Here is a 122,552-nt window from a genome sequence, read left to right on the forward strand (position 1 = left end):
GGAAGGGGAGGGGGGAAGGGGAAGGGAGAGGCAGGGCAGGGCGGGGGCAGGGTGGGAAGGGGAGGGGGGAGGAGGGAAGGCGCAGGGCGGGCCTCACCATGGTCAGGTAGTGGTACTCGGAGGGCGCGCCCAGGCACAGCAGGTCCTTCTCCTCTGCGCTCATGCCCATGAGCATGCCGTAGAAGATGTGGTAGTTCCGCTCCTCCGGGGCCTGGTGGGGAGGGAGTTCCAGGGAGCTTGTAAGCATCACGCCTGAGGCTACGGGGCCTCAGGACTGTCTCCTGCCCCCACCCCTGTCCCAGCTTCCTTCTTCCTCAGCAGGTAGCGCTCCGGCATTGACCTGAGGGATGGCCATGCCTGGTCGCTGTCCTCCTCCAAGGCCAGCTCATCCTGACTGTTCTGCGTGGAAAGGCCACCTTGCCCTTGGAACTCGTCACTCCCCGGGGCTTCCCTGCATCCTGACCGCTCCTTGCAGCCCGGAGTCACAGGTGAGGCAGCGAGTCCAGATTCAGACCCGGGCCCTCTGACTCAGAACCCCGGACTCTTTACAGTCTACGGTGAAGCCTTCCTATTCACCTTGTGACCCCCAGGACCTGGCATCCACAGGTTTACCTAGCTGGGCCTCTGCATTTTTAAACATTATTATTATTATTATTATTTTTGCGGTACGCGTTCCTCTCACTGCTGTGGCCTCTCCCGTTGCGGAGCACAGGCTCCGGACGCGCAGGCTCAGCGGCCATGGCTCACGGGCCCAGCCGCTCCGTGGCAGGTGGGATCTTCCCGGACTGGGGCACGAACCCGTGTCCCCTGCATCGGCAGACGGACTCTCAACCACTGTGCCACCAGGGAAGCCCTAAACATTATTTTTAAACTTTATTTCACATCCCCGTTGTGAAATTCCAAGTATAGAGTGTTAAAGGGTGAGTTTCTTTCTGCCCCAACTTGCCACTCCTCAAATGACCTCCTCAGAACAGTTTGATGGTCTGTGTTCCTTTGCAGACATCACTAATGTATTTACTTAGAGTATATCTATAAAAAGTTTATTTTTTAGGCAAGAACATACTTGTTGTTCTTCAGCTTCCTCTTTTTTTCATCTAAACGGGTCTCTTAGCCGTCTGTCTACCCTGACACAGACACACCCCCTCAGCCTTTGAACTGACCCAGCATTCCACAGTACAGAGATGCCAAAATTTTTTAATCTTCTCATGGACAGGACTTGTCTCTGATCTGCTTTGGAAGTCTCCTGTCCATTCTGGGGTACCTCTCTGAGGAACGAATTCTCTGAATTCACCAACCACCGTGCGAAGAATTACAGGCTTCTGGAAAGGGCAGAAGTTCTGTGACTAGTTCACTAGTTCTGTGACCCTGGGTAAGTTACTTAACTTACCTGGACTCAGTTTCTTCATCTCTACAATGGGGAGAAAGAGACCCGTCTCTCATGGTTGTTGTGAAGGTCTAATGAGATTATGCAGGGGAAACACCTGGCACCAGGTGGGGGTCACTAAAGGTGAGCTTCCTTCTTCAGCTTGCCCAGGTGTCTGTCTGTCCTAACACACAGTGCCAGTCCCTTTAGTGGCATATCCCCAATCTGAAACATCGTGTGTGTGTGGTACGTGTGCGCTCATGCACACACGTGTTAGGGGTTATACCATCATATGAGAGAGCACCTTACCCCCAACAAAGCCGTGTTAACTCAGCCGATGTGGCTGCCACACTTTGGGTTCCTTGTTACCCAGGACTGTCTCCTTGACTTGTGGGGCGCAGTGCGAAATGAAAGCATGGGGCTTCTTGCTAAAGAGTTATTAAGAATTTCAAGATGGCAACGACAGAGCATCAAACCGAGACCGGGCCCCTGCGAGTACAAGGCCCTGTGTTGACGACACAGACCGCGTGCCACCTCATTTCCTGCAGGTGGTCTTTTGGACAGTGTCATCTAGGTCCTCCTGCCAGGGGCCCCAGCACACCTGATGATACATCCACCCCCAGATGGGGACTGGCCTGGCCTCAGAATTAATTCTAGTAGAGGTGAAGAGTAGTAAGCACCAAAGGATGAGGCCAACTCTACAGATGGAAAATTCGAAAGAGAAAATCCTTGAATAAATCATTTCCTTGAATATTGGGGAAGGACCATCATTATCCAATTCTAAGGGTCCTGGGCCCATCTCGGACCAGGGTTCAATGACAGCAAGCTAAGGCCTATGGGAGTCTGGGGCGGAGGAAAGGAGGGGTGAGAGTGATGGAAGGGACCCCTCTTGGAAGCCTCCCCGATCCCCTGACTCCCATCCTGGGGTGGGAGGAGGTTCCCCCAGGACCAGTGCGGCAGGCGGAGGCCTTACCTGCCGGCAGACCCGGGATTTCTCCAGGAGAAATTGCTCGATGCACGCCCCCTCAATCACCCCACTGGAGTTGAAGTAGATGTCGATGTACTTCCCAAAGCGGCTTGAGTTGTCGTTTCGGATCGTCTTGGCATTTCCGAAGGCTGAGGGCCGACGGATGATGCCCATGACGGGAGCAGAGAAGAGAAAATTTACTTTTACTGGGATCCTCTGGGAAGGCTTCTCAGAGGAGGTGGCCAAGCCCAGACTCGAAGGATGGGTAGGATTACACCGGACAGCGGCGGCAGCCGAGGGTTCGCTAAGAGGAAGGCAAAGTGCAGCTAAAGGTTCGGAGGTCAGAAAGCATGGGGTGTGCTTCCAGGGAGGGAAATTCGGCTGGACCATAGGATACAGGAGGAAAGCAGTGGAAGATGGATGGAACCGTTAGCAGGCGGAGCCAAGTAGCGCAGAGCCTTGAATGCCAAGCTAAGAAGGGTGGCATTAGTCCCACAGGTGACGGGGGAAGGGGGAAACCTTCTGAGGGAGTGTGGAGGCTGATTTACATTTTAGAAAGATTGCTCAGGCTGTAGGGTGGAGGCTGGGTTAGAGAGGGCAAGCTCGCAGAGAGAGTGGCAAGAGCTGGCACGGGTCAGAGCGCAGATAAGGAGCTTAGGCCAGATGGCATTTGGGCTGCAGCACGATCCAAAGTACATCCCATAGAGCTGTTTCTGCAGGGTTTTATGATGTGACTGCATTAAGAGAGATCCTTTGCACACACATCCTCTCCTGCACACATAATTGAAAAGAACAGAGGATCTGTCTACTCTTATCCGTAGAATGCATTTGGGATCCTTCCATGTATCAATAATCCATTCCCAGCATTTTGCAAATTGATTTCATCTTGGAGCCCTTTGTATTTTATTTTTTAGTTTTTGGCTGCATTGCGCGACATGTGGGATCTTAGTTCCCTGACCAGGGATCGAACCCGCTTCCCCTGCAGTACGAGCACAGAGTCCTAACCACTGGACAGCCAGGGAAGTCCCTTGGAGCCCTTTTTAAATCCTGAGAAGTTGCTAAAAGAGTACGGCTTATCCTGCCCTTCCCCACAGGCACCCCCTGGCAGGAAGGTGCCAGCCCACAGGTCCTGGAAAGGAGGCTGGTCCCGTGGGTGACTGCATACCTTCCAGGATGGGGTTGGCCTCCAGGACCTGCTGCTCAATCCACGAATGCTGGCTGCTGATGGTGGCCAGGAACTGCAGAATGAGCTTGGTGGTCTCTGTTTTCCCTGCTCCAGACTCGCCACTGCAAAGAGGGCATGCAGGAACGTCAGTCAGTAGAACAACTAGTTTTCAACACCTGTCAGACCCATCACATGACCGCTTTCTGGGCCGGTCTGAACAAGGATGCTCTCTCCCTGTGCAGAAATCCCACTGCGTTCTCCCTGACGTCCCCTGCCTACTCTGTGTTAGTTTATTAGTGTGTTCATCTTTCCTGCTCGACTATGCAGGTATGGTTGTATGTGGTTCATTCCAGGGTCCCTGGCACAGTGTTCAGTAACTCCATGAATGAATAAGACCAGGTGATGCGATGCCCTGATAATAACGTTCTCTCTGTGAGCGGTGAGCTCATGCTGGCCAGAGGGGGAACTGCATGAGCCTTTTGGGAAAGCAGTCTGGCATAGGTATCAAAACGCTTCAGAATTATTCCGCCATCAGTCTAAGGAAAGACTCCTAAAATGAGAAAAAGCCTTCTCCACAAAGCTTCCTGCTCATTGAAGTGTTATTTATTTATCATTGCGATTACATGGGAAGCAACAAAAATGGGGGAAATTAGTTACAGTCCATCCAGTCAGAGAACATTGTGCAACCACTTAATCCAGGTCTGCACAGAGCCTGCAGTCACACGAGCAACGCTTACTAGTTAAGTGAAGCGGTAAATGTAGGCAGTATTCAGTCACATTTTAACCAAGTGGGTAGAGGAAGCTTTTTCTTCCAAAAATGTCTGGCAATATTTTTGCTGAGAATATTTTTCTGAAATTTTCTAAAATTTTCATAGTGAATATATATTAATTTCATAATGGTAAAATATGAAAGCCAGTTTTTTTCATATTTTAGGGCAGTGCAGTGGTCAAGAGAGTGCTAGAGAAGGACCTTGAGGACCCTGAGCTTGCCTCCTGCCATGAGCCCCCCAAAATTACAACTGTTTATTTGTTTAAAAGATTTATTCATTATTTATTTATTTTATTTTTGGCTGTGTTGGGTCTTAGCTGCGGCACGCGGGATCTTCATTGAGGCATGTGGGATCTTTCTTTGTGGCTCACGGGCTTCTCTAGTTGTGGTGGGCAGATTTTCTCTCTCTAGTTGTGGTGCTTGAGCTCCAGGGCGCGTGGGCTCTGTAGTGTGTGGCACACAGCCTCTCTAGTGGAGGCGCGTGAACTCAGTAGTTGTGGCGCGCGGGCTTAGTTGCTCCGCGGCATGTGGGATCTTAGTTCCCTGACCAGGGATCGAACCCACGTCCCCTGCATTGTAAGGTGGATTCTTTACCACTGGACCACCAGGGAAGTCCCCCCAAATTACAACTATTTACAGAGAAATTATTGATGATAAAAACTGGACGACTAGAGGAAAAGAAATTCTTTAACTAAATACATAAAGAAGGAATCACAGCACAGGGAACTGGACTCAATATTCTGTGATAACCTACATGAGAAAAGAATCTGAAAAAGAATGTATATATGTGTATGTATAACTAAATCACTTTGCTGTACACCTGAAACTAACACAACATTGTAAATCAACTCTAATAAAATTAAAAAGACAAAAACCCCAAAACAACAACAACAACAAAACAAAACAAACAAAAATATTTGCTTAATTGTCTTGGGACTAAATGTTAAATGGCATTATGTTTAAAGAATAAAATACATTTAGTTCACAGTTAAATTATATCAACTCAAAAACAAAAAAACAACTAAACCAACAACAACAAAGAAGGAACCGCAATGAGATGGTAGGAGGGGCAGAGATGCAGTACAGTCAAGACCCATACCCCCGGGTAGGTGACCCACGAGTGGAAGAATAATTACAATTATAGAGGTTCTCCCCAAGGAGAGAGGGGTCTGAGCCCCGCACTGGGCTCCTGAACCAGGAAGACAAACCCTCACGATGTTTGCCTTTGAAGGCCCATGGGACCTACTTTAAGAAGAGCCAGAGAGCTGTGGGGGATAGAGACTCCACTCCTGAAGGGCACACACAAAACCTCACACTGCTTGCCTGGGGCAGAAGCAGTGATTTGAAAGGAGCCTGGGTCAGACCTGCTGATCTCGGAGAGTCTCCTGAAGGCAAGGGGTAACTGCAGCTCCCCCTGGGGACACGGACACTGGTGGCAGCCGTTTGGGGAGCTTGTTGAGCAAGTGGACACTGGGGCTGGGGGGTGCCATTGTGGAATCCTCCCTCGAGCTCTTTAGTGCCAAGACGTCAACAGCCTGTTGCTGCCAGTGCTGGGACATCTCAGGCCAAGCAACTGCTAGGTGGGGACACAGCCCCACCCACCAGCAGGAGGCTGCCTTAAGACCCCCCAGACAGCTGCCCTAGGACCTGGCTCTGTCCACCAGAGGACCTGGAACCCAGCCTCACCCACCAGTGAGCCGGCACTAACCTCAGGACCCCTGGGACCAGCCCACACCCACCAACAGGCCAACACCAACCTTGGAAATCCCCGGGCCCTGCCTACCAGCAGGTTGACACCAACTCTGAGACACCTTGGGAACCCAGTTCTGTCCACAGTGAGCCAGCAGTAGCCCCAGGACACCCTGAGATCCAGCCCCCCTCACCAACAGGCAGAAGCCAGGTTTGGGACACCCCAGACCCTGCAGCTAGCCATGGCGGGAACTGGCCCCACCCATCAGCTAGATACACTAGAAGGAACAGCAGTAGATCAGATGATACAGAGACATGGATCAGGAAGCTGGAAGACAGAGTAGTGGAAATCACTGATGCTCAACAGGAAAAAGAATGAAAAGAAATGAGGGCAGTTTAATCTGGGACCACATCAAGCATATTAACGTTCACATTACAAGGGTCCCAGAAGGGGAAGAGAGAAAGGGGCAGAAAACATATTTGAAGGCATGATAGCTGAAAATTTCCCTCATCTGGGAAAGGAAACACACATCCAGGTCCAAGAAGCACTGAGAGACCCAAGCAGGATCAACCAGTGAGGGCCACACCAAGACACATTGTCATTAAAATGATAATGGGATGAGAAGATATTAAAAGCAGCAAGGGAAAAGCAACAAGTAACATACAAGGGAACTCCCATACGGCTGTCAGCTGACTTTCCAGCAGAAACTCTGCAGGCCAGAGGGGGTGGCACAGTATATTTGAAGTGAGGAAAGGGAAGACATACAACCAAGAATGCTCTACCCAGCAAGGCTCTCATTCAGATCTGACGGAGAGATCAAAAGCTTTACAGACAAGCAAAAGCTGAAGGAATTCTGCACCACCAAACCAGCTTTACAAAAAACGTTAAAGGGAGTTCTCTAAGCAAAAAAGAAAAGGCCACTACTAGACACATGAAAATTATGACAGGAAGAAAGCTCATGGTTAGAGGTAAATATAGAGTAAAGGTAGTAAGTCAACCACATACAAAGCTAGTAGGAGGGTTAAAAGACAAGAGGAGTTAAATCCACAATAAGCAGTCAAGGGATACACAAAACAAAAGGATATAAAATATGATGTGGAAAATAGTAAATGGGCGGGGGTAGTAAAAATGCAGTGTTATTAAAATATGTTTTAGCTTATGAGATCAGCAACTTAAAATAATCATGTATATATGTATGATTATGTATGATATATCATGTATACGTATGATTATATACATGATTATAGGTATGATATATGACATACATATCTACATAGCAATATATAAACCTCACAGAAACCACAAACCAAAAATCTATAATAGAGACACACAGAGAAAGATAAAGGAATCCAAACATAACGCTAAAGGTAGTCCTCCAATCACAAGGGAAGAGAACAAAAGAAGAAGAAAGGAACAGAAAGAACTACAAAACAACCCGAAGACGATTAGCAAAATGACAATAAGGACATACCTATTAACAATTACTTTAAATGTAAAGGGACTAAATGATATATATACGATGGAATATTACTCAGCCATAAAAAAGAATGAAATCTTGCCATTTGCTACAACATGAATGGACCTAGAGGGTATTATGCTAAGTGAAATAAGTCAGAGAAAGACAAATACTGTATGATTTCCGGTGGAATCTAAAAAACACAACAAATGAACAAACAGAACAAAACATCAACAAAGTTATAGATACAGAGGACAAGCAGGTGGTTGCCTGAGGGTCAGGGGTGGGGGGAGGAAAGACATAGGTGAGAGAGATTAAGAGGTACAGACTTCCAGTCACAAAATAAATGAGTCACGGATATGAAATGCAACTCCTGACCAGTTTTGTTTCCCTTCCTGTACTGTTTTGAAGCAAACCTCAGACAAATACGGTTTACTCTGAAAATATTAATTTTTAAAAAAAGTTTTGATCCAAATGTCCCCGATCACTATGCCAGGGGAGCCAGTCAGGAGAACACCCCTGCATGTAGAGATGACTCCGAAGGAAGAGGGCTCAGGTGCCTCTCTCGCGCCCCGGGGAGGCAGTTGGACTCAAGAGATACTCATGCAAACAGCCACCCGGGTGCTCTGTGCTTTTCTACAGGCGCTGCTGTCCTGGCGGTGAGGCTTCCTGGCAAGACATCGCTCTGTCTTCTTTTCCCAGAGCCCTGGGTTTAAATTCCCTGTTTAACAGCTGTGCGTCTCTAGAAAAGAATGTCAACCGGTGGGAGGTTTCCCCAGCAGTAAAACAGGAATAGGAGTATCTACTACAGAGAGTTGCTGACAGCGTGAAACATGATAACCTAAGCTGTAGGACTTCGTTCCAGTCTCTGTTCCAAGGTCCCCTCCTCAGAGAGGCCAGCCCGATCTGCCCTTTTACCTAAAGCAGCGGCCCCATCACTCTTTCTCCTCTTTCCCTGCAGTGTTTTCCTTCAAAGTTCTTATTACCTGCTGAAACAATTAGCTTGCTTATTGCCTGTCTCCTCTTCTAGAATGTAAGGTCCACAAGGCAGAGATTTTAGTCCCTTTCCTTTGCTGCTGTCTCCTCATGTTAGGACAGGATAGGAGACAGAATTGGAGCACAAAAGAACCTCGAATGAATGAATGAATGAGTGAATGAATGGGTGAATGGATGGATGAGTGGATGAATGAACAAATGCATGAGTGACTGAGTGAATGGATGACTCTACTAGAGAACTAAGCAAGGTGTCCTGGAGCCAAATTCCCTCTCCCCGCTTTCTTTCCCGCTCTGCCTCCCTTCCATGGGTACCAGGAGGGCAGAAGGCAGAGAAGCCAGGCCAGGCCCGAGTCTCTGAAGCAGCAGCATCACCTGGACTGGAGAGGGACACATCCCTTCTGGGCCCAAGTACCTGAGATCTGTCCTCCCTGAGACTTGCCCTGAGGGTTTTTTTTTTTTTAAGATTTTTTGATGTGAACCATTTTTAAAGTCCTTCTTGAACTTTCTACAATATTGCTTCTGTGTAATGTTTTGTTTTTTTGGCCCTGAGGCATGTGGGATCTTAGCTTCCAAACCAGGGATCGAACCCATGTCCCCTGCATTGGAAGGCGAAGTCCTAACCACTGGACTGCCAGGGAAGTCTCCCTGAGGTTGTTTTTGAGGGGCCTCACCTGTTGGATCCTTGCACCCCAAGTGCCTATCTTGGGTCCCATTTGTAAACCAACCCATCCCCACCCTTCCTTCCTTGTCTCAGGAAATATTCACAGAAGGCTGGGGCGGTCCAGGCCCTGATGATACAGTGGAAGAGCAGGTTCTGACGGAAGGCAGCCTCAGAAGGACTTTGTGGCCGTGAAGGGGGGTGTTTGCAGTTGAACGGGAGGCCCTAAGTCACACACTACTTGGGAGAGGTTTTGGGAGAGGAGATGCGCCCTCCTTTATGAGATGCTCGGAGGCAGTGTCTGGCCCACCTGCCCGCCCAGGACCTCACCTGATAATGCAGCACTGGTCCATCTTGTGCTGCTTCATGTTGAAGTAGCAGTTGTTTGCGATGGCAAAGATGTGCGGTGGCAGCTCGCCCACGTGGCGCTTGTAGTACAGCTGCACCTGCTCCACGGTGTAGAGGGGCAGCGCCTGGTACGGGTTCACGGCCACAAGGATGGAGCCTGTGTACGTCTGGGGAAGGGAGAAGGTGGTTAGTAACCCCTACTCTGAGGATCAGCGCTGCCTGGCCCTGATCTTGGCCTTGGATGCCACCCCCCGAGGGCCACCAGGGCTGGCTGACTGTGGCGGGGAGGCGGGGTCTGATTCTGGACCGAGAGACGAGACCCTCAGCAGCTCAGATCCTTCACCAGGAAAGAGAGCTCCCAGGCAGGGGTGCATTCACAGGGGCGTTAAATGAGGGGGTCGTGCTTAATGTTTGGCGCTGTGTCTGGTATTCAGAAGAGGCTTGATAAAAATGGACTGAATGGGGCTTCTCTGGTGGCACAGTGGTTGAGAGTCCGCCTGCCGATGCAGGGGACACGGTTCGTGCCCCGGTCCAGGAAGATCCCACATGCCGCGGAGCGGCTGCACCCGTGAACCATGGCCGCTGAGCCTGCGCGTCCGGAGCCTGTGCTCCGGACGGGAGAGGCCACAACAGTGAGAGGCCTGCGTACCGCAAAAAAAAAGCAGTGGTTAAGAATCTGCCTGCCAATGCAGGGGACACGGGTTCGATCCCTGGTCTGGGAAGATCCCACATGCCACGGAGCAAGTAAGCCTGTGTACCACAAATACTGAGCCCAGCGTACTGCAACTCCTGAAGCCCGTGCGCCTAGAGCCCGTGCTCTGCAACAAGAGAAGCCACCGCAATGAGAAGCCTGCGCACCGCAATGAAGAGTAGCCCTGGCTCGCTGCAGGTAGAGAAAGCCCACATGCAGCAACGAAGACCCAGCGCAGCCAAAAAAAAAAAAAAATGGAGTGATTGTATGAAGCAAGTCTTCACCTGCCTTTCACAGGGGCCTCCGTGAGGCTGGGCCACCACAGTAGCCCTCCTGGACCCCTCCTGGACCCTCCCACTCATCTGGAGCCTCCACTGGGCCTGCCTGCCCCTCTGGGTTGGGACGGGGACGGCCACCTCAACAGTCATGTTTTCATGACTTGTCATGAAGTCGTGTCTTCGTTTTCATTTTAGGAAGGGAGAGGATAATCTCTCTGGCTCAGGACTATGACAACCACCAGATAAAAGAATGCAAGCATAAGCTCTTTGGAAAAGTTAAGCTGCAGTTCAACTTGGATAATCGCTGGTTTTGGTCCCAGCAGCTGAGGTTCACTCATCCAAAGTGGACTCAGAGTGCCCCATCCCCATCTCCTTCCCGAGGGTCTCCTCCTTCTCCTCTCCCAGCCCAGCCCTCTATTCGGGGGCCCCTGCTCACTCTTCCACTCCTCTGAGCATCCCAGCATCAGGGCTGGTCAGAGGTCGATGAGCCACCTCCCTCTGAGAAGCCCAGGCAGGTGGTGACTTCCCCGGGTCACACCCACTCACGGCAGGGCTGGTGTCAGTGTTGGAATACCACCTCCCCTGGGAGGTCTGCATTAGAACAGGGATGAGACCCTCCCATCCACCGCTAGGCTTTGGGAGAAGGACCCGCATTTACCTACGCGGCCCTCCTGGTCATCACGCAACTTACTTCATAGGAGGGCAGAGGTCTTCTGCCTGGTGACCCTGTCTCTGCCACGTACCTAGGAAGGAACCAGGCAGAAGACTACGTCCCATGGCCTTCGGTCCACTCGGCCATCAGAGCAGGCCTTCTGCTCAGCCACAGAGGAGCGAAGAGGCAGCAGTAACTGAGTGCCTCCTATGTGCCAGGTACTGAGCTGGCATGCTGCATGTCAGCTTTCTGTACGCTCGAAGGCTTTACCCCCCTGCTTCTTTCAGACTGGGGAGCAGAGATCGTTGAGCATCCTCATGCTATGAGGGCGTGGGGAGTAGGGACTGAGCCAGGTGTGCCCGGGGCATAGTTTGCTTCCCCAGCCGAGTCAGCACGTGTGGCCCCAGCACACCAGGGGGTCCCATGTGGCCAGGAGGGACTCACGTAGATCTTGTGCTGCCGGTAGCGGATCAGGAGGTTGTGCACCATGCCCGCCTCGTTCAGATCCCCCAGGAGGATCATGTCATCCACGCCCTGAGCAGAGTTGGGGTGCATGGGGCTGAGAGTGCCAAGGTCCTCTGCTCGGATCCAGTGTTCCTGGAACAAAGGGCACAGGCTTTCCTGAGCGGGGGTTGTCCTGGGCCAACCTGTCCCCCACGTCCTCCATGGATCAGACGATCTAGTGGCCGGCACCTGGCCGGCTTTGGTCTGTGGTGAAGGTCAAGGGATCGGCTCAATCCGAGGCTGGAGTCAGCACACGTCTAGGGCCGAGGGTCAGTGTGCACTGAGGGTCAGTGATTGGGATCAGGGGCCGTTTGCAGCTGGGGAGCCTCACAGATGGTTGGAATAAAAGAGTGCAAGTGAAAGTGTTCTTTAAATGGCATGACGTCATTTTGCAAATAGAAGGTATTATTGTTAACATTTGACTGGCTTCCAATCTGTGGGGCTCACAGCTCACAGTCTAGAATTTTCTCCTTGGAGGCCGAGTCTCCACATGCTTCATTTGAAGCGCCTCAGCAAAGAGGGTTGCCCAAGGAGGACTTAAATGACCAGCTGGACCCCTCACTCTGCATGCCCTTCTCCACTGTCGCTCCCCTGCTGCTCCCCAGCCCCCCAGGGGACGGAGCTCGCTTCCCAGCAGGTCACCCTGAGCTTCCTACTCTCTCTTCTGGGCTGTTTTGCTCAGCGTGAGCTGGGCTTCCTCCATCTCCTCACATTCCAGGGCCTCCCCTCCAGGCATCCTTCTCACCTTTCTCTCCCTCCTCCTGTCCTTCCTGCTCAGCTTCCTTTACTTTGCAAACAGTCTTCCTGCCCTCCCCCTCTCTCTGTCACAGCCCGTTTCCCACTTCACGCTTTCCTGGTCCCCTAATTGTCCATCTGCCAACACACTCCCTGCTTCTTCACTATAGGAGCAGTTCCCAAGACAGACACACAATGTTCACCACGACGGGACTTCCCTGTAGTCTGTCCTGCCACATGGGTCCCTGACTTGGGCTCTGGAATCCCTGGTGCTGGGCGCAGCACCAGAGAAGGGAGGGGGCTCGGGGCCCAGGAGGGGTGGGGGGATGGGGCTGAGAAGGCTGAGCCCCTCAGGAGAGCGAGGCCATACTGACCTTGTAGTCATCATCTTCAACCAAGATCTTGCCAGGCTTTGTCTCTTTGATGACGCCCCCGATGGGCACGCTGGTCTTGTCAGCAGAGGTGAAGTTCAGCCACACGTGGTCACCCTGGAGAGCAGAGAGGAGTCGGTGGTCAGACGCTTGATCCACCTTCCCCTTCCTGCTCAAGACTTACCTCCCCCGGGGGGTGTCCCTTCCAACCAAGAGATCCCACGGTGGCTGAGGCATGCTCTCTCCCCCTTCCCCTCCTCCTCCTTTTTCTTTTTCTTCTTCCCTCTCTCCTACCCTGCTCCCAGCCCTTTCTCTCTCTTGCCAGGAAGTTAATGGGAGGTGGCAGGGGAAGCTTCCCTGGCCCAGCTTTTTGCAGGAAAGTATCTCTCTGTGAGGTGCAAAAAGAGAGTCTTTGCCCTGCGAATAGCCCTGTAGCACCCAAACCCGTTGGCTGGGGAAAGACAAAGACTAAAATCTCACTAGGTTTGTGCCTGGCCTGCAGCATGGCATTGACCCACATGAACCTCTTTCTAATCCAGGAAAGTTCACGCTGCTCAAAGAGGAGGAATCCCAAAGGAACAAGCAGAGACCCACATGCAAATATACTGACATTCAAAAGGAGGAAATGAGCAGGTGAATAACACTCACCAGGGGGAAACGAACTGCTACAGAGCAGTGGAAAGTTGTGACCAAGTATCTTACCATGATTTCCAAAAAACTTATTGAGGTGTAGAGCTGAGGCACGAGAGCTCAGAAATTAGACGCCGAGACAACTGAAAAGGATGGGACGTGAACTGGCAGAGCTCAAGAAAGAAAGGGAGGAAAAGAAGTAAACATGGGCCGGAGATGAAAGCAAAACTGGAAGCAGCAACAGGGGAATAAGCACTTGCTAAAATCGTAGTAAAGATCATAGAAGACAGGAGGAGACAAGTGAGCAAAATGACAGAGAAAATTTCAAAGTTAGGATTAGGAAAAAAAGGATAGATATGGAAGGCGGACAAAAATACTAATAATTGAAGTGCACAAAGAAGAAAATCGGGGGAAAACCCAGAAAAATTACTTAAATATAAAATTCAAGACAACTCTCAAGAAATTAATGAAGCCTTGAATCTATGGATTGAAGACACACCATTATTTCTTTGAAATAATGACAAAGAAAAATCAACGCTAGGACATAAAGGTATTGGACTAAAAAATTAAGAAATAATTTTTTGAGGGGTAGGCAGACAAAAAGACAAGTTCACTTATAAGGAGATAATTCAGGACAAATTCAAATCATATACGAGGGCCGAACATCTCCTACAAAGATCTCAGGAAGAGAGCAATACAGCTGTTAGGATGGCCATTATAAAAAAGTACAGAAAACAACAAGTGTTATTGAGGATGTAGAGACATTGGAACCCTTGTACACTGTTGGTGGGAATGGAAAATGGTGCAGCCACTGGGGAAAACAGTATGAAGGTTCCTCAGTAAATTAAAAATAGAATTACCATATGATCCAGCAATCCCACTTCTGGGTAAATAGCCAAAGAAATTCAAAGCAGGATATCAAAGACATATTTGCATTCCCATGTTCATTGCAGTGTTATTCAAAATAGCCAAGCAGTAAAAGCAACCCAAATGTCCATTGGCAGATGAAAAAATAAACAAAAATGTAGTATATGCAGTCATCCCTAAAAGTACTTGGGGGATGGATTCCAGGAGCCCCTGCAGATACCAAAATCCATGGATACTCAAGTGCCTTATATAAAATGATATAGCACAATGAATACTACACACCATGGAATATTATGCAGCCTTAAAAAAGAAGGAAATCCTGTCATGTGCTACAGTGTGGATGGACCTCAAGGACTTAATGCTGAGCAAGAGAAGCCAGTCACAGAAGGACACATGCTGTATGATTCCACTCATGGAAAGTATCTAAAGTAGTCAAAATCATAGAAACAGAAAGTAGAAAGGTGGTTGTCAGGGGCTGGAGGAGGACGGAAGGAAAATAGTGTTTAATGAGTATAGAGTTTCAAGTGTGCAAGATGAAAATGTTCTCTGTTGCACAACAACGTGAATATACGTAACAATACTGAAATGTACACTTAAAAATGGTTAAGATGGTAAATTGAATGTTATATTTTTTACCACAATAAAAAAAAACAGAAAAAAAAATCCAATAATTTTTTTACCCAGCCAAATTGTCTTTCCAGTATAAAGATAACAAACATTATTGAAGATACAATATTTTCCCGTAAGCCTTTTGGAAAAAAACGATTAGGGGACAAACTTCAGTCAACAGTGCAAAGAATGAATATAGGTCCACACCAACACACACATCAAGAAATTTCAAAATACTTGCGACAAAGAAAACATCATAAAAGCTTTCAGAGAGAAAAATAAGTTTTATACAAAGGCTCAAGAATTAAAATGTTGTCCACCTTCTCCATAGCAAGGCTGGAAACCAGAAGGAGTACATGTCTTCACAGTTCTCAGGGAAAATTACATCTAGTATGGAATCCTATGCCCAGCTGACATTCAAATGTGAATAAACATATTTTCAGAATGCAAGTTGTTAAAAATACTTCATATGTACCCCTTCTCAGGAAGCTGTTACAGGTTGTGCTTGATCAAAACAAGGGAGTAAACCAAGAGAGAGAAGAACCTTGGGTCCAAGAAAAGGGATTCAGTGCAAAGGAGAGGTGAAGGAAATCTTCAGGGTGGTTGTGAAGGAGACCCCAGGACAATTCTGAGACGTGTGCCTCAGAAGTAGAAGATGCCGGTTTCGATATGTCCTCAGCAACGCTGGGAGAAACTTCTTCCTGAGGATGAAACTGATTGAACTCCCAGATGAATCATTTTGAAAGGACATTGACATATCTGGGAGAAAGCTGGGTGGCGGGGGCCAGGGGAAGGTTATGTCGTCATAAGTACAGAGAAAACAAAGCAGATAGGGCAGAAGGACAATTACAAAGTCTAGCAAAGGGAAGCACAGCACTTACAATACATTGCAGGGCTCAGTCGAGAGGAACGTTTTCTTTCTTTCTTTTTTTAAACTTTTTATTTTATATTGGAGTATAGCTGATTAACAATGTTGTGTTAGGGACTTCCCTGGTGGTACAGTGGTGAAGAATTCACCTTCCAATGCAGGGGACGTGGGTTCGATCCTTGGTCAGGGAACTAAGATCCCACATGCCATGGGGCAACTAACCCCGTATGCCATAACTACTGAGCTCTAGTGCCTCAACTAGAGTGCACATGCCACAAACTACAGAGCCCATGTGCCCTGGAACCCATGAGCCACAACTACAGAGCCCACGCACCCTGGAGCCTGTGCACCACAACTAGAGAAGAGAAAACCCACAGGCCACAATTAGAGAGAAGCCCACACACCACAACGAAGAGCCCACGTGCTACAAAGAAAGATCCTGCGTGCCTCAACGAAGACCCTGCGTGTCGCAACTAAGACCCGACGCAGCCAAAAATAAAAACAAAAACAACAACAAAAAAATAACGTGGTGTTAGTTTCAGGTGTACAGCAAAGTGATTCAGTTATGTATATACATGTATCTCTTCTTTTTCAAATTCTTTTCCCATTTAGGTTGTTATATAATATGGAGCAGAGTTCCCTGTGCTCTACAGTAGGTCCTGGTTGGTTATCTGTTTTAAATATAGCAGTATGTACATGTCAGTCCCAAACTCCCTAACTATCCTTCCCCACCCCTGTCACTTCCCCCCTGGTAACCGTAATTTCGTTTGAGAGGAACATTTTCTTAGATAAAACAGGTAAACTCTGTATGTAGATCTAATGAAAGCTAGGATTTAACAATTTCGGGAGGAAGGAGAGACAATATGAGTGCTGTGGGCGGGCGTTAGGGACAAGGAGCTAAGGCCCTTCTCACCTAGTGGGAAGTCAGTAATAGGTGCTGCCTGGAACTGAAAACTCAAACAGCCCTGTACACATGTCCTTTAGAGACACAGAGGGAAGTATCAATGAATCGACTAGAAGGTCGAGGTGGTCACCTCTCTGGAAGAGGAAGTGGGGGACTGATTCTTCAAACTGTGTGCCCAAAACAACTTAATAAAACTAAAAGCGAAATGAAAAAGAACAGTAAGGAACAGCTGCCACAGGATGCAGAAGACCAGCCTGAGAAACATACTAGATTCAGTGAACTAATTGAATCACATCAGGAACCTCAGAGACCTAGAAAAGCTTTCTTACAACAAGGATAAAATTCCAGTGTGAAAATTGCGGCATGCAGCTGAAACAGCGGGCAGATTACCAAAGAGAGAAGATTATCAGTCAAAGACAGATGATGGGAACTTCCCTCGTGGTCCAGTGGTAAAGAATTCACCTTCCAATGCTGGGGATACAGGTTTGATCCTTGGTCAGGGAACTAAGATCCCACATGCCGCGGGGCAGCTAAGCCCAAGTGCCACAACTACTGAGCTTGTGCACCTCAACTAGAGAGCCCACGTGCCGAAGACTACAGAGCCCACGTTCCCTGGAGCCTGTGTACCACAACTAGAGAAGAGAAAACCCGCACGCCACAACTAGAGAGAAGGCTGCATGCCACGGCGGAAGATCCCGCATGCCTCAACGAAGATCCCGCATGCGTCGAAGACCCGACGCAGCCAATAAATAAGTGAATACATAAATAAATAAATAAAAAGACAGATGATGGGTATCTCACAGTGAACTTGATGTTAACCAGAGATGAAAAAGAGAAAGACCATTTCCAGTCCACACTTAATGATAAGGTGTCAGGCCAACATGAGCTGGAAAGATAAACAAAAGAGCTAGAACATGACTTTTGTTCACTCCATTTGGCCAAAGCTCTCCTAGGAAATAAATGAGAAGCCGAGCGCAGAAAATAGAGCTGCTTCATGAACTCTATTGGAAGAAAAAGATGACGGTGCAGAAACAGCTGAATCAGGAGAAGAACGAGTGAGAAGAGATAAAGCAGACGCTATCAGCTGCAAAGAAAAGTCTATGTTGAGATTCAAGAAACAGAGGATGAATTACAGAAAGCAGAGATCTACGTGACCTTCCTTGTTCTTTGTGATAAGAAATACCTGACAACTGGCTGCTACCCATGATGCAGAAAGTTCCTTCCCCAGCCTGAGACAGAAATTACTACAAGGAAACTCAAAGACCCAAGGCCATGAAGAATCCACTTCCGGGAGACCTGATCCTCAGTCTTCTGAGGTGGGCTGGCTCTTCTGGACATTGGCTGAAATGGGCGCTGTGCCCTGATCCCATGTGCCCACCTGCCATGTCTTCTCTTCCCATAGAAAAGATGGGCCTAGAGATGCCTCTGTGCTGCCTTCACTTAGATAAATGAAGGATCCAACCAATGAGAAATACCCTGTCAAGACGTTTTTTTTCTGTTCTTTTATTTTTCATATTATTCTATTTTTTAAATTTTTATTGAAATATAGTTGATTTACAATGTTGTGTTAGTTTCAGGTGTATAGCAAAGTGATTCAGTTATACATATATATAAATTCTTTTTTTACATTCTCTTCCATTATAGGTATACAAGACACTGAGTATAGTTCCCTGTGCTATACAGTAGGTCCTTGTTGGTTACCTATTTTATATATTGTAGTGTGTTTTGTCAGGACATTTTAAGCCCTGAATATAAGTGAGGGATTACTGTGCAAGTGTGGTCCCGCTGCCAAAGCCCAAAGGTTGGCCAAGGTCATTTTCTTTAGGTAATACAATCTGTCTCTTTCCTCCAAACTCCCTGTCTCCGGTATTCTCCTTATAGGGTCTCATTGCCTCTCTTCTTCTTTCCTTGGGAGTGATTTGACTCAGCCTGTGGCAACTCCCACGAACAACCCCTCGATGGAAGAGATGCCATTCTTACCAGTCTCAAGCCCGACATCCTGAGGCGGCCACTCCTGACAACCTGTGTGCAGAGAGAAAGCAGAATGTCAGTCCTTGTGGCCCTGAGTTGGAGCCCTGGAGGGCAGGAGCCACGTGTGTTCATCAGCGTGGCTCTGAGCGCCTGGCATGGGGCCGAGAAATGACTCTTCAATGAATGGACGGATGAGTCATGGTCCCACCGCAAGTGTGAGAGGAGACGCCCTCAGCTTCATCCATTCTATCTCATCTTTACTGAACGTCTATTTTGCACTTGGCACTGGGCTCAACTGGGAGTGCGGTGGTTCTGAACATCCCTAGGACACCATCCCTGCCGTCCAGAAGCTCAAGCTGTGTCTGGTCAGACATCCGTGAATACCAGTCATCACCCTACACCACACGGAGTGCTGAGGGAAGCAGCCAGCAGAACTAGAGACACAACATACTTGATCTAAACCTCACGGACAGGGGCTTCCCCGGTGGCGCAGTGGTTAAGAATCCACCTGTCAATGAAGGGGACACGGATTCGAGCCCTGGTCCGGGAAGATCCCACATGCCGCGGAGCAATTGAGCCCGTGCACCACAACTACTAAGCCTGCACTCTAGAGCCTTCGAGCCACAGCTACTGAAGCCCGTGCACCTAGAGCCCGTGCTCCGCAACAAGAGAAGCCACCACGATGAGAAGCCGCGCACCGCAACGAAGAGTAGCTCCTGCTCGCCGCAGCTAGAGAAAGCCCGCGCACAGCAACAAAGACCCAACGCAGCCAAGAATAAATAAATAAACCTCATGGACACCCCCAAAACACAGATATCCCCCATTTCACTCATGGGACTCAACAAAGGAAAGGTGACCCGTTGATCAGTAGCACAGCTGGGGATTCTACCTGGACCTGCCTCCTTTCAAACCTGTCCGCAGCACCTGGCGGCCTCCCTGGTGCCCTGGGAGCACACAGGCAGGCCTGTGTAGCTGCCAGCAGGTGGCGGAGGGAGGGGAGGGAGGGGAGGGAGGGAGGGGAGGGCGGAGGCCCTGATCTCAAGGCGGAGCCCCACCCATCCCCAGCCTTGCCCCACTGAGCAGCGGGAGGCAGGTACTGGCTTTTTTGTTCATCATATGCTACCTGCTTCTAACACAGACTTGCTCCAAGGAGGGACCCAGGAAATAGTTGTTCAGTGAAACAGAGAACGAAGCCCTTGGAGAGGATGTCCTTTGACAATGGTTTTGCCAGATTTGTAAGAATTCACAGTGGAAGGAAAGAGGGGCCTTCTCGGGAGTTCCCTGGTCGCCTAGTGCTTAGGATTCAGGGCTTTCACTGTCGTGGCCCGGGTCCACTCCCTGGTCAGGGAACTGAGATCTTGCAAGCCGCGAGACCAAAATAAAAGGGAGGGGGGAGCGATTCTCTAGGGATGCTGCAACTTTAGCAAAGGCAGAGGGAAAAGTGCAAAGGATGTGAGGGGTCAGCACATTTGGGTTGAGCAGACCAAGCTGGGAGGTGTAGGTAGTGGGTGAATGTGACAGAGAAGCTTTGCCACTCTGTTCTGCTGGACAAAGAATTTTCTTATTCCAATTTTTCTTTCGTGTGTGAGCATTTATATGTTTATGGCAATCTACTCCTCCTAGCATTTGTTGAGTGCCTACAATGTAAAAGGCGGTAGTAATCAGATTGAGATTCCTTTTTAAGGGTCTGAGGCTACTGCTCTTTCAAGGGGAGGCTGGTCCATCTCTGCGCCTCACATACTGCAATGAGGTCGTGGGTGGGAAAGACGCAGAGGGCGTTGCCTGCCTCTCGCTCCCCACTGTGGCTCTGTCCCCTCACTTCTCCACCCCAGGTAGGAATCTGAGGCTCACCCACGTTCTTTAGCTCTGTCACCCTTTACCCCCTCACCCATGGCACTGACCTCCATGGACATAATCCCTCTCCAGACACCAGGATGTGTCCCATAGGTGCCCCCCACCAGTCCTGCCATCCCTGGGGGATGAACCTGCCAAGTGTTCTGGACTCCCACTCCTCTGGTCCCCAGACTCCACTGACCTCCACTCCCCCACGACTGGCCCTGGTCTTCCTGTGTCCCAGAACTTCTCCACTTCAGAAGCCATGTCCTCCAGCTGCCACCCTCCAGCCACACCCCAGGCCAGCACCAGGCCCTCCGCCCATGGCCAACTGTTCCCTCATTTCATCACGACCCCTCAGCCCTTGCTTTTCTCTCCATTCTATCAACCAGGCATCCGAGCTTCATTTCTATCCCAACCTGCCTGGAAACTGACTTACATCTTTTCTGGAACAAAGTGGTTTTATAAGTACCCATAAACGGAATACAAAAATAAAGTACAGTAAGCTGCACTCTATGTGGCCCCCTCTGGTCCACCCTTGTCTTGTGAATGTTGTTGACTCCTCCTTGTACCTTGCAAAGTCCCGGCACCAAGCTGAGCCCACCAAGGATGGGTCACATCATCTTGATGACAGGGGCCAGCGCCTCCCCTACGACCTTAGAAATGTTCAGGGCCACTTGAGTGGGTCCTGGTCAGCTCTTTCTGGAAAAAAAAAACCAACAACACTCTTATTTCAAATCTCCCTCCCACTACTCACTCTGCAGAACACCTTGATCTGTGTCATAAAAAAAGAGAGAAAAATCACCCTCAGCTTCCAGCTCTGCCCACTCCCTGCCTTTCCGTATATCTGAGAACATTTAAGGGACTGCCCAGGGGAAGGGGCCCCCTGACAGCCCCACACTAACCCTTCCAGCCCTGCCCTCTCTGGCCTCCTCCATCAGGGCTTTTGCTTTATCAATTACTCTGGTGGTTAAAATACTCCCACAAATTCTTTGACACTGCTCCCTTCCAAATACGGAGACTCATTCTCCCTACTGTGGATGTGGATTTAGTGACTCCCTTCTAACAACTAGAATGAGGTCGGAGTGATGGAGTATAGCTTCTGAGACTAGTCCATAAAAGGCTCTGTGTCCTCCTCCTTGCTCTGTCTGAGATCACTCGGCCTGGGGGAACTTGCTGCCGTGTCATGAGGATACTCAAGCAGCCCCAAGGAGGACCCATGTGGTGAGGAACTCAGATCTCCAGTCAACAGCCAGTGATCTTGAAAGCAGATCTTCCAGCCGTGGTCAAGGCTTCAGATGACCAGAGCTCCAGCCAACGTCTTGACTGCAACTTTGTTATGGGTTGAATTGTGAACCCCTCTCCAAGTTCATATGTTGAAAGTCCTAACCCTCAGTACCTCACAATGGAACTGTATTTGAAGATAAAGCCCTTTTGAAGAGGTGGTGAAGTTAAACTGAAGCTGTGAGGGTGGGACGTAATCCAACATGACTGATATCCTTTTAAGAAGAGGAAGAAATACCAGAGCTGTACATGCAGAGGGATGGTCATACGAGGACAAAGCAGCAAGAGGGTAACTGTCTGCAAGCCAAGGAGAGGGGCCTTGGGAAGAACCACCCCTGCCAACATCTTTGGTCTGAGACTTCCAGCTCCAGAAGCTGAATATAAATGAACCCTAGAAAATGAATATAAACCACATGAGTGTTCCTGGCCCAGAACCAGCCAGATAAGCTGTTCTTGGATTTCAGAAATTGGGTGAGGAAATAAATATTTGCCATTTTAAGCTGCAAAATCTTGGAGTAATTTGTTATGCAGCAGTAGATAACTAATACAATTACCCCTCCCTCTCACATCTTCCTTCTTTCTTGCTCTTCTGGTTTTCCTCCCTGTATAGAGATCCAAGTTTTGTCTATCTTAAAATGAATTTTCTTGGTCTCATGACCGCCTCCAGCTATTGCCCTCTTCTTGTTTCTATTCCACAGCTGAACTGCCTGAAAGAGTTGCCCCATGATGCTGCCTCCACTATCTCACCCTTCATGCCTTCCCAAGCCTTGGGTCACACACACGTACCCACAAACGCTGCAGCGACCCCTCCAGGGCTAACATTGCCCAAGTCCATGACAGGACTTTCTCAGCCATGTCCTGTTCCCTGAGCATGCCCCCTTGGCTTCTGCAGGACTACACTTCCCTGTCATTCCTTTGCTTTAGGGGGTCCCCTCAATCTCCTCCTAGGGCCCTTTCCCTCACCTTGATCTCTTGGTGTCTGAGGGAGATGCTGGTTGTTTTTGTCTGCCTGGTGTGCCGTCCCCTATTTTCTTTTGGGGGGAATTCTCCCTTTGTCCAAAATGTTTCTGATAGGAACCATGAATCATGGTACCTCAAAGATGGCATGCAATCCAAGAAAGGGCTTTCCCTGAGATGTTCTGAATTGAAGCTGGGGATTAGTTTTCTTCTCTAGTTGCAAAGTTCTGAAATGTGATTCCAGAACTGCCAGGGGCTATGGTCCTAGTGTCCTGAAAATAGCTGATATGAGAGAAGAAAGTTGGAAGGACAGGAGGGAATGAAACAAAAGACAGAAATCCTGTCTTTGACTTTTTGCACTTTGTTATTTGAGCTAAGCCATCTGTACTCTGTCACTGAAACCAAAGAATTCTCATTGATATGGTGGTCCTCATTCTATTCTCCTTCAGTCTGCCCACTCCCCTTGCACATTTCCACCCTCTCCCAGGGCCACTGACAAAATCAAAGCACTTCTGAGTCTGAAGTCAATGTCTCAAACCCTCATCTCTATCCGGAACTCCAGCTCCACCAAGGCCCTAGTCTCTGGATATCTCCAGGAGATAAGCCATGGGCACAACAAACTCAACATGACCACACATCTCCTCTGTCCCTAAATCTGCTCTTTCCCCTTCATTCTTTATCTCAGTGAATGGAACTAGCAATTGTTGAAGAAAACACTTGAGTCATCCTATGATCCTCATATCTAAATGATCACCAGGATCTGAAGATTTCATGTTTCAAAAGCTTGAGTCTCCCAACTGTATGTTGTCTGCAAGAAACTCACTTTAAATATAAAGACACAGATAGATTAAAGATAAAGAGATAGAGAAAAATATACCACGTTGATATTAATCAAAAGAAAGCTGGGGACTTCCCTGGTGGTGAAGTGGATAAGACTCCGCACTCCTAATGCAGGGGGCCTGGATTCGATCCCTGGTTGGGGAACTAGATCTCACATGCATGCCACAACTAAGAGTTTGTGTGCCACAATTAAGGAGTCCGTGTGCCACAACTAAAGAACCAGTGAGCCACAACTAAGGAGATCAGGAGCTGCAACTAAGGAGCCCGCGAACCACAACTAAGGAGCTCCCCTGCCACAACTAAGACCCAGCACAACCAAATAAATAAATAAATATTAAAAAAAAAAGAAAGCTGGAGTAGCTATACTAATTTTAGGTAGTGCTGACTTCAGGGCAAGGAATTATGAGGAATATAAAGGGGAATTACATAATAATAAAGGGGCCAATTTCCAAAGAAGACATAACTTTACTTAACATGTATGTGTGTAACAACAGAGCATCAAAATACATGTGGTAAACTGGTAAACCTGCAAGGAGAAAAAGATAAATCCACTATTATAGTTGGAGGCTTTAACACCCCTTTATCAGTAATTGACATATTTGGCAGGCATAAAATCAATAAGTACATAGTTGAAATGCATAGCATCTTTAGTCAACTGGATCTAATTGACACTTGTAGAATACTTCATCTAACAACAGCAGAATATACCTTCTTCTCAAGTTCACATGGACCATTCACCAAGATAGGCCACCTTCTGGGCCATAACACCCCTGAGGAAATTTAAAAAAATAAAAATCATACAATGTCTGTTGTCAGACCACAAAGAAATTAAACTAGAAATCAAAATAACTAGAAAATCCCCAAATATTTGGAGATTAAGAAACATACTTATAAATAACACGAGTCAAAGTCTCAAGAAAATTCTTAAAGTGTTTTCAACTAATTGGAAATGAAGCTACAACTTACTAAAAGTTGTGGAATGCAGTGAAAGCAGTGCTTAGAAGGAAATTTATAATACTGAAAGACTATATTTAAAAAGATGAGGATCCAAATCAAGATGGTGGAGTAGGAAGACACAGAACTCACTTCCCCCCACGAACATATCAAAAATACATCTACATGTGGAACAATTCTTGTGGAAAACTAACTGGAGACTGACAGAAAGACTCCTGTACAACCAAGGCTCTAAGAAAGATACACACAAAATTGGGTAGGAAGGGAAGAGAAGCGGTCAGGTGGGGTTCTGTGCCCCTGGGAGGAGACTCAGAAGAAAAGAGAGATTACATGGGCAGAGACCCTCCCTGGAGAGGGAGCAGTTTGAGCCACATATTGGGTGCTCTAACCCTGGGGTCTGACAAAGGGAAGACAAGCCCCCTTGGCTCACTGGAGGGCAAGTGGGACTAACAGGAAGGAGGTGGAAATCCTGTACCTTGCTTGTGAGGAGCACATGAACAGTTGCCTACTCCCAAAGCAGGGTGGAGAGGGCAGATCGAAACCACACAGCTGGCTGACTTGTTTCCCAGGACCACCCCAGAGCATGCCCTAACCCGAGCTGAGCAAATGCTCCAGCACTGTTTGCCCCATGTCACAGCTCCACACTGGAGTGAGGGCTGCCATGGCCAAGGAAAAAGCTTTGCTGTGAGACTCTGTGGCAGCTCAAACACTAAGCAGCTTCTGAGCAGGGAGGGGGCTGTCATTACTGGTGATTGCACAAGTGATACATCAGAGGCACTCCAGATCTTTGACAGTGGCCATATCAACATACTCTGTGCCCAACGTTCATTGAATACCCAGCCCAGTGCCTCTTGCTTCAGCTCTGCTCCCCTCTGGGGCTGAAGGTGCTGGTGCTGGGAGGGGGAAGAGCACACACGTAAAGGGAATGTAGCCAGCTCACACCCGACACTCAGGGTTTCTGTTCCAGCAACTTGAGACCTAACCCCACCCTTGATAAGGCAAAGTTTGCCACTGAACAAAGGGTAAGCCCCACTTCACACCTGGCTCTAGCCCTAGCCCCTCCTTCTCCAGCCCCACCTACTACCAAGAAGACAGCTACCAACACACCCTGAGGAAAGACATCACTTGTGCTCACATCAAATCCATCTCTCCCAGCAAAGCCACTGAGCACAAACAAAATGTATAGGGATGCTCCCACATAAGGACACACTTTCAAGACCACCATAGGTAACAATTTAACTAAAATTCATAGAGACAGAGAAAGATAATTAAAATGAGAAGAGAGAAGAATTTGTCTCAATTGAAAGAACAAGAGAAAACCCCTAAAAAAAACAGCTAATGAAACAGAAATAATTTGCTAGATAAAGAATTCAATGCAGTAGTAATAAGAATGCTAACTGAATTAGGGAAAAGAATAGATGAACACAGGGAGAATTTTAACAAGGAACTGGAAAATATAAAAAAGAACCAGTCAGAACTGAAGAATACAATAACTCAAATGAAAAGTGTTCTAGAAGGAATGAACAACAGACTAGGTGATACAGAACGATGCATAAGTGATCTGGAGGTAGAATAGTGGAAATCACCCAAAGAAAACAGTAAAAAGAAAAACAAATTTTTAAAAATGAAAACAGTTTAAGGTATCTTTGAGACAACATCAAGTGTACCAATATTTACAGCGTAGGAGTCCCAGAAGAAGAAGAGATATAGAAGAAAGTAAAAAATGTATTTAATGAAATTATGGCTGAAAACTTCCCAAGCCTGAAGAAGGAAACATATGTCTGGGTACAGGAAGCACAGAGAGTCCCAAACAAGATGAACACAAACAGACCCACACCAAGACATACCATAATTAAAATGGCAAAAGTTAAAGAGAATTCTAGAGGCTGCAAGAGAAAACCAAAGAGTTATATACAAGGGAACCCCCATAAGACTCTCAGCTGATTTTTCTGCAGAAGCTTTACAGACCAAAAGCAAGTGACATGATATATTTAAAATGTTGAAAGGGAAAAATCTGAAATCTAGGATACTCTACCCAGCAATATTATCATCCAGAATTCAAGGATAGACAACTTTTCAAACCAGCAAAACCTGAGAGTTCATCAGTACTAAAATAACCCTAAAAGAAATGTTAAAGGGTCTTCACAAGGTGGAAGAGAAAAAGCTATAAGAAGAAGTAAGTATCTATAGGAAAGAAAAAAATCCCACTAGTAAAGGCACACATATAGTAAAGGCTGAGGATCAGCAACTTAAAAAAGTTAGTATGAAGGTTAAAAGACAAAAAATTATAAAATTAAGTATAACTACAATAATCAGTAAAGGTATAAACATGAAGATATAAAATATGGCACCAAAAACACAAAGTATGGGGGAAACGAATAAAAAATGTATCTCTTGTAGCATGTATTTGAAATTAACACATTTAATTTTGATTTTAATTTAATTTTAAGCCCAGGAACAGATGGCTTCACAGGTGAATTCTATCCAACATTTAGAGAAGAGCTAACACCTATCCTTCTCAAACTCTTCCAAAATATAGCAGAGGGGAGAACACTCCCAAACTCATTCTACAAGGCCACCATCACCCTGATACCAAAACCAGACAAAGATGCCACAAAAAAAAGAAAACTACAGGCCAATATCACTGATGAACATAAATGCAAAATCCTCGAGAAAATACTAGCAAGCAGAATCCAACAGCACATTAAAAGGATCATACACCATGATCAAGTGGTGTTTATCCCTGGAATGCAAGGATTCCTCAATATATGCAAATCAATCAATGTGATACACCATATTAACAAATTGAAGGAGAAAACCCACATGATCATCTCAATAGATGCAGGAAAAGCTTTTGACCAAATTCAACACCCATTTATGATAAAAACTCTCCAGAAAGTAGGCATAGAGGGAACTTACCTCAACATAATAAAGGCCATATATGACAAACCCACAGCAACATCGTTCTCAATGGTGAAAACCTTAAACCATTTTCACTAAGATCAGGAACAAGACAAGGTTGCCCACTATCACCACTATTATTCAACATAGTTTTGGAAGTTTTAGCCATAGCAATCAGAGAAGAAAAAGAAATACAAGGAATCCAAATCAGAAAAGAAGAAGTAAAGCTGTCACTGTTTGCAGGTGACGTGATACTATACATAGAGAATCCTAAAGATGCCACCAGAAAACTACTAGAGCTAATCAATGAATTTGGTAAAGTAGCAGGATACGAAATTAATGCACAGAAATCTCTTGCATTCCTATACACTAATGATGAAAAATCTGAAAGAGAAATTAAGGAAACACTCCCATTTACCATTGCAACAAAAAGAATAAAATATCTAGGAATAAACCTACCTAAGGAGACAAAAGACCTGTATGCAGAAAATTATAAGACACTGATGAAAGAAATTAAAGGTCCAACCAGATGGAGAGATACACCATGTTCTTGGATTGGAAGAATCAACATTGTGAAAATGACTATACTACCAAAAGCAAACTACAGATTCAATGCAATCCCTATCAAACTACCAATGGCATTTTCACAGAACTAGAACAAAAAAATTCACAATTTGTATGGAAACACCAAAGACCCTGAAGAGCAAAAGCAATCTTGAGAAAGAAAAACGGAGCTGGAGGAATCAGGCTCCCTGACTTCAGACTATACTACAGAGCTACAGTTATCAAGACAATATGGTACTGGCACAAAAACAGAAATATAGATCAATGGAACAGTATAGAAAGCCCAGAGATAAACCCACACACATATGGTCACCTTATCTTTGATAAAGGAGGTAAGAATATACAATGGAGAAAAGACGGCCTTTTCAATAAGTGGTGCTGGGAAAACTGGACAGCTACATGTAAAAGAACGAAATTAGAACACTCCCTAACACCATACACAAAAATAAACTCAAAATGGATTAAAGACCTAAATGTAAGGCCAGACACTATAAAACTCTTAGAGGAAAACATAGGCAGAACACTCCGTGACATAAATCACAGCAAGATCCTTTTTGACCCACCTCCTAGAGAAATGGAAATAAAAACAAAAATAAACAAATGGGACCTAATGAAACTTGAAAGCTTTTTCACAGCAAAGGAAACCATAAACAAGATGAAAAGACAATCCTCAGAATGGGAGAAAATATTTGCAAATGAAGCAACTGAACAAGGATTAATCTCCAAAATATACAAGCAGCTCATGCAGCTCAATATCAAAAAATCAAACAACCCAATCCCAAAACAGGCAGAAGACCTAAATAGACATTCTCCAAAGAAGATACACAGATTGGCAACAAACACATGAAAAGATGCTCAACATCACTAATCATTAGAGAAATGCAAATCAAAACCACAATGAGGTATCAATTCACACCGGTCAGAATGGCCACCATCAAAAAATCTACAAATAATAAATGCTGGAGAGGGTGAGGAGAAAAGGGAGCCCTCTTGCACTGTTGGTGAGAATGTAAATTGATACAGCCACTATGGAGAACAGTATGGAGGTTCCTTAAAAAACTAAAAATAGAACTACCATACGACCCAGCAATCCCACTACTGGGCATATACCCTGAGAAAACCATAATTCAAAAAGAGTCACGTACCACAATGTTCATTGCAGCTCTATTTACAATATCCAGGATATGGAAGCAACCTAAGTGCCCATCAACAGATGAATGGATAAAGAAGATGTGGCACATATATACAATGGACTATTATTCAGTCATAAAAAGAAATGAAATTGAGTTATTTGTAGCGAGGTGGATGGACCTAGGGACTGTCATACAGAGTGAAGTAAGTCAGAAAGAGAAAAACAAATACCATATGCTAACACATATATATATGGAATCTAAAAAAAAAAAAAAAGGTTCTGAAGAACCTAGGGGCAGGACAGGAATAAAGATGCAGACATAGAGAATGGACTTGAAGACACGGGAGGGGGAAGGGTAAGCTGGGATGAAGTGAGAGAGTGGCATGGACATATATACACTACCAGATGTAAAATAGATAGCTAGTGGGAAGCAGCCGCATAGCACAGGGAGATCAGCTCAGTGTTTGTGTCCACCTAGGGGATGGGATAGGGAGGGTGGGAGGGAGATGCAAGACGGAGGAGATATGGGGATGTATGTATACATATAGCTGATTCACTTTGTTATACAGCAGAAACTAACACACTATGGTAAAGCAGTAATACTCCAATAAAGATGTTACAAAAGAGAAAAAAAATAGTAGGGGACTTTATACCCCATTTACATCAATAGATGGATCATACAGACAGAAAATCAGTAAGGGAACAGTGGTCTTAAATGACACAATAGACCAGTTGGACTGAATACGTATCACAGGACATTCCATCCAAAACCAGCAGAATATACACTCTTTTCAAATGCACATGGTACATTCTCCAGGATAGATCACATGCTAGGCCACAAAACAAGTCTTAACAAATTTAAGAAGAAAGAAATTATATCAAGCAATTTTTTTCCACAATGGTATGAAAGTAAAAATTCATTACAGGAAGAAAAATAGCAAAAATATTTGGAGACTAAACAACATGCTACTAAAAACCAATGAGTCAATGAAGAAATCAAAGAGGAAATTAGAAGATACCTTAAGACAAATGAAAATGTGAACAGAACTTTCCAAAATCTTTGAGATGCTGCATAGCAGTTCTAAGAGGGATACACAGCAATACAAGAAACAAGAAAAATCTCAAATAAACAACTTAACATTCCATCTAAAGGAAAAAAAAGGACAAGCAAAGCCTAAAGTCAGCCGAAGAAGGAAATAATAAAAATCAGAAAGGAAATAAATAAAATAGAGACCAAAAAACAATGGAAAAGATCAATGAAACCAAGAGCATGTTCATTGAAAAGATAAACACAATTGATAAACCTTTAGCCAGCCTCATCAAGAAGAAAAGAGACACCCAAATAAACCGAATAAGATACAAATAAACAAAATAATAAATGAAAGAGGAGAAATAACAACCAATACAACAGAGATGCAAAAATTTGCAAGAGACTACTACAGACAGTTATATGTCAACAAACTGAATAACTTAGAAGAAATGGACAATATTTTTAGAAACATACAACCTTCCAATAGTAAGTCAAGAAGAATTATACAATGTGAACAAACCAATCACTAGTAGTGAAGTTGATTTGTAATTAAAAAAGAAAAACAAAAACACTTTCTGGCAAGCAAAAGCCCAGGACTAGACAGATTCACAGGGAAATCTTACCAAACATACAAAGAAGAGCTAATACCTATCCTTCTCAAACTATTCCAAAAATATCAAAGAGGATGTAACACTCCCCACATCATTCTGTGAAGCCACCACCATTCTCCTGACACCAAAACTAGACAAAGACACTACAAAAAAAAAAAAAAAAAAAAAGTAGCTTACAGGCCAATATTTCTGATGCATATAGATACAAAAGTCCTCAAAAAAATAGCAAATTTAATTCAACAATATATAAAAAGTATCATACACCATGATCAAGTGGGATTTATTCCAGAGGTGCAAGGATGGTTCAATATTTACAAATTGATCAATGTTATATGCCACATTAACAAAAGGAAGGATAAAAAAGCACATGATCACCTCAATAGATGCAGAAAAAGCATTTCACAAAATTCAACACCCATCCATGATAAAAACTTTCATCAAAATTGTTATAGAGGGAATATCTCAACATAATAAAGTCCATTTATGACAACCCCACAACTAATATCATATTCAACAATGAAGACCTGAAAGCTTTTCCTCTAAAATCAGGAACAAGACAAGGATGCCCACTCTTGCCACTTCTATTTAACACAGAATTGGAAGTCCTAGACTCAGCAATCACACAAGAAAAAGAAGTAAAAGGCATTCAAATTGGAAGGGAACAGGTAAAACTGCCATTATTTGCAGGTGAGATGATACTATATATAGAAAACCCTAGACTCTCCACCAAAATACCATTAGAACTAATAGGTGAATCCAGTAAAGTTGCAGGATACAGTATTAATATACAGAAATCTGTTGGTTTTCCATACAATAATAATGAACTATAAGAAAGAGAAATTAAGGAAAAAATTTTATTTACAAACACATCAAAAAGAATAAAATAACTAGGAGTAGACTTAACCAAGAAGGTGAAAAACCTGTACTCTGAAAACAATGAAACATTGAAGAAGGAATTTGAAAATGATACAAAGAAGTGGGAAGATAGCCTGTGTTCTTGGATTGGAAGAATAATATTGTTAAAATGTCCATACTACCAAAAGCAATATACAGACTTAATGTAATCCCTGTCAAAATACCCATGACATTTTTCACAGAACTAGGACAAATAATTCTAAATTTTTTATAGAACCGCAGAAGACCCCAAATTGCTAAAACTGTCTTGAGAAAGAACAAAGCTAGAGGCATCGTGCTCCCTAACTTCAGATTATATTACAAAGCTACAGTAATCAAAACAGCATGATATTGGCACAAAAACAGACATATCAATCAATGGAATAGAATAGACAGCCCAGAAATAAACCCATGTATTTATGGTCCATTAATATATCACAAAGGAGGCAAGAATATATAATGGAGAAAATACAGTCTCTTCAATAAATTCTGCTGGAAAAACTGGACAGCTGCATGTGAAAGAAAGAGATTCAAACATTTCCTCACACCATATACAAAATAAATTCAAAATGGTTTAAAGACTAAATGTGAGACCTGAAACTTCAAAACTCCTACAAGAGAAAATAGGCAGAACACTCTGACATAAATTGTAGCAATAATTTTTGGAGCTGTCTCCTAAGGCAAATGAAATGAAATCAAAAATAAACAAATGAAAAAAAAAAAAATTAAAAAAAAAAAAAATAAACAAATGGGTCTTAATTAAGCCTAAAACTTTTTCACAGCATGGAAAGCATCAACAAAATGAAAAGACAACCTACTAAATGGGAGAATATACTTGCAAATTATATGACTGATAAGGGGTTAATATCCAAAATGTATAAACAGTTCATACAACTCAGCATCAAAAACAAAATGAAAACCAAAGAACCCAATTTAAAAATGAGCAGAAAACCTGAATATACATTTTTCCAGAGAAGATATACAGATGGCCAACAGGCATATGAATAAATGCTGGGGACTTCCCTGGTGGCGAAGTGGATAAGACTCCACACTCCCAATGTAGGGGGCCTGGGTTTGATACCTGGTCAGCAAACTAGATCCCACATGCATGCCACAACTATGAGTTTGCATGCCACAGCTAAGAAGCCTGTAAGCCACAACTAAGGAGCCCATGTGATGCAGCTAAGGAGCCCGCACAACCAAATAAATAAATATTAACAAAAAGAAAAAATGCTCAACATTACTAATTATCAGAGAAATGCAAAGCAAAAACACAATGAGAAACTTCACACCTGTCAAAATGGCTATCATCCTCCTCAAAAAACCTAAAAATAGAACTACCATATGATCCAGCATTTGCACTCCTGGGTATATATCCAGAAAAAATCAGAAACACTAATTTGAAAAGATACATGTGCCTCAGTGCTCAGAGCAGCACTGTTTACAATAGCCAAGATATGGAAGTTACCCAAGTGTCCATCAACAGACAAATGGATAAAGAAGATGTGGTATATAGATATACAATGGACTATTACTTGGCCACAAAATGAGAGTGAAATTCTGCCCTTTGCAGCAATGTGGATGGTCCTAGAGAATATTATGCCTAGTGAAATAAGTCAAATAGAGAAAGACAAATACTGTACGATATCACTTATATGTGGAATCTAAAAAATAATACAAATGAGGGGCTTCCTTGGCGGTCCAGTGGTTAAGACTCTGAGCTTCCACTGCAGGGGGCACGGGTTCGATCCCTGGTTGGGGAACCGAGATCTCACACGCTACACGGTGCAGCCAAAAAAAAAAAAAAAAAAAATATATATATATATATATATATATATATACAAATGAATGTATATAGCAAAACATGAACAGACTCACAGATATAGAAAACTAATGGTTTCCAAGAGGGCAAGGGAAGAGGGAGGGGCAAGTTAGGGATATAGGGTTAAGAGACACAAACTAAGCAACACAGATATATTGTATAGCACAGGGAAATATAGCCATTATCTTATAATAACTTTTAATGGAGTATGATCTGTAAAAATACTGAGTCACTACGCTGTACAACTGAAACTAATATAATATGTAAATCCACTATATTTCAGTAAAATTTTTAAATTCAAAAATAAAAGAAAAAAGATATAAAATTAATGATCTAAGCTTCCACCTTAGAGAAAGAGGAGCAATATAATCCTAAAGCAATAAGAAAAATAAATGAATATTAAAAATTAGAGCAGAAATCATGAAATTGAAAACAGGAAATCAACAGAGAAGATCAATGAAACCAAAATCTGGTTCTTAGGAAACAGCAATTAGACTGATAAACCTCTAGCCAGGCTAACCAAGAAAAAAAGAGAGAAGACACAATTTCTAATATGGAAATGAAAGAGGGACACCCCATTGATAACTGATCTGATCCCAGGCACATTAAAAGGATAATAAAGCAATATTATGAACAACTCTATCCCTACGAATTTGGTAACTTAGATGAAGTGGACCAGTTCCCAGAAAGATGCAATATACTGAAACTCTCATAAAAAGAAATAGACTATCTACATAGGTCTATACCTATTAGAAAAATTGAATTAATAATTAACAACTTTTCAAAAAAGAGTGTGCCAGGCTCAGATGGTTTCATTGATAAAGTCTACCAAACATTTAAGGAAAAAAATGATACCAATTCTCTACAATATCTTCCGAGAAATAGAAGCAGAGAGACCACTTCCTAACTCAGTCAATGAGGCCAGCATTACCCTAATACCAAAACCAGATAACAGACATTAAAAGAAAGGAAAAACTTGAGGGTTTCTCCCCCCTGCCCATCCCTTAGTCCCCATCATCCTTCACTTGGTAGAATGGAAGCCTCCCAGGTGGACTTGCTTCTTCCGTTCTCTCCAAAAATCATTCTTCATTTAACCAACCAAGTAATCTTTAAAAGATGGAAAAAATCAATCATGTCATGCCTTTCCACAGCTGAGTGTGCTGTATCTTTATAGCATTCACGGTCCTTCAGGATCCTAACCTGCCTACCTTTTCAGCTTGCCCTGTATCTCACCTCTTCTCCCAGGATGTGCTGAATTTCATGTGGTTCCTGAAATACCCCATATTCTCTCTCACCTCAGTGTCTCTGAACTTGATCAGAAATGAGTTAGGAACACATACGCATGCACACATGTACTCACACACAGGCACATACCTCTCACACGCAGCAGCTCTTGCTACATCATCCCTTACTTCTGTTTTTTTCTTATATCACTTACTTCTGTTTCTCCCACATTTGTGAGAAACTTAGGAGCAGAACTGTGCCTTACTCATCCCAGAAGGAGTTCACGATATCATTGCTGAATGAATGGATGGATGGGTGGGTGGATAGGTGGATAGATGAATGGTTCCTGGGGGATGGAAGCAGCCCTGCCCACATCCCAGGATGGCAGGTAAAGGGTTGTTCCTGAGGGGAAGCCCAGGGGTATTTGCAAGTTCCTGCCCCCTGGAGGTGAGATGCTTCTTCTTAGCTCAGACCCTCTTGTCCAGCTCTGAGGCAGGTCACTGTGGCTGAGCCCATGGTGGTCAGTATCCTGCATTGGCCCCAGGGTCTACCTAATCTTAAGAATCAGAATGGGGATGACTACCACCCGAGGGGAGAAGGGTAAGCTGCTGGTTCCCAAAGACGTCCTCAGAGCTGCTGGAGGTCTAAAACCACACCACAATATGCCTTTCTGGGTCATCATTGAACAGCAGTGTGGGGGGTGTAGGTAAGAAAATGCTGAAAGGTGAATGAGAAAATGGACCTGGGGAGAAAATCAAAGGTTGCAGGGACCAGGAGGGACCAGAGTGGGCAGGGTGCTGTGTGCCAGGTGGTGGGTGGGGCACAGATCAGGTGACTGGGGTCTAAGAGGCAAAACCAAATTGAGACTCTAGTCTACGGGCTGCCAGGCCAAAAGGAGCCCCTGTTCTAGAGGGCCGACAAAGCATTGCCCAAGTCAGGGATGCGAGCATCTTTGGGTCGAAAGGGTGTCTGGGGTTGGGTGAGAGATAGGTACATACGCTATGCCACAAGCTAACTGGCTATTCCCCACCCTCCCAGAGCTCAAGGTCCCTAGTGTAGAATCCGTCACTGCAAGGAAAACAAAGCCTGCATGGGCTGGCAAAGGTGGGAAGGGCCAATGCTCTGTGGAAATCAGCATCGTCCAGCAGGTGATAGGGATCCGGGCTGGACCACCCGCTCCAGACAGTGAAGAAAAGTCAAATATCGGCAGTTTCACGTGGTCCCGTCTAATACATGCTGATATATGAGTACGTAATCCACACAAGCTATAAGATGTGTTTTTTGGAGATACATGTTTTTTAGAGGTAATTATATTAAACCATCGACAGTGGTTTCTTCTGGAGAAGGGAATGGGGAGGGGGAGCAGAGGGAGATGAGCTTTTCCACAGCCAGAGATTGCTTTTATTATTTATTTTACAGCTCACAGGATTGTCCAGGGGCCTGAGATCCCACCTCGTCCCCACAGTGACGACTACCTACCACCATCAGCCACCAGGCTCAGTGACAGGGCAGTATGGAAGAGCTCACGGCAGTAGCAGCCCCTCTGAGCTGGGAGCTCTCAGTGTGGCAGGGTTCAGCTGCGCATACAGGAAAGGGCCTGGGAATCCAGATTCTAAGCCCCTCTGTGGGCCCTGATCCACCCAGGGACAGCTCAGCCCCTCTCTGCAGCCCAGGACCCCAGAGGGCCTGAAGAAGGACACACCCTCTGTTGAAAGCAAGTCCCACCCCACCCAGGACTGTCCGGCATTCGGGATGATGTCCAGGGGTGGCACTCCCAGGAATACACGTGACTGGCCGCCCAGAAGGTGTAGAGAGGTGCCCCCGGCCCAGAGATGTGATGCTCCTGGGTCCTTGCTAGGGCTTCTTCTCTTCTGCCCAGGTCACCCAGGGTGAGGATGTGAAGGTATAGTCCTGGGTCCCGTCTTCCCTTAGAGGGCACAGGGCCTGGCCACCCTCACTGCCCAAAACCTTGCAGTGTGAGACAATGAGAGATGCCGTTCCCCCGGAGCCAGGCTCCTGGCCCCTGCAGGGGAAGTCAGAGATGGCAGGGTGGCCCCGGTGAAGGGGCCCTCACAGGGGACTCTCTCCTCCTAGCAGGGCTCTACTCCCACTCTTGAGACGCAGTGCACTTGTGGGGAACTCAGCAAGCAAGCTGTTGGTCCTCCGCAAAGTCATACAGTGAGTGAATTAAACTAGGTTTATCCAGTCCCCTCTCACACCTGGGTTCAAGTGCTTTCTGGCTCCCTGCAGGTATAGGTGAAGTCCCTGCCTCTCCAAACTCATCTCCAGGCCACTCTTCCAGACCTGGCTTAAGAGTCCCCTTGCAGCCTCCTTGACGCTGTCCTCAGCCACCCTAGCTAATATCTGTCTCTCTCATGTCCCAGAAGACACTAGCCAGCCCTTGGGAAGGATGTTCACCACCCTGCACTGAAACCCATGGTTTACACCTGTCCAGAGAACATTTTTTTTCCTCAAGCTTTGCTTTGGTGGGGTGCTGTCAGCCTGCCTGGAGAGAGCTTGGCAGGGACGGCCCTTGAGAAGCCCTCCTGAATTTACCATTTATGTCAATAGCATTTCCTCTTTTGGTACCCCCTTCATGGTATCCCATCAGGAAAGATGGGCTTCTTCTCAGAAACGGGCTTGTTCTTAACTCAAGGACATTATTAATCTAGTCACTATTTTATTTTTGCATTATCCGCCAGGAAGCTCAGAATACATTTGGTAGCTCTGTCTAGCAAATAGACTGGAGCTTCATTTGCAAACCTTTCTCCAGATGCATTGTATTTACCTTAATTTTCCTTCATCCTGGTTTCTCATTTATTTTATTCATGTTTCTGATTCTGTTGTATTGCACGTATCTCTGTAAGCTGTCTCAAGCTGTCTCTTCTGTTTACTTTTGAATAAGGCAGGTGATGAATGAAAGAGAGGTTGAGAGATACATCCACATGTGCATGCCGGTCTCCCACTGTGCTATGGCCCCTTTCTGTACCCTCAGCGCTCCGTCCCTAGCCCCCAAAACAGAGTAGGGGCTCATACTACACTGTGCTGAAAGTTTTCCAATGGTAGTCCATTCATCTAATCTGTACAATAATGCTGCAACGTAAGTGATGTGGTTGCATTTGACCGATGAAGAAACCGAGGCTTCAGGTCCCATACTTGGTAGGCGGTTGAGTCAGGATTTGAACCCACGCTTGTCTGGCTCTGCTCGCTGATTCCACTTTACCTCTTTCCTGAGTCTGACATGCTCCACTCTCTAGGGCTGCACTGTCTATTATGGTAGCCACTAGCCACATGTGGCTATTGAAATTTAAATTAATCTTAGTGAAAATTAAAAATTCAGTCCCTCAGGTACACTGGCCACACTCCCTGGGCTCCATGGCCACATGTGGCCAGTGGCTGCTGTATTAGACAGTGCAGGAGAGAACGCTGCTCTCAGCATGGAAAGAGCATTTCCCACTGCCTCCCTACACCTACGCTGGGTTCCTGCCAGGAGCCGGCAGTGCCCGAGCTGGACTTGTACTTTCTTTCCTCTGCATCTTTACTTTTTTTTTTTCGGCCGTGCTGCACAGCTTATGGGATTTTAGTTCCCCGACCAGGGATCGAACACGCGTCCCCTGCACTGGAAGTGCGGAGTCTTCACCACTGGACTGCCAGGGAAGTCCCTGAGCTGAGTGCTTCTGAAAAAAACATTCCTTGGTTGGGGGGGCGGGGGGGTTGTCCTCCGCACGCAGAGCTTTGGTTTTCTTCAAAATAAAATACTGTATGGAGTTCAGGGGTTTTATGTGTTGGAACAAAATTCAAGTGCAGAGTTACAGAGTGGAGGCTGAAGGGGAGGCCTGGTTGTAGGGTCAGGAGGCTTAGGATGGGGTTGCCCCCTGCCCGCTGCCAGCCCCTCCCCAGAGAGAGTCCATGTCAGATTCCCTCCTCTGGGAGGAGGGGACGGGTGCCCACCGCGCTGACTGCTCGAGGGAGGGGCCCAGGGTGGTGGCCCTCCTCTCAGCTCTCCATTCCCCACAGCCCAGCGCCCCTCCCAGGGAAGACCTTGAGGCCTGGCAGGCAGGGTCCTGCCTTACCCGGGGGCCCAGGCCGTTCAGAGGCGACTAACACACGTGTCCACAATTGTCCAAGAAGGTAGGTGGTGGCTCAGAGGAGCCCGGGCCTTGGAGTCGAGTCGCCCTCTGCTTCTTCGCATGGGCACTTTGACTCCCATGGTCCTCAGTCTCCTTGTCGGTAAAACACCAGCATGCAGTGACATGGCACTTACGGCACGGCTGACGTTGCCAGGCGCCCGGTCCTTGGCGCCTAGGCTGTCCTTCACGCCCCATGAGCCCGCCTCCCCCCCCCCACCCCACCGAGGCCCTCCTGCTGGAAAAAGGCAGCCCCGGCCCCTGTCTCTCCCCTCCGCTCCTGAGTCTGCCTTCCTAGAGCAGAAGCCTGGGCCGCCTCCTGTCCATCCTCCTGCTTAGCCCCCCAGGGGCCCTGCAGCTGCCGGGATGGATCTCTGCGCTGGGGCTCTGGTTTCCAGCCTGCCGCAGGGGCTCTCCAGCTCTCTCCTGGTCATGTGGACGAGGTTTTTTCCACCTTGTTCCCTACAGGGCTTCCCCAGGTCTGTGTCTACCAACCCACCTGCTGCCCAGAGACCCTCCTCCCGGGAGGCGCTTCCCCTCCCATGCCCCCAGCTGGCAGAACGCAGGCCCGGGGCACCTGGCACACAGAGAGGGCCCCAAGAGCGCTCTTACCTTGTCAGGGTGGGGCTCCTGTTGACCACCTTCCCCTCTGCCCTCAGCACTCTGAAAGAGCTGGGCAAGGAGACAGTGCCAGGGCTCTGGGCGCGTCGGAGAGCACGGCGGAAGGGCCCCAAGAGGAAACGGCAGAGTCCTCTGGGCCCACGTAATTTATTACAGGACTTTGTCCTTGGGCTCCAGGCGCACCCACTCCCACATGGCTCCTGCAGCCCCAGCTAGCAGAGCTTCCCAGCGGTCCGATCTTTAACCCCAGCGTCTTCAGCAGAGAGTCTCCATGGGCCATTGGAGCCCAATTCCACACACCTGTTGCTGGCCACCAGCCAAATCCCACGGTGACCATCCATCCAGGGAGCTGGGCATCTTTCCGGGCACCAAGGGGACTCCAAGGCAGCCCACGCGGGGGCTGTGCTCCCAAACACCCCATGTCCTAATCGGGGTCACATACAGGAGATGCCATGAAGCCTTACACCAGAGCTAAAGGCCGTTGGGGCAACTAGATTCCCAGGAGGGTCCCTGGGAGCAGAGGGGGCTGGCTTGGGCTGGGACTTGAATGCAGCAGGGATTTTTGCTGTGAGGCAATACAGATCCTTCCGAAGGAAAGGGCACCAGGCAGTGTGTCCTGGGAGAGGCCAGGCTGGAGGGGACAGGCCGTCCCTGGAAGTGAGGGTGAGGGCTTTGGAGGTGGGTAGAAAATGAGTCCACGGGAGATGCCTGCTCAGCTGCAATGCTTTCCCTGGGCCAGCAGAGGCCTCGGGGGTCCTCACTGTTGGCCCAGCTAGAGCCGGTCAGGTTCTATCCCTTCTCCAGGACTTGGGAGGGAACCCCAGGCAGAGGTGTGAGGACCAGCTATCATCTTTTAGACAGAGTTAAGGCCACAGCAGGGCAGCAGCCCTGACCTTGGGCCTCTTTGGGGGACAGGAGCCAAATGCTGGGGGGAGAGAGAAGGGTAAAGTAGAAGGGCCACAGGGGCAGAGACCACGTGGCCCCAGAGAGAGGCAGGGGCCACTGCTGCCCGAGCTTTCTGTGTTTCCTGCAGCGCGCTCCGCGGAAGCTTCTGCTGCACGCTCCATTGTTGAGACAGCTTGAAGGAGTTTCTGTTGCTTACAGCCAACCTGGTTTGCTTACAGGTTGCTGGTTGCTTACAGCCAACCAGCCCAGGACAAAGGCAGGGAAGCGAATTGGGAAGGGCCATTTGGAGGAAGCGTGCGCTCCGAGGTTTTCAGCCAGCTTCCCACCCACTCCCCGCAAGCACTGTGTTCAAGATCTGCCCGGCTCCAGCTAGCCTCCCGGCCCCTAAAACCTCATCCAGTTCCTGGGCCAATGCTTGCTTCTGGGGGGGCTTCACATGGGTGGTGGTTTTTCTGGTTTAGAAAGATACCATTTCACTCCCACAGGATTGGCACTGCTGATCCTCCTGGAAATGGCGAGCCCCCTACTTTGGGACTCCCGGGACCAGGTTAGGTCCTCTACAGCTCTCATTCCACTGTCCTCTTGCAAAAAAAGGTAGTGAAACAGAATATCTCTGTAGAACAAAATGACTTATAAGACATCTTTCTCCAGAGCCTGTCTTAAAATTTGATAGAAACACATTTGGGATACTTACAAACTCGTCTCCTGCTTTTTTTTTTTTTTTTTTTTTTACATCTGACATTAAATCATAAGCATTTTCTGACACTGTACCAAACTTTAACCACCAGTCTTTAAAGACAGCATGCTGAGAGAAAGACACATATCATATGATATCGCTTATATGTGGAATCTAAAATAAATGGTACAAATGGACTTATTTACAAAACAGAAATAGAGTCACAGATGTAGAAAACAAACTTTCTGTTACAAAGGGGTAAAGGCGGGGGAGGGATAAATTGGGAGGTTGGGATTGACACATGCACTCTATTATGTATAAAATAGATAACTAATACAGACCTACTGTATAGCACAGGGAACTCTACTCAATACTCTGTATTGGCATACAAGGGAAAAGAACCTAGAAAAGAGTGGATATATGTATATGTATAAATGATTCACTTTGCTGTACAGCAGAAACTAACACAACATTGTAAATCAACTACACTCTGATAAAAATTAATAAAAAAAAGAAAAAGGGCTTCCCTGGTGGCGCAGCGGTTGAGAGTCCACCTGCCGATGCAGGGCACACGGGTTCGTGCCCCGGTCCGGGAAGATCCCACATGCCGCGGAGCGGCTGGACCCGTGAGCCATGGCCGCTGAGCCTGCGCGTCCGGAGCCTGTGCTCCGCAACGGGAGAGGCCACAACGGTGAGAGGCCCGCGGACCGCAAAAAAAAAAAAAAAAAAAAAGACAACATGGTGGTCCAATCTACAATTGCTCCATTATTTGTGTAACAGTCATCCCTGAATGGACATCAGGGGGCAGCCAGTCCATCACTATCGTCCACAGCACCGCAACGGACAAGTCTGTGCTCACAGCTTTGTTTGCATTATGTCATTACAGGCAGATTCCAGAAGGGAACTTACTGAAACAAGGGGCTTGAATGTTTTGTTGCTAACCTTTCTCAAGTGGCACGTCAAGTCCTCCCTCCCAGCACACAGTGTCCATATGACTTCAAGGACCTGGCCTGACTGCTGTGTCAGTTGGCAGAGCTCAGAGGGAGCACCTGAGGGGCAGTTCTCTGAGAGCCTCGGGTTTTCTGTTGCTGAGGTACCCCAAGCCCTGGAAATCAAGAAGAGAGGCTGGGAAGTCAGGGCACGTTATTCCCTGTCACATGTGTGGCCAGACTGGGCTCTCCCATGGCCTAGTGCTACTTCCACAATTCTCCTCAAGGTGCAAATAGTCCGCTAACCTTTAAGAATATGTTTCTGGGACCCGGCGACGAGGGGCCACCGCGTGGCGGCTGGATCAGGGCAACGTCTGTGGGGACCACTGGACGGTGAGGGGAACGACCCCCTCGGGGATGACTCCGGGGGAACCGTGTCCGAGCTGGAGAAAGACACTGAATTCCAGGAGCATGAAAAGATTCTGTCTCCAGATTTTCTTTCAGTTGCCCAGATCCCTGAAATGCTAGCAGAGGGTGTAGATGGAGTTCAACAGAAACTGGAAAAGTTTTTGGATTTCAAAAGTCTTCAAACCTGTTTAAAGGAAGCCAGTCTACTAGATTATTATGTATCTGGATTTTTGTGGGCAAGAGGAATGGACTTTTCTATTAGTCAATATTCAAAATTTATGACTTTACTAGATATGGTACTTCACAATCTTAGAAATTTTTCATTTCTGAAATTGCTATTTTCAAAAGAATTTTATCATAGAAAAAGAAATAGGGACTTCCCTTGTGACACAGTGGTTAAGAATCCACCTGCCAATACAGGGGACACGGGTTCGGTCCCTGGTCTGGGAAGATTCCACATGCCAAGGAACAACTAAGTCCGTGCACCACAATTACTGAGCCTGAGCTCTAGAGCCCGCGAGCCACAACTACTGAAGCTTGCGCGCCTAGAGCCCATGCTCCGCAACAAGAGAAGCCACCGCAGTGAGAAGCCCGTGCACCGCAAGGAAGAGTAGCCCCCGCTCGTTGCAACTAGAGAAAGCCCACATGCAACAACGAAGACCCCAATGCATCCAAAAATAAATAAATAAATAGATAGATAGATAAATTAAAAAAAAAAGAAATGTTCAATAATAATTGAACTCCACTTAGAATGATACAGGAAAGCCTAGTTATCCAGTAATAATTCTGTGTATCTGACAGACATAATACAGGATCTGGAAGGAGGCCATGAGAATTGGACTAATTGACATTCATTAAACCAGATTTTAATTGTTGTATAGTTTTATGCTTCTTTTCTAATTCCTATACATAGAAAAGAATCTAGACTAAACAAATTACAAGTTGGTGTTTATAGTGTCTTCCAAAATTTTAAATTACTTTACTGTCATTTTATTAGTAATTTGGGGACCTAGCACTTATATCCCAGAAAGAGAAGCTAGGTAACCCAGAAATAATTGGATGCAGCAATCAGCCTGTGCTCTCATACCGCTTCTGCACTCTCCCCTTCTACCTCCCTGAAAAATCCACCCCATTAACAAGACATGGCAAGTTTACTAATGGTCTCCTAAGAGAGACAGAAGTTTGCTTGGGATTGGGAAGGTGGGATTCACATGGTTCAGCACAGTTCTCCGCCAGGCCCTCATCCAGGCCACCAGCTGACAATCGCCTCTTCCAAGCAACCAAACCAACCTCGTTTTTGCTAGAGCCTTTCAACTCTCCACCTCCATGCTCTTCGGTCTCGTGTCCATACACCCCTCACTTGTCAGCAAACAAAGGACAATTTGGATACTCCAGTTACCTGGATTCTCCTCAAGATGCAGGGAGCTGTGTGTATATGTGTGTGTGTGTGTGTGTGTGTGTGTACGTGTGTGTGTGTGTGTTTTAAATAATATTTGCCTGCCACAAGTAAACATATGAGAAGATGATAGAAGTTAATATTTGTATTATACACATTAAAAAATTTAAGTCCACGGGAAAAAGAAAAAGAATGTGTTTCTGACTTGAGCCAAAATGCCTCCATGGGACAATCTGTTTCATTCCATTTCTGTCCAATGATCAAACCCATTGTAGTATCACCATAGCAACTAAAACAGAGCACAGTGAGTATTTCATTTCAGCTCTGCCAACACATCATAGAGCGACCTGAAGTGGTTTGTTTCCTGGTAACCCCGAACTTCCCATCTGGTCTACAGCAGCCAAGTTATCCATTAACACTTTAAAATAGCACAGCAGTAAGCATAGACCTCTGTGACAGAGTTACTGTTTAGAGAATTTTATAATTCTCGGTCTCAAAGAGAATGAGCACTTAGTGAGTGCTTTTGGTGTACTGGCTTCATTGCATGCGAACCCATTCAACCCTCATCAAAAACCCTACAAATTTGGGGTGTTTATCCTCATTTCACAGTAAGAAAATTAAAACCAAAGAAGTTAAGAAACTTGCTTAGGTCACATGGCTAAAAGTGGCAGGGGCAAGATTTGAATCGAGGTCAACCTGACTCCAGGGCCAGTGCTCACTGCGCTACATTACACCACACCAACCCTCAAACAAACCTGGACTCCCTCCCCTCCCTCAAAGACAGATAAGACTTCCATTTTTAGAGATTTTTCAGGGAAGGTGCTTCTCCAACTTGCTCATCCTAGCTCAGGATCTGAAGGCCCTTTCGCCTTTCATTTCTGTGATCTCCAAAGTTCAACGGCAGAGGAATATCTGGGGAAAAGCAGGGCTTAAATGTTTCCCCAGAAACAGTTATGCACAGTACAGGACTGTAGGTCACAGAAAACATTCTATCTGGGTAGTTCAGAGTTTCTCAATCTTGGTACTATTGACACTTCAGAGTAGATTATTGTTTATAGGGGCATTGGGAGGAGCTGTCTTGTGCACTGTGGGATTTTTAGGATTTTTAACAGCACCTCTGGCCTCTACCAACTATAGGCACTCCCCTGGTGGTACAATCAAATTGTCTCCAAATATTTCCAAATAGGGGGAAAAACCAGCCCCCACTGAGAACCAATATATAGCTCATAGGTCCAAGTGCAATTACGGCTGGGAAAAAGTGGAGGCCCCCAAGAGTCAGAATGGAATGTCTTCCTGGAAGAGGTGACACCAAAATTGGCCTCCTGGAACGGCAAGAAAACATGGCTCAGAAGATGGGGGAGGGAGCAGGTACAGGGAAGGGGCTACTGGACTGTGTTCCCTAGAGGATCTTGGTTCTGACAAACCAAGGAAATGCCTGTATCATCAGGGAAGCCCAGCTACTGCATCCTCCCTGGATCAGCAGCTGTGAGATAGACATTTCCAGACTGGGTGAAGTTTAGATCCAAAGTCCTTATGGGCCAGGGGGATGTCTACAATCTCTGTCCAGGAGGAATGACTCATTTCTGATTGTGCTTTATCATACCCCGTCTGAGGGACCCACCCAGAGGTTTGTCCAAGGGTTAGGCCGCAGGAGGGGCACTGTTGGGCTGCACCCCGCAGGCCTCTAAGGCCTGCCCTTGCCCAGCTTTAAGACCAAAGGAAGAGCCCAGGGTCAGCGACAGAGACATCAATGGTTTAATGGATGGGGGGAGTCTGAAGCAAGGTCCTGGAGTGACACCCCACTGTGTGCTGTGAAGGGCAGGCAGGACATGGTGGCCAGTTTATAAGGGGAAATTGACGTCAGGTTGGCTCATTAGTTACCAGGGACCAGCAGAGGGACACGCCCCTCACTGTCTTTTTGATAAGAACAATCATTAGCTGAGGCCTGAGGCAAGTATGTAGGAAGGTCAGTCAGGTGAGTAGAATATAGGTGAAGCAGGCACTGGTTGGGCAGGGGATGTACAGAGAGCAAGAGAACAGCTATCTTGAGTGGCCTGACCATACAGGCACAAAATAAGAGTCCCTTTCTCCTCTCTGGAGAGCTGTGGGCAGTCCAGTGAATAAATCTCAGTCTTGGCCTCTGGCACTTAAACCCAGGCCACTGGTTGTAAACAGGGGGACCTCTGCCCCATGGCCAGAATAATGGCATCCTGGTGACTAATATGATTGCCCTGGGGAGGTTGAAGTAGTGGAAGGGGAAAGCAGAACCTGATTATGTGGCAACTCAATAACCAGCTAAATGATGCTGATTTTGATGATGATAATAATACTTTGTCCAGCTCTTGGAAGAGGTTGAGGGTGAGAGGCCCATTGCTAAGAGCTTTATTTCGGAAAAAGGAAGCATTAGAATGCTGGACTCTTACCCCTGGCTGAAATGCTCTGTGTGCACCAAATGCTCTGTGTGTCCTCCTGTTCCCACAGCCGGGATACTCTTTTCAGCCTCACTCATGATTAGGATTGGCCACAGAATGAGGGTAAGTGATATGCTTCACTTCCAGGCCCGGGCCCGTTAAAACCTCCTGTGCCATTCTGCACTGTCTCTCTTCTCCCTTCTGCTGGTGGCATGCAGAGCATCCAGGAGTGGATTCTGAGGCCCTAGGGGATGGTGGAGCCACAATGTGGAAAGAGCCTGGGTTCCTGAATGACTCCAGGGTGCAGAGTACCCTCACTGACCCCACTGCCTATTTACAAGAGCAAGAAATAATTTTTTTGTTTCAAGCCACTAAAATTTGTTGTTGTTGTAATAGTTAACCTTCCATAATTAAAACATGATCCCTCTCCCATCCAAATCGGCCTTCGTCTTTCAAATACCAGCACAAATACTCCTCTCCCAGGAAGTTGGCCCTGACTGCTACAGTTCACTCTAGCCTCGCCCACCTTTCAATTTCTAAGGCAGTCGTTACTCAGATCACATGATTTACCTGTTACCATGTATTTTCTTTTTAGAGTAGGACTTCTGATGGATTGTAAGTTTCTCAAGGCAAGAATTATATGTTAGTTTTTTTGTATCTTCACAGTGCCTGATAATAATAATGATAATAACTAATATATATGTATTATATATATATATATTATGTCCCAGGAATCATTATTTATACATAAACACATTTAATCCTCATAACAACTCTATGAGATAAATACTACTAATACCCCCTAGCACAGAGAGGTTAAGCAATTTGTCCAAGGTCACAAGCTAGAAAGTGACAGAGCCAGGATTCACACCCAGAAACTTGAGTAATGACTAAGCTTCCAGTAATTATACCATCTCAACCATAATTGTTTCAGGACCATTAGCTTGTATGTCCAGTGAAACTGCAGCCCCCTTTGGGCAGGGAGTAATGGTATTGATCCCATTTGTTCAAATACCTGAAGCCGGCAAGGTGGAGAGGAATTGTCACCCACCACTTGCTGGCTGAGGGAACTGCAGGTCGGCTGGAAGCAAACTGTGTGGGCAGGGCAGGATTTGCTCTCAGTGCTGGTATGTATTTACCATCCAGAGGCCTGGAAAATGTGTCCAATAATCCAGGAAAACTCACTCACTGCTACTTTAAACTAGTTTTGAAAAAAAACAACTTTTTTTCTGCATAGTCCCTAAAACTAGAGATTACAACTCCTAGTAACTTCTCCTAAATGTTCTTTTAATTTGTATCTTCTGTTAAATCAACCCAGACTATTAGAGACAAAAGGAAGTCCAGGGTCTTGAGGTGGCCCGTTGTGGAACTGTATTTGGAGATAGGACCTTTAAGGAAGGAATAATTAAGGTTAAACAAGGTCATTAGGGTAGAGCCCTATTCCAATCTGACTGATACCCTTAAGAGATTAGGACACAGACATAAAGAGGGACAAGGCAGAGACCGAGGGAAAAGGCAGCTATCTACAAGCCAGGGAAAGAATCCTCAGAAGAATGCAACCCTGCTGCCACGTTGTTCTGGAACTCCCCACCGCCAGAACTGTGAGAAAATAAATCCCTGTTGTTTAAGCTGCCCAGTCTATGGTATTTGTTACAGCATCCCTAGCAGACTAATATACCAAGTCATCAAGTTTAACATCTCCTGTGATATGTCATATTCATATGATGTAATGAGAGGGTATTTCACCTCTGTGGTATTCTTCCCCCAAACCCATAACCCCAGTCTAATCATGAGAAAAATATCAGGCAAACCAAATCGAGGGACATTCTACACAAGGGGTCCCCATTCCCCCAGCCACGGACTGGTAGTTGTCCGCAGCCTGTCAGGAACTGGACAGGACAGCAGGAGGTGAGCAGTGGGCAAGCAAAGCGAAGCTCCACCTGCCCCTCCCCATCGCTCCCCATTGCTCGCATTACTGCCTGAACCATACCCCCCAACCACCGTGGACACATTGTCTTCCACGAAACTGGTCCCTGGTGCCGAAAGGGTTGGGGACTGCTGTAATCTACACACTATTTTTCCAGGATGCCTCAAAACTGTCAAGATCATGAAAAACAAGGGAAGTTTGAGAAACTGTCATAGACCAGTGGAGACTGAGGAGATAGTTAAGTGCAACGTGGTATCCTGGTTGGGGTCCTAGGACAAAGAAAGGACATCAGTAGAAAAACTGTTGACATTTAAATAAAGTTTAGGGACTTCCCTTGTGGCTTAGTGACTAAGAATCCGCTTGTTAATGCAGGGGACACGGGTTCGAGCCCTGGTCCAGGAAGATCCCACCTGCCGCAGAGGAACTAAGGCCCTGCACCACAACTGTTGAGCTTGCGCTCTAGAGCCCACAAGCCACAACTACTGAGCCCGCATGCCACAACTCCTGAAGCCTGTGCGCCTAGAGCCCATGCTGCACAACAAGAGAAGCCACCATAATGAGAAGCCCGTGTGCCGCAACTAGAGGAAGACCGCTCGCAGCAGCAAAGACCCAATGCAGCCAAAAATAAACAAAGAAATAAATAAATAATATTGAAAAATAAACAAAGTTTAGAGTTTAGTTAATGGTATGTATCAGTGTTGGTTTCTGGGTTTTGACAAAACGGATGACAAGTGGTAATGCAGGTTGTTAATATTAAGGGAACCTGGATGAGGGATATATGGAAATTAAACTATCTTTGCAAATTTTCTGTAAATCTAAAATTATTCCAAAATTTTAAATGTATTATAAAACAAAAAATCCATTTGAGCCCCTGCTTTCAATTGTTTGGGGATCCATACCAAGGATTACATTTGTTGGGTCATATGGTAATCCTATGTTTAACTTTTTGAGGGATGGCCAAACTTTTTCACAGTGGCTGCACAATTTTACATTCCCACTAGCAACTGTATAAAGATTTCAATTTCTCTATAGCCTCACCAACACTTGTTGGTTTCTATCATTTTGATTACAGTCATTCTAGTTGGTGTGACACGGTATCCTGCTGTGGTTTTGATTTGCATTTTTCTAATGACCAATGATGCTGAGTATATTTTCATGCGCTTATCGGCCACTTGTATTTATATCTTCTTTGGAGAAATGTCTCCTCAAGTCCTTTGCCCATTTTTGAATTGGGCTATTTGTCCTCTTGTTACTGAATTGTAGGAGTTCTTCATATATCTTAGATATTCAGCCCTTATCAGATATATGATTTTCAAAAATGTTCTCCTATTCTGTGGGTTCTTTTCACTCTCTTGATAGTGCTCCTTTGGTGTACAGAAGTTTTTAGTTTGAACCAAGTCCACTTTATCTATTTTTGTTGTTATTGCCTATGCTTTTGGTGTCATATTTAAGAAACCATCGTTAAATCTAAGGTCACGTAGATTTGCTTGTATGTTTTCTTCTAAAAGTTTTATACCTTTAGCCCTTACATTTAGATCTTTGATCCATTTTGAATTAATTTTTGTATATGGTATAAGATAAGGGTCCAACTTTATTTTTTTGGTATGTTGATGTCCAGTTTTCCTGTTACCGTTTGTTGAAGAGACTGTTCTTTCTCCACTGAACACTCTTGGCACCCTTGTCAAAAATCAGTTGGCTATAGATGTGAGGGTTTATTTCTGGTTCTCAATTCTATTCTATTGGTCTATATGTCTATCCTTATGCCAATGCCACACTGTTTGGATTAATGAAGCTTTGTAGTAAATTTTGAAATCAAGAAGTGAAAGTCCCCCACCTTTGTTCTTATTCAAAATTGTTTTAACTCCAGGAATTCCTTGCAATTGCATATGTATTTTAGGACAGGTTTATCTACTTCTGAAAAAAAAACACTATTGGGATTATGGTAGGGATTACATTGAATCTGTAGATAGATCATTTGGGGTATTATTACCATCTTAACAATATTAAGTCTTCCAATCCATGAACATGAGATAGCTTTTTATTTATTTATATCTTCTTTAATTGTTTTAACAATGTTTTATATTTTCAGTGCACAAGGCTTCCACTTCCTTGGTTAACTATATTCCTAAGCATTTTATTCTTTTTGATGTTTTTAGAATTGTTTTCTTAATTTTCTTTTCAGGTTGTTCATTACTAGTGTATACAAAAAAATTAACCTTTGAGTGTTGATTTTGTATTGCAATTTTGCTCTTCCTAGCAGCATTATTCCCAGTAGCCAAAAGGTGGCAACTATTCAAGTGTTCATCAACAGAAGAATGGATAAACAAAATGTGGTATATACATACAATTGAATATTATTTAGCGATAAAAAAATGAAGTTATGACACATTCTACAACATGGATGAACCTTGAAAATATGCTGAGTGAAATAAGCCAGTTCCAAAAGGGCAAATATTGTATGGAATATCTAGAATAGGCATATTCACTGAGAAAGAAAGTAGATTAGAAGTTACCAGGGGCTGTGGGTAAGGGAAAATGCGGAGTTATTGTTCAATGGGTACGGAGATTCTGTTTGGGATGTGAAAATTTTTGGAAATATTTGGTGATGGTTACATGACATTATGAATGTAGTTAATGCCAGTGAATTGTGCACTTAAAAATAGATAAAATGGCAAGTTTTATGTTATATATATATTTTTACTAATATAAAAAATATTTTTAAAAAAGGCTGTGAAGGTCACTTGGTTCGACCATGGTTCCAAAGCTGAACCCCTTTATGACACACAGGTAGTCTCTGCTCCCACACTTCCAGTGATATGGTCCTCACCACAAGCCAAAACCAAAACCAAAACCAACTAAGACAAAACAAAAACAGAGAGTCCTTAACTTGAATAATTGTTCAGCCACACACATAATTGTGCGTTGAAGAGGCTTTGCTCAGGGCAGGGCACACACCTATGGTTTCTATAAAAGGCAAGACCAGAATCCATGAAGATATCTCTGCCTGGATCACTGGGCCTAAAGATGGGGCCCAATCATAGCAGGTTGGTCCGGGTAGCTTCCACACCATGGGCAACTGGAGACTGGCACTTCCGGTTTTCAAGTTATGGTCTGTAAGCTTTCAAGATATGGGCTGTAAGTTAGTGGGCTGTGAAGTTAATTTGATATGCTGCCTTAAAACAATAAAACAGCCAGTTATTTTGCCAGCAAAATGTTCATTCATGTCCACGACATGCAATCTATAGTGAACTGCAATCTCACCCAGCGAACAAAAGAGAGGTCCATTTTCTTTATAGAGAAGGGGGCATTGGGAGGGGCTGTTAAACGGAGTCCATTGGAGGAAACTGGGAGTTTGAAGTGTAGTGGCTTTTCATTGGCTAAGGTGTGACCGTTTCTCATTGGCTGCCTATTGCCAGGCAAGAAAAATTTCTTCCTTCCTCCTGCTGGGTAGTAAAGCAGTAATCTTCTTCCTGTTGGACATGCAAAGATACTTCTTTCTGTCGGGTCTGTAACTGATGTGGAGCAGTAGCGCATAAGAGCTCCCCTTTCTGACCTTCTGACTCCATTTTAAATGAGGCTTCTGCTTATCAATTTTCACAGATATAACATGACAAAATTACATAGAGTTGTATAGGAGTTATCACGTGGAGCAAGAGTAAATGTTATGTGTTTATTAAAAACCTTAAAAGCTTATTCCCACCCTCTTTCCTTGTCCTCCCTTCCCCTGACAGACACCAATATTTTGTTTTTTATACGATTTTCAAATTTAAAAGATATAGTTACAAATATATGTTCTCCTCCCCTTTTCACAAAAGATGACATACTGTTTTGCACTTTGCATTTTTTCACAGCTTATAAATCTTTTATATATCAGTACATAAGAGAGTTTTCTTGTTTTTTGTTATAGCTACGTAACATTCCATTGTACAGGTGTATCATAATTTTGTGATCATTCCTGTTTGGACATTTAGGTTATTTCCAGTATTTTTCAAATAGTGCTGCAATGAATAATTTTGTAGATACATTATTTGCACATAGTAAAGTATATTTGTAGGATACATTTTCTGAAGTGCAATTGCTAGGCTAAAGGGCATATGCATTTGTAATTTTTATAAACATTGCTAGATTGCTTTTTTTAGGGAGCTACACTAACATACTCCCACCAGCACCCTATGAGAGGGCCTCTCACTCCATAGCCTCGCCAATGGAATGTTATCAGATTTTTGCAACCTGAGAAGTGAAAATTAGTATCTCAATATAATTTTAATTTGCTTTTATCTTACTTTAGGATATATTTTCATGCATCTTAAGGTCATTAAAATTTTCTCGGGACTTCCCTGGTGGCACAGTGGTTAAGAATCCACCTGCCAACGCAGGGGACACGGGATCGATCCCTGGTCCGGGAAGATCCCACATGCCGCGGAGCAACAAAACCCATGCACCACAATTACTGAGCCTGCAAACCACAACTACTGAAGCCCATGCACTTAGAGCCTGTGCTCCGCAACAAGAGAAGCCACCGCAATGAGAAGCCGGTGCAGCGCAACGAAAAGTAGCCCCCGCTAGCTGCAACTAGAGAAAGCCCACGCACAGCAATGAAGACCCAACACAGCCAAAAATAAATAAAGGAATAAATAAATTTATTTAAAAAAACCTTGTTCCTTATAAAAAATTTTTTCTCTTTTGTGAATTGCCATATCCTTTGCCCATTTTTCTATTGAGTTATTAGTCTTATTGATTTCTAGGGGCTCTGTATTCATTAGGGAGATTAGCCCTTTGGTCTATGATATGAGTTGAAAAATACTTTTTTTTAAACTTCCTAATCATTTATCCTTTGGTTTCGATAATGGTGTGTTGATTTTGCTACGCATATGTTTTTACATTTATTTTATTATTTTTTAAAGTTTTTATGTTTAGTCAAAATTTTCAGCCTTTTATGGCTTTTAGCTTTCAATCTTTGTTAGAAAGTTCTTTTCCCTCTATTTTTATGAAGGAATTCTTAGGTTGGGTTTTTGTTTGCTGTTTTGGTTGTTCACATAAATAATGTTATACCATTTATAGTAGTCTATGACCGTTTTGTTCACTTCATATATTGTGGAGATCCTTCCATGTGAGAGCTGAAGACTCAATTCAATTGTATTAGTGGCGGGGTGGAGTGCCATGGTACTGATGTTTAGTGATTCATTAAACACTATTAATGGGCTTTCAAGCGAGTCCCACTTTTCAATATTACAAATGACTTGGCAGGACACATCTTGCGTGTGTCCTAGTGAGTCATGGGGCTGGGGTGTGAGAACAGTGCACAGACCTGGGGAGCAGGCTTAGAACGCACTTGTTTCTTTCATTTCTTCACCGACAGGGCCCTCTAGTGGCTCAAGCACAAGAAGGCAGGTCAGACTTGGAGACCTGGCTTCTCTGACATAGAATAATGAAATTAAAGGGCCTTGAAATCTTCTGATTCAACTCCCTCATTTGACACAATAAGCTCAGAGCTTGACCCAGAGCCCAGATCTCTGAGCCCCCAGTATGAAACTCTGCCAGTGCCAGGCTGTTCTTTATATTGTGTAACATTTCACTCCCAGACATGTTCATCAAGTTACAGTGTCTCAAAAGGCTGGCCAGATAAATCTTATATGTCTCTGGGTTATCAGCCAAGGGAAAGAGAGTTCTGGATAGCTGCAAGCTCACTTCTCCCTTCCTCTCTTCTCTGTCCTTATTATCCTTGGTGGGAAAAACAGCCTCCCCCACTGAGAGCCTCTCTACCACCACCAGCATGGACCAGCTGTGCTGGGACTGGAGAGAGGAATGAGGAGAGATGGTGGTCTCCAAGATGCAAGGCAGCCAGGACTCAGAAAAGCACACCTGTGCTGCTCCAGGATTTCTCCACTGGGGGCTCTGAAGGACAGCTAGCTGGTGAAAAGGGACTCTGGAAAACTTTCCTGGAGCTGCATTTGCATTTACAGGCACAATGCTTTGACTAAGACTCTATGTTTATTTCAAAAAGTTTGTCCTGTCTCACTAAGTTAATGGCTTCTTGAGTACAAAAAATAGATCTGACACTTCCTTACAGCCTTCTGGGGCTCCGCACATTACTGTGTGTTCAGTCCACTTCTATCTCTCCATTCTCCAAACCGCCAGGACAGTTAGAATCTTTATGTTAAAATTCAGCAATTATCCTCTTGTAATTACATCGTTTAGCCCAATTACTTTCACGGCTGTTGGTCTTGTACCTTTGGTGAAATTACAAGTTCTTTATTGGCAGGATTTGCACTGGATTCCCTTCCATTTAATCTCTTCCTGGACTTCTGCCCTATTCACCTTGCCTTATTACATAGGTACAATCTCACCCACTCTCTTTAGAAGAGAGCTTAGATCCTGGGGCCTCTTCTATTAAATGGAAGGAAATGAATATTTTAATTTTGCATTTTGGTTCCAGGCACCATTAATTCCTTTCTCTTATAATTCTCACAACAGCCTGAGAAGATGTCATTCTTACAGCTGAAGGGGCAGACTTGGATTTCAAAGCTGGTTTCCACTATACAGGGGAAAGAATGTCCATGAACTCTCTTGCAAGAAAATGACAATTTCCAGAGAAACCATCCCTCTCTCTTCCTTCTCTTTTCATAGCCTTCTCTGGAGCCTAGAACTGGGTTCTGCCAGCATATTCTGACTGGCTAACAAAGGGTTCCAGGATTATCAAAGCTGGAATGTGGCTTCACTTAAAGGCATTTTGAGAATTCATAGCAAAGCTAGCATCAGGGAATTCACATATCTCAACTCCAAGGTAGGAGATGGACCTTTCAGGGCACCACATGAGGCCTTACAGCAGGCTAGGCATGCCCAGAAATCCAGTTCAAGGTGTATGCTTTGTCACTAACAAAAGGCCCTAATTCTGCAACTCTATACCTGCTGGGGAACATTTGCTTATACCTCCTCTGGCCCTCCTCCAATCCAAAGGTAGTAACATTGTCCTCTTTATTTAAGAGAAAAACAAACAAGCAAGGAAATAGATTTTATTTGGGGTATTGCAATAGGGAGAGCACACCAGATATGAAGATCAGAATGTCTAGGTTGTGTGGTTTTGTCTTAGGCTTTCATAGGGAGGAAGGTGGGATGATTTATAGTCGGGATTGATTTGCAATCAGAAGTTTCAATCAGTCAAGTGAACAGAAAATATTTATCTCCGTATCTAGCTAGTTTTAGAGGGCAAAGATTTGAACAGGAAGTTTGAGGATCTGAGTCCGCCCTTATGAGCAGGTTCAGAAAAATGGGGAAAGGTCTTTGGCCTTGTCACGGGTAAACAAGGGGGTCTTCTGTAAGTCTTACAGGACTCATGAAAAAGGGTGGAGAGTGAGTTTTACCTAAGAGATAGGGACAAGGATGGTTCTTTACAGTGAGCCGTTCTGGGAACACTGACAGGTCAGGAAGTTTCTAACCATTGTTGTTTCCTGGGAGCATATAGTGCTCAAGTCAAGTTCAACAGTGTGACTTCCTCAAGATTTCATTAGGGGGGACTCTTCTGGAAGCAAAAACCTGTACTTCGTATTGTTGACCAAATGGCTTTTTAAGATGAAAGTTAAGTCGTTATTTTAAAAAAGAAAGGAAGAAAAATGCCTTGAAAAGAGGCCCTTTTGATCACGCCACTCGGTAACTCAGCCTACTTCGCCAGGTTTCGAACTACAAGTCCCAGAGGGCAATGCGCTACTTCCTCCCAGTACTAAGGGCGGGAATCAAGCGCCTCGCTGCATTATGGGAACAACACTTAATTTCCGTATGATGGAAAATTTAATTTTAGCGGGTCTTCATTTTTCAGAAGAGTAAATTAGAAGGTCCTCGAACAAGGCGCGGACGGAGAACCCATACAGTAACATTATCATCTCCATGGGGAACGGACCAGGTTCCTCCAAGGGAAGGTTTTAACCGCAGCCGCGGCTCCCGCTCAATTTTCCCAGTAGTCTCCTTTCCGGTCGTGTCGTGCGTCATTACCGTTGCGCCTTCTCATTGGCCGGATGACAGGTGACGGCGCCTGCGCACTGAATTCTTTTGAGGGTCGTGGGCAGGCGCCATTTTGGCCCTAGAGGTGCTTCTGGGAAGTAGTGCGGTGACCCACACATCTTGCCAGCCTTCCGGGTACGGCCTCGTCTGCCCGGGCTTTCTAGGTCGAAGTGTTCGCGTCTGCAGCTGTTGCTGCCTTAATCTCCGCAGCCTCCAAGGCCTCTAGTCGGGTGGGAGCCTTTGAGCACCGGGCCGCGCCGTCGGTGGTCACAGAGCCGGGAAGGAGGTGACGGGGGCGGCGCGGGGCGCAGACACTCCCCGCCGAGACCCGCCTGCCATGGATTCGGAATATTACAGCGGCGACCAGTCAGGTGGGGCCCGGACCTAGGGGACAGGGCTGGGGGCGGAGCGGTTACTTGGCCGGGCTTGGCCTCGCACTCCCGCGGGGGAGGGGTGGGGAGGGGAGGGACGCCCCGGAGACTTCCCCTCCGCCGACCGGGTCTAATGGGGAGTGAGGCTGAGCGCTGAGAGCCCGCCGACGGGCTGCGGCCCCCGAAGTTAGAACCTCGGAGAGGGAATTTTAGAGGGACAGTTGTCTTTTGAATCGGCGAAGGACGTTGCTGCATTAGGGAGCCACTTCCATATATCAGACACTTACTGTGTGCAAAGTACGAGGGAAGGTCTACTGATAGGGGATTTTTTTCAGGAGTTGAGAGTGATTTTCGAGAATCCGAGGGAGTTAGCTGTTCAGTGGGGTTGCAGGATCTTATGTAGACTTTTCACTAGGAGTTGGTACTAGTTTGATCTCGCCTGCAAACTAGTTTCTCCCATTAAAGAACAAACACGTAGGACCCGTATTTGAGTTGTATACATATTTTACAATAAGGCGTGTTCCTCTGGGGCTTACTAGCGATTTTTGTTCCTTTCCTTCACCTTGAGATCTTGCCCCTTTCTCCTCACTGAAGTTCTCCTTTCTTTTCCTGTTTAGTCTGTAAACACGCCCCCCCCCCCCCCCCCGCTAACACCGTGCTAGCCACCGGAGATCCAAAGACGAATAAGGCAGAACCTCGTGGGGAATAAAAACGTTACTTTTGCTTTCCTATTGTGTCCTAGTTCCATTGAGTATTCTCTATCAAAAGGGCTTAAATAATTTTCTAAGCGTTAATTACTCTGTTGTGTTTTGAGTTCACTTCGATTCCTTATCATGTGACGGCGAATAGTAGTGACTGCAAACACGTTTCCAAACACATACTGCTCTTTTGCTTTAAACGGTTTCCTGATGTTTTCAAAAATAGTTGTCAGTTCATTTGTGTTTTTAAATTACTTTAAAATAAGTAATCATATGTAATACGTGTATATAACGGGCTGAAAGACATGAAAAGTTAGCAATTTCCTGACTTTTCATTTTTTTAGCCATTTTTTGACGTTCATCCCTGTATTCCTAACTTATGCTATCTCGTTGCATCATTTTTAGGCATTGTGTAACGATTTCCTATTATGCTAGGACAGGGTCTTAGCCTCTCTGTGCCCTCTTTCCCCCATATTCTAACCATTGAAGCATAAGTTTTCGTTACACTTCAGAATTTTTTATGACTATATGATAAGAGTATTAAATATTAAATATATATGTTCTTTACTCCTTAGCTAAGTAGAGAAGCTCATTAGTATGATACTGATTTCATTCTTACACATTTTTTGATTTTCCTATAGTTGAGTGCTTCATTTTTAAAAATTTATTTATTTTTAGTAAACTCCTTACCAAGGCTTCCCATATTCTCCAACAACTCTAAATTCCTCTCAGTACAATTTTACTTTGTATTTTTAAAGTATTGGTTAAAGATCGGTAACAATTCGTTTTATAACAGTATAGTAGTATATGCTTTACTTTAAGGAGTTTACACTATTTCTGGACTGGAGTTCCTTGTGCTCTTCATTCGTAAACAAATACTGTACCAGACAGTGTTCTGGGCTCCAGGGATTCAGCAGTGAACCAAAAATCCCTGTTCTTTTGGCACTTTCATTCAAGCGAGGAGAGAAGCACATTAAACAAAACTAACCTGGAAAGTCATGTAGTACATCCGAAGGTGGTAAGTAAGTGCTATGGAGAAAATAGACTCAGTTATTTTAACATAAAGTTGAAATAAAGTGCACACTATTAGTTTGTTGACTTGGTCCTTAGTGATATTTATTAAGCTTCATATTCCTTTAATGATATATTCTCGCTGCCACATGTGTCAACAATACAAGTTATGATTATTGGTATTTATGTAAGTATTGTACTGTTGTCTTATTCCCAAATTAGCATCATTAGTTATGCTTCATCAGTGCTCTTACACTTGTTCTTGCTCTTACATTTTTCTTGATTCATTGTGTTCATTTCAGTTGTAGATGTCGTCCATCTTACACCTTAAGTGGGTTTTTGTTTTATTTTTAAGCAGATGATGGTGGCGCTACCCCAGTACAGGATGAACGGGATTCAGGGTCAGACGTTGAGGATGATGTAAATGAGCAGCACTCTGGATCAGACACTGGAAGTGTAGAACGTCATTCAGAGGTATTGGCTAAACAACATCTTTGGGGAGGCTTTTCCCTTGCATATTCTATGAGACCTGTTTTATTTAGGAGTTGTAGAGACCTTGTCTTAGGGTCTAGGCTTCAAACCCTTCAAAAATGATAGAGAACTGCTTTAAAAGTAAATAAATAGGGATAGTCTGGTTACTTATGAAATCACAGGGAAATAAGTATTGATTGAGTCCCCTTTTGGATATTAGGCAGTTTCAACTGTGCTTATTGATTCAGAAAATAGGCCAGGCTTTTGATATTTGACTAGGCTTCCCCATTCCCAGAATGATGTCTTAGTGGGGCAGTGTGGATTTGCAATCTGAAGAAACATCAATTGAAATAGAAAGTTATGGTGGTTATCACCTATTGAATTTATATGATTTTAATTTGCTTCCCTGGTTATACAGTCTGTACTGCACAATGTTAACAAAATAAAATTGGGACTTTTTCCAATAATTCAGGTGTAAGTTTTTGGTAAACACAAACTGAAACGTAGGAATGATAAAGATGGCCAATATACCATATATTTTGCTTGACTACACATGCACAGAAAATTGTCCAATTTTAAGTAGTAGATGCAGTTGTTAGAGATTGTATTATTGACTCTGTCCTTTGACATATCACTAGTATATTCATATATCCAACAAATATTTTTTGAGCACCTGCTACGTGTCAGGCTCTTTTGAGTGACTAAATGAGGTTCCACTGCCACAAAAATCCTCTCCTTGGATTTATTTTCCAGCAGGGGGAGAAAGACATTAAACAATATACACTTTTTAAAAAAAAATTTTTTTATTTTTGGCTGCATTGGGTCTTCGTTGCCGCACATGGGCTTTCTCTAGTTGCGGCGAACGGGGGCTACTCTTTGTTGTGGTGAGCGGGCTTCTCATTGTGGTGGCTTCTTTTGTTGCGGAGGACGGGCTCTAGGCGTGTGGGCTTCAGTAGTTGTGGCACGCGGGCTCAGTAGTTGTGGCTTGTGGGCTCTAGAGCGCAGGCTCAGTAGTTGTGGCGCATGGGCTTAGTTGCTCTGCAATATGTGGGATCTTCCCGGACCAGGGCCAAATCCGTGTCCCCTGTCTGTATTGGCAGGCAGATTCTTAATCACTGCGCCACCAGGGAAGCCCTCCACACTTCTTTTTAAAAATTGTAGTTTGTTAGGAGGTGATAAATGCTGTGGGGAAAGAAGAAAGTTTGAACAGAGTGAAGGGTGCCAAGGTGGAGGGCAGGCTTTAGTGTTAAATAGGGAGGTACACGTAGGCCTTATTGAGAAAGTGACATTTGAATCAAGATGTGGAAGGAGGTGAAGGAATAGCATGTGTCTATGTAGGGGATGAACATTCCTAACAAAGATCTAAGGTGGTAGCCATTGTGGCTAGAATAAATAGGGGGCAGGTGAGATCAGAAGTGAGAGGAAGGCTTATCTTTTAGTTATTTTGACGTCGTTCAGTTTTTGGTACACTCTTAAGCATTTAGACTAAATTCTAATTAAAATGTAATTGATAGGTAGAAATTATTTGATAACATAAACATTGTTACAGTTTATTTAGTGTATAATATCTTAACTTTCCATTTTGGAAAACAGCATCAGGAGATTGACTGATGGCTTCATGCTTCAGTTATAAATGTATAAATGTAGTGTTGACTTTCTTTTTTTCAACTACTTTTTTAATGAGATGGATTCTAAATAAAAAATGTACATGTTGAAAATTTGGAAATCATATAAAAGTTTAAAGAAGAAAATTGAAGTCAGCATACTCCTGTCACAGATGACTTAACTTTTTTACATTATTTCTCCTGCATTTTTGTTCTCATTATATAGAACGTATGTATACATTTTAAGTTACTTGTGTTTTTACTATATATGTTACATATCAATATAACATTTTTATCTCTTCACTTAACATTATACTTAAGTATTTCCCCATGTCGTTAAAGATTCCCACTAAGTGTAATTTTTAATGGTTGCATAATATTTCATAATATGGATGGACTTACTTATTCAACAGTTTCCTGATTATTAACATTTAGACTGTTTAGCTGTTATAAATGAAGTCTGCCATGAACATATTTTTGTGCTTTTCGTAGATTTTCCCCTCCAGGAGGGTTATCCTAATTTGCTAAACTTCTAGTAGTTTGAGTGCCAATTGTACCCTTGAAAAAGTACAGTTACATTAAATGGAGCAGTGCAGGTTATAGCCCCCAAGCTTAAAAGATGTGTATTAGTTTCCTATTGCTGCCATAGCAACCTGATATAAATTTAGTGGCTTAAAAAAAGAGATTTGTTTCTTACAATTCTGGACGTCAGAAGTCCAAAGTGGGTCACACTGGGTTAAAATCAAGGTGGCACCAGGGTTGTGTTCCTTCTCTAAGGGAGAATCTACTCCCTTGCCTTCTCTAGCTGTACAGGCCACTTGTACTCATTGGCATATGGCTTCTTCCTCCATCTTCAAAGCTAGAACTGTAGCATCTTTAAATCTCTCAGACCTTAGCTTGTGTTCTCACATGTCTGTCTCTTACTCTGACCCTCCTGCCTCCCTCCCATAAGGACCCTTTGTAATTATACTGGGCTTACTCAGATAATCCAGGGTAATCTTCCTATCCTTAATTACATCTGCACATCCCTTTTGCATATTTACATGTTCTGGGGATTAGGATGTGGACATCTTCTGTGGGGGCATTGTTTTGTCTGCTGCAAGATGGTACTCACAAAGTGATTTTTCCAAATAATGTTTTTCCCGTTTGCATTTTGGAGTTCAGGCTAGTTGTGGTTTGTTTTTTTGGTTTGTTTTTTAATTCATTTTATCTATAATACTCATTCTGCATGTGTTTCTTTAGATCTCTAAGGAAACTGTTAAAAAAGATCAAGATAATATTTTAAAACAATGCAAAAAATATGATGAAAAACAATCAAAATCTTAAAGTCAGGATCAGTAACAGTGCTTTACTGGTCCATATTGGAGCCTGAAGCAAAAGGAAAACTTAGTCGTATGTATGCTAGTATTTAAATTTTGATATTTTTTTCATCATGGATTTTTGTGTCAAATTTGACCTTGAAAAATATCACCTTTTTTAAAAAATATATCTTTATTGAGATAAATTTACATACCATACAATTCACCCATTTTAAAGTATGCAATTCAGTGGTCTTTAGTGTATTCACAGTAGTACAGCCATCACCATAGTCAATTTTAGAATATTTTCATCACATTGAAAAGAAACCCTTTAGCTGTTACCTCCTTATCACCCCCACCCCCCAACCCCTCCTTGTTCTGGACATTTCATATGAATGGAATTATATAACATGTGGTCTTTTGTGACTGGCTTCTTTCACTTAATGCTTTCAATGTTTATCCAAGATGTAGCATGTATCAGTACTTCATTCCTTTTTGTGATCAGTAATATTCCATTCTTTGGATATACCATATTTTGTTTATCCATTTGTCAATTGATGGACATTTAAGTTGCTGCTACTGTTTTTCCCATTTGCTGCATCAGTTTACATTCCCACCAACAGTGCACAAGTGTTCCCTTTCCTCCCCATCCTCCCCAACACTTGTTATTTCTTGTCTTTTTTTTTTCTTTGCGGTACGCGGGCCTCTCACTGTTGTGGCCTCTCCCATTGCAGAGCACAGGCTCTGGATGCGCAGGCTCAGCGGCCATGGCTCACGGGCCCAGCCACTCCACGGCATGTGGGATCTTCCCAGACCGGGGCACGAACCCGTGTCCCCTGCATCAGCAGGCGGACTTTCAACCACTGCGCCACCAGGGAAGCCCTCTTGTCTTTTTGATAAGAGCTGGTGTGAGGTAATATTGTAGCTTTGATGTGCATTTCCGTGATGATGATTGATCTTTTCATGTGTCTGTTGGCCATCTGTATGACTTCTTTGGCCAAATGTCTATTCAGATCCTCTGCCCATTTTGTTATTGGGTTATTTGTTTTTTTTAGTGTTGAGTTGTATGAATTCTTCGTGTATTTTGGATATTAACCCCTTATCAAATATATGTTTTGCGAATATTTTATTCTATTAAGTAGGCGGCCTTTTTGTTTTGTTGATAGTTTCCTTTGCTATGCAAACTTTTAGTTTGATATAGTTCCTTTGTTTACTTTAGCTTTTGTTTCCCTTTCCTGAGGAGACATATCCAAAAAACATGGCTAAGACCAGTGTCAAAGAGTGCACTGCGTATGTTTTCTTCTAGGAGTTTTATGGTTTTAGGTCTTACATTTAAGTTTTTAACCCATTTTGGGTATACTGTTGTATATGGTGTGAAAGTAATCCAGTTTGATTCTTTTTCATGTAGCTGTCCACTTTTCCCAAAACCATTTATTGAAGAGACTATTCTTTCTCATTGTATATTCTTGGCTCCTTTGTTGTAGATCACTTGACCATATATGCATGGGTTTGTTTCTGGGCTCTCTATTCTGTTCGGTCGATCTATGTGTCTGTTTTCTATGCCAGTGTTAACACTGTTTTGACTACTGTAGCTTTGTAATATAGTTTGAGATCTAGGCATATAATGCCTCTGGCTTTGTTCTTTCTCAAGATTGTTTTGGCTATTCAGTATCTTCTGTGGTTCCATAGAGATTTTAGGATAATTTTTCCTAGTTTTTTGAAAAATGTCATAATTTTGAAATGGATTGCATTAAATCTGTAGATTGCTTTGGTTATTATGGTCATTTTAACAATATCAATTTTTCTAATCCATAAGCACATAATAGCTTTCTTTTTATTTGTGACTTCAATTTTTTTTATCAGTGTCTTACAGTTTTCAGTGTACTCTCCTTGTTAAATTTATTCCTAGATTCTTTTACTCTTTTTGAGGCAATTATAGATGGGATTGTTTTCTTAATTTCTTTTTATAGTTCATTGTTAGTGTAAAGAAGTACAACAGATTTTTGTGTATTGATTTGTATCCTACAATTTTACTGAATTCATTGATTAGTTCTATCAGTTTTCTGGTGGAGTCTCTAGGGTTTTCTCTATATATTATGTCATCTGCAAATGAAGACCATGTTACATCTTCCTTTCTGATTTGGATGCCTTTTCTTTTTCTTGCCTAATTGCTAAGCCTTCCAATACTGTGTTGTATAAAAGTGGTGAGAGTGGGCGTTCTTGTCTTGTTCCTGATCTTAGAGGAAAAGCTTACACCTTTGCACCATTGAGTGTGATGTTGGCTGTGGGCTTGTCATATGGCCTTTATTATGTTGAGATACATTCTCTCTTTACCCAGTTTGTTAAGAGTTTTTGTCATGAATCAATGTTGAATTACTTTTTTTTTGCATCTGTTGAGATGATCATGTGATTTTTAGCTTTCATTTTGTTAATATAGTATATCACATTGATTGATTTGTGGATGTTGAACCATCCTTGCATCCCTGGAATAAATCCCATTTGACCATGGTGTATGATTCTTTTAATGTATTGCTGAATTTTGTTTGTTAATAATTTGTAGAGGATTTTTGCATCTGTGTTCATCAAGGATATTGGCCTGTAATTTTCCTTTCTTGTGTCCATGTCTGATTTTGGTATCAGGGTAATGCTGACTTCATAAAATGAGTTTGGAAGTGCTCCCTCCTCTTCAATTTTTTGGCACTCTTTGAGAAGGACTGGTATTAATTCTTCTTTAAATGTTTGGTGGAATTCACCAGTAAAGCCATCTGGTCCTGAACTTTTCTATGTTGGGTGGTTTTTGATTACTGATTCCATCTCTTCACAGTGATCAGTCTATTTAGATATTCTGTTTCTTCATGATTCAATCTTAGTAGATTGTATGTTTCTAGGAACTTATCCATTTCTTATAGATTGTCCAATTTCTCAGCATACAGTTCTTAGTTTTTATTATCCTCTGTATTTGTGTGGTATCAATTGTAATGTCTCTTCTTTCCTTTATAGTTTTCTTTCCGTCCTCTTTTTTTCTTGGTAAGTCTAGCTAAATGTTTGTCTATTTGTTTATCTTTTGTAAAAAAACAGGTCTTAATTTTATTGACCTTTCTATTGTCTTTTTAGTGTCTATTTCATTTATTTCTGCTCTGATTTTTGTTATTTTTTTTCTTCTAATAATTTTGGGCTTAGTTTCTTTTTTCTAGTTCCTTGGGGTGTAAAGTTGATATTTGAGATATTCTTCTTTTTTTATGTAGGCATTTATTGCTGTAAGCTTCCCTCCTAGAACTGCTTTGCTGTATTCCATAAATTTTGGTATGTTATATCAATATTTCCGTTTTCATTTGTCTCAAGATATGTTTTGAATTCTTCTTTGACTCATTGGTTGTTTAGCAACATGATGTTTGATCTCCACATGTTTGTGAAATTTTCAGTTTTCTTCTCGTACTTCTCATACTCATACTCATTTCTACTTTCATACCATTGTGGTCGGAAAAGAAGTTTGGTATGATTTCAGTCTTCTTAAATTTATTAGGACTTACTTTGTGGCCTAACATATGATCTGTACTCGAGATTGTTCATGTGCACTTGAGAAGAATGTGTACTCTGCTCCTGTTGGATGGAATGTTCTGTAAATGTCTGTTCAGTCCATTTGGCCTAACGTGTGGTTTAAGCCCAATATTTCCTTATTGATTTTCTGTCTGGATGATCTATCCATTATTGAAAGTGAGGCATTGAAGTTCCCTACTATTATTGTGTTGATAGCTTATTTCTTCCTTCAGGTCTGTTAATATTTAGGTGCTCTGATGTTGGGTGCATAAATATTTACAAATGGTAAATCCTCTTGTTGGATTAACTCTATTATCATTATACAATATAATGACTTTCTTTGTATCTTATTATAGTTTTTGGCTAAAAGTCTATTTTCTCTGATTATAAATATAGCTACCCCTGCTTTCATTTGGTTTCCACTTGCATGGAATATCTTTTTCCATCCTTTTTTTTTTTTTTTTTTTTTTCAGTCTGCGTGTGTCCTAAAAGCTGAAGTGAGTCTCTTGTAGACAGCATATAGTTCAGTTTTTGTTTTTGTTTTTCCCATCCATTTAACCACTCTGTCTTTTGGTTGAAGAATTGAGTCCATTTACATTTAAAGTAAATATTGATAGGTAGGGTCTTATTATTGCCATTTTGTTCTTTGTTTTCTGACTGTTTTGTCATTCCTTTTTTCCTTCTCCCCGCTCTCTTCCTTTGTGGTTTGATGATTTTCTGTTAGCGGTATGCTTAGATTACTTAAAAAAAATTCTTTTTGTATATGTAGTATACCTTTTTGCTTTGTGGGTTGCCATGAGGCTTATGTAAAATATCTTATAGCAGTCTGTTTTAAGCTGATAACTTCAAGTACATGCTGAAGTTACACATTTTTGCTCTCCCCCACATTTTATGTTTTTGATGTCACACTTTGTCTTTTTCTCTAGTGTACTCGTTAACAAATTATTGTAGTTATATTTTTAATACTCTGTGCAATTTTAATTTCTTTAATAATATTTTTACTATGGTTTTGAGGTTTTTTTTTTTAGTGGTAGCTCTAGGGTTTACCACATATATTAATCAGAATCAGCTTCAGATTTACGGTAGCTTAATTCCAATGGTATATAGTAAGGTTAGTACTATGTGGCTTTATTCTTTTTCTCTTTTTGTAATATTATTGTTATACATATTATATTTATTAATGCTAAAATCCAACAATGCATTGTTATAGAAGTTATTTCCTTAGTGTAATACAGGTTTGTTCCCACCCACCTTCTTTCTACTGTCATTGGTCTTATGTATTACAGGTCCAGCAATACAGTACATACATATTACTTTATGCAACTGTTATATAAATCAGTTAAATTAAGAAAGGAAAAAATATGCATTTATACTGTCTTTCATAATTACACAGTTACCTTTACTGGTGCTTATTGTTTTTTCATGTGGATTCACTGAGGTCACTTGCTTTCAGCCTGAAGAACTTCCTTTAGCAGTTGTTGTATGGTGGGTCTGCTTGACAAATTCTTTCCTTTTCTTGGTTATCTAGAAAAGTTTTCATTTCTTTTTTGTTAATTATTTTTGAAAGATAGCTTTGTTGGATATAGGATTCTTAGTTGATAGTTTTTATTTGAACACTTAGAATATGTTATCCCACTGCTTTCTGCCTCCATTGTTTCCATTGAGGAGTCAGCTGTTAATCTTACCGGGTTACTCTTATAGGTGATGAGTCAAATTTCTATTTCTGTATATATTCTCTATTTGATATGCTATTGTCATCATGCCTTTATTTTTTTTAACATGTTTACAAATGGCCACTTTGAAGTCTTTTCCTGATAACTCTGATATCTGGTTGCTCACACAGGCAGTTTCTATTGCCTGCTTTTTTCCTGGTTATGCGTCATACTTCCCAGTTTCTTTGCATGCCTTTTAATTTATTGTTGGAAACTGGACATTTTAGAGTAATTGTTTAGTGACTAGCTGGATGATTTTAGTGAATACTGTTTCCTCACCCACAGTTTTAAATCTCTGGTGTTGCATCCTCAGAGATGTGCAGTTTGGGACATGCTCACAGTCACCTGGGATGACGGTGGTGTTAGTAGGGCTCTTTTTTGCTCTTTCTCTGACCACAGTCAGCTGTTAAAACTCCACTGATGGGGCTTCCCTGGTGGCGCAGTGGTTGGGAGTCCGCCTGCAGATGCAGGGGACACGGGTTCGTGCCGCAGTCCGGGAAGATCCCACATGCCGCGGAGTGTCTAGGCCCGTAAGCCATGGCCGCTGAGCCTGTGCGTCCAGAGCCTGTGCTCCGCAACGGGAGAGGCCACAATAGTGAGAGGCCCGCGTACTGCAAAAAAAAAAAAAAAAAAAAAAAAAAAACCTCCACTGATGGCTCTGTTATTTCCAGCCATGCCCTGTGGCATAAATTGCTCAACAAGTTAGTCTAATCAAATTCTGGCTCCTTTGAAGGAATAATTTCTGAGGTCTGTGTTTGCTTTGTTCTGACCTCAGGATGGCTCCTCCCAGCTGTATTATTACCTGGTTATCTCCTGCAAACTAGCTGGCCTATAGTTTATTCTGTATTTTGAATCTCCTTCTAAGTGCCTTCCACCAGTCTCCAGTGTTAGTGAAAGTGCCTTAGCCTGGACGTCCCCAAGCTTGGTTACAAATGAAGTTGGTTTCTTTGGGGAAAAATTAGAAGCTATCTACTTTACTGCCTGCTTTGTCCCCAAGCAAAATCTCTGAGCCGGGGCTCTGGAGTTTGGGGTAGGGGGTGGGGAGAGGGTGACGGCAGGTTTCTTTCTGAGTGACATCCCAGTTCTAGAAGCCGAGCTCTCAGTGTGCAGTGGGGATTTGATAGCAGCCTGAGGTGCTCCTGGCTTGCCTCTCTTGGCATGGAACCACTGTCACACAAATTGGGGCAAGGGTGATCGGGGCCCCAGTATTGTCAGTGAGCTGTGCCCAAAGCAGAGCCTTCTTACTGTGATTGAGTGCTGGGCAGAAGATGGGAGCCCCCACTGGCAATTACCTTTGCCTGGAACTTCCCTTCAGCAGCAGGTCGCTGGAGGCAGAATGAGAAATGCTGACATCGGGCTCTTCCTGGGAAGACACCCTGCCCCTGGAAGCTGGAGGGAAAGAGTACCCTTTGTTTTTGGCTGCAACAGCCTGGAGTAGAGCCTTTCTGACTGAGCTGTGAAGTTGAAAGTGAGGAGTGGTCTTGGTTCAGATACCAGATACTTCTGCTTCTCTTACCAAATTTTTGTAGATCTTCTTGGATAGATGTTTCTTTATTCTCTCTTTGTCTTTAGGACCATTTCCAGGGGCTTTGAATAGTTGTTTTTAAATACTTTTAACCAGTTTCACTGGAGAGTGGGTCAGCAGAGCTTTTCATTTTCATATCAGAAGTCCTCATCTGGCTTCATTTTTATCTCTTCTAATCATTGGTCAAACCTCTCCATATTCCCCAATTCACATTCCAGAAGAACCCAGGATGCTTTACTTGTCTATTACCACAGTCTCTGTTCAGGCCATTTGGCTCTTTCATCTCACTGGGTCTCCTGCCTGTGTGTGTGTGGGTCCTGTCTGTGGCCTCCTCTGCATGGAGAGCAGCCCAGTGCTGCTTTCCTAAACAGGTGATTCTGAGTAAGCCAGCTGTTGGCATTCGGAGGCAGGCCTGTATATTGCAGGACATTTAGTATCTTGGTTCCCAAACATTAAATAAAATGGTAGTAACATATCCTCTCCAGTCATTGCCAACCAAAAATGGTCCCTCGCATTCACAAATGCCCCCTTAGGGGAGAACCCAGAGCTACCCTTAGGCTGAGAACACTGAAATGGACAAATGACGTGTAGAAAGCATAAGAAAGGAAACAAGAAGTATGCAACAATATAAAAAAACTAGTGATTAAAATATAAATAGAACATTTGTAAGAATGGCAATGCGTCCATTAAAATTGTTTTCAAGGAATATTTTGTGACATGGGAGAATTCAGTGTGTTACAGCCATTAAATTAATTGTGATTCTAGATCCTTGTTTACTTTTTTAAAGTAAATTAACACAAAGAAAAGATTGGGAAGAAATTCTTTGTAAAAATTAGAAATGATGGTGATCTTTGGGTTATTAAAGGTGATTTTAATTTTCTTTATACTTTCCTGTGTTGACACATTTAAAATCAAAGGGAGAATAGTTAGAATAACTGTCCCATCATTTTATATGGTTACCTATTTTTACTAGCATGCGTCAAATAATTTAAAATATATTTTGAAATTACAGAAAGGGCACATACAAAGGGCCATGGGAGGATGGGAGGGTGGGCTGAGTGGACTCTGAGGAACGCGTCTGACATTATTGCCAGATGGAGAAGCCGGTTAGGGGTGCTGGTGATGATTCTAGCTGGAGAGAGCCGCAGGTTCAAAGGCCTAGAATTGAGAAGGACTTGTTATATTTCAAGAATGAGTATTGTGACCTGGAAAGTGGGATAGCTTAATGGAAGATGATACTGAAGAACTGTTTGGGTTAGATGGTATAACAGCAAATCTCTCTTAGGTGATGATGATAAAATTTTGTATTTGCATAGCTCTTCAGAGTGAAAGGCAGCGTGATGACCAAAGTGTAGTTTCATATATTGGCTTTGCCACTTAATAACCATAATGACTGTCAGCTCCTAGAAAAATTATTTCATCTCTGAGCCTTAGCTCCACCATCTTGACAGTGGGTTAAAATAATTATTATGAGGGCTAAGTAAAACTTATATAGCAGCTCTGAAAACTGTAATAGCAGTTATGTTATGTAGGGGAGGCAAAATTTTACCCCTACCCATCTTAGGTTTTCAGCTGGAATTCTTTAACAAAAAGACATTAACAAGTGAAAAAAAACCGAGTTTATTAACATGTGCAGCATACATCACACAGGAGAAAACTCAACAGAGAGTAACTCAAAGCAGTAGCTTAGAATTCTAGTTTATATAACATCTTCAACAAAGAGTACTAATTTTGTGGAGAAGTGACAGGACAAAGGAAAGCAGTTCTAGGCTTCCAAGGGTGACAGACTGCGAAGGTAAATATATGGGAAGAAACTAATGTAGTAAAGTTTGTTTGCTGATTGCTCTGCTGGTGTCTTTGAGCTAATGACAGTCTGTCTCCAGTAATGGGAATATCCTGCCTTTTGAAGGAAAAGGAGGGAAGGTAGAGAGAGCTACTCTTGTGTTTACTGCTTGTTAATTGCCTTCAGATCAAAATTTTTATGTCAGAGGCATATTTTGAGGGGACATAATCTGATTTCCTTTAATTATTTTACAATTAGCCTCTATAGTAATTAGGCAGATTATTTCTTAGGGGGCTAGTTAAGAGTTAATCTTTATGAGGTTGAGGCCCACTGTTTTAAAGCAAAAGAGACTTACCTTATGAAATGAAATTTAAAAATAATATTCTTAAGTTTAGGCCTGGTTTCTTAAAGAAATGTATATATAAGCAATTGCAGTAATAAGTTGATTACATATTTAAATTACTTGTTTCTAGGTTATTAACATCTTTTGGGCTAGGTTTCTAAAAGGGATATGAATATCACGGGAGTTTTCAAGTATATTTATTCTGTGTAGAGCACTTTGAGAACTCAGAATCTTCACACAATGTTGACGGTAGGGCAGATAGGGAAAAGGGGAATGATTTTTTTTTAAATGTTTTGAATAGTCATCACTGGAAACACATTTTTTAATAAAGCAATTTGAGCATGAATGTGACCTAGTTATAACTAGTTGCCAGTTCTAATTTTTTTGTTGTTTTACTTGAATATTCTCTTGGGGACTTCACTGGTAGTCCAATGGTTAAGACACCACACTTCCAGGGCAGAGGGCATGGGTTCGATCCCTGTTCTGAGAACTAAGGTCCCACATGCTGCAAGGTGCGGCCAAAAAAAAAAAAAAAAAATTCTCTTGAACAGTGTGAAATTAGTTGTGGATTGTGGTCAGCTGGTTTTTATTCCACAGAAATACATTGAAGGTAATAAGCATTTAAAAATACAGCTTGTCGGGCTTCCCTGGTGGCGCAGTGGTTGAGAATCTGCCTGCTTAATGCAGGGGACACGGGTTCGAGCCCTGTTCTGGGAAGATCCCACATGCCGTGGAGCGACTGGGCCCGTGAGCCACAACTACTGAGCCTGCATGTCTGGAGCCTGTGCTCCGCAACAAGAGAGGCCGCGATAGTGAAAGGCCTGCGCACCGTGATGAAGAGTGGCCCCCGCTCGCCGCAACTAGAGAAAGCCCTCGCACAGAAACGAAGACCCAACACAGCCAAAAATAAATATAAATAAATAAATTTTTTAAAAAAAGAGAACTTTAAAAAAATAAAAATACAGCTTGTAGATTTCATCTGCATAGAAAAGTAGTGTTCCCTTCCTGAGGTTCTCACAGGAAAAAAGTAGTATGTGGGACGATCGAGGAAGAGGTTGTTTGGAAATGGCACATAGTTTCTCCTTGTTTTCTGACTGTAGGCAAAGCCTAGTGGGCACAACCATCCATCTGTCATTGAAGTTGGTGACAGCCCTGTTAGCTCCAACCTTTGAATTGAGTAAAGATGGCAGTCTGCGGTCATTTGGATCTTTCCACAGAGACGTTGTGCTAATATAAGGAAAGTATTCCTATGGGGAGTAGATCAGAGCCCGTAGAAGATTCTTGTTGGCTTTTGCCGTCCTTGTTTACCCTGTTTCTTACCAGTTCTTTTGATTCCATCTACACTTCTTTTTTTTGTGTTTGGTTTCAGCCTTTGTCTTTGAGTTTACCAAATTGAGGAGAAGAACATTGTTTTGCTTTGGTTCTTTTTTGTTAAGCATTGTCTTGTGGGTTTGTTCTATTTCAGTGAATTTAATTTGAGTATCTTCTGTATACTGAAGGTAAAAGATAGTTTTTTGATCTTAAGGTCATTTATTCAAACATATTATGAAGATAAATGTGTAAAAAATCACCTTTCAGTGAGGTAGAGATACAGGATGCTATGGGGACATGTAAGAAGGAATGACTGACCAGCTCAGCCTTCATAGATGATGTATTTGAGCTGAGTCTTGAAGGGTGAATGTTTTGTAATTAATAAGATATTTTTGTTATAAATGATTAACAACATGTATTGAATGCTCACAGGCACATGCTAACTACATTACATGCATTTGGTCCTCTGAACGGCCCTCTAAGTTATAGAAACTATTTCTGACTCTGTCATATTGAGGAATTGAGGTTTTGAGAAGTTAAGAAAATTTCCCTAGATTACACAGTAGAAGGTGGCTGCGAGCTAGGGTTTGGACCCCAGGTCTTACCGACACTAAAGTCCACGTTGTGAACTGTCACATTATATGGGGCAGAGTCCATTCTACCTAGAGAGGAGGATGGAAGAGGCTTCAGGAAGGGGGTATTTTTGCCTAGTGTTGAGGTATGAAAAGGACAAAGTGAGGTAAAAGCATGGAGGTAACAGTGAAGTTAGTGGTTCCATGTGTCTGCAGTAAAATTATAATGTGTGGTTAGAATCACTTGGATTAGATGTCAAAATGCAGATTCTTTGACCTCTTCCCCAAACTGACTGTATTAATATCTGGAGGTGAGAAGCACAAAAATCTGTATGTTTTCCTCCAAAGCTCCCCAAGTTATTCTTATGCAAAAGTTTGGGAACTGCTGCTGCAGCACATAGGGTTGATGGTGGTGAGAGGGCAGAAATGAGTCTGGAGAGGTAGGCAGGAGTTTGCTTCATCATTATAAACTTTTCTCAGAAATTATTTATTTATTTATGGCTGCGTTGGGTTTTCCTTGCTGCACACGGGCTTTCTCTAGTTGTGGTGAGCAGGGGTTACTCTTCGTTGCGGTGCGCGGGCTCTAGAGCGCAAGCTTAGTAGTTGTGACGCATGGGCTTAGTTGCTCCGCGGCCCATGGGATCTTCGCGGACAAGGGATGGAACTCGTGGCCCCTGCATTGGCAGGTGGATTCTTAACCACTGCATCCCCGGGGAAGTCCCCATTATAAACTCTTAGGCTTTGTGTAGACATTTTCTTTTTCTAGTACTCATCAGGAGTGCTTCTGTTTTTGACTGATTCTAAGATCAACCAGCTCTAAGATCAACAAAGGGCACTGGTATACATCTTCATTTTGTTGTGTGTGTGTGTGCTTACTGTAAAGCTGGAGTTTCTCAGAGTTTCTCAAAGCCTTGCAGCATTCCAGGACCTACCCTGGATTAACAGCATTGTGTAGTAAAAACTGGATTTCCCAGATTCTTCCTTATGCTTTTAAGATGATATGTATTGACAAACTCCAAGACGAGGATTTCAAATATATCTTCTGGAACTAAGGTCCAGTAAAACATGTTTTTGAAAATGCTCCTATACATATTTCTTCATGGAATTTACTGTGTGACTTGGTGTTGAATGTTGTACCAATTTATGATGGACGGTTGGAATGCAAGTTCAACAGTTTTGAGTTTCTTTTACTGGAAACAGGTGTCCTGAGTTGTTTGGTTCTTTACAAGGACTCCTATTTGACATTCTTATACTACTTTGTAATTTACAAATTGATGTTTGCCTTTACAGCAGTTTTATTTTGTATTTTGTAATTTAAAAATGTTAATTATCTCTGTGCATGTTTTATTTATTTATTTTGTAATTTAAAAATGTTAATTATCTCTGTGCATGTGTATTATGGCACTGGTCATAAAGAGTGTGTTACTGTTTGATTGCTGAGATAAACGATCAGATCATTCATTATGGGTAACCAGAAGTTATTTATAACTACAATGTAAATGATCATAAGAGGGAAGTGTGAGGCATTATAGACATTTCTAAAGCCTCTGAGGACACTTAGAGTGCTTAATTTCTCTGACAGGTAAAATTAGGGATTTTTAAAAATATTATTAAGAAATAGCATTTAAATGGCAGCTTCTACTATTGATTTGTTGTACTCATGTTTGACTTTTTAAAAACTGTATTTTGGATTTTTTTTAAGTTTGCAATTTAGACTAATTGCTGAAACCAGTCTAAAATTTTTGAGTAGTGTTTTGATAACTTTTAAGCTTAACTCTTTTCCCAAATCCTATGATGTCTTCACCTAACTGCCTTCTTTAACTTGAGTCTGTCGACCAGTACTTTCTTACTGCAGTGATTTCCCACGTTTTCCCCACTGTGCCACACATAATGGATAGATACTCAGGATTTTATGAGACTCCTCAAAAATTGATGGGAATTCATAAGTTTCACAATCATGAATTACATGTAATGTCCTTGTAATGGTTGCTTGTTTGGAATGCATACACCATGTGTTGGGAAGTCCAGGGTAGAGTGTAACAGATAAGTTTTGGGAAGACTACTCAGTTCATGGTATCTCTCCTTTCTTTGGGAGTGGCTCCCAGTGCTGTGCCCCTGCTCTGGCATTGAGTCACAGAGTAACGACAACCTCTGTTGCCGTGGCCCGTTAGATTATGTCTCCTGGGAATTTAAAATTTAGATCCTGGACACTGAAATTTAGCAACGTGAGAGCTGAGTCATGTTATTGATAGTGCTCTAGTGAAAGGTCCTTGAGTTTCCTTTCCTAAGCTTCTGAGCTGCCTTGGTTCCTACCCTTCTTGAGCCTTTAGCCATTTATTCCACTCTGATTCTGGAAAGATTGTTCTTTTTTTCTGGAGCTAGCCTGAGATGATTTCTGTTGTTTGCAGCTGAGTCACACACGAATATGTTGTTAGAGTTATGTCATGTGTATGCCATGGAAAGCATTCCGAAAGCCAGTTAACAATTTCCCCTTTTGCCTCCTGCTTTAGTTGCCTCTGCTGGTACCTGTATGTTTCGTCTTCTGCCCTCAGTAATGCAGTTAACTTCTTAATTCAGTCATCACAAACTAATTCCCAATACCTGTTGTCTACACACCTTTTATAGCTTAGTCTCATATAGATCACTTCCGGTAGGCTTTCAGAATGTCACACATACCTTCGTAACAGTGCATGTTATACTGTATTGTTATGGTATATTTGGCTGGCTCATTAGACAACATTTCCTTAAGGTCAGGCACTGAGACATGTTCAGCCTTGATTCCTAGCACCTTGCACGTAGTAGACATTAAGCAAATACTTGTTGAGTTAATTATTCCTCACTTTAAATTATTCTCATTTAACTCTTTTTATTAAATGAGAAAAGTAATTACTTTCTTACACAGTAAGTAAGTAAGTAAGTAGGTAAGTAAGTAATTACTTAGTAAGAATTTACTGTGATTTTGTATATACCAGACACCATTCTGTGCTCTGAAGCACAGAGTGTGCCTTCTCAGTGAGGAAAACAGACCAAAAAATGCCTGCCTTCTTAGGGCTTACATTCTGGATAGTTAATTTTTTCATCTATATTCTTTTAAAATATAAAAGAATTAAATTCTGAAGTATGGCCAAGAGTAAGCTTCTAGCAATATATAGAATACTATATCTTGTACTGTATCAAAAGGTTCTATGTTATTTCTCCTGTCCTAATTTAATAGATAAATGCCAGTTTCATTGGGGTAGTAGGATGTATGACTGACAGGGAATCCAGTGCTATGCTGTGAGTGTCCCGTGATAATAAAAGAAAAATATCTTTGGGAAATTTGAAAGCTTATTATTTTAGAAAGTTTCCTGAATGTGTTATACTTGAATGAATATGTATAGCAGTTACTGTATCTTTGGAACTCTGTGCTATCAAGATGGCAATGAAATATGGAGGGGAAAAACCCTCAAACATATTTTATAAGCTTATTTTGTAATTTTTTGTACTCTTTCTGAAGTTGTAGACACAACATACTTAATCTTCTTTAAATGAGCCCGAAGCAAGTTAAAGTGTGGGTTTTGTGAAAACATTTTAATGCCTTTTATCTTGTCACTGTATATTCTCTTACTGCTTAATTATTTCATTGCGTGATATGGTGGGCATATACTTTATTAAAGGCTCTTTGTTCCTTGAAAATTGATCTGTGGTAAGTTCAGGAAATGTCCGTCATATATTCTAAAGAAAAATATTTGGCTCAGGGCTTCCCTCGTGGCGCAGTGGTTGAGAGTACGCCTGCTGATGCAGGGGACAAGGGTTCGTGCCCCTGTCCGGGAAGATCCCACGTGCCGCGGAGCGGCTGGGCCCGTGAGCCATGGCCGCTGAGCCTGCGCGTCCGGAGCCTGTGCTCCGCAAGGGGAGAGGCCACAACAGTGAGAGGCCCGCGTACTGCAAAAAAAAAAAAAAAAAAAAAAATTTGGCTCAGTAAACTTTTAAGGGGGAAAACCCAAACACAGAAGTACTTTACTTTTTAAGCCGGAATATTAATTACCATGTTACTGAAAGTAAAGATACTATTATAGAAGGGAAAAAATTCCCCACATTCTAGTTATTAGTATTTTGGTATGTTTAGTTTTATATATTTTTCTCTGCATTTAAAAAACATAGCTATAATATCAAATTTGTACCCTAGAGTTTTCAGATTACTTCATATGACATTATTTGTTAGTATAGCTAGATTAGTCAGTGTTTTCCCTAAAACTTAAACTTTTGTGCCAGGGTTACTGGATATATGTCCCAAGACTGCTGTAAGCCTCAGTTTTCTTATCATGAAAAATACTCTCGTGAGGAGTAAACTAGCAGGAGAGACCCTAACATGGTATTTGGCTCTGTTAATTGCTCCTCTGCTCCTCTCCTTATTTGTTCAGATTCACTTGGGAGAATGTGCCCCAAGTATAATTTGGCCCTTTAAATAAAGTAAAGTTTTATAGTTCTCTTCCTTAAAAGAACGTTAACGTTATAAAACCCAAGAATGTTCCTTTTTTAAGAGAACTTGGGTACATGTTTGCTTGTATGTACTTAAAGAATATATTTAGGAGCTAGAATTATATGAGAAAGTTAAGGTTTATTTTTTGTTGTTGTTTAATCTAGCTTTTCAAAGTATAAGGTACCGTAGAGTAATCTGGGGGTCTGTGCTTTACAGATTCATGAAGGCAGGTTATCGTTCCTCATTTTGGGATCTACACCATGCTACCATTTCACAGATGAATGGCCTTTTTAAAAGTGAGATGTTTCTATATACGTATAGGATGAGAATTCTACATTTAAGCATGCGTATTCCTGCTTTTTTTTTTAAGCTGAAAATTTTTAACATTTTTACTACCAAAGCTTTTTTCGCACTTTCCTAATTTTTTCTCCCTTGATTTTTCAGAATGAACCTAGTGATCGAGAAGATGGTCTCAACAAAAGACATCATGTGACAGACTCTGAGAACGATGACCCCTCAAATCTTAATGCCAGTGACTCTGAAAGTGAGGAGCTTCAAAGGCAAAAGGACAGCGACTCTGAATTTGAGGGGCATGCAGAGCCTCCTGCGAGTGATTCTGAAAACGAGGATGCCAATCACCATGGGAGCGACTCTGAGAATGAGGAGCCCAGGAAGTTACCTGTGAGCGACTCTGAAAACGAGGAGCTGCTTAATGGGCACGCAAGCGACTCCGAAAATGAGGATGTTAGGAAGCCCCCTGCCAGCGATTCAGAGGTCGAAGAGCTCCCCAAAAGTCCTGCCAGTTACTCGGAAACAGAGGATGCTCTAAAACCCCAAGTCAGTGACTCTGAGAGCGAGGAGCCCCCAAGACACCCAGCCAGTGACTCGGAAAATGAGGAGCTTCCCAAGCCTCGAGTTAGTGACTCTGAAAGCGAGGAGCTGCCCAAGCCTCGGATCAGTGACTCAGAAAGCGAGGACCCGCCAAGGCAGCAAGCCAGCGACTCGGAAAATGAAGAGCTTCCCAAACCCCGTATCAGTGATTCGGAAAGCGAGGACCCCCCAAGGCACCAAGCCAGTGACTCGGAAAACGAGGAGCTTCCCAAACCCCGAATTAGCGATTCGGAAAGCGAGGACCCGCCAAGGCACCAAGCCAGTGATTCTGAAAATGAGGAGCTTCCCAAGCCCCAAGCCAGTGACTCTGAGAGCGAGGAGCCTCAGAAGGGGCCTGCCAGCGATTCAGAAGCTGAGGCTGCCCCCAGACACAGACAGAAGCCGGAGTCTGATGAGGACAGTGACGGGGAGAATAAGAGAGAGGACACAGAAATGCAGGCTGACCCCTTTCATTCAGATGCCCATGTAGACAGGAAGCGGTTCAACAGTTCTGACAGCGAGGAGGAAGAACCAAAAAGGCCCAAAATTGACAGCGATGAGGATGAAGAAAAAGAGGGGGTGGAGGAGAAAGTAGCAAAGCGGAAAGCTGCTGTGCTTTCTGATAGTGACGATGAAGAGAAAGCATGTAAGGGACTATTTTGGGCTGTTTATCCTTAGCTTTACTTTTATTTATTTATTTGGCTGCATCGGGTCTTAGTTGAGGCACACGGGCTCTCTAGTTGTGGGACACGGGCTCCATAGCACACGGGCTCAGTAGTTGCGGCACGTGGGCTTGGTTTCCCCATGGCATGTGGGATCTTAGTTCCCTAATCAGGAATTGACCCTGTGTCCCCTGCATTGGAAGGCAAATTCTCCACCACTGGACCACCAGGGAAGTCCCTCCATAGCTCTACTTGTTGTCTAAGCTTATAACTATGAAGCATTGTTTCTTTTCCTGGAATGTTAGGTCTGTATTCTCTTATGCAACTTGATGTTCTAAAATATCACCAGGACACTGGTTTTCATTGGCAAGTGTTTCGGTTTTTTGTTTTGTTTTGTTTTTTGTTTTGGTGTTTTTGGCTGCACCATGTGGCTTGTGGAATCTTAGTTCCCCCACCAGGGATTGAACTCATGAGGTTGGCAGTGAAAGCTTGGAGTTCTAACCACTGGACCACCAGGGATTTCCCTCATTGGCAAGTCTTAATATTAAATTTCCTTTGTTGTTCTAGCAGCATTTGTTAAGTTCTGACTGCCTCGAAATGATAAACTAGACTGCATTGCAATGGCAATATGAAAGATTTCTATGAAAATATAAATTTTTTAAAAGATTTTTTATTTATTTATTTTTGGCTGCATCAGGTCTTAGTTGCGGCGTGTGGGATCTTTCGTGCAGCTCGCAGGCTCTTCGTTGTCCGCGGGCTTCTCTCTAGTTGTGGCTTGCAGATTTTCTCTCCCTAGTTGTGACGCACAGACTCCAGGGTGCGTGGGCTCCAGAGTGCATGGGCTCTGTAGTTTGCAGCATGCGGGCTCTAGTTGAGGTTTGCGAGCTCAGTAGTTGTGGCATGAGGGCTTAGTCGCCCCGTGTGGGATCTTAGTTTCCTGACTAGGGATCAAACCCACTTCCCCTGCATTGTAAGGCGGATTCTTTACCACTGGACCACCAGGGAAGTCCTTTTTTTTTTTTTTTTTTACTGGAAAGGGTAATGTTTCAAAAGAATACTTTTACATGAAAACCCAACCTTATCCAGAGTTAACTGTGGTCTCTTTGACAGCTAATGCACTACATCCCATCTAGACAGTGACTGAGCTCCCATGGGTACCTGTCTTCAGTTGTTAAACATTGTTGAATGCCCAAATTCAAGGAAGTTTCCGAGGGACTCTATTTAGAGACTCCATGTCTCCACAAAATATTCCAATCTTTACTACTTGATTACTTTTTTATGAAACATCTTTTTGGGAAAAGGCATTTCTTTATAACCCGACAGTTGTTAAAGGAGAAGGGAAAAGAGCACCACATGTGCAGTTTACTAAGGTAGATGAGAAATTCCAGATTGAGCAGTGATGGATGACTGAGGAACATGGGGATTCCACAAAAGAATATCCAAGCCTTCAGAGTTCTGCTAATATTAGGCAGCATAGAAGGGATTCTACTCTTATTTTCTCTGTTCCCCCAGAGGAAAGGTAGCTATTGATGCCAGTCTTCATCTTTTGGCCACTTTTTCCTATATAGCAGATAATTGTAAGATGACTCTGCATCTTTTAGCTATTTATTTATTTTTTATTCTAAACAGTGTGTCATGAGGCCTTTGGTTTTGGCCACGTACTGACATTTTAGAGCACCTGTTGTACTTAGTAATACAGTGACTGTGATGGAGTAAGATTAATGATGATTTTTTTTTCAACAGCAGCAAAGAAGAGTCGTGTTGTCTCTGATGCAGATGACTCTGACAGTGATGTTATGTCAGACAAATCAGGCAAAAGAGAGAAGACGATAGCATCTGACAGTGAAGAAGAAGCAGGGAGAGAATTGTCTGATAAGAAAAATGAAGAGAAGGACCTGTTTGGGAGTGATAGTGAGTCAGGGAATGAAGAAGAGTAAGTGGCAGTGTAACCTGAACTTCCCAGGGTTCATACAAGGCGGTAGAGAGGGGTTTGTCTTTCAGGGTTTTTAAACTTGTATTAAAATTCCGTGTTGAGGTGTAATACAGTATACCCTGCCTAATTTCATGACCTTGGGGCATTCAGGATTTTAGGTCCTGAACTATTGCTGCATGCTACAACATGGATGAACCTCAAAAATATTATTTTAAGTGAAAGAAGTAAAGAGGACATGTTATCTGATTCCACTTATGTGAGGTTCAGGAACAGGCAAAACTAATCTGTGGTGGTGGAAATCAGAGTGGTGGTTGCCTCTGGGATGTTGATAGGGGGGACTGACTAGAAAGGGCCACAAGGGAACTTTCTGGGGAGATGGAACTGTTCTGTTAGGGTAAGGGTTACGTGAATGTGTCAAAACCCATTGAGATGGACACTTGAGATCTGCATGTTTTACTGTTATTAAATTATACCCTATTAGAAAAATATTTTGATTCCTATGCAAATGAGAAGAAAGCAAATGAAAGTTTTTTATATTTTCTAGAAATCTTATTGCAGACATATTTGGAGAATCTGGTGATGAGGAGGAGGAAGAATTTACAGTAAGTATTAGACGGAAAGATTTCCTCTTTGATTATGCTATGCTTTTTTTGTTTTTATGGCAGTGGGTGTCTAGTAGGAGATTCCAATAAGTAGAAATAAATAGCTATGATGTATCCAGTAGAAAAATCTAGAACAAAGGTATTCAGAAAGTGAAATAAAGGGGTCTACAAAGACATAAAAGGAAAATAACGGGCAAAATTGAATTAAAGGGAGGAAGGAACACATTAAGAGACAATGAAACGCGCTTTATAATGCTAAAGAGAAAGAATCACAGCAGTTACGGAGCTTCTGATGATAGCAATGGCACGTGAGGTAATTTGGACCAGCCCTTCTGCTAAGGACAACTACAGAAGCTAGACGAAATGTTTAAAAAATCTGCTCATCATCATAAGAACTAAGTAACAAAGAATTACTAAGCCAAAAACCAGCAAAAGATAGAAACCTAAAGAGGTAAGCTCAGCATTTAGAACTGCTTTTTCTGGGATGTTCATCTACTCAAGCTGAGAGGCTAAATTTATTTTTGATTGCCTCAAGGCTTAAGAGAGAAAACTGGAAGGTCGGGGCCTGCTGAGGTTAGAGGACCCTGAAAACCCCATGCTCTGGATTGAGACTGCTAGGATTAAGGGTGAACTGGAAGTTAGAATAGCCTTTGCTCAGATCTTAGGCCATCTTTGAGTCATCTAGCAACATAGAGAACCTCAGTCTCAGAAGTTTTTTTGTTTTTTTTTTTTAACATCTTTATTGGAGTATAATTGCTTTACAATGGTGTGTTAGTTTCTGCTTTATAACAAAGTGAATCAGTTATATATATACGTATGTTCCCATATCTCTTCCCTCTTCCGTCACCCTCCCTAAGTCTCAGAAGTTTGATTGCAGTGATTCTTAAACCATTGGCTGGCTCTCAGCCACCTGACATATGCAAACAAATCCTTTCAGGACAAAAGTAACATCATCACAGACCTCCAGTTATTTCTGTAGTTTTTCAAATACACAGTACACACTTATCTGTAACATTTAAAAAGAATAGTAACAGCAGATAACAGAAATAGACCTAGGGGCTCTAGATATAGGAATTTTAGATATTGCCTTTAATATATATATGTTTAGCAAGGTAAAGGATTGAAAAGTTTCTTAGAGCAAACAGTTTTTTTAAAATACCTGAAAAAGAACCAAGTAGAAATTCTGGAACTTTGAAAATACAGTAACTGAAATTAAAAACTTGGTGAATGAGTTTAACAACAGATTAGACGTATTTGAAAAGAAAATGAGTGAACTGGAAGGTAAGTTAGAAGGAACTACGTAGAGGGAGTTCCCTGGTGGCACCATGGTTAAGACTCTGCGTTCCCAATGCAGAGGGCCCAGTTTCAATCCCTGGTCAGGGAACTAGATCCCATGTGCATGCCACAACTAAGAGTATGCATGCCACAACTAAGGAGCCCACCTGCTGCAACTAAATAAATAAATAAATAGAAGGAACTAAGGAGCCCGCCTGCTGCAACCAAGACCTGCCACAACTAACTAACTAAATAAATAAATAGAAGGAACTATGTAGAATGAAGCATTGATATTAGTGTGGAAAATGTAAAAAATAAGACATAAATTATGCATGAGAAGGTTTAACAAAGTGACTTGGAATCCCAGAAGGAGAGGGGAGGAAATGTATATGTATATATATATATATATATATATATATATATCAGAAACAATATTTAAAGAAATGATTCATAAAGCCATAGAGTCTAGAAGTTCTACAAATTGCAAGCAGGATAAAAACAAAGCAATCTACACTTAAATATTGGGTTGGCCAAAAAGTTCGTTCGGGTTTTCTGTAACTTTTTAAAAAAAAATTAATTATTATTTACTTCTGGTTGCACTGGGTCCCCACTGCTGCGCACGGGCCCTCTCCCCATTGCAGCAAGCGGGGACCACTCTTTGCTGAGGCGTGGGGCCTCTCACTGTGGTGGCCTCTCCCGCCGCGGAGCATGGGCTCCAGGCGCGCGGGCCCCAGCAGCTGCGGCACACGGGACCAGCAGTTGTGGCCCGCGGGCTCCAGAATGCAGACCTAATAGCTGTGGTACCCAGGCCCAGCTGCCCTGCGGCACATGGGATCTTCCTGGACCAGGCCCCGTACCCGTATCCCCCACACCGGCAGGCGGGCTCCCAACCACTGCACCACCAGAGAAGCCCGTAACTTTTTTTAAAATTAATTAATTTATTTGGCTGGGCTGGGTCTTAGTGGCGGCACGCGGGAACTTTAGTTGTGGTATGCAGGATGTTTAGTTGCGGCACGCGGACTCTCAGTTGCGGCATGCATGTGGGATCTAGTTGCCTGACCAGGGATCGAACCCGGGCCCCCTGCATTGGGAGCGTGGAGTCATAACCAGTGGACCACCAGGGAAGTCCCTTTCTGTAACATCTTACGGAAAAACCTGAATGAACTTTTTGGCCAACCCAATACACCACAGGAAAATTGCAAGAAACCAAAGAAAACAGGAAAGTCTTTAAAGCAGCCAAAGGGGAAAAGATATTACATTCAGAGAGGCAACTGTTATTTTAATAGCTAACTTCTCAACAGAAGTAATAGAATCCAATAACTGCAAACTTAAAAGTTCTTTTATATTCAGTAAAAATTCTTTTCAGGAATGAAGATTCCCTGCTTACTTCATCTTACCAAAATGCCAACTGAAGGAAATACTAAAGGCAGAAAGAAAATCTCAGGTGGAAGGTCAAGGATGCAGGAAGGGAAAAAGAGCAACAAAAGCGTGTGGCTAGGTCTAAATGTGTAATGACCATCCAAAACAGAGTCACGTCTGGTGTGGTTTAAAATGCATATGAAATTAAAACATGATGGCAGTGACAGATTGGGTGTTTACATGGAATTGAAATGTTCACAGGTCTTTGCAAATGTATGTAAAAGTACATTAGTAGTCTTTGGTAAGTTAGGATGTGCATTGTAATCTCTAAAAAGACTAATGGAATGTGTAACTTCCAACCTAATAGAGAGGGAAGAATGAAATAATAGAAGCTAGTCAATCCAAAAGAAAGCAAGAAAAGAGAAAAAGAAATATAGAACGGGGACATTTAGAAAGTAGTACATAGTAAGATAGCAGATATAAACTTTGATAATATCAGAAATCACACTGAAATATATTAAGTGCTCCAATTAAAGGACAAATTAAAGACTGGATTTTAAAAACCAGCTATATACTAATTTTGAAATTCATCTGAAACAGAAGATAGAGTTGAAAATAAAAGGATGGAAAAAGGTACTCTCTCCGAACACTAGCCAAAAGAAAACTGGTGTAGCTTATATGAATATCAACGACGTAGACTTTAAGGCAAAAACCATTGTTCGAGATAAAGAGGGTCCCTTTATATTGAAAAAAGGGTTTAAAATTGTACCTAGCCGTGTACCTAGTAATATGGCTTTAAATATGTATAAGCAAAACAAAAATTGACAGAACTGCAAAGAGAATGAACAGATCTGTAATCTAAGTGGAATGTAAACAATGGAATAATCAAGACCAAAAAACCAGGAAAGATAGAAAAGAGAAGTGTCTCTTTTTATATAATCCAGATATAAGCCCTTTGGAGATTATAAAAGATAAAAATATCTTCTGTTCAGTGGCTTGCATTTTCACTTTTTAAATGGAGTCTTTGATGAGCAAAAGTTCTTAATTTTAGTGTAAATCAACTTTACCAGTCTTTTCGTTTATGTTGAAAGTTTTTTGAATTGTAAGAAATTTTTGCCTATCCCCAAGGTTATAAAAATATTCTCCTGAGTTATTCTTTCGAAGCTTGATTATTTTATCTTTTTCATTTAGTTATATTGTCCACCTGGAATGGGCTTTTGTGTGCAGTATATATGAGATAGTCAAGATTTCCGCCCCCCGTTTGTAGTATCTAGTTGAACCAGACTATCCTTTTCCACTATTCTGCCATCTTTGTCATAAATCGAGTATGTATATATTTTCTAATCTGTTTCTGAAGTATCTTTTCTGTTCCATTGGTCTATCCTTGCACCATTAATGCATAACCCTTGATATTTGGTTATTTATGTCCTTTCAGGTTGTTATTCTCTAAGATTGTCTTGGCTTTTCTTGGTTCTTTGTATTTCCATATAAAATTTAAATCAAGCTTTTGCAAAATGTACAAACTATAGACAACATTTTCTGAATGCAATGAAATTAAAAATTAGTAACAAAATTAGCACATAAAAGCACCCTTGCCACCCCCAAATTTAAAACTTACTTGTTAAATAGTTCTTGTGTTAAAAAAAAAGTCAGTACTTTCATTACTAAAGCAAGAGAGGATGAAAGTAGATGAATTTAGAGTCTAATTCAAGATGGTAGAAAAATAGTAAATAAACCTAAAGAAAATAGAGAAGAATTCATTCAACAGATATTCGAGAGCTTGTATGCCAGAGATTGTTTGGACATTGCCCTCATGGGGCTTATACTCAGTTAAGCAACATTTTACAAGCATAAGATATGTTTCTCTAGTGTGGAGAGTGGACATCAACTTGATTAGGGGTTCAGTTCAGTGCAGAAAACAGCATACTAGGGGAACCATTGGGGAGGCTTTTCTAAGTATAACATGAAAGTTGGAAGCTATAAAGAGAAGACTGACCATTTAAATTACATAAAAAATTAAAAATTATACCCAGAAAACATTACCATAAACAAAACCAAACTGTACAGATGTCAGGATTGTGCAGTTCCCGTCATGTAGCAAGGTCTAATTTCCCTAATTTTTAAAGAGATTTTCCATACCAATAAGACAAAGATCCAATGGAAAACTGGCCATAGGATATTGAGAGTTCACAGAGAAATAGCAACAGATGGCTTTGAAACATGAGAAATGCCCAGCTTTACTCATAATAAGAGGATGCAAAGAAAGCTACAGAGATGCCTTTTGTTTTTTTCAGTCCAGAGATTGCAAATATTAATGCTTGATAACCTGCCGTAGTAGTGGGAAGGTGAGGAAACAGGTAAATTTGTGCTTTCCTGGAAGGAGAGTTAATTTGGTGTAACCTCTATGAAGACAGTTTGCAGATGTTTCTCAAAATTTCAAATACACATACCTAAATATCAGGGAAATGTTTAAATTATGGTTGCAGTTATTTGGTGAGATCATCTAAAGCCTTAAAAATGAAGAAGGAGACAAGAAAACTAATAACACTAAGGGCTAGGGTGGGAGGGAGGTTTTTTTGCTATATGTCTTTTGATATCTTCTTAATTTTTATTCTTTATGAATGTATTACTTTAAAAATGCAAAAAATTAAGAGCAGTTACATAGAAGAGAGTCTGGAATGAGGTTGCGGTAACTCCAGCTAACTTACCCTTCCTTTAGGGTTTTAACCAAGAAGATTTGGAAGAAGAAAAAAGTGAAACGCAGGTAAAAGAAGCAGAAGATTCAGATTCTGATGATAACATAAAGAGAGGAAAACAGTAAGTTTGTTTTATTTTTTAAAAAAGGACTTTATTAAAGAGAACTTTAAAAATGAAGGTAGAGACTAATGAACTTTGTTTTTCTTATTTTGGTTCCTGATTAAGTGTAGGAAAGAATCTTCCATTTTTGTTCTCCCATCTACTTCTCTGTATACAGTGCTGTCCAAAAATTATTTGCTGTTGTTATTTTTCTGTCATTTGCCCTGTGCTCAGCTGTCTTAATTTGTGGGGCTATATGGTTGCCAGGCTTTTAATTTATATCTCACCAAGTAAGTTCTTCTGAAAAATAGCCTAATAAAAACTTTTTTTTTGAGAGAGAGAGAAAGCTGATTTGGGGGTCCCAGGGGGGATGTTTTAGATACAAAATATTCCTTGATTGTATTTCACATAGTTTTGTTGAGATGGTTGGAATCTATGTTCAGAAGAATCTAGTGTCATGAAAGGTGACAAACATAGAATGATTTGTTAGTTACTGTTTATAAAGATGATGCTTTAATTCCTAGTGACATGCAAGAATTAAGCTGAATGAGTTTGGCAGTACCTTTGGAAATTAAATTATAAACCATATCATTTTATTTATATGATAGAGGCAGAGAGCATATTAGCTCCTCGTTAAGTGTAAAGATTCAGATGAAAGCTACAAAGTCTTTTTGAGGCTCTTAGCAGATTTGTAGATCTCCATCTTTATCTCAGTCACATTATGTTTTGAGAGTTATACTTCTTATCACTAAAAAAACAGCGGGTTTTTTTCCCCTACTTATTCTGTATAAGACAAAAATATTCAGATAATTGAAAACCACTCTTTCCCCCTGCAGAAAGGCAATGCAACTAAAACTGAACCATGGAGTGGCAGGCAAAACTTGAAATTTGAAATGTTCTTTTTCAGGCTAACACATGTAAGCATGAACATAGTGTATGAATGTGTAGGGCTATTAGTATTTAATGTGTAACCGTTGGGAAGTTGAGCATAAAATTTATGATCACTTGTTCTTTTAAAAGCAATTTTAAAAGTACTTGCACTTTAAAAGAAAGTAGCACTTCACTGAGTTAGAATTAAGAAAGTTGGTGGTTCTTAACTGTCATAAAAGAAAACGTATATTTAAAAGGGAATTTATATTTCACTTAATTTTGGGTTACTGCTTAGCATGGACTTTCTGTCGGACTTTGAGATGATGTTGCAGCGGAAAAAGAGCATGAGTGGCAAGCGCAGGCGTAACCGTGATGGTGGTACTTTTATTAGTGATGCCGACGACGTTGTGAGCGCCATGATTGTCAAGATGAATGAAGCTGCTGAGGTGAGATAGGTCACTTCTAGCTTCATCTTTCTTTCTCCCACATAATTGATTATGTGGCCTTTTTTGTTTTGTTTGTTTGCGAGGCATGTGGGATCTTAGTTCCCAGACCAGGGATCGTACCTGCGTCCCCTGCATTGGAAGCATGGAGTCTTAACTGCTCGACTGCCAGGGAAGTCCCTGTTTTGTTTTGTTGTTTTCGCCATGCAGCTTATGAGATCTTAGTTCCCCTACCAGCGATTGATCCCAGACCCTTGGCAGGGAATGTGCAGAATCTTAACTATTGGACCACCAGGGAATTCCGGCCATTTTTTTTTTTACACTTAATCCTTGCTTAAACTACATTAAAAATACTTTGTTTTTTTTTTATAATAAGCATTTACTGTTCTAAATTTTAAGCATGGAAATAATTTTATTTTATTTATTTATTTTTTTTCGGTACGAGGGCCTCTTACTGTTGTGGCGTCTCCCGTCGTGGAGCACAGGCTCCGGACGCGCAGGCTTAGCAGCCATGGCTCACGGGCCCAGCCGCTCCGCGGCATGTGGGATCTTCCCGGACCAGAGCACGAACCCGTGTCCCCTGCATCGGCAGGCGGACTCTCAACCACTGCGCCACCAGGGAAGCCCCAATAATTTTAATTTTTAAGTAGTGTGTTTTAGGAAAAAAGTGAAAAGACTAAGTATTAAGTAAAATGGGCCTTTTTAGCTGAATTGGTTTGCTGGTTTTATGGGGGAGTGATCTTGTTCTCAGATTCTGCTAGTTTACCACAAAGTGATGTTTCTTCACATACAAAAAATTATAAACTCATATTTATTATGTTATAAACCTGTGTCATTCTTTTGTCTCTAATCAAATGATTGCATTTAACTCACTGCATTTAAAAATTCTGCTCAAATTGTAAAAATTGCCCAAGTATTATGTTTAAAAACAAGTCCTGCTCTTTTAGAGGCACTTGCTGAAGTATTTATAATCCAATGACGTGTGTCTAGGATTTGTTGCAAAATTATTCAAGGGTGAAGGGAAAAGTAGCTAGAGAGACAGCTAAATAAGACTGGCCATGTGTGTGTAATTGTTGAAATGTACATGGCAGGAGTGTATTATTTTGTTTTGTATGTCTGTAGAGTTTAAAATTTTCTATAATTAAAAAAGTAGGTGGAATTCCCTGGTCACCCAGTAGTTAGGACTCTGCGCTCTCATTGCCGAGGGCCCGGGTTCGATCTCTGGTTGGGGAACTAAGATCCCATAAGCTGTGTGGCCTGGCAAAAAAAAAAAAAAAACTAGGGAAAAAATACCCAAGCAAATACTAAAACTCTTCTTTAATAACATATTCTTTTATCTTTCTTACAGGCCCCATAGCTGCAAAATTATTCTTGATGATAAACCAAATTCTTCCATGTATAATTTGTACCTTGAATGAACTCTGAAAACTTGATAGTTATGCCAATATTTTAAATTAAAATTTTTCCTCTCTATTTGTAGTTGTTAAAACTAGTTATTCTAATAGTTTTGTGGGTTTTGGCTCTGCAGAAAGTCTATTCTTTATGTAATTATTCTTTCTTGTAGGAAAAACTGTAGTGTCTCAGAGAAATTGCTGCTTTATTATATTTAAAGTTTAGAATTATAGTGGTTATAATTCACTATTAACAATTGCCCTTTTTTCCTTTTTTTTTTTTCAATCTTTTTCTTCCTGGATAGGAAGACAGACAGTTGAATAATCAAAAAAAGCCAGCACTGAAAAAATTAACATTATTACCTACTGTGGTCATGCACCTTAAGAAGTAAGTATTCTGTTTCCTTGGAAAAGTGTTTCCATTTATTTATTTACTTATTTATTTATTTATTTATTGACTACGTTGGGTCTTCGTTGCTGCACGCGGGCTTTCTCTAGTTGCAGCGAGCAGGGGCTGCTCTTCATTGCGGTGTGCTTGCTTCTCATTGCCGTGACTTCTCTTGTTGCGGAGCACGGGCTGTAGGTGCGCAGGCTTTAGTAGTTGTGGCTCGCGGGCTCTAGAGCCCAGGCTCAGTAGTTGTGGCGCATGGGCTTAGCTGCTCCACGGCATGTGGGATCTTCCTGGACCAGGGATCAAACCCGTGTCCCCTACATTGGCAGGCGGATTCTTAACCACTGCGCCACCATGGAAGTCCGAAAAAGTGTTCCCTTTTAATGGAATGATATTCAAGCTATGTACTAGTATTCTAGAGAGATTAAAGAATGATTGTCTTCTGTCAACCTACAGAAAAATAATAATGAATAGAATTTCCTAGATTATTACTTCATCGCAAATTTTTCTTACACTTTGATGCATGATGCAAACAGAACAAATAGCAAACTGATATTAATGAAAGAAAAACTTGGAAACCACTTATTTTGTTCTTTATAGACTGTTTAGAGTCTGGTAAAATTGCATCTTTTTTCCCAATGTGATTGAGAACAGAGCAAAAATGCTGGGAGACTACTTGAAGCACATATTGAATAAGACTCATGTGTCCTGTTATATCATGAATTATGTCACTGGTCCTTCTGCAGGTTCTTTTCATTGGTTTGCTCACATTCCTGAGCAACTTTGATTTCTCCTTGAACTCATCAGTAGCCTTCTTTTGATGGCTAAAGAAGTACATTAGTACACCAATGAGCCAGCCATATGGTCTAGGACTTTCTACTAGAAGATTGCTACCTCTATCCCAACAGAAAAAATTATCTGTGCCAGATTTCATATATATAATGTCATGTTCCCTGTTACCATAATTGATTCTAGTACATAAAATGGAATTTGAATAGTATCAGTATTCATTGGGATTTTTTTTCTGCTAGGAGAATGGTATTCTCCCTGGTGTCCTGCAAGAATAGCACAATTCTGGGTTCTGTCTTGCTTGAAACAGTTTGAGGATCACTATTCTCATAGATAAAACATTTTTTTTTCTTAGCTGTAATAATTAAAACTCATTATTCTTACAGTCTGTACCATTCATATCAGCATTACCTTTTGCAATTTGGTGGGTTTTTTTCCTTTAACACATCATCTTTACCTATCAAGTCTGTTTGTTTCTTGAAAATAGGAACTAAATTTCATATTGGCTGTTGAAGTCTATGAATAGGTGCTCAGTAAATAATGTATATGAGTCAGTTTTTAAAAGCAGTTTTTGGAAACATCACTATATCTGTAAGAAAATCCAAAGGAAGCTACAATAGAATCAACATTCATAGACTTGACTTTTTTTTTTTTTTAATTCTTCCTCTTATTACAGGCAGGACCTTAAAGAAACATTTATTGACAGTGGTGTGATGTCTGCCATCAAAGAATGGCTCTCCCCTCTACCAGATAGGAGTTTGCCGGCACTAAAGATTCGAGAAGAGCTGTTGAAGATTCTGCAAGAGGTCAGAGGCAGATAATCTGACTTGTTTGCTCTTCATTAGTTATCTACTGTGGTTTGTATTATCATAACCTCTGTATTTTGCCATATATTTGTATATTCTCTCTGCCACAGCCTATCAGAAGAGGAGTTTTATTAGGTGTGTTTATTAGGAACATACCAAATAAAATGAGCATAAAAGGAAGGCCTTTGGGCTTCCCTGGTGGCGCAGTGGTTGAGAGTCCGCCTGCCAATGCAGGGGACACGGGTTTGTGCCCCGGTCCGGGAAGATCCCACATGCCGCGGAGCGGCTGGGCCCGTGAGCCATGGCCGCTGAGCCTGGGCATCCAGAGCCTGTGCTCCGCAACGGGAGAGGCCACAACAGTGAGAGGCCCGTGTACCACAAGAAAAAAAAAAAGGAAGGCCTTTTAAAACTTCATGTGACTGTGGTATTGAAGGAAAAAAGATCTTGGAGTAGCTCTGGTTTATCTGAGAAGAGTAGTATAGTAGTGGACATGTTGTAAGGAGGCACTTGAAGTAGAAGGAGCACCAGCTTCAGCATCAGATAAGCATGCATTTGAATCTTGATCTGGGCCACCTTTATGTGGCTGAGACACCTTGGGCAAGCTACTTAACTTCTGAAGGAATTCCCGAGGAACCTGCTACGTGCCAGGTGTTTTTTAAATATATAGGTTCATTTATTCCTCACAACAAACCTGCAAGGTAGGTGTATTATCTCCATTTTACAGATGAGGAAATTAAGACTCAGAGAAGTTAAACGTCTTGTCCAAGGTCACATAGCTAGCAGATGGCTGTGGTTGGGTTCAGACTTAGGTCTGTTTGGTTCAGAGGCCTGAGAGGACCCTTGATTTATTAAGCTGCTAACCTCTGAGGATGCTTAGTTCACACTTTCTCACACTGTTAAGTTTTACTTCAACTCAGTGGTAGTACTGAACTCTCAAGTACTGATGTAAACACAAAGTGTCTTTGTGTTCAGTGTCCATAGATCCTTGAAAATCTAACTTTTTTGTTATTTGTTCTGTTGTGAATGAACCAGGTCTTGCAGGCCCGCTAGAGTAGATTGGCAGGACTCCCAGCTTCAGAATGATTAATATGTATGTCTGTGTTTATGTTCCCCAGCTACCTAGTGTGAGCCAGGAGACCCTGAAGCATAGTGGGATTGGACGAGCAGTGATGTATCTGTATAAACACCCCAAGGAATCAAGGTCCAACAAGGACATGGCAGGGAAATTAATCAGTATGTACATTTTACTTTTTGTTTGGTGTGTTTATGTATATACAGAGACGTGTATATATAAAAGCTAACTATATTTTTACCGATTTTCATTTAAAATGAGTCAATGAAATGGAGTAGGAAAATTTTTTGATACCTTCTTGTAGGTACTAAGCTTTTTTCCCTTAGACTTAAAATGCTTCTCAGTATATTTAAGTATGCTATCCAGTATATAACAAGTAAAATGATGCATTTTCTAATCATGGATCAGGAGCATGTAGAGAGAGAGGGATTAGAATGTCGGCCCTGGAGTCGGTCATACCTGGGTTCAAATCCTAGATTTACCACCTACCTTACTACATATCCTTGGGCTAGTGATTTAAGCTCTAAGCCTTGGTTTCCTCCTCTGTGAAACAGAGAATTATGTGTTTAGTTTGGGTTGTCTTAAAGAATAAGTGAGAAGGTGTATGTAAAGCATGGTACCTAGAATACAGTAAGTCTTCAAGAAATGTTAGCCACTGCTGCTACTGTTGTTATTTTTATAATGGTCTCCAAAGCCTTTGTGTGTTATTACTTAATGATAACAGCGAAATCCAGAGGAATCTAACTGAAGTTCATTTACTCAGTTGCCATATTGTTTATGAACACCACATGCGTCTTCATCATCCTCCTTAACTCTTCCTGTGCTTTGTGTTGGAAAGAAATTTTTAAACTTCAACACTAATTTGAAATAGTAACTACTTTTGTATCTGAATACAGTAGTTATTTATCTGTTGAATGTTTAAACTATCAAAAACCTTTCGAGAAATTTAATTTTTTTTATAAACTAGAGAAGTATTATATCTTCGATCTTATTAATAATCTGTAGTTTATTGCCTATTAAACAATAAGCATTTGATGCTTTGATGCAGTGGTTCTCGACGTTCTTTTTGCCCTAGGCAAGAGAGAAGCAAACTGTTCCCACTGGTACCTGTCATGTACTACAGGTGATTCTGAATCCAGGGTTGGGGACAGCGGGTCAGTTTTTAAAGAGATATAGACTCCCCTGAGACTCCTTGCTTCCTTCTTAGTTTGACAACACCTGTGTTCTGTCTGTAAAGGTCCTTTCTTGTTTTGATACAATGCAGTGATAAGAACAAAGACATCAGCTGGCACCTTTGGACTTTTACTGGCTAAACAGTGCACATGTAGTACTTTTTTGTGTGATCACCTTAGCAGCTTTCTTAGACTTAATGAAGTAGAGACCCTACATCTGCACTATCAAAATGTAATTTTTAAAGATTTAGACCATTTTGACAAGTAATAAGGGAGCTGTTTTTGGTTAGAGTAAGAAAGTAGAGGAATTTCAAGATTTTCTGTTTTCAGTATTTGTAAATGATGTGACCAACAAGGGGTTAATATCCAAAATATACAAACAGCTCATGCAATTCAATATCAAAAAAAAAAACCATTAAAAAAATGGGCAGAGGACCTAAATAGACATTTCTCCAAAGAAGATATTCAGATGGCCAACAGGCACATGAAAAGATGCTCAACATTGCTAATTATGAGAGAAATGAAAATCAAAACCACAGTGAGGTATCACCTCACACCAGTCAGAATGGCCATCATCAATAAGTCTGCAACTAATAAATGCTGGAGAGGGTGTGGAGAAAAGGGAACCCTTCTACATCATTGGTGGGAATGTAAATTGGTGCAGCCACTATGGAAAACAATACGGAAGTTCCTTAAAAAACTAAAAGTGGAACTTTCATACTATCCAGCAATTCCACTCCTGGATATATATACAGAAAAAAAATGAAAACTCTAATTCAAAAAGGTACATGTATCCCAGTGTTCATAGCAGCATTATTTATGATAGCCAAGACATGGAAGCAATCCAAATGCCCATCAACAGACAGTTGGCTTAATAAGATGTGGTACATATATACAATGGAATACTACTGAGCCATAAAAAAGAATGAAATATTGCCATTTGCAGCAACATGGATGGACCTAGAGAATATTGTGCTTAGTGAAATACATATTCCACATATAAGTGATATCATATAGTATTTGTCAGACAAAGACAAGAACTATATGATATCACTTATATGTGGAATCTAGAAAATAATACAAATGAATCTGTATACAAAACAGAAACAGACATACAGACATAGAAAACAAACTTATGGTTATCAAAGGGGAGAGAGAAGCGGGGAGGAACAAATTAGGAGTATGGGATTAGCAGATACAAAATATTATACGTGAAATAGATAAGAAATAAAGATACACTGTATAGCACAGGGGATAATAACCTATAATGGAAAAAGCATCTGCCAAAAAAAGAGTCACGGGCTTCCCTGGTGGCGCAGTGGTTGAGAGTCCGCCTGCCGATGCAGGGGACACGGGTTCGTGCCCCGGTCCGGGAAGATCCCACATGCCGCGGAGCGGCTGGGCTCGTGAGCCGTGGCCGCTGAGCCTGCGCGTCCAGAGCCTGTGCTCCGCAACGGGAGAGGCCACAACAGTGAGAGGCCCGCATACCGCAAAAAAAAAAAAAAAAAAAAATCACTATGCTGTACACCTGAAATTAAATATTGTAAATCAACCATACTTCAATTAAAAAAAAAACAAAAGATTTTCTGTTTTCAAGAGACTAAATTTAGAAATTAAACTGTCTTTATGAAATAACACAGCTAGTTGATGACCTTCAAAGTGAGTTAGATGTTACTTTCTTTAAGCCTCTGTGGTGACTACAGGTTTAAGTGATCTTTTTATATTGAATTTTCTGAATCAGCTGGAGCTAGTTGTGATGCTGGTATCATGCTGTGTTTATTCTACAAATGGTCCTGAAATAATGTTATCTTTAAGGAAAGAATGTTCTTAATGCCTAGAATATGACTTTACACTAGGGTATGATTATTTCAAAGAATGGTAGTAGAAATGCTACTTTATGGGCTAAATAATTAATTTTTCTCTGTTGTAGATGAATGGTCTCGGCCTATATTTGGTCTTACCTCAAACTACAAAGGAATGACAAGAGAAGAAAGGGAGCAGAGAGACCTAGAACAGATGCCTCAACGGCGAAGAATGAACAGGTAGGAGGGAACAGGTATGAGTAAGTGGAGTAAACGTTATTGTTGCTCTAACTCAGGGCGGGGGTTGGTAATTAAGATCATTAAGAAACCTACAAGATGGTAGGATTTTGTCTTTCCTCTGCTTGATATGTCTTGTAGTTCATGATACTTTTTAGTTTAAATGTGGTAGTGTACAGTGAAGCTCCACTTCACTGTAAAAGCCCCTCCCAGGCTTTTCTGGTTGGATCTGGCCTCTGCCACCGTTCTGGAGGTTGCTTAGGTTGTTTCAGCCTCTTGCAGAAAAAACTTTCTCAGTCCCATTTCCAGATCCTTAAGAGAAAAAAAAATTTTCGATTTGTATCAATAAACTGGATGTAGTTGCATCCAAGATGGCAGGGTCATTACAGGTGAGTGAAACCTGGTGTGCAAATGATCATTAAAATAAGTAGTACTTTTATAATACAATATTAGGAATTATTTTCCCTGATCCAGTGTAAAGGACCTAATGGTGGTCTAAGTTTGATATTTCATTTTGCTCTTTTTTCCTTAGTTATAAGGTCCTGACATTTCCTAATAACTCATTAATTACTTTTTTCCCAGCACTGGTGGTCAGACACCCCGAAGAGATTTGGAAAAGGTGCTGACAGGGGAGGAAAAGTAAGATTTTTGTATTGATTTTCAATGTAGACTGTATTGGGAATGTTCTGCTTGCTGCTTTGTTTTAAGAAAAATAGCAAATGAAATGATGCTCTGTTCACATTGGCAGGGGATGATTCCTAGTGTAGTATTTATTGAATATTCACATTCTGTGGGTACCCTGGAGGTTACAAGAATATTGAGAAATAGTTCATTCGGTAAAGGTTTTGTTGCTGCTTGCTATGTGCTGGACTCTCTGGTAAACTCTGAAAATACAGAATCAAAGTAAAAGTAGTTCATTCTCTCAGAAAGTCTTCAGAGGGATTGTAGGCAAAGGGGAGAGCTTAAGCAAAGATGTGGGGTAAGCACGCAAGGCCTGTTTTAGGGATGGCAAGTAGTCGGGCAGTAGAATGGTGCCTGAGGTGGTGGAAGATAAGGTTGGAAATGCAGTTGTTGACCAAATTCTGAAGTGCTTTAAGTCAAGATGAGGAATTCTCACTTCTCTTTGTGGTTTCCTAGAAAGTTTTTGAGCATGGACGTGAAGTCGTCAGATTGATTTGGAATGCTTCTGCTGGTAGCACGATGTAGGATGGGTTGCAGGGCAGAGGAACTGAAGGCAGTGATACAGCTAAACTGAGACTGTAACGGAGAAGCAGAAGGATAAGGAGCCCTCGCAGGTGTGCAACTGCCAGGAGTCTGGCTGGGTGGGCGAGAAGTTGGCTAGAGTTGAAGATACCACCCAGAATTTTAAACTTAAGCGACTGAGATGATGGTATTACCCTTCACTAGAGTGGAGAGGAGGAGTAGACGTGAAAACATAGATGACGTCTGTTTTGAGCATATTAAATGTAAGGTGACTGAGATAGTCCTATAATTATCCTGTGCTTAGAACTGGAATTTGGGCTAGAGACATAGATTTGATAGTTACCTCCGTAGAAAAGATTGTTGACTCAAGAGAGTACAGAGAGGGCTTCCCTGGTGGCGCAGTGGTTGAGAGTCCGCCTGCCGATGCAGGGGACGTGGGTTCGTGCCCCGGTCCGGGAAGATCCCACATGCCGCGGAGCGGCTGGGCCTGTGAGCCATGGCTGCTGAGCCTGCGCGTCTGGAGCCTGTGCTCCGCAACGGGAGAGGCCACAGCAGTGAGAGGCCCGCGTACCGCAAAAAAAAAAAAAGAGAGTATAGAGTAAGAAATAAACTGAACCCTTTGAAAAGGGGTGTAGCCAGTGAAGGCCAGTGAGCAGATGTGGTCCTACACGTTGGAGGAGAACCCAGAGGAGAATGAGGCCACGCTGGAGAGGGCCGTGGGGGTAGGCTTCACGGGGGTTTGTGCAGTGAGGGCTGGCAATCAGGCAGCACCCAGATCGCAAAAGGAGAACGAGAAATGAGCTAGAGGGAGCAAGTGTCGTTTGCTCGTGGACAGGTGTGCTGACAGTGGCTTCAGGGGAAAAATAAGAGTTGTGGGAGATTTTCTAGTCAGTTAATGTATATGAAAGTTACAGAAGCTTGATACTAAGAATGGAGTAAACCATACAAGGGAATAGAAACAAATTCAGAATTTTTTAGCCTTCTCTTCCTCTTCGTCCCCCACCCCCGCAAATACCCACCCTCCGTTTACCACTGAGGTGGTTAGTTACCTGAAGGTTGAATGATTCGAATTCCCAGACATCAAATAGGCTTTACTTTTGAAGGATGATAGCCTTAGGTTAGTCTAGCACGATAGTTCTCAAATTTGTACATAAAAGTTACTGTATGTGATGCCATCCAGTGCTGGCAAGGATGCAGAGAAACTAGATCATTCATCCATTGCTGCGGGGTGAAATGGTACAGCTGCCCTGGAAAATAGTTCGGCAGTTTCTTGTAAGGTTGGACATGCAACCACCGTACAACCCAGCACTTGCACAAGATTCTTAGGCATTTATCCCCGAGAAATGAAAACTTATGTTTGTGCAAAAACCTGTCCATTAGTAGTACAGCTTTATTCATAATAGTCCACAACTGGAAACAACCCAGATGTCCTTCAGCAAGTGAATGGTTCAACAGACCATGGTATATTCATACCATAGAGTACTGCTCAGCAATTAAATGGAACAAAATATTGATAGATGTAACAACTTGGTTGGATCCTCAAGGGCATTACGTTGAGTGGATAAAGCCAATTTTTAAACGTTACATGGTGTATTATTCCATTTATATGACATTCTTCAAATGCCAGCATTACAGAAATTAGTAGATTCATGGTCACCAGGGGCTAGGGACTGGGCAAATGGAGTAGGGGTGGACATGTTTACTAAAGGGCAATAGGAGGGATCCTGTGGTGGATACACGAACTTACACACATGATAAAATTGCATAGAACTAAATACACACACACACAGATAAATGAGTGCATGTAAAACTGGGGAAATGTAAATAAAAATTGATGGATTATAGCAACATCAATATCCTGGTTGTAATATTGTACTATAGTTTTTGCATGTTGTTACCTTTGGGAGAGACACTGGATCTCTCTGCATTAATTCTTGCAACTGCATGTGAATCTATAATTATCTCAAACTTTTTTAAAAACAAGAAACAGACCAAAAAATTACTGTATGAGTTGCATATGCAAAACCATGTCAACTGCTTTATGGGCATACTCAGTCCGGGGGGTCATTTTGACTCCCTGGTTTTTCACCTCACAAGTGAACACATGAGTGACTCTATTAGACCAGAGAAATTGAGATTCAGAGTCCTGATGGAGGAACCAGCCTTAGAAAGGAGAGATGCGATTATATCTGAAGCTGAGGAGAGGTGAAAAGGAGTCCTGAAAATGCAGAGGAAATTGGCTTTGAGGGGGAAGTTGAGCCATTGGTACAGCAGTGTGAGTGATGATGAGGCCATCTAAGACAGACAGCAGGATGCTGGAGCGGGTGACTTCAGGAGGGCAGAGGAGGTTTGACACAGATATGCAGCCGAATGGGATGGACCCGGGTGTGGTGGGCTACGTAAGCAGCATGCTCTTCTTCCCGTTCTCAGGGCTCTTAGACCTGGAGATCCTGGATTCTGTGCCCGGGCAAGGGTCCCCATGCCCTCGAACAAGGACTATGTTGTCAGGCCCAAGTGGAATGTGGAAATGGAGTCGTCCAGGGTAAGCAAGCAGGGGGACAGCAAGGTGGATCTGAAATGCAGATTACTGTTCGTCTTTTACTTCGTGTTCAATAACCCTTAACAGCTCTTAAGGTTTATCTGATTTGACGAGAGCTATTTTCTGGTCACTTATCTAGCCAGATCACTTATTGCTGATGAGGTTTACTTCAGACTTAAAGAAACATTATCAAGTTGGGAAGTTTCCTCTTATTAATCCCTTTATTTCAACTGAATCTTGAAGCCTAGAGTGTTTTGGTACAGTCGTTTTTTTTTAAGACCCTAAGAAACAAAACTCACCTGCTTCTGCAACCTACCCCTCCCTTTCTATTCAGCTGTTTTAAGTAATTCTGTTGTGAAGTGTTTATTAGGGTAGACACTTCTGCCGTCACTGTAAATACTATTCGGTGATCCTTATTGCTTCTCAGTAATCTTTTTTTATTCTCCGTTCAAACTACTCTTTCTAGCCTGGTATTCTTAAAAAGGGCCTAAGCCGATTGGAAAAGCATAAGAGGCGATTTGCAGAACAGAAACGACTCAGCAAAGTGCACCGTGCTGTCAAGTTCAGCATTGAAGGCAACAGGATGCCCCTGTAGGCCTGGCCCTACCAGAGCGTGTCCGGGAGGTATCCCCAAGGAAGCATGCTCTGTGCATGGGCTTGAGTTGTCAGCAGCTAGAGTGAAAACAGTGTGTGTGTGCTTTCTTAACCAGAAAAGGCCAGGACCACTTTTAGTTCATGAAATAATGACCCCAACAGGCACTTAGTGACATTCTAGTCCTCTTGAATACTGAGAAATTGATACGGGATTCCCTTCCTAGAGACTAATAGATAATTACCTCACGGCTAGGCATTTTGGTCTTTCTGACTGGTACCCTTTTTATTAAAAAGGTTTTTGTTAGGGCCTAGAATCCGAGTGGTCTCCCTTACAGGCATGTAATTGGTTAGTAACGTCTTGGTGAAAGGGAGGTGGCTTCTTTTCCTGTTGTCAGTGGCTCAGAAACTGCATTTGAGGGCTCACTGCGTAAAGCCTGACACTGAATATTTAGGAGATAAATTTAATTAATACATATTCAGTTCATGGTCGGAAATGAAGACGACGTTGAAACATTCATAAAGCCAGACTCACTGACCTGCTGTGCTCGGAGGTTAGCGGTGGCGCCTCTGCGGCAGTGCCCTCCTGAGCATCTGTCTGAGTGTGTTGCCTTCCTTTTGTGACTCCTCCGCGACCCCTGCTTTGGCAGCTGTTTCCACAGACACACTCACCTGCCTGCCGTTTCACTTTGTTGTTAAGCTACTATCAAAACAAAGCACACAGTCTTACTTAATGAGAATAAATAAAGGGTAGAAAAGCACTGGTTCAGTGCTAAGAATTTCTTCACCTCTACTTCCTTCCCTTTTTTCTTCCCACCCCGCCCTTTTTTAGGCCACACCTCAGGGCTTGCGGGATCTCAGTTCCCTGACCAGGGATTGAACCCCGGGCCACGGCAGTGAAAAACATGAAATCCTAACCACTAGGCCACTAGGGAAGTCCCCTTCCTCCCTTTTTTCTTCTTTCCATTTCCATGTCCCTTGATATCCCTCCTTCCCCCCCACCACCCCTGTTTGTCTTTACCTTTACTTTTCTCACTGTCTCTTCCATCCTTTTATTCCTCTCTTTCGTAATACATTTTCTACCCCAGCACACTATTTTGAGAATCAAGAACTATAATAGGGCAGTGAAAAACGTAATAAAAAATCCTAGTGGCCAGTCTTCTTTGGAAGGGCATGTGCCTGTCTGCTGGTGTTGCTGGTTCTGATCCCACCCTCCCTGTAGGTGATGGGGAGGTGGGCAGAGGTGGCCCAGCCTGTTGCTAGAGCAAGAGGTGGCCAGCGTGATGAGAGGGGAATTTAAGCAGAGTTCTTCTCCTTCATCCCCAACATTCCCCAGATCAGAACGGTCGGGTATTTATCTTGGCCTGTGTCTGGCTTACAGAGCTCTGTCAACAAAAGAAAAATAATAATAAGGCATGTTTTGGGGGCTGGTAGTCCCATGTTACATTTCAGTAAATTGTCCTTAAACCACCTGACACTGTTTTCCTGTTCAAGAAGTTTCCTTACATATGCACTCAAGGCTTTCACATTGCACAGACACTAATGAGTGTTACTAGAAAACATGTTTCCCAAGAAGAAAATTGGAGTGAGTAAATGGCTTTCAAATGAAACCCTTTTTGTTTTAAATGTAATTTTTATTTTTGAAATTACGAGAGTAAATATACTAGAGAATAAACCCCACTCCCCAAGTCCTGCTCTTCCTCTGTGTAAGTCACCACTGTTAACAATTTTGATGTGTTACATGTATTTTCAGTAATGCTTTAAACTTAGTTTTTTCTGCTTACAATTGTAGAAAATTTTGAGATTATAAAGAGAAAAATCACTCACCACTCAAAAGCAATTTGATAAAATTTTTGCCTTGTTTTCTATTGATACTTTAATATAATTAAAATTATATTGTATAGAATTTTGATCACTTCTCATTAAACCGCCTTATAGAGTTATCATTTGTAATGGCTGCATAATAGTCTATCATGTGAATATATAATTTGTTTATTCATTCCTCTATGGTTTCTGATTTTTCGCTTCTAAATAATGCAGTAACTTGTGCTACATTGTATGTTTATATGCTAATTTTTTCCATGGAATGCTTTTAAAATAACATTAAAATGGCACAAGCAGTGCATGTTTTTATATAAACTTTTAAATACGAAAAGCACAAATAAAATTAATGTCACTTGTAATCCCCCCGCACCTTAATATTAACATTTTGGGTTGTTTCTTTCCAGTCCTTTATATATGTGTACATAAACATTTTTACTGGTTTGGAGAGGGTTTTGTTGGAGGTGGTGGTGTTTTTTTGTTTTTGTTTTTTAACTTTTAATCAAAATTGTGATCATACTCATTTATACCTTGTTGGGTTTGTGTTTTACTAAACATGGTAATAATTCATTTGAGTTAACATCCTTCAGTGACTTAATATTGTGTTGTAATATGATTGTACCATATTTTTTTAAGCAAACCCATCTTGCTAATCTTTTAGGCTACTTTTGGTTTTCCACTGATAAAGCAGTGCAGCATACAGCTTTACTGTCCTAAGGAAGTGGTGTAGGGTTGACACATCAAGAGAGAAGTCATTGAGTTTGACAGGCTAGGCACTCAGTTCTGTGTGTTTTCAGGCTTGGGGTAACCAGGCATCTGCCAGATACAAGTCATACAAGCTGTAACTAGGAGTAGATCAGTGCAGCCTGGGCATGTCCCAGTTGCTGAGGCTGGAGGGTCAAATTATTAGAGAAGGTCCTGGGAGTGGACAAGGAGAAGTCCAGGCTGAGGGGTAGAGCTGCTGGGAGTTAGCAGAGATCTGAGCAGCTAAGGCTTCCGTTGTGGACTGATTGCAGCTACTAAAAATCAGGGCACATTGTCTGAAAGGAAGTCAGATATTTGGGACTGTCTAGAAATCTGGGGTATTGCATGCATAGGGTGATAGTCGCATAACTTTCTCATCTGATAATGAATTTTTATGCTCCCTTAGAGTACTAGTGCCCAGGATTAAAATTGATATAAAATAATATTTGGAATTGGATGTATGTAGAAAATCTAGGATGGATGATCAATGCAGCTCTTGTTCAAGAATGACTTAGAGGTCTTTGCTTATAACTGAGGTGGAAGACGAGTCGAGAGGTGAGATAAGGCTTGGGGGAGGTCTCCCCAACTCAAAAGAACTTCACCACACTGGTACCGACCCTAGAGTGTCTCCTAGTCTCCACCTTATTTTAGCATTCTTTGAATTGAGCTTCACAGGTGATTCAGTAGTAAACATCTGGGGAGAAGAATTAGAAAATCCCATCTTTTTTAACCACTCGACAGTCGTAAAGATTGGAATTGTTAGATTACTGTAGCCAGCAAGAAGAGTTTGCCCTGATCTGACATAAATGGCAGGCCTTTTCAACATTTCTAAAAGGTGTCAATTTCTTTAAATTGCCCTTAAACATAAAGGGCAAGCAGAAAGAGATGCAAGAAGTATAAGCCCCTTGGTTCAAGAGAATTAATTTACTTTTCTTTTTGTGTCAAACTAATTGATTGCAAAGTAGTAGTAATAGCAATAATAGCTGCTTTTGTTTTGAGCGCCGATTCTGTGCTAGCCTCTGTGCTTGTATTTGTTATTATTATCTTATTCACTTCTCCCAGCAGTCCTGGAAGTAGTTCACACAAGGGGCATCATTTGTACAGGGTTACAGAACCCTGACTAGTTTCTAATCGGAAACTAGAGTTCCAGCAAGCACCTAGCGGTTCTAACCTCATTCATTATGCTTCAGGCTTTTTCTCGATGACTTTCCTTGCCTTAGAAGATCATTATTTTTTATGCCAGCACTGTTTGAAGGTGTATGTGTCAAGCGGTCCCCTCCACATTTGGTCTTTGAAAGGGAGAAGCATACAGTCAAAATGTAATCTGATGGAATTAGGGGGATTGTAGTTTCAGTTTTAACCCCCCTTTCTCTCTTCTAGCAAATTTCCGTGCACTAGAGGCAAAATTTGAAAGTAAGGCACAGATAAGAACAAAATTATTCTCCATTGAGAGAGTTTAATATGCTTTTCTAACACTGCTGTGTATACTTGCTCTGTTCCTGAGGTCACCAAAGCTTATTCTGGTTATTCCAGAGCTGGGAGCTCTTCTGTCTGCTGACTTTCAGATAAAAGAAGACGAAAGACAAAACTAAGTGTATGTGTTTCAATAATTTGCTCTTTAATTTTTACCCCACTCTTAGTTTCAGGGGACCTCCAAGAAGGGTATCAGTCGACTGGATAAACAGATGAGAAAGTTCACAGACATCAGGAAAAAAAGCAGATCTGCACACGCAGTAAAAATCAGCATCGAGGGCAATAAAATGCCCTTGTGACTGCCTGGGAGGTTCCCTATCTCTGCTCTTAAGAAATGCGCAATGGACTCTTTGGAGAAAGATGATATTTTAAAAACTTTTTTAGTGTACCTGTAAATGATTCAGCTTGTATCAAATATTGTCATAGGACTTGCATTTCTCTCAGTTTTATTTAAAACCATTTGTTGTGCACTTTGTACAGAAGAATACTAGTCCTACTTCTATCAACTTTACACAATAAAATTCCATTCTGGTTTTGGGGGGCTGTCTCTTCATTGTCTTCGAGGATGCATTCTCCATGGGAGTGAAAATTAGTTCTTGGTGAGTGCAGAAAAATTTTAGATATTACAGTGGTTTGTGGCCCTTCAGAGTGTAGACTGCCTAACTGTGGTGTGGTTTGTCTGGTCGTTACCCTTGGTTCCCAACCATGAGCTCCTACAACCCTTGGGATTCCTGGGTGCTAGGGACGTCTTTGTGATGCGAATGAGGTGAGTCATGGTAGACTCCTGGAGAGCTTTAGGTGGGGGCCGGTCACCAGAAAGGGCCTACCACGTAATTAGAGGGTCGGGACTTTGGGCAGGCCTCGTGGGCTGGGGGCTGGGGGGTACTGGAGATTGACGTAGTCATGTTGCCCAGTGATGTAATCAGTCGTGTCCAAATAGTGAAGCCCAGGTAAAGACTCTGGACACTGAGGTTCTGATTGGTGAACACACTAATGTGCTGAAATGGTGATGGGCCTTGATTCCACAAAGAAAGGGTGCAGAAGCTCCGTGTTTCCTCCCAGACCTCACCTCACCCTGTGTGTGTCTTCATTTGGCTGGTACTCCTCGTTTGAATCCTTTACAATAAAACTAATTTTAAGCACAGTGCTTTCCTGAGTTCTGAGTCATTTTAGCAAATTCTTGAATGTGAGGGGATTGTGGGATCCCCCAAATTAGTCAGAACTAGTAACTAGTCGGTCAGAAGTGGGGATGGACTCCACTTGCAGCCATCATCTCCAGTGCAGGCAGCTCATGGAGGACTGAGCCCTTACACCTGTGGAGTCCAGCGATGACTTCAGGTGGTCAGTGTCAGAACTGAATCGCAGTATCCTACTGGGGTTGAAACGAAATGCTGACAAAATCATTTCTTAGTATTTCTCGTTAGGGAAATTTTTAATTATTTGATTTAAATTAAATTTGTTTTCTCCTTGGGGGGGTCCTACAATCTGAAAAAAAAGATTGAGAAATACTGTCTCAGAGGAAACATGGACATAATTAAAAATCACTGTAATTGCTGATAAGCAGCCGGGCCGTTGGGATAGAGAATAATATTGCTTATGGCTCTATTGTTCTATTTTTGTGATACTTTAAAGTCATTTTATTAGTCTCTGCAGACTTATTTATGAGAAGTCTCTTGTTAGTCAAGATGACTAAATCCAAGAGTAAGTAATTGATTTTAATTATAGAAATCTTATGATACAAACTGGAGAAGGGTTATCTGGCGATATTGATTTTCAAAAACAAGTGAGAATCTTATTGGCGATAAAGCCTTGGAACAACCAAAAAAATCTGGAAGTTTGTGCCCTTTACTCATAAAAAAAATGAGGACCCTTTACCCTTACTTTCAACAAATTTAAAAGCACAAATGTGATAGTTGTAAAAAGCAGGTAATAAAGATATCAGGTAATAGCTAACCACTAGATGGAGATGGAAAAACAACGATTTTCTGCAATGGCATTTTTGCTTTTATTAATACCCTCAGAAACACTCATGAGAACAAAACAAACACAACCATCTACTGAAACAGATGTTGATGACCCTGATCATTAAAAATTCTAAACAAGAAAAGTAAAATAGTACTTTTTAAAAAAGACTTTAAAGTTATTAATACACCATTCTGGCATTTAATGGGGTAAGCTCCAGTTATCTGAAAATTTCACCTATGTAGGGTAAAACTGATGGTGCCAGGTGTTAAAGTGATAATCATACCTGGGGAATTCAAAATGTTAAAAAAATTCCTGGTTTCTGTATAAACTACCATTGCTGTGTGGTTCATTTTAAGTCTCAAAACTGGCCGAGAATAGTCTTTTTTTTTTTAATTGGAAATACTTCCAATTTACAATAATGTTGCAAAAGTGGTAAACTCCCATATACCCTTCACCTATATACACGAAGTGTTAACGTTTTGCCACATTTGCTGACAGCTTGCCTCTTGATCCCCAAATACTTATGCATATTTCTCCCCAAAACAAGGACCTTTAGTTTGTCCCAGTGTTGGTGGTGGTAACTTTGGCCACTTGGACGTAGTGGTGCAGAATCACTTTTTTTTTTTCAATTAAAAGAAACAGTTTTAATGGTTGATTAATTTTAATTTTGGGAAATTAGTTGTATGTGAATATGTAAAATACACATAAAATTTGCCATCTTAAAGGACAATATCCAGTTAGTGGCAATACAAGCATTCCCTTTGTTGTGCAACAGTCACCGCCTTCCATCTCTGGAAATCTTTTCGGCTTGCAGAAGTGAAGCTGTACCCATTGAACAGTAACTCCTTATTCCCCTCTCTCCCAAGCCTGGCAAGCACCATTCTACTTTGTCTCCGATTTTGACTGCTCTAGATGTCTCGTGTAAGTGGAATCATACATAATTCTTTTTTGACTGGATCATTCATTCAGTTAGCATAAATGTCGTCAAGGTTCTCCTATGGGGTAGCATGTGAAAGAATTTTATTTTAAGGCTGAATAATATTCTATCATGTATATACCACATTTTGTCTATCCATTTTGTTGATGGACACTTGGGTTGCTTCCACCTTCTGGCTATTGTGAATAATGCTGCCATGAATATGGGTATACAAATATTTCTTTGAAACTCTGCTTTAAATTCTTTCATGTATATAGCCATAAGTGGAATTGCTGGATCGTATGGTAATTCTATTTTTAAAATTTTTTCTTTATTATTTTTAAAAAATTTTTTTTGCGGTATGCGGGCCTGTCACTGTTGTGGCCTCTCCCGTTGCGGAGCACAGGCTCCGGACGCGCAGGCTCAGCGGCCATGGCTCACGGGCCCAGCCGCTCCGCGGCATGTGGGATCTTCCCGGACCAGGGCACGAACCCGTGTCCCCTGCATCGGCAGGCGGACTCTCAACCACTGCACCACCAGGGAAGCCCCAGTTATTATTTTTTTTTATTTAATTTTTTTTTCGGCTGCATCGGGTCTTAGTTGAGGCATGCAGGATCTTTCGTTTCAGCGCGGGCTCTACAATGTGGCGCGTGCTTCTCTCTAGTTCTGGTGTGCGGGCTCCAGGGCATGTGGGCCCTGTAGTTTGCAGCACGTGAGCTCTCTTTTTGAGGCGTGTGGGCTCAGTAGTTGTGGCGTGCGGGCTTAGTTGCCCCGTGGCATGTGGGATCTCGGTTCCCAGACCAGAGATTGAACCCGAGTCCCCTGCATTAGAAGGCAGATTCTTTACTGCTGGACCACCAGGGAAGTCCCTGGTAATTCTATTTTTAATTTTTTTTAATGGCTGCACCATTTAACATTCTCACCAACAGTACAAAAGGGTTCTGATTTGTCCACACCCTCACCAACACTTACTTTCTGGTTTTTTGATAGTAGCCGTCCTAATGGATGTGAAATAGTATTTCATTGTGATTTTGATTTGCATTTCCCTAATAATTAGTGATATTGAGTATCATTTTGTATTCTTATTGGTGCTTTGGGTATCTTCTTTGAAGAAATATTCAAATCCTTTGCCCAGTTTAAAGTAAGTTTTTCCTTGTTGAGTTGTCAGAGTGCTTTATGTATTCTGGATAACTCTTTATCGGGCATAAGATTTGCAAATTCTTTCCCATTCCTTGGGTTGTATTTTCAACTCTGTTAATTGTACCCTCTGACACACAGTTGATTTAAATTTTGATGTAGTTCTATTTATCTTTTTCCTCTTTGATTGCTGTGCTTTTGTGGTATCCAAGAAATTATTGTCAAATCCAATGTCATGAAGCTTTTCTTTTTTTGTTTTCTTTTTCCATGCAGTTTTTATTTTTGCCTTTTCCAACAACAGTGTTGTTCATTTTTAAAAATTTTTATTTTACAGTGTTGTGTTAGTTTCAGGTATACAGCAAAGTGAGTCAGTTATACATATACATATATACACTTTTTTAGATTCTTTTCCCCTAAATGCCATTACATAGTATTGAGTAGAGTTCCCTGTGCTATACAGTAGGTCCTTATTAGTTATCTCTTTTATATATAGTAGTGTGTATATGTCCATCCCAATCTCCCAATTTATCCCTCCACCTGCCCTTACCCCCAGTAACCATTAGTTTGTTTCCGACATCTGTAACTCTTTCTGTTTTGTAGATAAGTTCATTTGTACCCTTTTTTTAGATTCCACGTATAAGCAGTATCATATGATATTTCTCTTTCTCTGTCTGACTTACTTCACTCAGTATGACAACCTCTAGGTCCATCCATGTTGCTGCAAATGGTATTATTTCATTCCTTTTCATGGCTGAGTAATATTCCATTGTATATATGTACCACATCTTCTTTATCCATTCCTCTGTTGATGGACATTTAGGTTGCTTCCATGTGCTGGCTATTGTAAATAGTGCTGCAATGAACATCGGGGTGCATGCATCCTTTCGAATTATGACTTTCTCTAGATATATGCCTGGGAGTGAGATTGCTGGATCATATGGTAGCTCTATTTTCAGTTTCTTAAGGAACTCCATACTGTTCTCCATAATGGCTGTACCAATTTACATTCCCACCTACAGTGTAGGAGGGTTCCCTTTTCTCCACACCCCTTCCAACATTTATTGTTTGTAGATTTTTTGATGATTCATGAAGTTTTTCTTATGTTTTCCTGTAAGAGTTTTATCTCTTACTTTAGGTCTTTGATCCATTTTGAATTAACTTGCATTTGATATAAGGTAAGCATACAACTTTTTTTTTTTTTTGACATGTGAATATCTAGTTTTCCCAACACCATTTGTTGAAAAGATTGTCCTTTCCCATTTAGTGGTCTTGGCACCCTTGTCAAAAATTATCTGACCATATATGTTATTTCTGGACTCCATCAGTCTATGTTTCTCTTTGTGCCAGTCTGATACTTCTTTGACTACTGTAGCTTAGTATTAAAATTTGAAATCAAAGTGTGAGTCCTCATACGTCATTCTTTCTCAAGACTGTTTTTGCTATTTGGGATCATTTGAGATTTCATATGAATTTTAGGATGAATTATACTGTTTCTGCAGTAAACATCATTGGGATTTTGATAGGGTTTGTATTGGTTCGGTAGATCACTCTGGGTAGTACTGACATCCTAAGAATCTCCCAATCTATGAACACAGGATGTCTTTCCATGTATTGTTTTCTTTAACTTCTTTCAGCAACATTTTGTCGTTTTTGGTGCACAAGTCTTTCACCTCCTTGGTTAAGTTTAGTCCTAAGCATTCTTTTTGATGCTATTGTAAATGGAATTTTCTTAATTCCCTTTTAGGATTTTTCATTGTTAACATGCAGAAATGCAACAAGTTTTTCATATTAATTTTATATCGTTCAACTTTGCTGAATTGTTTTATTCTAACAGGTGTGTGTGGGTGTGTGAGTGTAGAATCTTTTGGCATGTCTGTATTTAAGAGCATGTCTGCAGACATTATTTTTCTTCTTCCTTTCCAGTTTGGTTGACTTATTTCTTTTTCTTGTGAAATTGCTCTAGCTAGGACTTCCAGTACCATTTGATTAGAAGTCTCAAAAATAGGCATCCTTAATTTTTCCTGATCTTAGAGGAAAAGCTTTCAGTCTTTCACCATTGAGTATGATGTGAGCTTGTCATGTATGGCCTTTATTATGTTGTTACAGTTTCCTTCTATTCAGTTTGTTGAATGTTTTCATCATGAAAAGATGTTAAATTTTGTCAAATGCTTCTTCTGCATCAGTTGAGATGGTCATGTGGTTTTTGCCCTTTATTCTGTTAATGTGATGTGCTACACTGATTGATTTTTGTGTTTTGAACCATACTTGGATTCTAAGAATAAATTCCTCATGGACTTCCCTGCTGGTGCAGTGGTTAAGAATCCGCCTGACGATGCAGGGGACAGGGGTTCGAGCCCTGGTCCAGGAAGATCCCACATGCCGCGGAGCAGCTAAGCCCATGCACCACAACTACTGAAGCCTGCTCGGCTAGAGGCCATGCTCTGCAACAAGAGAAGCCACTGCAACGAGAAGCCTGGGCACTGCAACAAAGAGTAGCCCCGGCTCACTGCAACTAGAGAAAAGCCCACGCGCAGCAACGAAGATCCAACACAGCCAAAAATAAAATAAATAAATTTATTATTTTTTTTTTGCGGTACGCGGGCCTCTCACTGCTGTGGCCTCTCCCGTTGCAGAGCACAGGCTCCGGACGCACAGGCTCAGTGGCCATGGCTCACGGGCCTAGCTGCTCCACGGCATGTGGGATCTTCCCGGACCGGGGCACGAACTCATGTCCCCTGCATCGGCAGGCGGACTCTCAACCACTGCACCACCAGGGAAGCCCAATAAATTTATTTTTTAAAAAAGAATAAATCCCTCTTGGTCATGGTGCATAATTCTTTTATGTGCTATTGAATTTGTTGGCTAAAATTTTGTTGAGGATTTTTAAAAAAACATTTCCCAGAAATAAAAAGCCATGATTTTGTTGTTGTCAACAGCATTAATCACAGAGTGACTAAAATTTTTGTTCACCTCTACTGTCTATTAATATTACTTGAATATTCTCTTGCTTTTATGGTTAAAATCATTGAACACCTATGATACCTAATGAATGTGTATTCTTGCCTATATTATATGCTATAGTCATATGATTCCTAGACTGGCACTGATCTTACTGTCCACTGATATTTCTTACTCAACAGATGGCCTAAAAATCACTCTAATAGCAACTTGTATTTTAACTTTAATTTGGCAAAGTTCTTTTTCTAGCTACTCTGGCAGTGTGGCCTAATTCAACTTCTTAATTTGATAATACACAATCCTATTGTATATAGCAAGAGAATTATCATAACATATTGACTCTTCCCCTTCTCTACTGGTAGGAATAAAGGGTTAATAATTAACCAAATATCTGTAGTGAAACAATTCAGAATTTTAAAGGCAATCTCTAATTACTCAGTTCTAACATTTGATACAAGTTCTTTATTTTTGAAAATGTGGTAATATGTACAGTTTATCCACATATAAAGTTATGTCTTAACTAAACTGAAAGTTAAGAGATAATTGTTTAGTATCTATACAACTTTTATTGCTAAGAGCTTTTTTTCTTAGTCATAATACATTTTTGAAAATAATTCACAAGTTTCGAGAGTTTCATGTGAGTCCATTATAGCATGAGAAATAGATTGTCTTTTTAGTTCAATAAATTTTATTTTCCTAGGGTTTGAAAATAAAAGACTATCAGCTTATACAGAAATTCAGTTTAACAAACATTTATGTTTAGATCATGATACTTAATGATGTAGGGAATCTCAAGGTGTAGAAAGTATGATCCCAGCTTCGAGATGTTTATAATCTTGGAAATAATTAGAAATGCCTCACTCTAATGATAATAATAATAAGCATCAGTTAGAGATTGTTAGTTTGAACAACCTTACAGTCATCTGACACATAATCATCTTTGTCATATCAAAATTCAAAAAGTCATTCTGAAGAGGACCTTCACTGAGTTACATGTGAATAATATAGGCCTATAGGGTTATTTACTTTATTGTAAGACATGGACACAAGAGGATTGTTCTTCCCCTGTGTTGAGGATGTTTCCACCTATCTCGTTCAATATCCCCATTTAATTTTCCTTGTAACAATTCTTTTAAACATGGATCTTTTAAAGAATTGATATACTTCCTTATACTGAATTGTGACAATTTTGAAAGCCAATAATATCCTTTCATTTATTTTGCAGGAGGGGGTGTGAATTACTAGCATTAAAGTTATTTTTAAATAACCTTTTAATATTTTAGACTGAAGTAGTGGGTTTTTGTTTTGTTTTTATTGAGATATAATTGACATACATTATATTAGTTTCAGGTGTACACCATAATGATTCAATATTTGTATATATTGTAAAATGGTCACTCACTGCAGTGAGTCTAGTTAACATCCATCACCATACATAGTTGAGAATTTTTTTCTTGTGATGAGAATTTACCAGATCTACTGTCTTAGCAACTTTCAAATATGCACTACAGTGTTATTAACTATAGTTGCTATGCTGTACATTACATCGCCATGACTTATTTATAACTGGAAGTTTGTACCTTTTGATTCCTCTCACCTACTTCACCCATAACCCCATCCACCGTTCGCTGAGAATTTTTTTTTTTTTTTGGCCGTAAGCTGGCCTCTCACTGTTGTGGCCTTTCCCGTTGCGCAGGACAGGCTCCAGACGCGCAGGCTCAGCGGCCATGGCTCACGGGCCCAGGCGCTCCACGGCATGCGGGATCCTCCCGGACCGGGGCACGAACCCGTATCCCCTGCATCGGCAGGCGGACTCTCAACCACTGCACCATCAGGGAAGCCCCGCTGAGAATTTTTGAATCAATATTCATCAGGGATATTGGTCTGTAGTTTTCTTGTCTTGTACTGTCTTTCTCTAGTTTTGGCCTCAAGGTAATACGGGCCTCAGAGTTTGGAATTTGGAAGTGTTCCCTCTTCCATTTTCTTTTGGAATAATTTGAGGAGGATTGATGTTAATTCTTTTCATGTTTGATAGAATTCACCAGTGAAGCCATCTTGTCCTGGACTTTTCTTTGGTGGAGGTTTTTGATTACTGTTTCAATCTCCTTACTAGTTCTTTTCTTTTCTTTCCTTTTTTGACTTCACCACGTGGTATGTGGGATCTCAGTTTCCCAACCAGGAATCGAACCCATGCCCCCTGCATTGGAAGCACGGAGTACTAACCACTGGACCTCCGGGGAAGTCCCTCATTCTCCTTACTAGTTATGGATCTATTCATATTTGTATTTCCTCATGATTCTGTTTTGGTACATTGTGTTTCTAGAAATTTGTCCATTTTATCTAGGTTACCCTATTTGTTGACATACAGTTCATAGTACTCCCTTATAATTCTTTTTATTTCTGTAAAATTAGTGGTAATATCCCTTCCTTGATGGCTGATTTTAGTTATTAGAGTCATCTCTTTTTCTTAGTCACTCTAGCTAAAGTTCAATTTTGCTGATCTTTTCAATGAACCAAGTCTTTGCTTTGCTTTTTCTTTCTTTTTTCTATATTTCGTTTCTCTCTGCTCTAATCTTTATTATTTTCTTGCTTTTGCTCTGAGTTTAGTTGTTATTTTTCTCGTTTTTTACGGTGCAAAGTTAGGTTGTTGGTTTCAGATTTTTTTAATATAACAACAATTATAGATTTATCTCTTAGCATTACTTTTGCTGCATCCCATAAGTTTGGGTATGTTGTATTTTCATTTTCAGTTATCTCAAGACATTCTCTAATTCCCATTGTGATTTCTTTGAGCCATCAGAGGTACTGTGTAAATTCCATATAGTTGTGGATCTTCCTGTTTTCTTTTGCCATTGATTTCTCTAGTTTCTTCCGTCATGATCAGAAAAGATACTTTGTATGGTTTCAGTCCTTTAAAATTTAGTAGGAGTTGTTTGTGGCCTTACATCTGGTCTATCCCAGAGAATATGCCATGTGCACTTGAGAATAATGTATATTCTGCTATGGTTGAGTGACACATTCTGCATATACCTGCTAGGTCTAGTTAGTCTCTACAGTATTATTCAAGGCCTCTCTTTCCTTACTGATCTACTGTCTTGCTGTTCTGTCCATTATTGAAAGGGGGTATTGAAGTTTTCTTCTATTTTTGTAAATCTATTTCTCCCTTTAATTCTGTCACTGTTTGCTTTACATATTTAAGAGCTCTGATGTTTGCTATATATGTGTGTGTGTTTATATGTTATACATTCTTGGTGAATTGACCTTTTCATCATTATATAATGTCCTTCTTTGTCCCTTATAACAGATTTTGACTTAAAAGTCTACTTTGCATATGAAGTGTATGAAGGTTTCCTTTTCTCCATATCCTCACCAACACTTGTTATTTGTTGTGTTTTTGGTAATAGCTCTTCTGACAGGTGTGAAGAGGAGAAAGCTCATTGTGGCTTTGATTTTCATGTCCCTGATGATTGAGGATCTTCTCTGTTGGCCATCATTATGTTTTCTTTGGAAAAGTGTCTATTTATGTCTTCTGCCCATTTTTTAATCACATTTTTTTCTATTGAGTTGTATGAGCTCTTTACATATTTTGGATATTAACCTCTTATCAGTATATGATTTGAAAATATTTTCTCCTAATCAATAAGTTGTCTTCTCACTTTGTTGATTGTTTTCTTTTCTGCACAATAGCTTTTTAGTTTGATACAGTTCCATTTGTTTATTTTTGCTTTTGTTTCCCTTGCCTGAGGAGACATATCCAAAAAATATTTCTAAGGCCTGTGTCAAAGAGTGTACTGCCTATGTTTTTGTCTAGGAGTTTTATGGTTTTGGGTCTTACATTTAAGTCTTTAATGCATTTTGAATTTACTTTTATGCATGGTGTGAAAGAGTAGTCCAGTTTGATTCTTTTGCATGCAGCTGTCCATTTTTCCCAACACCATTTACTGAAGAAGCTGTCATTTCCTCACAGTACATTCTTGCCTCCTTTGCCGTAGATTAATTGCCCATATACATGTGAGTTCACTCTGGGCTTTCTATTCAGTTCCATTGATCTGTGTCTGGTTTTATGCCAGTACCATTCTATTTTGATTACTGTAGCTTTGTACTGTAGTTTGAAATCAGGGAGTGTAATACCTCCAGCTTTGTTCTTTCTCAAGATTGTTTTGGCTATTTAGGGTCTTTTGTGTTTCCATACAAATTTTAGAATTATTTGTTCTAGTTCTGTGAAAAACATCATGGGTATTTTAGTAAGGTGTGCATTGAATCTGTAGATTGCCTTGGGCAATATGGTCATTTTAACAACATTAATTCTTCTGATAAATGAACATGATACATTTTTCCATCTGTGTCATCTTCAGTTTCTTTCATCAGTGTTTTATAGTTTTCTGAGTACAGGTCTTTTACTTCCTTAGTTAGATTTATTCCTATGTATTTTATTCTTTTTGATGTGATTGTAAATGGGATGTTTTCTTAATTTCTCTTTCTGATCGTTGTTATTGTATAGAAGTGCAACAGATTTTTGTATATTAACTTTATATCTTGCAACTTTACAAAATTCATTGATGAGCTTTAGTAGTTTTTTTGGTGGTGTCTTGAGGGTTTTCTATGTATAGTATCGTGTCATCTGCAGACATTGACAGCTTTACTTCTTCCTTTCCAATTTGGATTCTTTTTATTTCTTTTTCTTGTTTAATTGCTGTGGCTAGGACTTCCAACACCATGTTAAATAAAAGTGGCGAGACTGGGCATCCTTGTCTTGTTCCTGATCTTAGAGGAAATGATTTCAGCTTTTCACTATTGAATATGATGCTAGCTGTGGGCTTATCATACAGCCTTTATTATGTTGAGGTATATTCCCCCTATACCCACTTTTGGAGACTTGATCATAAATGGATACTGAATTTTGTCAGAAGTGTTTTCTGCACTGAGATGATCATATTTTTAATCTTCAATTTGTTAATGTGGTGTGTCACATTGATTTGCAGATGTTGAACCATCCTCACATCCCTGGGATATATCCCGCTTGATTATGGTGTGTGATCCTTTTAATGTATTGTTGAATTTGGTTTGCTAGTATTTTGTTGAGGAATTTTACATCTATGTTCATCATTGGCATATAATTGTTCATAGTAATTTCTTATGATCTTTTGTATTTCTGTGATAACAGTTGTAACTTATCCTTTTTCATTTCAGATTTTATTGAATTTGGCTATCTCTCCTTTTTTTTCTTAATGAGTCCAGCCAAAGACTTCTCAATTTTGTTACTTTTTTCAAAAAAACAGCTCTTAGTTTCTTTAATCTTTTCTAGTATTTTTTAGTCTCTATTTTATTTATATCTGCTCTGATTTTTATGATTTCTTTCTTTCTACTAACATTAGGTTTTGTTTGTTCTTCTTTTTCTAGTTCCTTTAGGTGTAAGGTTAGGTTGTTTATTTGAGATATTTTTGTTTCTTTCTTTTTTTTTTTTTTGCAGTACGCGGGCCTCTCACTGTTGTGGCCTCTCCCGTTGCAGAGCACAGGCTCTGGACGCACAGGCTCAGCGGTCATGGCTCACGGGCCCAGCCACTCCGCGGCATGTGGGATCTTCCCGGACTGGGGCACGAACCCACGTCCTCTGCATTGGCAGGTGGACTCTCAACCACTGCGCCACCAGAGAAGCCCGAGATATTTTTGTTTCTTGAGGTCAAGGCTTGTACAGCTATAAACTTCCCTCTTAGAACCACTTTTACTGTATCCTATAAATGCTGGGTCATTTTGTTTTCATTTTCATTTGTCTCCAGGTATTTTTTGACTCCCTCATTGATTTCTTTAGTGCTCCACTGGTTGTTTAGTAGCATACTGTTTAGCCTCCACGTGTATGTGATTTTTGCAGTTTTTTTCTTATAGCTGATTTCTAGTCTAATAGCATTGTGGTTGGAAAAGATGCTTTGTATGATTTCAGTGTTCTTAAATTTACTGAGAATTGTTTAATGGCCTGGCATATGACCTATCCTGGATAATGTTCTATGAGTACTTGAAAAGAATGTATTCTGCTGCTTTTGGATGGAATGTTTTATATATATGTATATCTTTCTTTCTCTCTCTCTCTCTCTCTCTCTCTCTTTCTCTCTTTCTCTCTTTCTCTCTTTCTCTCTTTCTTTTCTTTTCTTTCCTTTCTTTTTTCCATCTGGAATAATGTGTTATTTAAAGCCAATGTTTCCTTACTGATTTTCTGTCTGGATGATCTGTCCATTGATGTAAATGTGGCTTTTTTTTGGTCATGCCATGCAGTTTGCAGGATGTCAGTTCCCCGACTAGGGATTGAACCCAGGCCATGGCAACGAAAGCCCAGAATCCTAACCACTAGTTCCCTACCAGGCAACTCCAGTAAGTGGAGTTTTAAAGTCCCCTTATATTATTGTGTTACTGTCAATTTCTCCCTTTGTGTTAATACTTGCTTTATGTGTTCAGATGCTCCTATGTTGGGTGCATATATATTTGCAATTGTTATATCTTCTTGGATTGATCCCTTGAGCATTACATGATGTCGTTCTTTTCCTCTTGTTACAGGTTTTGTCTTAAAGTCTATTTTGTCTGATATAAGTATTGCTACCCCAACTTTCTTTTTGTTTTCATTTACATGGAATACCTTTTTCCATCCTCCTACTTTCAATCTGTGTGTGTCTTTAGCTCTGAAGTGAGTCTCTTATAGGCAGCATACATATAGCTTTTGTTTTTGTATTCATTCAGCCACTCATGTCTTTTGATTGGAGCGTTTAGTCCATTTACAGTTAAAGTAATTATTGATAGGTATGTACATATTGCCATTTTGTAAATTGTTTTGAGGTTATTTTTGTAGTTCTTTTTTGTTCTTCTTTTGTTCTCTTCCCTTGTGATTTGATGACTATCTTTAGTGTTATGTTTGAATTCCTTTCTTCTTCCTGTGTGTGTATCTATTATAGATTTTTGGTTTGTGGTTACTGGGAGGTTTATATATAGTAATCTATATGTATGTGATTAAGTTGCTGATCTCTTAAGTTCAAATGCATTTTAACAACCCTGCATTTTTACTCCCTACCATGTTTACTGTTTTTGCCATCATATTTTACATCATGCTTTTTGTCTGTGTATCCCTTAACTACTTATTGTGGATATAAATGCTTTTTCTCCTTTTGTATTTTAACCTTCCTATTAGCTTTATACATGGCTGATTTACTACATTTACTGTATATTTGCCTTTATCCATGAGCTTTTTCCTTTCATACTTTTCATGTTTCTATTTGTGGCCTTTTCTTTTTCACTTAGAGAAGTCCCTTTAACATTTTTTGTAAAGCTGGTTTGGTGGTGCTGAACTCTTAGCTTTTGCTTGTCTCTAAAGCTTTTGGTGTCTCCATCAAATCTGAATGAAAGCCTTGCTGGTACATTATTCTTAGTTGTAGGTTTTCCCTTTTCATCACCTTAACTATCATGCCACTCCCTTCTGGCCTGCAGAATTTCTGCTGAAATGTCAGCTGATAGCCTTATGGGAGTTCCCTTATATGTAACTTACTGCTTTTCCCTTGCTACTTTTAACATTCTCTCTCTATCTTTAATTTTTCCCATTTTAATGGCAATGTGTCTTTGAGTGCGCCTCTCTGGGTTGATCCTGTTTGGAAGTCTCTGTGCTTCCTGGACCTGGATGTCTCTTTCCTTTCCCAGGTAAGTTGGCTGTCTCCACTTCACTTAGTTCTTCTTCTGGGGTTTTATCCTGTTCCTTCATTTGGAATATATTCCTCTGTTGCCTCATTTTGTCTAATTTGCTGTTTTTATCTCTATGTATTTGGTAGGTTGGTTACATTTTCTGACCTTGGAGAAGTGGCCTTTTGTAGGAGATGTCCTATGAGTCCCGGCAGCACACTCCTCTCTGGTCACCAGAGCTATATGCTGTAGGGGTGCCCCCATTTGGGCAGCGTGCATCCTTTTGTTGTGGAAGGCTGATTACTGTGGGTGGTCTGGTAGGTGTGGTTAGCCACCATCTGGTTGGTCTCCAGGCCCTGCCTCGTGCAGATGCTGCTGGCCACTGGTGGGCAGGGCTCGGTCATGACGCTGCTGGATACAGGGCCCCTGGGGTTCCAAGGACTAGTGCTGGCCCACTGGTGGGCAGAGCTAGATTCTGGAGTGTCCTTTGAGTTTGGAGGAAGAGTGATTTATTTGTAGTTCTTGTCTTTGTTGTATGCTCTTTGAGCAAGAAGTTATATTTTTTGGCTAGACATAGTCTAGAAATAGAGAGGGTTCCCCTGGACCAGTTCTGTGTGAGACTGGCAGAGGTCAGTAAGCACTGGTCTTTTGAGGAGCTTACATGGTAGTTGACCAATGTAGTTATGCGTAGCCATTCCAAGCTGGCCTCTTCTGAAACCCATGTCAGGAAGATGTAGGACCAAGTCAAAGAGTCTGTGAGTTCCCAGGGGCCATGGACCGGGTCGATGTGGTTGTCTCCAGTTTGCTGAGCTAAACCAGCACACAGCACTTCACATTTTGACATTTATTGTACTTACTTCTATGAGATGGTGTTATCTCTGTTTTATGAAGAAAATAATGCCAAGGGAACAAGGTGCCACCTACCCGGTGAGTGGCAGAGCCAGAATTCAAGCTCAGACCTTCTGATTCCAGGTGCTGTGTGCATTCCTGGCCACCTTATCAATTGGATCTTTTCCACGTGGAGTATGTGATAGCTTTTATTGTTCAGACTTTTCATGCCTTGGCTTTTATTTTCTGATCATTCCTAATGATTGCTATTCTCTTTGTACTGATGCAGTCAGAGAAAATCATGAGGTGGATAAAGCCATTTAAGTGTTTCTTGAGAAATGCTATTGTTCAATATGAAATTTGAAAAGGAATCAAATACAGTAGAGTTTCAGCATAATCATATTAAACTTGGAGGTGAATTCAGAATGAATTTGCTCTCATATCAACCAATTTTCTTTTCTAAAACCTTTTAAAGCAGAAAAGCAAAACTTTGTAAGTCAATCCCGTAGCATAGGTGGTCTTATAAGGACCATCCTGTACGTTTCTCTACTGAAAGGGAGAGGAACTAAAACCAGCCTTGTGCCTAGTCTGTGCTGGGTTATTTTTTAATTAACTATAAGAAGTCATCATTACCTTTTATTTTTTTAATTATATCAGTTCCAGGTGTACAGCATAATTGTTCAACATCTGCATACACTACAGAGTGATCACCATCTATCATTACCTTTTAATAAGTAAGAAAATGTGTTCAAAATGAAATGACAGCCCAAAGTCACACAGTAAATAGCAAGCCATCCAAGGATCTGAAGTCAATTCTGCCTCCAAAGCTTTTGGTTATGCTCTGGTGTTTTCTGGAGGAAATGCTAGGATTTAAATATATGCTTGGAGTTTTTGTGCTGAGCCTGTAGTTGCTCTTGGACCTTGTTAAACTTCTGCCATCTGAAATGAACACCTGTGTCCGTTCTCTCCCAGGTCTTGCTGTTTTTGCTCAGTGCAATCACACCTTGAATAACAAATGGAGACCTCAGGACACTGACAAAGCTAAATCCTAATGAAGAGCCTCAGTGGGTCACAGCCACGTAGGAGCTGAGATTCAGCCAAACTGGTAAATGGTTTGATGACAACCTCCTTCAGACATCATATTCATTGATTTTCGTTAGAGCTGAGGACCTGGGGGGGAGGTTTTGAACTTTGTCCACTACTGGGTTTGATTATTGATTGGATTAATGGGCTGGAGTGGCCCAGACAGAGGCCCACTTGCAGGGATTATGGGAGCCCTGAGAGAAAAGGATTCACCATAAGAGAAGGATCAGGTGACGGAGCAAGCCCGTCTTCCCGAGAAGATGGAATGTTGGAGGGAATGTGTAGTTCCAGGTATGTATGTCCTGACCCAGTCAATCTGGAGATACACCACCCTGAGAAGCCGTATACTTATTCCAAAACTGAGCACTTGCCATTGCTCAAAATATTTAACAAACCGCGACATCATCTTCAGAGTCCCCTGAGTGTCCATAATGGTAAGAAACCGTTCTTTCAAGAAGAGCAGGCTTGGAACAAGAATGATAAGTTATTCAGAGCCGTATCTAATTGAGGCAGCTGAATCAAGACAATTATCTTTTGGGTCAAAAACCATGTGTTCTTGTACCCATGAGGGTGCACCTGGAGGAGGCCTTCCCGCCATGCTGCAGGAGTCATCGCAGCCTCCGGTGGCAGAGCTTCATTCTCTGCCCACTCACCCCTGCATGTTTTTTACATTATTATTTGTTTAATTGGAAAGTAAAAGCTGCCCCTGGTTGAAAAAGAAAACAGTTAACAGTGCAAAGGATGCAAGTGAAAATCTCCCTACCACACACAGACGATCACGTTTCCACTCTCTTACGTGAGATAATGTGGTTCTAAATGGTCCCTTCTAAGAAAGGAAGTGAGGGCCTGGCACCCACACTGCTGTCACCTTTCTCTCCCACTCGCCACGCTCCTAATGGAGCACTCCCGCGGGTAAGACTTTTAGCACTTCGCTCCACAGAGAGGCACAGATAATCAAGAAATGCCCAAGGCAGGCCTTTGGGACTCCCCAGATTCTTAAACACCACCATAGCAGGGAACTGCCACTGCTCTGTACCCTGAAATTTTTCTTCTCCAGCTCTCTCACATCAGATCATTTTCTGTTCACGTCTACAGCCGGCACTAATGGTTGGACTTCTTTTGGAAGAAGGGAGAGACAGAGGGAGGAAGGGAGGGGGAGAGAGATGAGAGAGAAGAAAAATGGGGGGGTGGCAGAAAGAGGAGAGGGGAAGTGGGGGACAGGACTTTTCACTCATGGCTATCGGGTTGTTATGAGTTGAACTGTGCTCCCTTCAAATTCATATGTTGAAGGTCTAACCCCCAGTACCTCAGAATGTGACCTTCTTCGGAAATAGGGTCATTGTAGATGACCAGTAATTAGTTAAGTTAGGATGAGGCCCTACAGAAGTAGGTGGGTCCCTAATCCAGTCTGACTGGTATCCTTATAAAAAGGGAAATTTGGAAACAGACACACGGGGAGAACACCATGTCAAGAGGAAGACGGAAATCAGGGCGATGCTTCTACAAGCCAAGGAGTGCCAGAGATTGCCAGCAAAGCATCACAAACCAGGTGAGAGGCGTGAATAGAACCAGCCCTGCTGACACCTTTTTTTTGGACTTCTGGCCTCCAGGACTGTGAGAGAATAAATATCTGTTGTTTAAGTCACTCAGTCTGTGGTACTTTGTTAGGGCAGCCCTAGACAACGAATGCTCCAGTCAAAGGCAAGCTGTTGGCGCTCCAACCTCCCACATCAGTCAAGGAAGCCCAACAGTGAGGAGGAAAGTTTCGATTCTGGTGCCAGCATGCCCCTCACCTCCAGTACTTGCCGGCCCTGTCTACTGAATCCCCCCATAAATCTTCCACTTTTCAGTGGGGACCTACACAGTAACAAGAACCAGATAAACTAAAGGAGGCTATCACTTGGGCCCTCCCACTGGTGCCCTGAGGGCAAGACTTAGAAGTTGCAGCCACCTCAAAGTTTGCCTCCTGGAGTCTCTGTGCCAAATGGACAGGGAAATGCTTCACGACAGACTTTTGAAGATGTTCCTCTATCTCTTCTAGCATTTAATGTTGCTAAAGAGAAATTTGCTTATGCCTTTGAAGATGACCTTTAAAAAAAAATCTCTCTAGAAGCTTTCCAGTGTCTATCTTTGAACGTTCACAGGAGTGTGTATAGGCATGGGTCTTTTTCTACTCCCTTGCTTGGCCCTTGATGGGTTCTTTTAATTTGAAGACTTATCTCCTCAGTTCTGGGGCATTTTTTTCTATTATTTCTTCAATAATTTGTACTTCTTCATTTTTTTCTATTCTCTTTTTCTGGTATGCCATTTAATCAGATGCTGGACACCTATATTTATGTATTTTTTCTCCTTGTGTTATTAATGTATGAATATTTATTTTGTATTATGTGTTGTAATCCGATACTTATTTATTTTGTTGTTCAGATGGATCTAGCTTTGGCCATTGGGAACTCTTTCAGTTGGCTCCTATGTCTCTTTGACATAGCCCCATCTGTGTGTGTGTGTGTGTGTGTGTGTGTGTGTGTGTGTGTGTGTGTGT

The 122,552-nt window shown here is 42.0% G+C and overlaps 2 protein-coding genes across 12 annotated transcripts in view; one reads left to right on the top strand and one right to left on the bottom strand.

Annotated features, from left to right (window-relative positions):
- MYO7B (myosin VIIB) overlaps nt 1–18,519 on the bottom strand; it is a 71,734-nt gene extending 53,215 nt beyond the window's left edge. Inside the window, exons 1-7 of the mRNA XM_027082536.1 lie at nt 18,502–18,519; nt 12,647–12,760; nt 11,478–11,630; nt 9,395–9,579; nt 3,496–3,617; nt 2,337–2,479; nt 98–211 (exon numbers count right to left, since the gene is read on the bottom strand). Of these exons, the coding sequence (XP_026938337.1) occupies nt 98–211; nt 2,337–2,479; nt 3,496–3,617; nt 9,395–9,579; nt 11,478–11,630; nt 12,647–12,760; nt 18,502–18,519 (849 nt within the window). The remainder of the gene's footprint in view (nt 1–97; nt 212–2,336; nt 2,480–3,495; nt 3,618–9,394; nt 9,580–11,477; nt 11,631–12,646; nt 12,761–18,501) is intronic.
- A 37,462-nt stretch (nt 18,520–55,981) lies between these two features.
- On the top strand, nt 55,982–121,658 carry IWS1 (interacts with SUPT6H, CTD assembly factor 1). Of its 11 annotated transcripts, none has more exons than XR_003427864.1 (15): nt 56,011–56,305; nt 58,370–58,488; nt 77,077–78,148; nt 79,908–80,097; nt 80,642–80,699; nt 86,053–86,150; nt 87,283–87,445; nt 89,139–89,221; nt 90,690–90,819; nt 91,935–92,052; nt 94,994–95,105; nt 95,685–95,741; nt 98,736–98,847; nt 119,903–120,304; nt 121,445–121,658. XR_003427864.1 is itself a non-coding variant. In XM_027082543.1 (14 exons), exons 1-14 carry the CDS (start codon nt 56,272–56,274, stop codon nt 103,770–103,772), a joined length of 2,463 nt encoding a protein of 820 aa, XP_026938344.1. In that variant the 5' UTR covers nt 55,982–56,271; the 3' UTR covers nt 103,773–104,619. The 11 variants fall into 11 exon arrangements, 8 of the variants coding, with proteins under 8 accessions (XP_026938344.1, XP_026938346.1, XP_026938345.1 ...); XR_003427865.1 differs by having other exon boundaries at nt 119,903–120,035; XM_027082543.1 differs by lacking the exons at nt 119,903–120,304; nt 121,445–121,658 and adding an exon at nt 103,641–104,619 and having other exon boundaries at nt 55,982–56,305; nt 58,373–58,488; nt 87,295–87,445.
- The last annotated feature ends 894 nt before the right edge of the window (nt 121,659–122,552 follow it).

Source organism: Aethalodelphis obliquidens, unplaced genomic scaffold, assembly GCF_003676395.1.
Source record: "Aethalodelphis obliquidens isolate GAN/ISIS:26980383/991018 unplaced genomic scaffold, ASM367639v1 scaffold47, whole genome shotgun sequence".
Classification (NCBI taxonomy): Eukaryota; Metazoa; Chordata; class Mammalia; order Artiodactyla; family Delphinidae; genus Aethalodelphis; species Aethalodelphis obliquidens.

Excerpts from the sequence above, each read along its gene's own strand:
- IWS1 (XM_027082537.1), top strand. The coding sequence starts at position 56,272 with ATGGATTCGGAATATTACAGCGGCGACCAGTCAG. Across the intron at positions 80,700-86,052 it reads AGGAGGAGGAAGAATTTACA|GGTTTTAACCAAGAAGATTT; the intron begins GTAAGTATTAGA and ends CCCTTCCTTTAG. Across the intron at positions 87,446-89,138 it reads AGATGAATGAAGCTGCTGAG|GAAGACAGACAGTTGAATAA; the intron begins GTGAGATAGGTC and ends CTTCCTGGATAG.